This window comes from Carassius carassius, chromosome 24 (genome assembly GCF_963082965.1).
Source record: "Carassius carassius chromosome 24, fCarCar2.1, whole genome shotgun sequence".
Classification (NCBI taxonomy): Eukaryota; Metazoa; Chordata; class Actinopteri; order Cypriniformes; family Cyprinidae; genus Carassius; species Carassius carassius.
In genome coordinates this window covers 21756545-21900723 of record NC_081778.1, presented here as the reverse complement: position 1 = coordinate 21900723, position 144179 = coordinate 21756545, and the positions used below count along the sequence as shown (strand labels likewise).

At 37.7% G+C, this 144179-nt stretch overlaps 7 protein-coding genes and 1 pseudogene across 10 annotated transcripts; 5 read left to right on the top strand and 3 right to left on the bottom strand.

Annotated features, from left to right (window-relative positions):
* Positions 1 to 52530: 52530 nt before the first annotated feature.
* On the top strand, positions 52531 to 76428 carry LOC132103517 (protein MMS22-like; annotated as a pseudogene).
* A 3077-nt stretch (positions 76429 to 79505) lies between these two features.
* On the bottom strand, positions 79506 to 103325 carry LOC132103188 (kelch-like protein 32). Of its 3 annotated transcripts, none has more exons than XM_059508078.1 (12): positions 103127 to 103325; positions 102249 to 102478; positions 101354 to 101463; positions 99107 to 99287; positions 94353 to 94460; positions 91244 to 91342; positions 89184 to 89399; positions 84606 to 85332; positions 84397 to 84455; positions 81516 to 81708; positions 80567 to 80661; positions 79506 to 80483 (listed from the first exon to the last, which is right to left on the bottom strand). In XM_059508078.1, exons 3-12 carry the CDS (start codon positions 101374 to 101376, stop codon positions 80322 to 80324), a joined length of 1863 nt encoding a protein of 620 aa, XP_059364061.1. In that variant the 5' UTR covers positions 101377 to 101463; positions 102249 to 102478; positions 103127 to 103325; the 3' UTR covers positions 79506 to 80321. The 3 variants fall into 3 exon arrangements, with proteins under 3 accessions (XP_059364061.1, XP_059364060.1, XP_059364062.1); XM_059508077.1 differs by having other exon boundaries at positions 103136 to 103325; XM_059508079.1 differs by lacking the exons at positions 99107 to 99287; positions 101354 to 101463; positions 102249 to 102478; positions 103127 to 103325 and adding an exon at positions 96758 to 96891.
* A 492-nt stretch (positions 103326 to 103817) lies between these two features.
* On the top strand, positions 103818 to 108541 carry LOC132103674 (calcium homeostasis modulator protein 6-like). Its single transcript, XM_059508770.1, has 2 exons — positions 103818 to 104556; positions 107919 to 108541. Exons 1-2 carry the CDS (start codon positions 104017 to 104019, stop codon positions 108345 to 108347), a joined length of 969 nt encoding a protein of 322 aa, XP_059364753.1. The 5' UTR covers positions 103818 to 104016; the 3' UTR covers positions 108348 to 108541.
* A 770-nt stretch (positions 108542 to 109311) lies between these two features.
* Positions 109312 to 111113, top strand: LOC132103186 (calcium homeostasis modulator protein 5-like). 2 transcript variants are annotated; one of them, XM_059508075.1, is made up of 3 exons: positions 109312 to 109529; positions 109683 to 109987; positions 110368 to 111113. In XM_059508075.1, exons 1-3 carry the CDS (start codon positions 109445 to 109447, stop codon positions 110752 to 110754), a joined length of 777 nt encoding a protein of 258 aa, XP_059364058.1. In that variant the 5' UTR covers positions 109312 to 109444; the 3' UTR covers positions 110755 to 111113. The 2 variants fall into 2 exon arrangements, with proteins under 2 accessions (XP_059364058.1, XP_059364057.1); XM_059508074.1 differs by having other exon boundaries at positions 109316 to 109987.
* Positions 111114 to 112921: 1808 nt separating this feature from the next.
* On the top strand, positions 112922 to 115640 carry LOC132103673 (RWD domain-containing protein 1-like). Its single transcript, XM_059508769.1, has 7 exons — positions 112922 to 113096; positions 113462 to 113527; positions 114114 to 114244; positions 114363 to 114506; positions 115026 to 115158; positions 115251 to 115313; positions 115451 to 115640. Exons 1-7 carry the CDS (start codon positions 113024 to 113026, stop codon positions 115561 to 115563), a joined length of 723 nt encoding a protein of 240 aa, XP_059364752.1. The 5' UTR covers positions 112922 to 113023; the 3' UTR covers positions 115564 to 115640.
* Positions 115641 to 117967: 2327 nt separating this feature from the next.
* On the bottom strand, positions 117968 to 123468 carry LOC132103185 (amine sulfotransferase-like). The gene is made up of 7 exons (XM_059508073.1): positions 123457 to 123468; positions 120852 to 121013; positions 120271 to 120479; positions 119981 to 120107; positions 119802 to 119896; positions 118736 to 118916; positions 117968 to 118172 (listed from the first exon to the last, which is right to left on the bottom strand). Exons 1-7 carry the CDS (start codon positions 123461 to 123463, stop codon positions 118042 to 118044), a joined length of 912 nt encoding a protein of 303 aa, XP_059364056.1. The 5' UTR covers positions 123464 to 123468; the 3' UTR covers positions 117968 to 118041.
* A 399-nt stretch (positions 123469 to 123867) lies between these two features.
* zufsp (zinc finger containing ubiquitin peptidase 1) lies at positions 123868 to 129033 on the bottom strand. The gene is made up of 12 exons (XM_059508071.1): positions 128906 to 129033; positions 127451 to 127989; positions 127274 to 127375; positions 127087 to 127146; positions 126894 to 127001; positions 126546 to 126655; positions 126236 to 126404; positions 125492 to 125677; positions 125241 to 125403; positions 124531 to 124694; positions 124162 to 124382; positions 123868 to 124026 (listed from the first exon to the last, which is right to left on the bottom strand). The coding sequence occupies exons 1-12, from the start codon at positions 128959 to 128961 to the stop codon at positions 123979 to 123981; spliced, it is 1926 nt and encodes a 641-aa protein (XP_059364054.1). The 5' UTR covers positions 128962 to 129033; the 3' UTR covers positions 123868 to 123978.
* Positions 128991 to 136984, top strand: LOC132103184 (importin subunit alpha-6-like). Its single transcript, XM_059508072.1, has 14 exons — positions 128991 to 129128; positions 130668 to 130801; positions 130988 to 131089; positions 131627 to 131726; positions 131806 to 131900; positions 131990 to 132121; positions 132208 to 132296; positions 133270 to 133369; positions 133527 to 133690; positions 133782 to 133860; positions 133954 to 134079; positions 134169 to 134296; positions 134498 to 134676; positions 135116 to 136984. The coding sequence occupies exons 1-14, from the start codon at positions 129125 to 129127 to the stop codon at positions 135301 to 135303; spliced, it is 1620 nt and encodes a 539-aa protein (XP_059364055.1). The 5' UTR covers positions 128991 to 129124; the 3' UTR covers positions 135304 to 136984.
* Positions 136985 to 144179: the final 7195 nt, after the last annotated feature.

Sequence of the window (144179 nt, the reverse complement as noted above, 5' to 3'; positions counted from 1 at the left end):
CCGCCACACACATACACAAAACACACACACACACACCAAAACTCTCATGTTCTTTTTATAACACATTCTGCACTAAACACATGGCCGAAAGCAGGCCCATTGCTAAAACTCATACAATGACTAGTCTAGACTTTAGAGAATAGCCTTGTCGGAACTTTGCATTTTTGTATTGTTCTTTTTGACCTATTATTGTCATACAGTTCAACTAACTTTCACAGTTACTTACAGCGTCACAATGAATCATTTCTTGAGCATTCTTTGACTGCAAACTAACTGAACATGAATATTCCAACCCGCTAAGTGATAGTATTGTGAAGTAATGGCAATTTCCTAAGTTTGTGTAATTAAGAAAGGCATTAACAGCTCTAGTGTTGGCCTCTGGGGTGTGATAAGCCTCAGCTAGGACCATGATGGAGTGCATGAGGGCCGGGTGTACTCACTCAGCCCTGGCAACCTCATCCATCCTGGCCTGCTCCATGCCTCTGCCACAAGCACATCCAAATCATCAACTAGGTAAACACAGAGGCCACATCATCCATCACTACACACATATAAAGCCATGCTTGTTCATGTAAGCTGATATAAACACTTTACTTATGACATTATTAATAAACACAACTAAACAGTTACAAAAAGAATGCATATGAGTGTACATTAATGTACACCTACAATTTTCAATTTTAAACTAATTTCTATATAAATAGAAAATGCATTGAACCACACATTTTAATCATCGCCACTCTTACAAAAATGGACTATTAATGTACTGTGGCACAATTATCATACTAAATAATATATTATATCTCAAATGCTCAAAACTTAACTAATGTCTGTAGGATAAAATACACAATATTATTGGTAATTATACTTACTAGGACAATACAATAACCACATCACTATATTATTATTGGATTCTGCACTTTAATTTATAATTTAACAAATAACATAAGATGTTAAAATGTATATTTTTCAAATAAAGGAAATGCACTGAACTAAACTCAAATCTGCCTTTTTTGGGGGGGGGGGATCAATCATATATAACAAAAATTTACTTTAAGGTTGTTTTATTTATAATTTTGAGGTTCTACTACTACTTTTTTAGAAATCACACAACAAAATAAAACCGTTATAATGTAAAATGAAACATTAATGACAACTAATTTTAATAATATTAACCATAATGCTCTGTTAAATATATGCAATTAATTGCATGCATTAACTTCAACAGCCCTAAATTTTTATATCTACATGTCTATAAGTTTCTGAAAGGCTGTAGATTTAAACCCCACGTGAGGACGGATCACCCCATGAGGGGTTTGAATCTACAGCCTCTCACTGTAGTGGCCTTGAGCAATGCACATAACCTCAAGTTGCCCCAGATGATTCCTGTAGTAAATGTATTTAAAAACAGCATCATCAAATAGACAAATTAGTATATTCGTTATTATTGCATGAAATACAAAAGGAAACACTGGCAAGACACTCTTTTACAACAATGTGCACCACATGTAAACAGTCCACCCACAATTAAAAGCCTCAGTACATTAGTATGGGCTTTAGGCTATTACAGTTACAGTAATTACGAGCCAGATATTACATTTGAAAGTGTAAAGACTTTGGTGTTTAGCTGTGTGTCATCCAATCCAATGGTCTTCACATTGAGATCTGCCATTGCCTCTGATCAATGCTAATAACTTGATATTGGCTGAATTTTGCAGAGGTTGAAAGAGCCACAGAAACATCAATACAGTGAAAATGTTGTTCACAAGCAAAGAGTTTTTGCTTTTCCTAAACACACAGCAAAACTTGAATTCAAACGCAGGCACACTCAAATATATACATTTATGTATACTAAGTCATATGCACAAATGTGGCAAACAATAAAATAGTGTACGATATAACTTGGATATAAGAACATCAAATTAGTGCAATGGCAGTCTAAGAGCAGATTAGCCTATGTCTTAAAATTCTGAGGCTGTTTTTGTCAGCCAGAGATTAGTACATCACATTACAGATGTTTTATATTTCTCTTGGAAATACCAAGTAGTGTTTATCAAACTCTTTGTGAATGTGTATGTGAGTTCTCAGCTTAACCGGCTCCTAATAAGACTATTTTGTTCAGATCCAGACTGAAAAGTGGCACCCTTCAAAAAGGACAGATTTCATATGCTCTGCAATGCTGTTCAGATGCTAATAAACTCCATTAGAAAGGCTGTAAAAGTATGAACAGCAACAAATCAGTGTGTGTGCATACACAGCGGGTATATCTTGGTCAAACATTAAAGCATGAAACACTCTATGCATGTACGTGAAATGTGTTCGAATGCAAGCAAGTATGCACCACATTCCCAAGAATGCCACACAGGTGCCATAGTAGCACACTGACCATGGTCAGTTATCTCCTTCAGGTCAAATACTGACATGATGAAGCAGCAGTTTAAAATATCCTGCAGATTATGTTAAATCTAGTTAAACTGTCAGCATGTTTAGGACTAGCTACTTGAAAATACATTAGAAGGTAATTCTAATTTGACAGTAACTATATCACCCCTTAAGAACTGAGGTTTGTTACCTTAGTAATAACAGATTGTTAAAGGGATAGTTCAAGGGATAGGTTCCAAACGTGTGTGGCTCTTAAATGATGATATTTTGAAAAATGCTACTAACCAAACCATTTTGGTTACCAATAACTTTTACTTGTATAGACAAATAACCAAAGGAGAAAAAAAAGAAAAATAAACCTACTGCGAGAATGTCTCATTTTATGTTTCATAAAATAAAGTCATACAGGTTGAGTAAATGATGGCAATTTCAAATTTTGTGTGAACTGTCCCTTTAAGTCTGAATAGCAGACCATAAGGCCATTGGGCATTAACATCCGCATAGACTATTGTTTATTTTATTTTTTTTCCATTTACTTAATCCCCCTCCCGTCCCCTCTTTTATTTTATTGATATTTTTTGCTAAACCAGGCAGGGGTCAGCAAGATTTTTGACACATGAGGTATTTTGTATTTTTCTTGTTTTTATGTGTCCATTTCTCTGCCAGTGACATTAGATTAGAAAGCTACTTCTTTTGTAAGCTGTTTTAACGTATTTAGATAAATACACAAGAATTTAGTTCACAACTTAAACAGATTGCATATCTGACCATTTTGGTGTTCTGCTGCATTGTTATTGACAGTTTTCAGGTAAAATAAGTCTGTTCTAGATCAGATCATGGGTAGAGGAACATCCACCAAGAGTTCAGGGTTCAGCCAATGCACTATTAAAACCATTCCTGCAGAGGATAGAACAGTCAGCATTAATGAGGAGAAAAATGGACAGGAAATGGTGAGTGCGAGCTCTTCCTGTTCACAGGCCACAGAGTTGAAAAGAATGAACCTGTTGGTTGATAAAAAGGGTGATGTCACTGAATTAGAGATGATTTCAGTTCAAAGATACAGCCAAAATGCATAATTCACACGCTCGTACAAGCCAGCGCTGCCCACACAGGAGCAAAATATTGTCTCAAATCTTCAATCACCCATACACACACACACACACACATATATATATACACACTCCAATGAAGGCATCAAAGTGGGGGGCGCCTCAAAGTAGCGGTATGAGTCAAGAATGGAGTAAATTAGCCAGTATGTGTGACTGGAGCGCTCCTGAAATAGCCAGGGTAATGTATTCTCATAGCGGCCGGTGCTTTGCACAATGGTGCCCTTAATAATACAGTTCATTTCTGCTGAAATAAATAAGGGCTCCATTTCCATCTTATTTCATGCAAATGATGGCAGCCCAAACAGGTAGAGGGAGTACTGTGTCTGTGTGTGCGTGTGTGTGAGAGAGCAGTGAAGTGTCATAGTGTCGAGATGCATTCAAATGAGCTCCAGGCCCCTAGAGTGTGGCAATGACTCCCACGCCACCTTGCCAGTCACTAACACACACTCACACACAGTCGATATGACCACTGTTACACACACTGCAGTGCTGCCAATATCAATTTCCTTGAATGCTCCTCAGGAGAACTGCACACTGAGGAAGACAAAGAACGATGTGTCTCTTTTTCCTTTCTCCATATGTTAAACAATCATATAGAAAACTACATTCAATGTGCTATGTAAACAGTGGAGATGGAAGCGCACTGTGGAAACACAAAATCTGAAAAAATGCAGCCCTCTGAGGGCAGTTCTTTAACCCTTTATAGAAGTTAGAGTCAAGATGAAACAGCTGTCACAAATCATTTTACTTCCATAAAGTGATGTTTTTCTGACATGATCTTCAATAAGAATAAAAAATCTTGGGCCTTGATTTTATACATGGGAAACTGATTTGATCATAAAAAGTGGTGTCTGTATAACAGGTCTCTGCATTACTTTTTTTTTTTTTAATGATGAAACTTTGAGGGAAGGTTACAAATACAACAACAATAATAATAAAAAAAGATAAATAAATAAATAATGATTTTGTGTATTTTGTTATGACTAAAGTTTACAAAGACAATTTAGGGAAAAAAAGAATTAAGGGAATTTGAGTAAAGATTACAACATAAAACAAAATCTGTTTAAAAATAAAAATGTTACAAATATTTTTCATAATGAAAGAAATGGGGGAAGATTATGAACTAAAATCATGAATTGTATAAAAAATTATATATATATATATATATATATATATATATATATATATATATATATATATATATATTAATTTTTTTAATGACAAAAAAATTAAATTTGTGAAAGATTATTGTGAACTATAAAACTGTGGACAAATAGAAGAGAAACATCCAAGGACAGTTTTACTTTTAAAACATAAATTTATGTTGATGTTAATATAGGCTGGTGTCTGTCAAACAGCATGATTGGAGGGGAGGGTTTAAAAAATTTGAGAACTTTATGATGTCAGCTGATAAGGAAAGTCGTTTCAAAGGCAGAGCAAGTTATTAGCTACACTTTGATACACAGAACATGCATTAAGGAAGGAAATAGGTTCAATTTTGAAATCATATTGACTTTAAGGAAGGTTAGGAACTCAAAATACACCTACATTGAATAACTTAGTTTGCTACATTTACAATAATGACTCATTCTCATGCTCTACTATCCATTTAAACCTTTCAGCTTCAAGATTCAGAGACTCCACAACCTTGCTTCTTTAGACACCACTTTTCTCTCCCTTCTCTCTCCCTTGTCTGACTTACAGCAAGCACGGGCTGCACAAGATTAGATCATAAATTACCAGCCCAGAGATCTGCATCTCTTCCTCATATCTCACTACATCCCCACACCTCACGCCCCCCTCTCTGTTCTTCTCTCCGCCCTTCGTGCCCCTCTCCTGCTTTCATCTTTCATTACAATGCAGTGTCCAAGGTTGCAGGGCCGACGTGTGACTGTATCATCTGCAGAGCTGCAGAGAGTGAAGTGTTCTGGTGGACAGAACAGGTCTGCTTGACTGATAAACCCCCTCACCTGGACATCAAGCTGCAGGTGTGCGCGTGCTACCACCCGCTGCATCCCAAGAAATGATGTAAGGTGCGAGGTGTGTCACGAGTCCATCACAAAGGGCTTCCCACCACACACACACACACATAGTCAAGTCAGGTCAAGTCAAGTCAAGTCACCTTTATTTATATAGCTCTTTAAACAAAATACATTGCGTCAAAGCAACTGAACAACATTCATTAGGAAAACAGTGTGTCAATAATGCAAAATGATAGTTAAAGGCAGTTCATCATTGAATTCAGTGATGTCATCTCTGTTCAGTTAAATAGTGTCTGTGCATTTATTTGCAATCAAGTCAACGATATCGCTGTAGATGAAGTGACCCCAATTAAGCAAGCCAGAGGCGACAGCGGCAAGGAACCGAAACTTCATCGGTGACAGAATGGAGAAAAAAACCTTGGGAGAAACCAGGCTCAGTTGGGGGGCCAGTTCTCCTCTGACCAGACGAAACCAGTAGTTCAATTCCAGGCTGCAGCAAAGTCAGATTGTGCAGAAGAATCATCTGTTTCCTGTGGTCTTCTCCTGTTGGTCCTCTGAGACAAGGTCTTTACAAGGGATCTGTATCTGGGGCTCTAGTTGTCCTGGTCTCGGCTGTCTTTCAGGGCAGTAGAGGTCCTTTCTAGGTGCTGATCCAGAATCTGGTCTGGATACGTACTGGATCCGGGTGACTGCAGTGACTCTCTGATCTGGATACAGACTGGATCCGGTGGCTACGGTGACCAGGGGCGTCATGCATTCATGATATTTGAGGGGGCACATTTGGGGGGGGGGGGGGGGTCGGGAGTATAAGTCATTCTACGAAAGCACTGTATAACTGATATAGGCTTATTTTTTTAATTATTTTTTTTTCTTTTTATTCAAAACAATTCCAAACATGCTTAATATATCAGGAAATATCTCGTTTCTCAAATATGTGTAGGTAAACGCGTTTTGCACCTTTATAGATTGTTATTTGATCAATATATGGAAATGTAGTGTAATCTATTAACTACACATAAAAACCCGACTTTTTACTTAAGTGCCATATCATGCCATAAAATATTTTTAATACGACTGAATTTGCATTTAATGTAAATTTTAATAACAATATTGTAAGATACTTATTTTAACACTTTCATTTTACAGAGAGTAAAGAACATTTACATTATCAAAAAACATTTTCATTCAGTCTAGCCAGAGTTCAGGCACTCTCAAAAACTCCCATTAAAATCACTGAAGCACTTTACATTATGAAACGAATATCTTACTTACATTCGTACGCACATCTGCACTTTTTGTTGTTTATGATGAGAGAATTCGCTAAATAATTCAGTCAGCGAGCAAGTGAACAAAACACCGCGTTTCAGTGTTGACTCTTCTGGATGTCTCTCATTGGCCATTGCATCCATAAGCGCAACAGAATAGTTCCTGATTGGTTATCATGAAGCGTTGTACGAACGCGTCTGTCTCTGGCTCAGCGCCAGCCAGCGAACGCAGATTTGAATTTAGCAGCTGATGATGTGCACTGAACGATCTAATCACACCGCTGTGATTGTATCAAATATATAAAAAATATTATTCTGCAAATTTTTTTTTTTCGTTTGGAAACTGCATTTAAAATCCACTTGGCTCAGAAATCTGAGGGGGCACGTGCCCCTCACTTTGAATGGGCACAAAGCCTCTGACGGTGACCTCGGAACAACAAAAATTCTTCTAATGATGCAGCAAGTACATAGGGTGTTATGGGAAGTGTTCCCGGTTCCGGTTTACCTAATAAATGCAGCCTAAAAATCCTTTAACGGATTTGGATATTAAAAGCATATTAGTATGTTATATGTAAGCCAGGTTAAAGAGATGGGTCTTTAATCTAGATTTAAACTGCAAGAGTGTGTCTGCCTCCCGAACAATGTTAGGTAGGTTATTCCAGAGTTTAGGTGCCAAATAGGAAAAGGATCTGCCGCCCGCAGTTGATTTTGATATTCTAGGTATTATCCATGGCTGGACTGGCCATTGGGCATACCGGGCATTTGCCCGGTGGGCCGACGTGCTTTTTGGGCCGATATCTCATACTCGTACTTTTTTTTTTTTTTTAAACGGCCCATAAAATTTGTACATCGGCGGCCAATTCGTTTTGTTTGTTTTGCTTAATTGGCGGCGCTGGGTTTGTGCCGGTGTAATGTATTGGTCAAAGTCAGTGTTAGTTTTTTTTTCTGACAGACCAGCCCATGAAACACGTAGATCAGCGGCCCATTGGCTCTTTTCTTGATTGACACTGGGCTGGCCCAATCACAACTTTAAACGAGTGAGCGAGCGGCAGCAGTGTCAGTGTGTATCTGTAAAAAAAGATGGAGAAGAAACGCAAGGAATGTGCAGATAAATAGCGTGAAAAAATAGAACCAGGCCCTTAAAGCAGACACTGTAAACTGTGTCAAAATATATGTTTTCTGACCTTCATCAGCTCCTGTGGCAGATGATGATAGTGAGGACGGAGGATCAGGAGAGAGATGAGAAAGTGTAGAGCCTGCGGTAAGCATAACTACTTTCAAAACACTTAGGCCATGTCATGAGTGTAGATTATTTCCACATCTGCATAGTTGACGATTACCGCAATTCACTAGAAATTTAATAAGAGGCGTTTGTAAACCATGTTTTCCGCCAAAATAAAAGCTTGATGCAGTTTGCGTCAAAATAAAAGATCATGTGCTTATCTCTTTCAAGTATAGAAATTGGTACAACTAATAAAGAAAGTTTCCTTTGTTTTTTTTGTGCATTTGTTTTACAAAATATGGCTATTACTGTCATTGGATTAATATTATAAGTATTATTATGTATAGGTGTAATGTAAATAGACACTGTAACTAAAAGAGGTTTGAATTTTTCTTTGTTTAATTTGCACACTGAATATGGCTTGGAGCTTTTAATTTTGAACTCTCAAAGTGCACCAGATTAATGAATTTAACATTAAAATGCACAAAATTTTCTCACGGGGGGCATGCCCCCGAACCCCCCTAGAAGGACCGAGGACACACCATCATAGTTTTAACAAAAATCCTGTAAGAAACACTGGTATTGCTATGCCAGAGCCACTTATAGCTGGTTTTAGGATTCACCGCTGTGGAGTATAGTTCAACTGTATTAATAAATATAAAATTTTGACTTATTTCATCTGTTAACTCTCACTCGTTCCTATACTCACTCATTACATGGCATTAGTGGTTTTAATGAATAGGAGTTGGTATGCATATAATTAAGGGCGTGCAAAGATGGGTGGTGTTTATGATCATATAGTGGGCCGGTCTGGGCAAAAATGCCCGGGCCGATTTTTTGTCCCAGTCCAGCCCTGGTATTATCAAATTGCCTGAGTTTTGAGAACGTAGCGGACGTAGAGGATTATAATGTAAAAGGAGCTCATTCAAATACTGAGGTGCTAAACCATTCAGGGCTTTAAAAGTAACAAGCAATATTTTAAAATCTATACGATGTTTGATAGGGAGCCAGTGCAGTGTTGACAGGACCGGGCTAATATGGTCATACTTCCTGGTTCTAGAAAGAACTCTTGCTGCTGCATTTTGAACTAGCTGTAGTTTGTTTACTAAGCGTGCAGAACAACCACCCAATAAAGCTTTACAATAATCTAACCTTGAGGTCATAAATGCATGGATTAACATTTCTGCATTTGACATTGAGAGCATAGGCCGTAATTTAGATATATTTTTGAGATGGAAAAATGCAGTTTTACAAATGCTAGAAACGTGGCTTTCTAAGGAAAGATTGCGATCAAATAGCACACCTAGGTTCCTAACTGATGACGAAGAATTGACAGAGCATGATAAGAGCAGATCATTTGTAACTTTAAGGAGGGCAGTCTCAGTACTATGATACGGTCTAAATCCTGACTGGAAATCCTCATATATATACCATTTTTTCTCTAAGAAGGAATATAATTGTGAGGATACCACCTTTTCTAGTATCTTGGACAGAAAAGGGAGATTCATATTGGTCTATAATTAACTAGTTCTTTGGGGTCAAGTTGTGGTTTTTTGATGAGAGGCTTAATAACAGCCAGTTTGAAGGTTTGATGAAATATTCTTACTGCGGTTGTTTGATGAACTTGTGAAAAACTGGAGCGAAAGAGAGGAGAGGAGAAAAGAAAACAGCGATAGGTTCGAATGAAAATGCTAATGACAAGCTAACGAGTGCTAAGGCTTTGCAGGTGTACTGCACTCACGGATATAAAATAAAAGTGAACGATCAAAATTAATCTGATAAGATTGATCGATAATATCAGAAATATGGTGTGAATTAAGTTATATTTTATCACTTTAAAAAATAGAGAGTGATAGTAAGATAAAGATTCTAGAGAAAAAAATATATAATAAAAAAAAAAATACACACACACGTGCAATCAGCAGTCGCATGGTCTCCGTGTCCAAGCTTGTCTGCATTTAAATTGAACTGACCCCTCCTGGCCCGATGCCCCTTCTCTCAGTGTCTCTCTCTTGGCGTGAAATCAGATTTGTGCAATGCACTGGCTGGTGTCTGTCAAACAGTAAGGTGATTTATCAGGAATGCAAAGAGCATGCAGAAACAATCTTTATTGCATCCATTTCCTGCTTGTCAGCCGGGATCATGCTGGCTGTTCATTAAAGGGCCGGTACGGCACGGTGCCGGCGCAGAACAGGTGAGAAGAATGTGTCTCGATGGTGTGATAGATTGGCTGCTCCCTTGCCGTGACAGCAGCTGGATGGATTAAACAGCAGGTGGAGGGGCAGAGAGAGAAAAAAATGCTGACTCTGACACTCACCCCGTCACAAGAATTTTTACATGGCCAGCGAGTGTCATTCCGACCAAAACACAACACAGCAAATGAGCTGTGAAAGCAGGCGTGAATGTACTGTACACAATCACACTTCAGTGATGTAGTCCAAAGGTTCTAATTGTTTATTGGTGAATTATCCTAATTCGTGTTTTTGTCTTAAAATATCTATTTTACTATATATTTTACGAGATAAATTCACTTGAGATGCAAACTGAAAAAGATCAATTTACTTGGAATGCAAAATTGTGTAAGAAGACATTTGTCCCAAGAAAACACAAACAATTATATATTTTCTTCTAACACTATCTATATTATACTCACAAAATATTTATTTTAAGATATTCTTAATACATATCTGTTAATTACATTTGAGATCAGGAAAATATGTTTAAATGATTTTGAAAGAAGTATTTTATGCTCACCAGTACTGCATTTTTTTTATCAGAAATACATAAATATAGTAACATTGTAATTTTTTAATTACAATTTAAAATAACAGTTTTCTATTTGAATATTTTATAATATGTAATTGATTCCTGTGATGTTATTTTCAACAGCCATTAGTCCAGTCTTCAGTGTTACATGATCCTTCAGAAATCATGCTAATATGCTGATTTGGAGCTCAAGAATAATTTCTTATTATTATCAGTTTTAGAAAATGTTGTCCTTTTTAAAATATTTTTTCATTTTATTTATTTTTTGGAAACTGATTCCAAATTGATTTTTTATGGACAGTATGATAAAAAAAACAGAATTTATTTGAAATATAATTTTTTTTTGTTACTTTTGAACATTCTAGCAACCAACCATAACCTCCTAGAAACAGCAACACGGTTATTAAAAGAAAGAAAGAAAAAAAAAGAATTATGACACACTGTATTCTTATTCCATACATCCCTGTCAATGTTAAAATAACCTCCCCATTTGCCTACATGTGACTGCGTCACCTCCAAAACACAAAAATGTGTATCAAATACTGGACTGTATGTTCTGATTAAACCATTTGTCTTCAGCTGCTATTTTGTTCAGGCTTTGCAACAGAAGATCTGAAAGAAAAGATAATCCTACTTTGTCTTCCAGTGTCATATCCCGAAGGTCGGAGGTTAGCTTTAGACGACACCTCCCAGCAATACACCACCGAGTCTCTGCACGGGTGTCTTTGTGTGTACCGATCCTGTTCTGAATCATGATTTGTAGCTGAGAGATGTACGGCACAGACACACAGTGACAGCACAATGGCAAATCAATACAAGCATGTGTGTGTCGGGGGAAAGGGAAACAGACTCCCCTTTCGCGCAGGACAAAAATAAATAATATGTTTAAAATAATATATAAATATCAAATAATAAATAAGAGAGAGACCGCTGGATAAAGTTTCAGAGGGAGGCAGCTTACATTGAAAGAAGGCCTCCTTACGACTATAAATGAGTTATATGCATCCAGTCCACAAATCAGCCTGAATGAGTGAACAGAGTAATTATAATATTTATACTATAATTACAACACAAATCGCCTGAAATTCATCCATTTTGGCCATATAAAAATGACCTTGTTTTTTTATAGTATGTTAATATATGCATATCAAATACATTATTGGTTGCTTGTTGATAAGTGTGTAAGGGAAATGTTGGAAACTGTAAACATCAGATGGATCTACATTGGGCTAAAAACTCAAATCCATTTCAAAATTAAACTACACCCCACTGATGTGTTTTTGTGTGAGAGATCTCTTATCACACAGACATTATATATAATAATATAATAAATAAAAAAACTTTGCTCTCTCTCTAACCATTAGCTGATTAATCTGTTAATTAACTTATGCCTTGTGCATAAAATTATGATGTTTAACAATACATAATTGCAACAGTAATGAGCATCACTAGTTATTGAAGTAAGAATTTTTTACTTGAAATGACACAATTGCCAAAAGCTTATTCAATTACGGCCAATTCATATGTATGAATACACTCACCTCTTCCAATAGGAAAGGGACTTGAAGTCACAAATCAGATCAACATCAAATTCAAAAACACATAATATACCTAGTGATTGAAAAACTGAAGCTGTATACAAATAAGCACACACATACAGTACACACAGAGAAAGACATTAGGATGCACACACACTCACACTCTTTACAAACATTCTCTCTTGCACACAGACACACATTAGAACACATACCTAAGCGGCACACAAGCCTCTATAAACATGTGCGTGCAAATGTTCCTGTCAAACACACACAATTAGAATTTAAAATATGGTTAAAAAATAATTTATTTAAAATATTCAAAAAAATTAACCATTTACAGTCTGTAACAATATGGACTGTAAGATGAAGACAAATGTTTAATTCAGACAGACAGACAGACAGACAGACAGACAGACAGACAGATAGATAGATAGATAGATAGATAGATAGATAGATAGATAGATAGATAGATAGATAGATAGATAGATAGATAGATAGATAGATAGATAGATAGATAGATAGATAGATAGATAGATATTAAACCAACCCATCTTAAATGCTAAAATAAAACTTTTAATATTTAAAAAAAGACAGATGAAGCCACTTTATGAATTAAAGAAGATCAAATGTACATAATGGTAACATTAAAATACATAACTACTTTAATCATTTCAACTTACTGACGTTTCTACTCTAACAAAACTCATGTTTTCAAAGAAAATCAATAATTTTCACCATATGGTTCCAGTTAACCAATTAATAGATTTTAACGGTAGCATTTGTAGGATATTTTTTCAGTTACATTTTTTTTGGGCACATTAGCACATGCACAGTCACACACCTGCAGCTGACGCGTCACCGCGCTTCACACGAGTATGCGAGCGCACATACTCAAGAGCCAGGTAAATTTGATTGAGTCAGAGGAATGTGGAACAGTTTTGGTTCTTGATTACATTAGACAGAAAAGAGAAGGATCGAGAGTGGCCACCGCAAAATAATATATTTCATTGTGATATCAAAATCAATACGCATCGACTGAAAGGTGGCTAAAGGTGATGTGTGTGTACATGATCCTTCATGCTTCAAAGACTTGCTGTCAAACGGCTCTGGAGGAGGAGAGGGGGGCGAGTGATGTAGAAAGAGAGTGAAACAGGTAAATAGAAAAGGGAAGGGGAAAAGGAAAAGGTGGCAGAGAGCAAATGAGAGTGAAAAAGCAGGGAAGACAGAGAAAAAAAGAGAGGGGTGCAGAATTCCCGCCTGGTGGAATCAATACAGAGAGGTGGAGTAGAGCACAATAGCTCCAGCCCCAGATGAGAGGTCCAGTGAAGCAGGTCTAATGCAGCCCCCCACCCTCCCATCACTCTCTTCCATAGTTCCCAACCCGTTTAGTATGCAGAGCTACCAACACACCCCACGCAACCCCATTGGTCCTCTGCCCGCATGCTACTCAGCCACACATACAGTCACTTCCACCAGGAAAACATCTCTTGTGGACCAGAATTCCTCTGCTCTTCACTGGCAATGCGCGCGCACACACACACACACACACACACACACACACACACATTCCAGCTGAAAACACAAAAGCAAACACACACACACTCCTCCGTTTTTATCAGCACTTGAGAGTACCCAGGCCTCAATTAGTTCTTGATGAATGAGCCCATAAGATGCTGCTTTTTCATTTTCCCCCGTAGCTTGATATTCCAGCAGCCATTATGGGCACAGCTCTTATTGTGCTGTGAGTGAGAGGGGATCAGGCTGACTGAAATGTACCTTCACTCAAGTAGAGACACACAGAGAGAGAGAGAGAGAGAGAGAGAGAGATAAATGGGGGAAGAACTTAACTCTTCTGATTCTTCAAACTGTCCCTATATATAATTATTTATTTTCCAAACTCCTTTTAGAAAGCCTCTTTTTTAACTTACAAGTACAAGACTGATGTGTGTGAATGCCTAACTCTATGCAAAACAAGATTTTCAGCACATATCTACAGTAATTCAAATGGCTGCCAAGAAATTTGTAGCAGGACAAGTGTCAAAAAATGAAGAAGATTTTGTATAAGAGCTCAGAACAATCTCACTATATGGCATATAATGTTAATGTGGCAGAAAAAAAATTCACCTTTAAATCACCTTCTATTATATATGCAGGGTTGCCAACTCTCAGGCATCTGGCGTGACACTCACGCTTGGACTTCAGCGTGAGATTGATGCTGAAAGCATGAGTGTCATGCCAGATGCGTGAGAGCTGGCAACCCTGCATATGATGTGAACAAATTAGACCAGAGATACAAATGGTTTACCTAAGAACAACTAGCTTGTTTAGAAGAAATGAATGGGCTGGCATAAGCCTGGGTTTTAGCCATGAAGACAAAAATACAAAACAAAATCAAGATGGCGATTACGACAAGTATAGTAGGAATATATAAACTTCAGTGTTCTAATGAAATAATACAAGTACAGTTTTGTGGCAAGTCAATATTTAAGAGGAAACATTTCTTAAACCTTGATATCTGCCAGCAGATTCATGGACTGGTTCATCAATTATGTATGACTGAAAACCTTCCTGAAGCTCCTTCACCCATTTCACAAACATTTTAAATCATCTTTCATCTGTCGCTCTCTTTCTCTTTCTCTAATGTGTTCATGTGAATGCAGGCACCTTTTTTTCCACACAGAACATCTTTCACACGTAGAGTTTCTATCAAAGAAAAACACATGACAAATAATCTTTAACTTTCACTGCATTCCTGGTTGAGATCCCTTCACAAACTGCTTCACAAATTCAGAGAAACCACATGAACATGGAGAACAGCAAAGACTGAGAGAGGAGGAGGTTGACTGAGCAGGGCGTTTAGCCAACTGTGTAACAATTGATGAGCATTAGGTAATAATGTTAATTATTTGATTTATTTGTATTTACTTACAAAGTAAGTAAAGTATTTACTTACTAACCAAGCATGATAAGTATTGTGGGTCAAGAGAATGTGTGTCGTTCATGCAGTGACATGACAAGTGTTTTAAACACTGAAAATCAACCAGAATGCTTTGATACAAAATACTTAATAAGCAACACAATATTGTAACTCAGATCAGAAAAGTACAAACTCTATGTGGGTGACCATTCACAGCAGCAGCACTAATAAACAGTGCGCTGAAGAGTTCGACAAGAAGGGGGGGCTGTCTGTCTTCACTCTTGAACTGAGCTCCAAAGTAAACCTCATACAGAGAAAGACATAGAGAGAGCGAGAACGAGAGAGAGAGAGAAAGAGAGAGACATTAGTCCGCACCTACTCTCTGAACTAATACAATAGCTGCACAACACAGAGGGACAAAAGGGACCTCGCTTGAAATGCCAGCCTTCAATATGCACCCAGCCAATCTGATATTTAACACGAGTGTTTGGAGATTTATTTTTGTTTTTGTACACTGATGTTGATCAGATGAAGTGGAAGGAAAGAGAGAGAATGAGAAAGAGAGAGAGAGAGAGAGAGAGAGAGAGAGAGAGAGAGAGAGGGGGGGAAAGCGAGCACAGATGAGTCTAACAAAACACAATAGATAAATACGGCACAGCAGGGGAGCTGCTGTCAGGGGAGCAGTGCTGCTTTGTAGTGGAGAAGAAAAGATCTCTGGCAGATGAATAGATCCAGCGTCCAGCAGCGGGACTGACCCGGGGGAATCCACAGCCTCACCCACCCACTGAGGGGGCTCACGCTGGGGGAGGCAGGAGCTGCAAGTGCCCCCCACCTGTGCAATGCACTTTCTTCACAATATATACGAATACACAAGCATGTAAAATCTCATGAAACCTAATGAGCTGTGAAAAATCAGAGCAGCTCAGAGGAAGGGGAAGGCAGGTGATTTAAATGCAGCATAACAACATCAGCCAATGTTATTTAATACATAGAAAGTTTAACACTACTACTGTTCAGACTAACAAGTAATCCAATCCCAAACTAAGATGACTGGTTTATCATTATTATTACTAACCAGTCACTAATTTTTATTTAATAAATATTTCTATTTAAAAATGTAGATTAATAAACATTTACAGTAACTTGTAATAATCATCATCATTGTAATGATTATTAAAATATAATAAAACAATGATACATCTTGAGTTTAATTATTAAGTAGTCAACTATTATAAATTAAACATTACTATTACATTTTAACTAAAAATAATTGATATAAATGTAATACTTTATACATTGTAATAAAATATTTTAAATTTTAATAAAAAAAATAAAGCATTATGATTATCAAGTATTTAAAACCTTTACGACAACAACTACTATTATTATTAATAATATTTAAATATTTTTTTTCTATTGTTTTCATTGTTGTACTTTTAAATATTTAATGATAATATTTCAAACAACTGCATCACAAACACATGAGCTGAACTCCGCTGACAATTACAAAGCTGGTCCATTCACTTCCAGGAGAGGAAAGCTCCCACTGTGTCAAGAGGATTTTTTTGTGTGTGTACTAAGGTATGTGTTTGTGAGGGGGACCTGTCAATCACGCATTTCTGTAGAACATCAGCTTTCAGAGATGGAATGGCTTTCTCTTTATCACTCACACAGAATGTGATCAGGCCACTGTGCTCACACATTCCAGCCCTTACAATGCAGCCAAGCTCAGATGCTTTGATTCACTAAGGAGGCCCAGTAATGCCCCACAGACCCTGCATGAACTCAGTATCTCCCTTGAATGTTTTAATCTTAATATTTTAACTGCATAGCCTGAATTTCCATGGCACTAAAGTCTGTCATCGTGGTTCATGGGACCACAGAAGTGTTTGAGCTAATCACCTGTGCCTTATCACTGCAAATGACATCATGACAGCACAGTCCCAAACCTTTTATCTATCTATATTTTTATGCTCTACTGTTAGTGTTATCTGTATGCACCAAGGGTCTGAGAGTAACGCAATTTCAATTCTCTATGTATGTACTGTGTATGTGGAAGAATTGACAATAAAAGCAGACTTGATTGACTTGACTTTTACTAGTGACTATGATGAGTTCAAAGGTAGCAGAGGGGATATATATATATATATATATATATATATATATATATATATATATATATATATATATATATATATATATATATAATGTTGTTTACAAATACAATTATTTGTCCACTCATTACTCCACTCTTCAGTGTCACATCATCCTTTGAAAATTCTAATTTGATGTTCAAGTAACATTTTGTATTATTACTAATGTTGAAACAGGTTGTACTGCTTAATATTTTTGTGAAAACCATAATGCTTTTTTTTTCTCCAGGATTCTTTGATGACTTTTAAATGGTAATGTACTAGAACTACTTTCAATAACACACAAACAATATAATGACTTCTAAAGACACTTTTTGTCTAGTCAACGATTTACTCACCTGCATAATAATGTAATTAAATGATCTTCTTTTGGCAGTGGTAACGAGTCCAAGAGCATCACAACTTGTAAAGAGCCACCTGAGAGAGTGCAGCAAACAAAAACAACAACAAAAAAAATCTGTATTTCTTTTTGTTTGTGGCCAGAATAACATAGATATACACAGGTATTTTCGAACCAAAGAGGGTTGCCGAATTTTAGTGTTCTCTTTAACTCTTTCTGCCTAGACTCACCAAACTCTAAAATCAGATGGAAAAATTAGTGTGTGAGTGCATCAGTTTGGTGAATATGTAAGTGTGTGTGCATGTGTGTGTGTGTGTACAGTGAGATCAGGAGGTCTTTCCTTTCCACCCACTGGTGAAGGACCTCACTGAAATCCTCTCACACCGCTGATATGGAATACTGCAGCTGAATTAGCATATCATTAGCATATCATTACCATAACATTACCTCAGCACCGTTTGTGTTGGTGTGAATGGACAAGGTATCTCCTCATCAAGAGATTCACATCCCCCCTCACCTCTTTAACAGTTTCTCCATCTTTTTTTCTCTCTACGTCACTCTGTTTTTCTCCTCTGTCTCTCACGCAGAACCACGCTGGCAAGAGCAGAGGGAAAGTGAGGCACTGCCAGAGTGATACAGGCACGTTCTTGTCTACACAGAGAATGGAATCTCGCCGCAGAGCTACGTGAGTAATCATACCCCTCTGAGAAACAGCGAAGACAAACACACACACACACACGCATATACTTCAGAAATAAACAAACACGTTCTCTCCCAGGTGCTTATACCTTTACCCACACCTTAATGTTATTAAAATTCTCTCCAAAATATCGCAAAAAAATACACTCAAACAGCCTGGTCTCAAAATAACAACCTGGTTACTGGCTGTCAGTCAGCGCTCATACATGCACAAATAGTAAACAAAAAAAAATTAAATTAAAATTAGCATTGTGGACAATTAAAGTTGCTCTTATGAACGGATAAATGTAATTGGATTAATACTTCCATTTGAATTTTTTTAACAGATTAGCAAAATCCAAAAAGTTAATAATTATTAAACACTTTTTCAATACCAAATAAGTAAATAATTAAAAACATACATTAATCAAAAAAAATATATATATATAAAAAAAATATTAATAATATTTTAAAAAGCTGAAAATTAATAAATACATTTTTGGTTAAAGAACTACATTTAAGTTTTATTTATTTATTTATTTTTTTTATTTGGATGGATGTCACATTTGTATTGCTGATCCCAAGTAGAACGAGGGGAAAAGGGGCCAATAATTTGGATTTACTCTTAAATTTAATGGTCAACACAAATAAGCATTCTTAATTTAAGATATTTTACACCTACAATTTTTAATCAGAATAAGCAAGTGCCCATATGTGTTTAAATAAACATCCTACACATGAACGCAAAAACATACACACTGATTGAGGGCAGCGCTGAGCTTTGATGTGTTAAGCACCCTGAGCAGGTGAAGGTGGGTTTAATGACCCCACTGATGACCAGGCTACGACTCATTTGTTTTCTGTTCTTTCCAGCTGACACAAGCTCTACACCACAACCCAATCAAAGAGCCTGACTACAAAAGCCTCCCTCTTATGTTTTCTTTTCAATTAGACTCAATTAACATCAGCTGAAGGAGCAAGAGACTGTGAGACAGAGAGAGAGAGAGAGAGAGAGAGAGAGGAGAAGTTATTCCACTTTCATGTTTATTAGAGAGACATAAGTTGTTCCAAACCATAGTAAGCTGCCTACCTAGACAGCAAAAGACATTCTGAAATTTTCAACTCAACTTTTCAACTCAAATTTCTGAGACATTTCATGAGTAAAAAGATCTATTGTCAATTGAATTAAAAAGCAAATCTCACAAAAGTCATTTTTAAACCAAGCAGCTTTCTGTTGATCAACGCAGTAAATTCACATGACCAACTTGAACTTGAACAAAATCTGCATGGGGAAATCCTTCAACCTCAAAGTTCTCAAATGTGCAGATTCCTATTGAAATAACTTTTTTTGACCTTTAACTTCAACAATGGTACACATGAGTGGACCTTAAGGCTGCACAGAATATATCCTTCATAGAGAACGCAATGCAATTTGATACCAAAAACATAGGATAAAAGTATTAATTTTAATTTAACTATTGTTTCATCCAAAATTTGTGTGTGGTGTTCTTTTATGCAACATGCTAATGCCCAACCCTTTTGGAAACATTTGTGTTTAAGTTCCTGTCAATAGCATTCACAAGCTAAATTTCCTATCGTGCAGATTCCTGTTGAAATGACTATTTCAATCATGAACATTGGCCCAATGTTAAATGTGACTGCACTGCACCTTAAATTAGCACAGAATGTATCCTTGAAGAAGGCATTCCCATAATGCACATTTCATTCAATACCAAAAAAGTATAACTCAAAAATAGAATTCATTTTTATTTAATTTATTTTATCCAATATTTGTGTGCTGTGTACTGTTTTGCAACATACTATGCTTAGCAACATGCTAACTCTACTAGAAACAATTGTGTGCTCAATTTGCTGCCAATAGCATTGCAAAATGTTCATTTCTGAGGTTCAATTTCTTTTGGTCAACGCAGTGAATTTGCACAACCAATTTGAACCAGAGGCAAAATCGGTATGTATCCAATCCCACAATACACATTTAGTTCAATACCAATGCAGATGTTTTGTTCAAAAATAATTAATTTTAATTTAACATTTATTATTTTATTCAGTATTTGTGTGCTACTTTGTTGCTAATGTTCAACTCTATTGGAATAAATTGTGCACTTTTTTCTGCCATTTTCTGCACTCCAAAATTGTAGACTTAATAGGCAGTTGACTTTATTGTAGACTGCAAAGTAAATCACTAGGGTTTGAACACAGCTAAAACTCACAAAAAATACCTGCATTGTGCTTCTGTGTGTGTATGCCTTTTTTGCGTGTTTGCATTGTCTGTAACTGCCGGAGATATACTATAATTTACTTTTTAATTACAAATGACAGTAATAATAGTTTCTAGGCAGCAGATTATGTGTGTTGTTCTGCTGGTTGATGTATTGTACACATAGTTCCAGAGTGTGCATTTAAAACAAAAGCAGCAGAGTGCTCAACAAGTCTTGGGTTTGAACTTCTACAGGTGAAAGGCTCCAAAAAGGTCCAATAGCATGTTTATTTTATTTTTTTAAGTAGGACATGATAATTCATTTGAAGGACCACTGGTTTGGTCCGTGATGCTTGCAGCGCTGTGGACATTTGGCTAAGTTCCCACAGCAACCCATTAGCAGAATTCCAGCAATAAACACAATTCAGGCCAAACGGCAGAGGACGCGAAAGAACTCATTCAATTCCACCCACATTCAAAAACATCCCACAGTTAAAAAAAGTTCCTCTTCAGAATGCAAAATAGAATTAGGAAGATGGCGGTGTGCTGCCAGGACTCAGGAACGGCGACTGTGTCAATGTTGCTTAAGCTAAATTAGAGCTCCTTCAATGAGCAAAAACACCCGCTCTCTGCCACACACACAGTGAGAACAGCATGATCTCACTGTCTGTCTGGCTATAAAAAGCAGTACTGCACACACACGGACTAATGGGCGTTTGATTAGACAGAAGCTCGTGCCTTCCATTGATCAATAAGAATGATAGAGATCTAATATGTCTCTGTCTGGGCCGGGACGCAGTGCTGTTTAATGGCAGAGTCTACAGGGAGAATGTTCACCATGCTGCTTGTGGAACAAGGGCAACTGACCATTCCGTCTATGACAGTGACCTCTTCACTGGCCAGGCATACATCATTAAGAGGTGACAGACACCCTCAGTCACACTCACACTGCCACGCATGAGAGGTTACAACACACAGTTACAGATGGGAATAAAATCAGCGTGTGTCTGGAGTGGGTGGGAACCAGATTCAGGTTCTGCATTTTGTCTTTGGGGGTGTATAGCCATTATGAGGCTTGATTAAATTTGGGATGTCCGGAATGATGTTTTTACCAGCCTTTCTGACACTCTTATTGATAGGCAGAGGAACTCAACTCACATCGCTCAAATGAGCAACACTATCTGTCAAACCACGTCCTAACTGCTGAGCCACAGGTCCAACAGAGATTTTCTTGTTAAAGGAATAGATCACCAAATGTTTGTGTGAATAGATCACCAATTTGGTTTAAAAATATATATTTTTTAAAATAAAACACACTCAAAAATCATTTCTAGTTTTAAATGCCAAAAGTAGACATTATAGTTCAAGTATATTTTTGTTTAATTAGTGTTAAGCATTAAAAATAGATAATGCATTGTAATGTCATGCATTCCAAATACAGACTGCAGTGACACTGAAAACATCTGAAAGCAAATGAATACATTTAAATGAATATGAAACATGGATATCTAAAGTGACTATTTCACTATTCATTTTTTTCTGTGGTTTTCATTTTCTATGTCTTATCAACATTTAGTCATATACAGTATTGATGCTGATGTACTGTATAAGGGCATGAAATCAGAGGTCCTCCCTTCAACCCCTCAATAATATGTGGTCACAGGAGACACATTTGAGATGCATGTTATTACCAGGTGTAAACATAATGTGTCCATAATGACCACATGTGATCAGATCAACCGAAACCAATGATAATGCCATGAGTAAACAGGGTTTTAAATGCCCCCAACTACATTTTCTACAACATTCACAGTTATATGTACACTCTAAATTTTCTTTTAAATAAAACAGATTTTGCAAGAAAACCCCATTTCAATCTTTCTACTTCAAAATTTCAAATTCAATTCAATGTGTCACTTCCCGTAATTATTTGTGGAAATTATAAGCAATTTCTGAGCGAAAAATTTTCAAAACCAATTTTTTGTGTGTAGTCTCAATTGTTGTGGACATTTATATTAACAGAGACAGCCAAAACAATACACGTGATATTACATAAACACACGTCAACAACATGAATACCATATTTGCATGTCAAATTTGGTTTCTTTAACATGCAGAAGAATAGTCAATGAAATAATTATTAGTTTATTAACAATTACCAAAATGTCTGTGTGTTTGTGTAAAGAGAAACTGAAATATATATATGTGTGCTTAGATGGCGAGAAAGGTGACTGAAAGATGTAGGGCACAGCTGGATAAACACTGAGAGACGAAGAGAGAGAGAATGTGACATTGGTAAAGCAGTGAGACAGAGTGAGACGGCCAGAAAGAGAGAGACACGCAGAGAGAGCGATTGCGAGGACATCCAGCTGCAGTGCTGTGATAGGACTGGGCAGACAACGCGAGAGGAGCAGATATCACCGCTGACATTTCGGGCTTCGCTACCCCCAACAGCCCCCTGGGATCACAGCAACCGCGCCACAGCCCTCCCTGTCAATCTCCCTGTGCCTGTCACTCTCCTTTTACTCACTCTTTCTCTTTCTCCCCATTATCTTCCGAGCAGCGTGCATCCCTTCATCTGGACAGACCGTTGATCCATATCACCCCTTCTGTCCCCACTCCTCACTGGCCCTCTTACTCACCAGAGAGAGAGAGATAGTGTGCTAAGAGATAGATTGAAAGAAGGAAAGGAAGGACAGGAGGGTCGGAGGACAGCGAAAGTGAGGAACACAAGGAGAGAGAAGCAAAGGTCGAAGGTACTCTCGCCCCATAAGTGTAGAGGAGAATGAATGAGGCAGAAAAAAGGTAAGAAGAAAGGATGAAATAGAGAGGGGATCCAATGTGCCCTCTCCCTTACCCTCCTTCTCCTCGTTGGTTCCATGCGCTCTGTGTTGCAGAGCTCGCTCTATTGTGCTAGCTTTCAGAAGTGCTCAGTTTGAGTGGCAGGCCGTCACAGATCAGCTCCCTGCTAAAGCATCCTGGCAGGCCGGGGTGACGGGCCAGGAAGGGATCTAAGTGGGTTTATCAGCGCCTCTTAACGCCTCTCCAGCTCCCTGACACAAAAGAGAGGGGTATTAAACATCTAAAGCAAACCAAAAAGCGTGAAAGCTCCTTATAGGGCCTCAGGATTGTGGATGTGCCTGGGATCTTAAAAAAAGAAGAAGAAAAAAAGAATAGGAAAAAGAATGACATAAAAAATAAAAACAACCTAAAATGTCCTAAATGAAACACAAGGCAATGGGAGAATTGGGCGGACGGCATTTTCTTTTTGGACAATCACATGTCAATGCAGAATATGCATGGCTGTTGATATAATAATGCAAAATTAACAATTAATGCCATAATTAAGAATTTTCCTACTATTGGAAGAATTTAAACCTATTTAGCAATTATGCAGACAGTTACTACTACAGTTAAAGTCAGTCTCCAAACCACACTTAAGGGCCATTCATATCAAAGATGATGACTATAAGGATCAAATGGAATAACTGTTCTAATTCTATGAGAAAAGCCACACAGCTATAACAATAATGAGACAAAACAATTTTTTCAGCTGATAAACGATTAAAACACTGTCAGCCAATCAAACTCCACTTCAAAAAAGCTTGAGGATTTAAAGCGGCAGACAATAATAAATAAATTGTTTTCACCCATTGGTGTGGACGCTAATACAGTTATAGTTGTAGTTAACATTAGAGTTATCATTCTTGATAGTTTTAGGGCATTTGGATTTGTTGTGTGAGAACGTTTTTTCTCACTGGGAAATCGTTGATGCTCGCATGGTCATGTGACAAGTATAACGAGCAGACCCAGGCCAAGACCTGCCAATCATTTTTAAACACGTTCAGAAAATCTAGCCATTCAACTTGAATTCATGGATATCTTTGAGGGCAATAAATACAATTAAATTAAAGTTCATGCAAAAATGAAAAATTACTGTTAATTTACTCACCCTCAGAGCATCCGAGATGTAGATGGAATTTTTTCTTCAGTAGAAAAGCAAACAAGACTTTTAGCTAATCTTTGGTAACTCATAAAATGCAGGTTGATGGCTACCATCACTTTGAGACTCAAAAAAGTTTATACAGGCAAGACAAAATTAATACCTGTGGCCCCTGACAAGATATTGAGGTCTTATGAAGCAAAACTATCAGTCTGTGCAATAAACAAAACATTATTTACAACATTATTACCTGAACTGCAGTCTGGATAATAGTTTCATCAGTTTGCAGTAGTAGAGTTGGTTGTTCCGTGTGTGTGTGTGTGTGTGTGTGTGTGTGTGTGTGTGTGTGTGTGTGTGTGTGTGTGTGTGTGTGTGTGTGTGTGAGTGTGAGTGTGCGAGCGTGCGCTTGTTTGTTTGTTAGCATGCCCTGCTAGAGTTGACCCATATCTAAGTCAGGGGCTGGTGGGGGGTCCAACTCTATGTGTTTGAAAGCAAAAGGTCATGAAGAGGTTTTGGTGTGCCTGCAGGGGGTGTGATGCAGGTAAGAGAAGGACCATGAATCAGAGACCCAGTGCATCCCTCCTACACATCTCATCTGGAGGAAATAAAAACAAAACAAAAATGAACAAACTACTTCAACTGTTTTTAGAAAAAAAATAAACTTTTCTGTCTGAGATGTTGCCTTACAGTTATTACATTGATTCTGGCGCCTTTGTGGACATTGGATGTTCTAACTTGTGTCATTATCATTTCTCACTTTCCTTTTCAAAATAGCGCCAAAGTGCCAAGATAATAATGCAAAAAAGACAGTTTCAGTAGAAGCAGAAGAACTGCTTCTGTGCTTGAATGAGTGTATGTTTTTCTGGCCTTATCTCCATGTTACCTTTGACTTGTCTCAGCTTGTGTTGGATGTGTTTCAGAGGCATGGTAATTACATAATTACTGCTGTAATTAGCACTGTGTTTGATTGAGAGAGAGCTCGGGGGAGGCCACCGCAGGTCAACTCAACATGGCTGTGTGCCTACACCTGACCAACAGCATTCCCACACAGTATCATTCCATTTCCTCACACGCTTTTTCTGATAATAGCTGTTTACACCAACACGTGGAGGTGGGTTCAAAGCTATAGTGAAACATATGTGAGATCTCCTCGTGTATATTAGCCAAGCTCACTGTTAATGTGGTTGAGAAACTCAATGAGCAGAGCTCGGCCACTTCAATGTGGAGGCGTCGATCGTCTCTTCGAATAGCTACTCAGACGGCAAGTCTACGACAGTGAGGTCTCTGATATCGACAGCTCATTAGCAGACCTTCGGTCTGAAATGAGACACGGCAACTTGCCATATATTCCATGGAAAGTAGGATTCTGGAACCCATTTAGACTTCTAATGTGCACACTGCCTTCCATTTAAAAATACCATTTATCCTTAAAACCTCTAAAAAAAAAAAGGTTTCCAAAACATAATCTGACAGGAGAACTGGATGACCTAGTACATTTTGCCAAAATGTGATGTGAGAACACTTTGCATAGAATACTGTATGCCACAATGCAATGCACTCAACCCAACCTTCTGAATTCTGTTGCAATGAACAAACCAGAAGCTAACATTTTTAACATAATTTTATAATACTGCCAAAAAAAAATTTAGACAATAAAATAATATACAAAATAATAATAAATATGGCATTTCTTACTGAGATTACAATTGGACACCAAACTGAATTAGACATGCAACATAATGAGGTCATGTAACAAGAGTGAACCGAACTACAGTTTGACATTTTATTCTTGTATACCCTTTTGTAATCTATTAATAAAAAAATGATCCAGTACTATACTGTACGCTAGTATTCATATAGTCTATTTCTTTTGTATATTGGCCGCTGTCACCTGCAGAGAAAAATTCAGAGGAAGTCTAATTCTCACAGTGAGGGCTTTGGCTGCTAGCCAGGTAACAAGACTAATTGTGTTTGCCCCCTACACAGCAACAGCCAAGAAAAAGTGCTCCCTAACCCTATTACAATATTGACAAATACTGTATACAAAAAAAAAAAACAATTAAATGAATTCTTTATACAAACAAACAAACAAACCCCACTCACTCAATGGAGGTATCTCTCCTCACAATTAGGATCACAGCTTCAGGGTTTCAATGAAGAAAGTACATCTACAGATCACCAGTAAACAGCAAAGTACGAGGAAGTCACAAAGTCGTGAATTCAACACTTCCAATTCACAATCTTAAAAAATTGGGCTCTAAATTGGTTATGTACAGCACTGCAGGTTTAGGAAAAACATCTTACTAAGTTTTTTTAAAGCTACATGAGGGCTTTGTTGAATATAGTAGAATTTATGTAGGCTAAGTTATTAAAGCTACAGTATAAGTTTTAAAGTCAACATTCAAAAAATATTCGCAACACATTTTCTTCCTTATGAAAAAAATCTGAGAAAAAAAGTATGCCAGGAATTTACTGAACCATGAAAAGTGGGCAATCCAGATTTAAATGTGTGTGTATGTGTTTAATACTTTTATTTGTAACAATAATATTTCTATTATTTATGGAATAACATGCACTGATGAAAAATATGGACTATTTTGAGTTTGACACTTAGAGTTAGCTTCTCACGGACATGAAGATAAAGTGCATGAGGAAAACACAACAGCACATCAAAATGGTTACACATATGGAGTTCATGCAGAAAATGTGCAATAAATTCAGGGTGAATTTTTCCCAGTGGGTTTGTCACTCTGGTGTGGCACTTTGTAGGTTTTAGGAGTCTGAATTTTTGGTATGCATGCAAGAGCCGGTTCACCCTCACCGGACCTCACCATGGATCACAGTTTCCTTGGAAACCCTTTCCAGTGCAGCAGTGTGGTGGGTTGGGTAGGGGGCTCAGTGCCTTAGAGTGTGCACGTGTGCATACAAACACACACACACACACGGATGGGATGAAGGAAGAATCGTCACACACACTTAACACGTCAGTCTGTGCTTCCTCCATTCCTGTCAGCTCAGCATTGGTCTGGTTGAGAAAAAAACTCATTTGCATAAACATGCCACCTAAAATTAAAAATCACACCTCTGTGTAAAGTTGTTTCGATGTGTCAAGATTTGATTTATTGGAGCATTCCAAATCATTCAACCATTTGTGTGCGTTTTGTTTCTACCTTTTAATTTGTGTTTTACCCTCCCTTCAAATAACCAAGCACAGCTGTCCCTAGGAAAAAAAGAATCCCTTTTCATTGTTTTGATTTTTTAATCTGACATTGACAAGGGCCCAAAAGTCCAAGTCCATTAGTGAAAATTCTTCTATTTTGAACTCTTTTTTTTCACCACGTTTAAGAAATTGCAAATGAAATTTGCTGCAAAACAATAAGTTAAAAAGTTAAATTCATAAATATTTTCAGAAGTACATGAATCTGATGATGACACTCAAAAAGAATATTGTGCCTCAGTACCATTTGCAGTGTTGGGAAAATTTACTTTTAAAAGTAATGAATTACAATATTGTGTTACTCCCTTAAAAAGTAACTAATTACGTTATTTTAATTACTTTTTATGGAAAGTAATGTGTTACGTTACTTTTGCATTACTTTTTCAGTCTGGGCAGGGCTTTCTTATTTGTTTTTAATATAAAAAAGTTATATTTTTTGGTAAAAGTAAAAGCCCTTTCACACCAAAAGCTAAATGAATAAGACTCAGGCTGAAAAGAAAGTAATTTCACGTCTGTACAATAGAACACAAATGAAGAAAGTTCATCACACATCAGCAATAAAAAAAGAAGTACAAATGTTTATCTAGAGTAATTTTTGCTTATTAGTATGGTTGAATTGGATCATTGAAGACATTGGTTAATAAAATAGGATTAAATACATAAATTATATTTGTGTTATTTAACATTTAAATATTCCAGGTTTGATTCACATTCTGAGTTGCATTTAGCCGTTTTTAATCTTTTTTTTTATGAGTGAGATTAATGCATATTACTCCTGATTTTTCTAAACACGGGGACAGAAGAGCTGTTAATCAATAGATGGGGAAAAAGTAACTCAGATATTTTCTTGTAAATTAAAAAGTAATGTGTAACTTTATTAGTTACTTGAAAAAAGTAATCTGATTACGTGTTATTTGTAATGCATTACCCCCAACACTGATCATCTGTACTGTTAATTCATGATTAATGACATGATCAATGTCATAAATTTGATGATTTGATTAGTAACATACAACTACTTCAGCTTCATAAACATTTCTTCATTTTAAATTAAATGTTTCTTGATTTTAAAATAATATTAATTTGGTTAGTGTCACTACTTTAAGTCAGTTACCCCACATCTGCATCTGAAACCCTGCAACCTTTTTACTAGAACCTTGTTTTCCTTCTTATCTCTCTCTCTTTGTTTCACACAGACCTGTTTCAAACTAAAACAGCATCATCATCTCTAGATTGCAGGTCCATGTCACCTCAGCAGCAGTAAGAGTGGCATTAGTTCTGCTTGTGTATATATATAATTAAATGACTAAATAAATAAAGGCTTGGATCATAAATAGCCAAGTAGGTTAATTCATCATATTTTCCTTAGAACTCACATAGCTACAGATTCCTATGATACTGACCTCTCTCTCTTTCCCCAAATCAAACACACTTGTTCATTCTCCTCCTCTCATGCACAATATAGATGAGAAGAGGCAGATCTCTATGCTCAGGAGAGACACCCAGAAAAGGAGAGAGCTAGGAAAGAGGAAGCGCTCTGTCAGCAGTCTGAGGTAGCTGGGTGTTGTGAGATAGCTCATCAATAAAGTCTGCTCTGCATACTAAAGCAGTCTCTGGGCATAAAGAGCGCACTGTCCAACTTTCCAGCACATATTCAGTGCCCTTGCTATATAATCAAGGGAATGGTTGTGGACAATTATACATCTATATCTGCATATATATATATGTACGTCTACAACTAAAATACTACAAAACTGTTTTTGGGTCACAATATCATTTCTGTATGCATTCAAAAGCCAAAAACATGTATATTTGTCTTCATCACAACTTGATGATATAGTGAGTACATTTTTCATCTATATATTCACCAGCATCAGTCTATATATTTTATCAGCATGTGCATTCCTTGAGAATCAAACCCATGACCTTATTGTTAGCACTACCCTATAGACAGAGATTAATGGCTGTCAGTATTTGATGTACATTCAAACTGTGATAAATCGAATTACATATTCATTTATTTACATATTGCGTTTTATTATGTAATGCTTGTCTAATGTAATTTTTCTATTGCATGTTAAAGACACTGTGCAATCTAAAATAGCAGCTATAGCTGAAATGTTAGAAGTACTTCGGAAATTTTTTCACATATGGCACAAACTCACTGTCTTGTCTTCACTGCTAGACCAGAGATGGGTTGCTCCCACCGTCTGCTCAAGTATCCAGCCAATCTGGTGGACATAGAGTATATCCTGATATTACCAAATTCCTATATGAAATACAAAAGCGTTTTATTAATTACAGTATTTCGCTTTCATAATAAACACTCTTTCTTCTTAAGTTAAACCTTATAGTGATGCCATGGTAGACGATAAGAGCCTTTCAGACAGAATGAGTTCTTGCGTTTAAAAACGAGATGCAGCGAAAGTATGTTCACGGTTTCAAATCCCTGCATTGATGAGTTGTGCTGCATCAAGACCCTGAAAAAGCCATGAGACACAGTGAAACGGTCAAACAAGTGCATCTAGCACTTTGTTTGCGTTTCCAAACAAAATGTTTGTAATGGCAACTACACTGTCCTATGTAGTTTTTAAAAGGCTGATTCATTCGCATGAGTTTGTTTGGATGGTTCATAAAACTGTTTAAAAACATGGTTTACCCAGTCCTTGGGCCTGTCCCCATATACACACTTGCAGCCTTGGGCTTAAGAGCATGTGCATGAAACAGATGTGTGTTCATTTACTGTCTCAGAATATCCAAGGTCTGAAAAATGCCAAAGATCAGTGCCCTTAAAGGGATAGTTCACCCAAAAATGAAAATTATCTCATTAATGACTCACCCTCATGTCGTTCCAAACACATGAGACCTCCATTCATCTTCGGAACACAGTTTAAGATATTTTAGATTTAGTCCGAGAGCTTTCTGTCCCTCCATTGAAACTGTGTCTATGGTATATTGTCCATGTCCAGAAAGGTAAGAAAAACATCATCAAAGTAGTCCATGTGACATTAGAGGGTCCATTAGAATTTGTTGAAGCATTGAAAATACATTTTGGTCCAAAAATAACAAAAACTACGACTTTATTCAGCATTGTCTTCTCTTCCAGGTCTGTTGTGAGCGCGTCCAAGTGTAGTGGTATCCGGTTCGCGAACTTATCATTCAATTTAACCAGTGAACCGTTTCCTTCAACCGGTTTATTGAATCGAACTGTCCGAAAGATGTCCCATGGACTACTTTGATGATGTTTTTATTACCTTTCTGGACATGGGAATATACCGTACACACACTTTCAATGGAGGGACAGAAAGCTCTCGGAATAAATCTAAAATATCTTAAACTGTGTTCTGAAGATGAACTAAGGTCTCACGGGTTTGGAACAACATGAGGGTGACAGTCATTAATGACCTAATTTTCATTTTTGGGTGAATACTCTAATACCAGTATTAGAGATAGTGTGGATATAGTGTGCATTATCCCTTTAATGCACACTATATCCACACTATCTCTAATACTGGTATTTATGGCTAAGCATAGCCAATGATTGTCATGCCAGAAACTGCAAGATGTTGCGAAAACCTTTCAGTATAAATTAAATTAATTAGATATTACATATAATTTGGTAGTAATACATAAAGTGTTGCACATTTTATTGGTGCAGAGACGAGTATTTTGATCTGTATTTTGTAACATGCTTGCAACTGCTTTTTATCGCCTTAATTAAAAGCACCACAATGTCATTGTGCCTTCTGTTATACTGAACAGTAATTTAGAAGTTTATTTTTAGTGTTAAGTATTGAAAATCAAAATGTGTAAATAAAAACTTCACTTGCAACACTATGATGTAGTGTGTTTCATCAGGTAATCAAAAGTTCTATGCACACTTACAGTCTTCACGTATAAGTCATGAAAGCAGACAAACGGTCAAGTGCAAAGTTCCCAAATGTGGTTATTTGGAAAAACTCTGCACTGCATTTTTAGATGTCCATTTTAAAAAGGTATAATATTTATTACCTTTTTAAACTGCAGTTTATGAATAAGCATTTATTCTGGTTTTATTTAATGTACTTTTTGTATTTTTTAAGTTAATAGCTGTATGCTATGACTGCTGAGTTCAACCATTGTTTTTGAGCCAAAACAAGCAAACAGCTTCCGATTAAATTATAGATAATATTAAAGTACAGCATCTGAAGTGATTTAAATGACCTTTTTAATTAGACCTTTTTAGTAGCTTGTGTAATTTAACCATAGCTTCCACAATACTGGGCTAATTACACTGTCCTTTTGTCAGTCCTGTATGATCAAATGTGAGGTTAAAGGTCAAATGGAAGCATAAGGGTGGTGCCATGCAAACAGAAGGCACAAAATATTCACAGCAGACACACTCATGCATCCACACGCACCCTGTCTAGCCACATCAATCTTCAGGGTGGAGCTAAATCAAATCCAGTGGCTTTCCTTTGACCCTTTCAAAGGTTTTTCATTTTCATTGCCATAGAGACTTAATCACATCGACCAACTGGGAGAGTTCAAGCCAACTAAGTGAAATCTGCGTGTGTGCGCTATGCGTGTGAGTGTGCATCTCTGTTTGTGTGTGTCAGTGTCTCGCTGATTTTATCTTCCTTCAGTTTCATTCGCTCCCTATTCTCTGTCCCGAAGGTATATCAGTGAGAAGACTGCAAAGTAAATTGTCCCTAACTGAGTTCCCTCTCCTTGCCAGAGACAGGCCACATCTCCGCCATTTAGAGGTGGTGGGGAAAAAAAGGGAAAAACAATCTTGGCACAGTCAGGTTCTTAACAATTTTCTCTAATTTCCGTCTCTCTTGCTTTCTCTTCCACAGTAGAGTAGCTTTCTAAATGATTCTTCATTGCTTGTCCTGCTCTATCCTTTTTCTTCAATCTTATTCCTCTCTTTCAGCTCCCTTTGTCTACCACACCATGAATCTTCCCCCTCCCCCTTTGCTTCCTCTCTCTCCTTCAGCTTGTGTTCTCTCTCTCGCTCTCCTCCCTGACACACTACCCATCACAGTGGACCCCCAGGCGGTAGAGTCCCGCTCTGACAATAATCACACAGTAAGTTTATAATGCTGCCAGGGCCGAGCCTAGTGCAGTGCACACTGCTCCCTCGGCTCTCCTACACCCTATTACACTCAGTAGAAGCCGAGCTCGGACTGACCGAGACCTGCACTGATGGATAGCGGCAGGAAGTCCATGTCTGGTCACAAGTGGCAGCAATGCTAATGCTAGTGGACCAACCAAGGCTGTCTCCATTCAACCTGTACTAATGCTGTTTAGCTCCCGTTGCCTGGGTGAAAAATCATCGTACGTGCTTTATTTTACATTGTCGGTATGTAATTGTGAACAGATTCTCAGCAAACAGAAAAACATTTTTATTTGACAGCAATGACGGCCGATAAACCCCACTGTGAGAGTCATTCTAATAGCATAGGCTTCCTTTCAAAGTGTTTTTGCTCAAATGTCAACTTCAAGGACATGCTTGTCATCCTCAGAGTATATTATACTATTTCAGCATGACTGACTCCAGTATTTTCCACAGATTACTGACTAAAGTACCTCAGAAATGACTGTAAAAGTATTTTCCAGAGATGACAGTATACTTCACAGAAATGACTGCAACAGTAGGCCGTCTCACAGAGATGACTGACTAAAATAAGTGTGCAGAGCCTTAGACTACACTAGGAGTGGGGTACAATGTGTCAGGGCTAAGATGTGACAGCCCCTTAATCTAGCAAACTGTGAATTATTGTTAAGAAACAATATATGTAGACTGGGCACTTCATATACAGCAGCCTATGATGGATATACACAAATTATAAAAGTGGGAAGCATTTTTAATGGTAAAAAATCATAACGACTATCAACTAAAATGTAAATGCCGAAACAGTTGCACAACTTACCCCACTCGCCCCGTCTCACAAACACAATGCAACCACCCTTACAAACCTACTATGTCAAAAAGGCATTGTACATTTATTGACACAAAATGTATACTGATATTAAGATATTATAAACATTAACATTTTCCATCAAGCTGCTTTGAAACAATGTGCTTGAAACAATGTTAATTTTGAAAATTGTTACATAAATAAATTTGACGTGACTTGAAGAAGGTAAAGACAAACAGTTTTGCCTTCATGCTGACTTTAATTTGACTGGAATTACCACTTGAAAAGACCTGTTATTGAGACCTGAGATACTAGCTTTTGCTAAAAATAATCCATCATGTCACAAATCAAATAAGTCATCCATCAGGATATGAGAATCACAAGCAACCACATATATACACATCCCACCACAGGCCAAAATGAATTCAGTGTGAGCTGTTTTGCCACAGATCTCTCAGCGCTAATGAAAGCAGTTTGAGTAAGTAATCTGATTCATGGTCAGCAATTAAATGTAAGAGAGGACTGTCACTATCAATTACACACACCTTCAGTCTCTGCATCCCGGCCATAAGCTCCTGCACGACACACACTAATCATATCTGGGTTTAATGTGATAATCATATTTCAGCTTGAACATTCTCGCAAATGGGCGTATCAGTGTAACACAATGCAAACACAACATTAATTACAGAAGTGTTTTGTAAGTTGTTATTGTAGCCATGAAAATTACTATATATTTACACAGTCTATAGCAATGGTCTCTAACAATAAATCAAACGTTAGAGTATTTAGATTATGAAATTAAGGGAAAGTGAACTCTGAGACAATGCATTCTGAATACTGGCCTGAGCAATGATCAGATATTAAAAACATGTGATGTTAATTTTTTTCAGTAGTGAATTAGGTTCCCATCACTAGCACAGAGTGACAGTAAGATCATGGTTTTATTTGTACTGTATTTTTTTCATATTTATTCAAGTAATTTGATGAAATGGGTGCACTTTGAATAGGTGATTTTTTACGTAATTATATAAGATATAAAATGATAATGAAAAATAAAATACTAAAATAAAATAGCTTACCCCACTCTCACCATCATGCAATCACCATTCAAGAAAAGCAAAGAGATGGTAATTTGATACAATGATGATATTAGCAATACATGCCACTCAATGATTACCATATTTATAGTCAGTGAAATTTACATTAACAGAAAACAAAACTTCAGGTAAAACTTGGTCTATGTAATGTCCAGTTCCCATTTTTATGCTCTCTTTCCATTTTCCTATCTCTCTTGAGTTTTCTGAGTATCAAAGAAAGGTGAAAAATCCATAAATACCACCTGGTTTCAGTACATTCCTCTGCAGAAAAAAAACTTCCAAAAATGGAATTGAAAAAATGAATCCATTACTCAGATAAATCGCTCTTCTGCTTTCTGGAGTTCTAGGAAAAAGTCTGCATCAGGTGTATTGAACACCATGAAAAGTCCACTGGAAAAATAAATTAATATCTGGCTCACAAACAATGTTAAAAAGTCTACCCAAAAATGATACAGTGTTGTGTTACAACACTTTAGCCAATAAGTGGTCTAAAATAAAGCATCCTGAAATGCCGCCTTTTAATTGAATACTATATAAAGGAAGTTAGGCATCGATAATGCTTCAGCTATCCTGCGGTTCAGAGACCAACAGGGATCAGGTTGTGATGAAAAATTCTAACCTGGCACAGCTGAACTCTGCGTGTGTGTGCGCGTGCTTCATACCACACAGGTATTTTACACTCCTGACATGTCTATCAAGCCGCTGCTTGGAGCTGCTCCCACTGTCGGATCTAAATGATGACAGGAGGGAAGGAATGTGCGAAAAAAAAAACTACAAAATAAACAAAGACATCAGACCTCGCGAAAGGGGAGAGGCAGAACTCTGTGGTGCAGTCCTTGTCTATTGTGTTTTGTGTGAGCGTGGCTGTTGGAGTATACCTCACAGATGTTCGCCGCATCTTGTTCCCCCACAGAAACCATAATCATAAACTATGTGGAACACATGTCCCCTTAGGGACATACAAACACATACCGCGATGCCACAGCCTGTGGGCCGCTCTGTGGCTTGCAATTCACAATGTAACAAATACACACACGTCCTGTAAACATTCACACACAAGCAGAACTAATGCCACTCTTACTGCTGCTGAGGTGACATGGACCTGCAATCTAGAGATGATGATGCTGTTTTTGTTTGAAACAGGTCTGTGTGAAACAAAAAGAGAGAGAGATAAGAAGAAAAACAAGGTTCTAGTGAAAAAGGTTGCAGGGTTTCAGATGCAGACGTGGGGTAACTGACTTAAAGTAGTGACACTAACCAACTTAACTTAATTTTCAGTAGCATATTTAATTGTTTTGCAACTAAAATAAGTCAACAATGAAATGGATTTTCATTTGATATTTAATTTATGTTGTATTGGAAGCCCACCTGATTCATTTTAATTTTAATAATCTGTTTTACATGTACAAAAACATGTACTGTATACTCATAATAAGTGCATTGTTTTAAATGAATAGCTCAAATGTAAGCAAATATGAGTTAAAGGAACAGTTCTTCCAAAACTGAAAATGTGCTTAATTTACTCACCCTCAGGCTATCCCAGATATAGATGAGTTTGATCCTTCATCAGAACAGATCCTGATGTTTAGCAATACAAAACTTACTCAGCAATGGATTCTCTGCAGTGAATGGGTGCCATCAGAACAAGTGTCCAAACAGCTGATAAAATCAAAATAATCCACTTGTAATTCACAGAACCCCAGTCCATCAATAAACTTCATGTTAACTGAAAAGAATCAGAATCAGATATATTGAAGGGACAGTTCACCCAAAAATGAAAATTAGCCCATGATTTACTCACCCTCAGGGCATCCTAGACGTATCTGACATTCCTCTTTTAGGTGACTCCAATCCAAATTATATAAAAAATTGTCCTGGCTCTTCCAAGTTGTATAATGGCAGTGAATGGTGCCCTGTTTTTGTAAGCCCTGGGGAGTATAGTGTAGTCTCGTGAGCGTAAGCTCAGGGGAGTATAGTGTAGTCTCGTGAGAGTAAGCTCAGGGGAGAAAAGTGTAGTCTCGAGAGAGTAAGCTCAAGGGAGAAGAGTGTAGTCTCGAGAGAGTAAGCTCAGCGGAGAAGAGTGTAGTCTCGAGAGAGTAAGCTCAGGGGAGAAGAGTGTAGTCTTGTGAGCGTAAGCTCAGGGGAGAAGAGTGTAGTCTCGAGAGCGTAAGCTCAGGGGAGAAGAGTGTAGTCTCGAGAGAGTAAGCTCAGGGGAGAAGAGTGAAGTCTCGAGAGAGTAAGCTCAGGGGAGAAGAGTGTAGTCTCGAGAGAGTAAGCTCAGGGGAGAAGAGTGTAGTCTCGAGAGAATAAGCTCAGGGGAGAAGAGTGTAGTCTCGTGAGAGTAAACTCAGGGGAGAAGAGTGTAGTCTCGAGAGAGTAAGCTCAGGGGAGAAGAGTGTAGTCTCGTGAGCGTAAGCTCAGGGGAGAAGAGTGTAGTCTCGAGAGAGTAAGCTCAGGGGAGAAGAGTGTAGTCTCGTGGGCGTAAGCTCAGGGGAGAAGAGTGTAGTCTCGAGAGAGTAAACTCAGGGGAGAAGACTGTAGTCTCGAGAGAGTAAGCTCAGGGGAGAAGTGTGTAGTCTCGAGAGAGTAAGCTCAGGGGAGAAGAGTGTAGTCTCGTGAGAGTAAACTCAGGGGAGAAGAGTGTAGTCTCGTGAAAGTAAGCTCAGGGGAGAAGAGTGTAGTCTCGTGAGCGTAAGCTCAGGGGAGAAGAGTGTAGTCTCGTGAGAGTAAGCTCAGGGGAGAAGAGTGTAGTCTCAAGACAGTAAGCTCAGGGGAGAAGAGTGAAGTCTCGAGAGAGTAAGCTCAGGGGAGAAGAGTGTAGTCTGGTGAGAGTAAGCTCAGGGAAAAAGAGTGTTGTCTCTTGAGAACCAAGTTTTGTTTACAGCACAGGTAAACCATGTAAACTACATCTGTAGTTTGTGCGGCTGTCGCTACAGCCTCCTCCACCTCACTGAGTTCATGGTCAGTATACTCCGGTTCAAACAAACATAACTGGGCAAAAAACGCATTCTCTTCTTGCCTTATATCAAAATCCTTCGACATTTTTCACTCCGAATCTTCATCTTGTAGTACTAGTTCGTGAAAGGGGTTTTGTTTTGCCTTCTTCCACTACGCCTACATCATATGAGCGAACACCTGCTTGAGCGACCGTTAGCTGAAGATTACAGTTTATAAATGTTTAAAAATCTATGTTTTTCTTACACTAATGCATCGTTACGCTTCAGATGTACCCTATTGACATCCAGGAGGCATGAGAAAGCACTTTTTTCAGCTTCAAAAACAGCGGCACTATTCACTGCCCATTATACAGCTTGGAAGAGCCAGGACAGGTCTGAAGGAGGAATGTCAGATACGATAGGATACCCTGAGGGTGAATAATCATGGGCTAATTTTCATTTTTGGGTGAACTTCTCCCTTTAATATATATATATAAAAAAGAATTTAAAAGGAATGGAATAGCTGGCAAAGGAAGCACAATTTCTAATTTTTAACAATGAAGTTAATGTGATCGTCCCACTTCAGGTCCATAGAGATGTTCCTGTCCACAAACAGGATCCTTACATAAGTCCCAGGTTTGTCTAGATGTTGTAGAATATGATGCAGTCCAGTGATGTCCTTCAGATAAGCCAACAGAAGTCTCTCAAATGACTTCATGAACACAGATGTTAAGGCAACAGGACTGTAGTTATTACGTCCTGTGATTTTGGGTTTCTTTGGAATGGGGATGATGGTGGTGCATTTGTAGCATGCAGGGACTTCACATAGCTCCACTGATCTGTTGAAGATCTGTGAAAAGATGTGGGTCAGCTGGTCAGCACAGGTTTTCAGACAGGCTGTTGAAACACCATCAGGGCCTGGTGCTTTTCTTCGCTTCTGTTTTCTGAAGACATGACACACACCTAATCTGAAGTGCAGGAGCAGGGGGAAGGGTGGGGGGTGCTGGAGATGTTAATGGTTGTGTACAGTAGAGAGATGGTCAGAGCTCGATAGTTTTGTTTTCGCAGCTTTCCTGTGTTTTCAGTGGAAGTTCAAGGTGGCTGAGCCGGCGCATAACACGTCATAACCAAACATTATGTGATTGGCTTATGGGTAACCAATGATTTTAAACTTCAGACAAGCACCCCACACGAGAAAGAAAATGCTTGTCAATTATGCCCTTCCAGACTCTGTCTACAAAGCAAAGCGAAGTAGCAGAGTTTGGTATTACCAGGCTAGGTTTGTCATTGTTGCATGTTAAATAAGTCCTGGTAGGAATGCACATGTCCTCACAGAAACGGATGTATGAAGTCTCTATAAGCTTTCCAGATTGGTGGCAGCAGCTTCAAAAACATTCCAATCAGTGCAGCCGAAAAAGGCTTGTAAATCCCACTCTGCTTCATTAGACCATTTTTTACTGTCCTTATTACAGGTTTAGGTGATTTTAGTTTCTGCCTGTAGGTCAGTATAAGATGAACCAAACAGTGATCAAAGAGCCCCAAAGCTGTGATATGCATCCTTTATTGTGGTTTAACAGGACATGTAACATGCTGTAAGTCCGGAATGGCTTCATTCAGCCAGTTTTCTGTGAAACACAGAGCAGCAGAATTTGAGAAGTTCTTATTTATTTGGGAGAACAGAAGTAGTTTGTCTGTTTTGTTGGGTAGAGAGGACAGTTTCGGAGTTTCGATTCTAGGCAGTCCCGTTCTAAAGCCGCACTGTCTTAGGTTGACAAGCTCGCCAGCTCTCTTCCCATGCTTAAAACACTTGAACAGTGCTGCTGTTTCACAACCTACAATGTTCAGTAAAATGTCTGCATACTCAAAAATCTGTTTCATGTTAGTAATTAACAATAAAAAAGTAAACAAATACATCATTATGGCAATTGAAACTTAAACTGTTGCCTCTGGTCTACATGTCCATAATCCATAATACAAATTTCTCCAGTGAATTTCCTTCCTGCTGTCCTCTCACATCAAAATCCTCCAACTTATTTAAAACAGTTTTGGCTTGTAAATGGTGCTTTATCTGTGCATATTGCTCTCTTGAATTTGTTTGATTGTTTAATTTGTTTAATTTTTTCAACCTAATTGAGATCTATCGTTTTTGTGGCAGATAAATAGTGAGAGATGAGGATGGTGAATTGATAGCCTGATGTACAGCACTGCTGAGGGCAAAAGGGAAAGCTAATGAAGAAGCCCTTTTGGTCTTTGCCTCCAACCCTCAACCTCTTTCTCTCCATTGTGTTTTTTCTCCTCGTACTCTTTCATTGAATATTCATATGCCTCTTTAGCAGGAGGTGAACTGAAACTATACATTTTCTTTTGGGTTCTAACCCTGACCAATTACATTTCTGGAGTGCTCACATCAACAACTTCCACAGCAACATCTATAACCATACAGTATGCACAAGATCAAAATGTACCCCGTTTATTATTGTTCCTATGTTCATCAAAATGTAAACCCCTCTACCCCAAAACTACTTTTTTGATGGTAGGCCATTGACCATGTGGGTTACCGGTTAAAGTTTTAATGGTTCATTTTGATAATTTATTCACCTTCACTATCAACCTGTACAATTTTCTTTTTCATTCATGGAGATGAGAGGATGACGACTTGTGCAGTATATTCCTAGTCTTGTGCTGCTTAATAATTGGAAGCCATGATATATTTTTTTACGATTCTTTGATGAACAGAACGCTCAAAAGAGCAGTCTTTATTTGATATCTTTTGTAACATTATGTATTTACTGTCATGTTTGATTGATTAAATGCATTCATGTTGAATAAAAACACTAAATTCTTACAAAACAAAACTATCCCAAAACTTTTCAACAGTAGTGTAACTAGTTGTGGAGTGGATCATCATCAATCCAGATCAGAATTTAAGAAATGAAAATAATTACATATTAAGGTTATGATAATAATAACAAATAACAATTTATTTTTAAAAATAAGCAATACCTTCAGGATATGTTGAGAGACTCTAAAGAGTCAACCTGTCCTTCAAACTCCTCCACAATCTACTGCAAACTCATATACAGGACTGGCTCCATTCTGATATAAAATGCCCCACTTTCCAATATTCAATCAATTTGTGACAGTTAAAATCCAATCCACTGTCCTCAACTGTTTCTCTTTGAACATCCTGTTTTACTCATAAATATGACTCACCCACATCATTTTATATTCTGAAATCATACTTTATAAACACCAGTATATTTTTTTTCACCACCACCACTATATTATTCAAGGTATTTTCTTCTGCTGCTCAGGTGTATTGAATTAAATGCTGGACAAATGACTGTAAATTTATGTTGATTAACATGCATTACCTGAGTCCAGATACGTTTATCTAGGCTATAGACTTTCTTTTAGTCTGCATAGGTGTGTGTGTGTGTGTGTGTGTGTGTGTGTGTGTGTGTGTGTGTGTGTGTGTGTGTGTGTGTGTGTGTGTGTGTGTGTGTGTGTGTGTGTGTGTGTGTGGAGTTTATTAAAGACAGGACTTGGGGGTGGCGAGGCGCTCTCTGTAATTTTCCTACAAAGTGCTCTAATCGATCTCATGGCCAACATGTGGCATTTCCAGTCATACATCATCTCACCCTGCAGAGAGCATACAGCATCAACTCTCTCCTCTCTCTCTCTCTCTCTCTCTCTCTCTCTCTCTCTCTCTCTCTCTCTCGATCTCTCGATCTCATATTCACTCACACATGCGTTCATTCTCTCTCTGTCTATAAATCTATCTCTATCTCTCCTGCCTACAGAGATGTAGACATGTTTCTGTCTCTCTGTAGCCTCAGTCGGAGCATTGCCCTCAGCACTTTTTCATCTCAATCCTTCTCCGGAAAAACACAACGGGAAGAAACAGCAAGTACATTGAGGGGAGAAATAAAACAGGGTGAAATACAGAGAGTAACAGACAGAGCTAAAGAGAAAGAGGCTAAACACCATGCTGTGTGTGTGTGTGTGTGTGTTTGTGTAATGGCGTTCCCTCCCTCCTTTCTCCCCTGCCTAAACCTGTCTCCATCTCCACTGCACAGTAAATGGCACAGCCATATCTATCTCACAGCTCTCTGTAATAGAACACAAACTCCCTCGCTACCATTAGAGCACTGCCATGTGTCCACATGATTACACACACATATACATGCACACACTCCCCATCTTTCACTCTAAATGTACTATATACTTACAGTGTCTGACATCCACCAGAACATTCACAACATATGGCCTGCATTTGATGGGATATTATGTGAATCTAAAAAGACTGATGGTGGGATGTTCACATATGTTGGATAAACATATTGTAATGTTCCTAGAAAAAATAAATAAATAAGGGAAAAGCACATCAACAAATGCACATCACACACTTAATATCAGATAAAGAGAAAGGGTGCATCCAAGATAAAAGGGGAAACCTGTTTATGGAAATAGCCAAAACACAGATTGGCAGATCATATCTCAACTGCTGACTGAAGAAAAACTAGCTCTATAAACTATGAAAACACAGAGGACACAAATTACACTCACTCGAACAGCATATAGAGGATGTAACAGTGCTTTTATGTCTCTGCTGGTTCTTTGAATTCATTTTTTTTCTTATATAAACAAAAAGGAAAAAAAAAACTAAAAAGAAAAAAACAACAAGTGTAACAAATGTGGTTCTCGTGCATGTACAGTATTAATGCATTTCCAAAAAAAGGGAAGCTGTCTGTTTGACAAGCCCTATATACATGGTTCAGTTAAAAAAAATAAAAATAAACATACAATTTGTCACAGTCTGTTAAAACCACAAAAAAATTGGGAAATAATTGGGAAGGATTTGGAAAGAAATTTAATTAAGAAAGTTAGAGTAACTAAAGAAAGAAAGAAAGAAAGATACTAATACACTAAAACAAAACAAAAGTCAAAGACTATAAAAAAAGAAATAAATTGTTTTGAATGTGAGTAAAAAAACAAAAATTCGGGATGCAATTGTCTGAAAACAGAAAGCGAAAATGCGTTGTAATAATTAATTATTATTTTATTAAATAATATAAAGTAATTTTGTAAGACTTTTAATGAAAGTTACACAAAAAAGTTGACAGAAAATATATTAATAATAAATATCAATATTTTATTTTCATTCAGTATTATTAGAGCATGTGAGCAGAGCATAGCGGGGGGAGCAGAGCAGTGAATGAGAGGGTAGCTTAATTTTACATGTGTTGCCCAGTACAGCTGTACTACACCATGTTACATGTTACATGTTACAGGAACATGTTTAATACATAGAAATTTCCTGCTGGCGCGTTGAGCGGACTTTGCTTTTCCAGTGAGCATGAGCGGTACATGAGCAGAACACACATTCATAGAGCGGAATATTGAGTGAGGCGTCACACTGAAGGCAGCTAGGAGAGAGAGAGAGAAACCTGTACGCTGAACACTGCCGGGCGGTGCAGCGCGCCATATAGAAAAATGCTATTTTCAGTGGCCGAAATTTCGGTGCATCCCTAGAAAGACTGTCGATTTAAAATATGTATAGAAGTTAATTTCATCCTCTAGATTCAAAGTGAGTGATTTTCCAATAAAATCCACAAAGAAAACAATATATAATTTGGTGTTTAGTGATAAAAAAGTAAAAGACAGGCATTTGGAACCTCTTGATTAGGTAATAACTTTTCAATACACACTAACCCAAACAATGCTGAGGAAATGGCATGGTAATGACATGTAAATGGAATGCAAATCCGGAAACACTGTTACATATCAGAGGTGTGACAGGATTCCAGTCAGACCCTTCACCACTGGGTGGAAAGGAAAGACCTCTGTCCCACACACACACACACACACTTTCAGCCCTCGCTATACTCAAAAGACAGGTTTACCAGTTTCAAAATAAACTAAACAGAAAATAGCATGATGTAAAAAAAAAGAATTCTTTTAAATTTTTCTTATTTTTCTTTGTACTACATCTCCCACAATTCCTTGTAAATAAGATTTTGATGGTGCACTAAATTACCCATATTCCCCTGGTTAAAGTTTATAAATAGACCTCACTTCCTTCCTTTTGCATTGGTGAGGTGGGTGGAATTTGTTTACTTTGTCATGCAAATTTCTTATGACAAGCTTCTTTAAGTCAATGGAATAAAAAAAAAGAGCAAAGGACTGGTGCAGTGTTTTAATCAGACATGCCACCAAGATTCTACAACTTTAATGAACTTTGGATACTTTTAACATCTTTTATCCAACATAGAAGTTTAAAAAAAGTCCCATCAACATCATCTGTGAGAAGCTTTTGATTACCACAGACAATCATTTCCGCAACAAACACAAATCACATTTGCTGTGATGCACTTACAGTGGAAGTCTTTGGGGAAAGGACAATGTAGAGGACAATGTTTTTCTCCTTTTGCTAACTCGCAACCAGCATTCTCTTTTTATATTTAAAAAGTAAAAAGAGGCAAGGTTGTTAAGTGATTTTCACACTAGTCATGTGTTATGTTTAATACTTATGTCTTGTGGAATGCTTTTGCAGTGGTGCTAAAATACACACTTAGACATCCATTATACTGTAAGTGGATAACTATTAACATAATTTTCACGTCTTAAAATAACTTTGTTAGGACTTTCCATCAGTGTTGCTTTTTTTTTAAAACAACATTGTTGATTTAACTGAAATACAATTTTTTTTACTTTGAACCAAATGCAAAGATTCACAAAACACACACACACAGACAAACAAACACTGACCTCTTATAGCACTTTACTAGCACACTGTATGGAGGTCTCAAAAACCACTAGCTCTTACGTTCACCAGAGGTCGCAGTGTGCACAAGTGTAAAGGTGTATATCTGCGCTCCAAAGGTGTCAGATATTTTCCTGGCACTTCAAATGAAAACCTCAAACCCATAATAGCTACCATTATCTGCCTAACGTGCGTCTGCGTGCTCTTGCCCACTTTTCTCACACATATCCCTTTTCAACCCAACAATGCACAAAAAACCTCTGGAACACTTCCTGACATGTGCCTGGACACTCATTACCACACTGTAGGATGATTACTGACTCCTAACAAACACCAACAATTACACACGGATTGCATTACAGTACACACATAGGTCTACGATACAAGTCTCAGCCTACACTGAAAACCTCCATATAAACAAACTCTGTGTACACCATGTTTATTTAAGCCTCGTGTCAGCAGGTTTCAATGGGGTTTTAATTTTAATATCGCCCTTGCAGATGGAGAGATTCATCAGTGACCTTTTATGATGGGACTGAAGAGGCTGGAAATGGTGACATAATGTCACTGAGAACATTATAAATCACATAAAATAAAAGCAAGCTCACTTTGACAGCATCTACAGCCCATAACTGTTCCAAGTGAGAACAAACATATTGTAATGACCTTCAAATGCACATGATGTCATTGAAAGGTGTGAGGGATATATTAAGTGCAAAATGCTATGGTGGACTACATGGTGAGAGGATGTTAGCAAGATGGGGATGAAGATTTGCTTCACAGAGGGGTAGCATTTCTGTGGCGATATATGCTATGGACGCTTTCCGCCAAATCCCTCTATTACGACAAGAAATGATCTTTCTTCCTGTGGCACAGCTGGTCAATCCCATATGAATGTGAGGAGATTTTGTGGCATGTCTAATGAAGCATATGTCAAAGAAAGCCACAATTTTTCCATTTTACGTGGATCTTAGATAAGGTGGGCTGACTGCTACTCCACATATTACACAGCTATTCACCAAATAAATAAATAAATATGTAGAATTGCACATTTGTCTTAATATTTTAATATATTATTCATATATTAGACCAATATAATAGCTTCTACTTAATAATAGGCTACTACAACATACCAAAAATTCAGGATATCAACAAGACAGATACTGAAAAAATACTGTTGTAAAAAATCAATACAGATTTTTTTATTTTAAATTGAAATTGATAACTTATATGTAAGATGGTGGCAACTGCTTTTCGTAAAAAAGGATAAAGTGTAACAAGTGACTACACATTTTTCTTAGTGGCTTTGGTTCCAGAAGTATTTTTCCCACAATGATTAAAAAAATATATTTGTTTAATAGTTACAAGTCATGCACCAAACCAAAAAGCTATATGGTGAATCACAACGTTACAAACTTAAAGACATTAAAAAAACATTGGAAAACTGGCGGCGGGGGGAAACAACAACAAAAGAACAAAACTGTGTACTGCTTTAATGAGAAAATAACTACAATCCCATGAAGCATTTCAAATATTTGAGTAGATTGAGAGTGCAGGGAGACTAATCATGTTACATCATTCACATTGCATCATGAAAAAGGACAGGCACTAAAGAGTTCTATCAGCACAATTTGCTTGTCGGTTCTCTTGATTGGTGAAGATTTCTTTGCACAATAATGGGCAATGTAGTTTTTTCCATCAGGAATTTCACTGTTACATGCGATTATTTAAAAAAGTAAGTTGAAATAATGCAGACTGACAGCTTCAACAAAAGAATATCCTATTGATTAACAACCTTATAGCAAGTTTGTTATCAGAGGTTTAGAAGTTATCGTTAAAAATCAGTTTCCCTATTGAGAAAATGAATTGGGTTTCTGCTTCAGGAACTGACCGTTGCACTTCAAGTCTGCACTGTGACAAAGAGACATGGAAACAGCATGCGTTTCAGTTGTGCAGATAAGCGTTGCCATGAGAGACACTAAATACTGAAATATCTCAGGGTGTAATTCTGCAATTGACCAATTAATAAAGTATTCCAGAGAGTTGTTGCCACATTTACAATACATTCCAAATCTTCTGCATCTTTAAATCTTTAGCTCTAACTTTTTGAATATATGAATGGGTAATTCTGGATAATAGGGGGAAAGTAAGCATTTCTTTCAGAAAGAAACAAATTATCCTTGATGGTGTCTTTGGGGATTCTTGTGGAATAAAACCTTTCAGATGCAAATGTTTTCAAACAAATTATCAATATATAAAGGTTTTCAAAGTACCCATTTGATAACCACTCAATCCCACAGTCTTAGTCGTGAAGAACATGTTAATATTGCAAAACACGATGAGCAGACATAACCCATTTGAGAGCATAAGCTAAGAGAAATGGAATGAGCAGAACAACATATTTGCCCAGTTGAGGACAAAAATCACCAATGACACAATTAAATCAGACTTAACAGAGGGAATTAAATATCAATGACATGTAGCATTAGCCTAAGGCAACTGGTAGAACTGTCCAGTCAGCCATTTCTTGCAAAAGAGTTACCGATGGGATGCTGGGATCAAGGATTATTTGAAAACGAACATAGTTCTACAAACACGCAACCAACTCGGAGCAATCCCTCACTGTCATTCCACACAGTGAATGTATTTACATAAAATATGTTTCACAAGATAGATATATAACAGGAGGACCATCCCATGATAGCGAGTAGCTCATGGTGGGTCAGAGGTTATGTTTAATATAGGTGGACGTAACAAACCTGACCTTCAAAAGAAGTCAAAACATTAGACCAAGACACGGCAAGGAACTTTGATGGTCAAGACATTTTGTGTTCTCACACCTCACTTGGCGACAGCGAGGGAAGACGAGGATATCGAAGGGGACATGACTGAGAGGGGAAACAGAGCTCAAGCTGGGCCAGGCAGCAGGCAGGCCAGCAGGATGCCCTCACCCTCCAATAAACTTCAGCTAAAGGTCAAACAGATGAATTATTCATTATTCAAGGTGTAGCCAAAGCCAATATTGGCCTCTGTCTGAGGCTGGCCATTTTAAAGTGTTTTAGATAGGGGGTTTAAAGGGGAATGACAACGTTGTGCAGTTTGATAGCAACAAGAGCGCATGAATTGGTATATGAGCAAACACAAAACTTATAGCACAAAAGGCTAGTGCTACACACTATGCGCCTAGGCTTTCATTAAAGGCTTTAGGAACCTTTGAAATAATACAAGTGAAAAAGGTGCAAAGGTTTTGTAATAAATACCAGAATTAAAGTGGGCATTGTGAGTCAATGTGTGCATAATGATTGGAGTTTTAAAAATTGATCATGCCCCAGGTGGGCCCGTGTGTGTGCGCCGCTTGTAAAGGGCTTTTGATCAAATATGAAATATTCAAAAACCCAACTGTAATTTGATGAAGTCAGATATCCTCAAAATGGGAATAGCAGTCAGCACTTTGCACATTTCTGCTTATAAAAGACCCTCAGTAAACGGATTTAGAAACGGGAGGGGAAAAAACGGGGGTCTGGGTTAGGGTAATAAAGGCTGTTTAAAATATGCACTGACCCGTGAGATGAACCGTAGTCCGTGTTGCACGGCCAGCGATCTCTCGACCGCCTGTCCTCCCTCCACTGCCACTGGGATCCGGTCCCGCGCTGCCCTCAGGCGGCCAAACTGTGCAACTGCAGCAGTGTGTGGACGGCCGCAGCAGCAGCGCAGCAGGCCTCTCCAGTCCATACCCTGCCATTCACAATGATATCAATTAAGAGCTGCGAGCACTCTTTCTTAAATACGTACATTTAGTGAAGCCTTCAACAGTTCAAAAGGACTGATGGCTGGTTGCAGCGCACTGATTGGCTGAAAGGGGCATCACCGCTGGGTCCAAACAAAAAGTACAGTCCCACAAATTGCCCCATTGAAATTAAGTTGTATTATTTCTAGAATGTATTATGCTTAAGCTCAATGCTAATATGACACTTTAACAGGTCTATGCTAAATGGTTGGAAAATACATTTATGACTAATGTCAGCCAACTGGGCAGACATGATGAAAGAATTTGAATAACTAAATCTTTACACTGTGTAAAGATGTATGACCATCTTACAAACCAGGGGGTCCATGGAAAATTTCAAAATAGAGAACAAAAATCGAATTTGACAAAGAAATGTGATCGAAACTGTGAACACTTGTGTTTTGACCTGAAGTATATTTCCCATTAGTTTTCTTAATATTTCTACATTTTTAAGCCTTGTAAGGGAATGAATTAATGAAGCATTTGTATTAACAAGACTGATATGATTATTATGAAAAGTGTCCTGAGAGTTTGAAGACTCTACTTTAAAAAATGTATTTAATTAAATTAAAATATGAAATATACTAAAACCAAGAGCAGAAAAAGAAAATGATTAGGTGTAAGAAAATAAATACAGCATCAATAAACACGTAAAAACCACAGTGATAAGAGGAAAACATAGCAATCAAAAGAAGCGATTTAGACCCATGATATGCTGAGACAATTCATTGTCTGAGATGCTTTAGTCTACAGGTTTCACCATACTGCTCTTGAAAGTACTCTTGAGTTAACAGGTGACAAAACCAGAACCATGATCTGAAAATTGGGAGTTTGTGTGTCCACATAAATATCTGCACTGGGCAAAATCACTGATTAAAATGCTTATGAACTGGAGAGTCCATTTGTGTTTCATACATATTTCATGTAAAGCACTTTATATACAGAGGAACAAAGGAGCACGAGTAACATTCTGTATTGAAAGAGGATGTTTCAGCAAAGCAAAGAGATGAAAAAGTGATGTTTGCTGGTAACATGCAGGTATGAATACAAAGGCTAAGCAAAGGTGGGGAACATGATGGTGTGTTGAAAGTATCAAACAGTAAATATATGCAGTTTATTAGTAATGAACAAACATTTAAGTTGCTAATAAACTAATAATCTAATGCCAGGCTTCAAATTCACTTTCAGAATTAGGAAAATATAATTGCTTTTTAGAATTTAAAAATTAATTTTGTTAACACAAAACAATCAAGTTCAATGGCTTTCTTTTTTAATTTCTGAAATAAAATTGTGTTTTCAATAATTTCCCTTTCAGTACTTTTAAATGAAAATTTCAATGCACAGATTTATAAATAAAAAATTAACAAAAATAAAAAAAACAGAGTTTGACCACTAAAACTTTAACGCTAATCATATGCTAAATACATACAGTATTTAGCCATGATAGCATAACTGATATCACTAAACAGTCAATTTTACACATATAGTATCTTGCACTCCACATTGTAAACTGATCTGAAAGTTTTTCCTGGAAAGATATGTTAAGTTTCTTTCATACAAACACTACCTGTCCGCCACAAGCAGAAAAATCCTAAAGTCCATCACCTTAGGTCACGGTTCTCTGACAGAAACCAATAACAACCACCCACACAACCTCTTCCTACACACTCTATCTACAGGTTTCTATGCAAATGTCTTCGGCAATAAAACACAGTGCTATCGCTAGTTGCTCTTGGCATTCAAACAATGCATTTATCTAACTTTACCTTCACTCACCATCTGCAGGGTTCCACTGTATTCTTTGCAAAGAGTTCAGAAAGCACAGAGAAACATTTAATAAAATATTTAGGTCTATTTTCCATTAACATTATCACAAAGAAATTAATGTTAAAAGGCATCATTTATGGACTATTTTGGATGTTTCAGATGTATGGTTTTGGTGAGAACAGACGAGATATGATAACACGTTCAAAATAATGTACTACATCAGTATTTCTGCATGCACTTCAATATGGATGGAGTTTCCCTGCTCCTCAAAATTGCCCAGTCCAGTCAATCTTTCTGTAAAGCCAGAACATATTCCCACTAAGCTGCTCTACTCAGCCTGAGGAAGTGAGGAAGGAGGGGGACAGGGGACTGCAATACAGATGATCCATTTCATAGAGCGAACATTCAGCACAAGGGTCTCAAGGCCTACAGGGACTCTGATAAAGCACCTGGACATTTTTATAGACAAACTACTTATTTTTTTCCCCCTCGTATTGCTTAGGACGACTGATAACTTCATATTTCTTTAAAGCACTGCACTGAAAAGGCTGAGGGAGAGGGCCTTTCAGCAGTTTAATTGATCAAGACGAAGCCATGGGGGGCACCTTCAGATAAAAGAGACGGGAACATTTTGAAGTACAATGGTGGAATCTTTTTTTGGAAGGAACCCAATAAGGAGTAAAATATCAAGTCATTACTTAAACTCATTGTGGAGCTTCAACTGTATGTCCGTTTTAAAGTATGCCTTTTATATACCTATTTGAGTCTGGGATTTACTGGTTTTACTGGCCTTATTGGTTTTTCAATTGTATCCTGGGGGACACAGACATGGGGAAACAAGCAAATGGGTCCAATTTGTGAGGGGAAAAAATGCTAGTTTAACATAAATTAATTGTTTTAAATAGCCATAGGATGACCTTCAAGCAGGCATGCTTTTCAAGACTATTTGCATTTTTACTCTTTATTTGCCCTTTTTAAGGTGAAATAGGCTATAGCTACATCTGTGAGTTCATGCACACTAATCAGCATATTGCCTGACATGTCCTTGTGCTCTGATTACACAGGAACATTATTTAATTCACAAATTAAGGACGTAAATTATTCAGAACTAACAGATTGAGACAGACGATGGCAGCCCCGATAACCTTATCGATAAAAATGCCTACAAAATGGGACTCACTTGAACATTTTGACTGTCTGAAAATCTGGACAGCATTTTCAGTGCTGTCTTAGTAGGGTGCTTGCTAGGATTTGGACCAGAGCCAGTTTATATTTTGCAAAAATAAATAAATAAATAAATCTTGCTTCTGCATGCACGCAAGTAAAATATAAAAATTATGCAAGTGGCATTTTTAGTGCCCTGTTCTTGTTGGACGTCACAAAATTTACTTTTCTTCCTTACCTTCTGTCCGTGCACGCGCTGAGCTGTAGCCTACAGCAAGACGAAACCATAATGTGGATGCAACAAACCCGAGAGGCTACAAAACGACATCAGTCTCTTTCATCGTAGATGTGACAGGTAAAAAACGAAAGTCAATCGATATATGTTTTAACATGCCGTTACATTCGCATATAAATCTAGCCGATAAGACCTGAGCGTCGAATAAAAGATGATCAAATCAAGATATCTGCTTTTTAGGGACTGAAAAAGATGCTTTTAAATCTATGCATGGTGGTGGCCAAAGCTGCAGCAGAGATAGATCTGCATATGGAAATCAGGATAACCCTGGGTGCAATTTTACTTAATGTACTAGTTATTATTTAGACAGTAGTAATGTGGTGTATGGACTTAATACGTAGCCTATTAATGCATCATGATTCAAAATCGCATTTTCTTATTTCCTTACTGCCAGCCTGGAGCTGTGATTTAAAAGGCAATAACACATTTCTTGCATGTAATGTAAATATATTGACGTTTTATATGATACGCGTTATTAAATAGGTTTCTTTACTAACAAATGACAAAAACACAGTAACTTTATGATGTTTTCAATCACTGTTTGCAATGCGGTATTATTATTACAGGTCATGACCACGCCCCCTATAACTTCTGGCAAATCAAAGAGCGGTTTGGATGACCGACACGTCTGTGCGCATGCGCAGTTTTGCTGTGGCTGTAGCGCGGGAGTGCTTTGATACACCGGGAAGAAGGTCGTTTATAGACTCAGCAGTTGTTTACAGTGTTTAAGTAAGTTATATTATAGAAGTTGTTACCTCCTAAATGACTGAATTAGTTGTATAATTATATTTACAACTATAGCTTATAGATTTCTCTTTCTGCTGATACAATTTCCAGGTCTATAGCTCACACTTAAGCGCTGTAGGTCTGGAAGAGAACAGTTCACTGTTGAAAATAACGATATTTGCTGGACATTCCTTACAGTCAGTGTTTTTTTTTTTTTCGTTTGTTTTTTTCCCTGATGTACGATTTTTTTATTAAACGATTGTTTTAGAACATAACGTCGATTAATTCGTGGTTAAAGGGGTTTTTGTTGAATAGAGTTAAATTATTTTCTTTTTCAAAACTTTTCCCAGTGGTCTGTTCCGTCCTGTTGACATGGAGGGCGAGTTTTCGCAGTCCCTTACCCCGCCTGTATCCCCATCTGCTCTGGAACATTATGGTGAATCTGCTCCCAGTCAGCCTCCCTGCTTTACCTGTGCTTATGAACCAGTTGGAGAAGAGACAGGGCGACTGTCATCAAATGGCTACATCAGCAGAGGAGCCCTGAAGAGGTACAAAGTCCTGGTGTTATAATGATGATATACTCTGTGTCAACCTGTCTGTTAAGCGTATATCCTCTTTCCTCTATGTTTAGGTTGCTGTTAAAGCTCGATCCAGCTCCTGTGGATTTTGAGGGAGACACAGTTGATATTTTTGACTTCCCATGGGTGACAGAAACAGCGCTGGTAGAATCTACCAAACTTCTGTTTGGCTTGTTCAGGTAGGAGTGCAGGTGTGTTGGCTCTGGACGATTGCCATGTAGTCTGCTGAAACAGGGAGTCTGCTAATTTGACAATCTGTCTTTCCTTTCAGGCAAAAGGTGTTAAAACTGGAGACGTTGGTGCAGTCCAGCTCGCTTGATTTTGGTAAGCATCTGGAGCCAGTCATTTTCGGAAGAGTTGTTGCAGTCTGACAGTATTTTTGCAGCGGAAATATGAAAAACTATATTTTGACGTTTTCAGGTCAAGCGAGCAGTCTTCATTATGAGGCAGAGCAACTGAGACAGCAGTGTGTGCTGTTCCTCAGCTATATCAAGGTGTTCATTTACAGGTACATATTGCAGTGGCTAGGAAGTAGCAAAGTAATATCAGAAATATATTTCACATTGTGTTTTGCTGTGGATTGTTTTTGGAGCCCACACAATCCATAGATGAAGGTCCTGTTCACCCCTTTAAAGACGCAGAGGCTCAAGTGCCGTCAGTCTTGGTGGAGGAGCTCTTCAGTATCACACTGTTTATTGGACGAATCAAAAATCTGCCAGCTAATGTCCAGAGTGCTCTTACAATTCAACATCAGGGAAAGGTACAACAGAACACCTGTTTGCCATTGTCATAAGTTTAATGATATCTTTTAGCCTTTTGATGATATTCCTCAATATGTAGCAGGGTGTCCGCGGGGTTTTAAAAAGTATTAAAAAGTGATAAATCAAAATTGTCAAATTTAAGGCCATTAAAAGTGTTAAATGTGGTCTCAGAGGTATTATTTTTTTCCAAATTAGGTATTATTTTTTCAGACTATCAGGTGTCCTATTTTGATTGAAATTCTATCTGCGTTCGCGTTAGTTCGTTTAAATATGGGCTTTAGCATATCTGGGCACATAATCAAAGAACTTTCGTCTCCGTCTCAACGTATGTTTGATGCTGACGTCATATTCAGTGGTCGTTCGGCATCATCTCAGAACACTGCGCGCTCAACAGAAGTGGCTGGCTTACGTTTTATTTTAGACTTGCTTCAAGGCATATCTTCAATGACTGTAGTAGGGAATAACAGGCAGGCTTATTGTTCGGTGTGAAAAAAAAACATCAATGTCAACTGGCACTTTGGATCTCAGTTTTTGGGAAATGGAAGGGTCGAAGATTTGTTGCATCACATAAAGGTTAGTTCTTTTTTAATATAACCCTCATTTGAAGAGTTATGTATTCACAAAGATTTTGTATATTATAGGATGATGTTGGCTAATTTACTGTTGGTTACACAAAATAATAAAATTGGCCAAAGTCCTGCAGTTACTTGAATGAAACCTGTAGGCCCACCTGCATCTATTGACCTGTGGGGTATATCTCAGGGTACAAGAAAATTGTTTTTAGTAGTGCTGTCAACGTTAACTCGTTAACGCATGCGATTAATTTTTGTCTGGTTTAACGTGTCAAAATATTTAACGCAATTAACGCAGCATCCGTATTTTCTGCCATCCGTTGGCTAGCTTTACATTATATGATCACGCTCTTATTCATTTAAATGCTTTTAAACATTTCAAGCGTGGCAAGACAAAAGAGAATGCACTGTCTGTGAATGCCCTTACGCCGCCTTCACACTGGCAGTTGAAATCAGCTCCGTAATACGCAATACGCCCCCAGTGGACGTCGTACACAACGGTGAAAAGTGTCGGAAGCCTCGGAACCGAGTAGAACAAAAATGGCGGAAAGGTTGGAAAGGCTGACAGCGCGACACCCTGAAATACTCCCTGAAATCCTCACCGTTGTTCAGACGCAGCTCACCCACCAGGCGGTGAAACTCCCCGTACTGATACCTCTCTGCCAGGTAGTATTTTACCCACATGGATCTCTTTTTTTTTTGCTTGCTTCTCCAGTATAGGAGAGCAACAGCAAGAGCATTGACAAGTCTACGATTAGCCATAATATAATTTTCTGGCTGTATGTGAATGAGCGGGAAAATGGCCACAACATTGAATTGTACAATATTTAAATATTTAATTATTTAATTGTATTAACTGCATAAATTACGTTATAAAATCATTAAAATGACATGACAACTTGTCGTTATAAAATCATTATTTATTTTATTAAAAGTTAAGAATTCAGGTTTGTTTATCAGTACCATAGCAACGCCAACTTCCGCTGGAATTGTCGGATAGGAACCGTCCGTAGCCTTTCGCAAGAGTTCAATTTTTTGAACGCATCCGGATGGCCAACGGACACGATTTTTTTCGCACCGCACTCGTTCGCACCTGGTTCGGACCCATTCGCATGCGGTCTGCGAATCTCCATAGAAAATGAATGACTTCCGGTCGTTTCGCTGCCGTATCGGAGCTGATTTCAACTGCCAGTGTGAAGGCGGCGTTATGTGACACATACACACGTAGGCTACACACACACACACACACACACAATGCATAGACAGGGCGCCAGAATCCAGTTCTCTTAAGCGCTTGAACTAACAATAAACATCCCAAAGTGCCAGTTTTGTCGATTATCCTCATAAGAGCAATCTTAAATGATTTATATAAAGTCTAAAATGAACAAAAAGAGTTGTGAGAGAATGAGGCGAGATCCATAGACAGTATATAAACGGTGAGATCCGCGTGTCTGTCTGCTCTTAAAGGGACAGCAGCCAATAAAGCTTCCTGTCAGTAAAGTTAAAGAACAAAGGAAACAGAGAAAATGACTCGCTGCTCTTGACTAATAACTTTTGTAGCTTTAATAAGGATTAACTATTTAATTTATAGTTTATGCAGTGCAGACTGCATATAACTTTGATAACTTTATTAAATTTCTGTATATTTCCTAACTGTTAAGACAGGAACGGCAGGAGTAAACATGACATTTATTATGGGTTTATGTTAGCATTGTTTTAAGTTTACTTAAATTAAAAACTGTTATATTTTTGAAGCCTAATAATAAATGTAAAAAAAAAAAAAATCAGTAGCTGTATTAATATCAGTAATACTGGCCTTCATTCATAAAAAGATGCCATTTAAACAAGTATTTAAAATATACTGTCTTTGTTGTTTCTACATTAATTTGATTAACTGTGAAATTATTACATTAAAAAATATATTAAAAACGTACAAAAACATTTCTTTTTTTATTGCGATTAATCACAGAAAAAAATTGTGATTTAATCTAGTTAAAGTTTTTAATCGATTGACAGAACTAGTTTTTAGTATTTTTTTTAATTCAACAATTTATCACAGTTATAGAAATGTAATATTTGGCTCAGGTTTTGTTGTTGGAAAAAAACACTAAATAATTTAATTGCTGAATTACCAATTATTAATTGAAATCAAATGTGTATGCAGTAATTCTTCTCCTTAACCAACCTTTGTGAATGTTGAGATCTATTTTACTGTGTCTGAATGATAACTTATAACAGATTTCCTCCTGGTGTCGATTCACAGGAATGTGTCACACAATTGAATATGAGGCAACTGCTATCAGTTGGAATGGATGGCCCCAATGTGAATTTCAAGTTGGTGGATCTACTCCAGAAAGAACATGCAGAGCTCTATGAAGGTGCCCAGGTTGTCACTGTTGGAAGCTGTGGACTTCACACCATCCACAATGCTTTAAAGGCAGGCTTTACTATGTGGCAGTTGGAACAACTTCTGCGAGCCATGCACTTCCATTTTCATAATGTGCCTGCCAGGAGAGAAGAGTTAACCAGTTCATAGAAGATGCCAGTTTGTAAATCCGCAACAATTCATAGAAGATGCCCATTTTTTTTTAATGCATCAACTTGCAGTGAATGCCAGCCAAGTGTGCTGGAACTATCCATTCTCTCCATTGCACATTTTATGTAGTTTGTTTTATTTTTATTTACTAAGTGAAATAAATGTGCAATATGTTGTCAACATCAGTCTCTAAATCTATTCTTTTTTGTATGTTATATATGTCAAAATCTGTGTAAATAATAGAAAGGTCGCTGATTAACACTTGCAATTCAGTGTCGTGATGGTTTTAAAAAATATTCTGAAGGTAGTAAAAAAGGTATTAAAAAGTAGTAAATTTAACTTAAGGATTGCTTTATATACCCTGTGTAGTTATGTAAAATGAAAATTCTGTCATCATTTACTCATCCTCTAGTTGTTCCAAACCTTTATGATTTTTTTTTTCATATGAATACAATAGAAAACATTTTGATGAAGGTGGGTGACCAAACAGGTTCTGGTACTCCCTGACTTCCATAGTGGTCATTGTTGGCCAGCCACTGTTTGTTATACCGTTTTCAAATTTCTTTTGACATTAAACAGAAGAAAGAAACTCGTACAGGTTTGGAACAGCTTGACAGTGAGTAAACGAAGGAAGAATTTTCATTTTTGGTTGAACTACACATTTCATCATACAACCCGAATTCCGGAAAAGTTGGGACGTTTTTTAAATTTTAATAAAATGAAAACTAAAGGAATTTCAAATCACATGAGCCAATATTTTATTCACAATAGAACATAGATAACGTAGCAAATGTTTAAACTGAGAAATTTTACACTTTTATCCACTTAATTAGCTCATTTAAAATTTAATGCCTGCTACAGGTCTCAAAAAAGTTGGCACGGGGGCAACAAATGGCTAAAAAAGCAAGCAGTTTTGAAAAGATTCAGCTGGGAGAACATCTAGTGATTAAATAAGTTAATTGATATCAGGTCTGTAACGATTAGCTATAAAAGCTTTGTCTTAGAGAAGCAGAGTCTCTCAGAAGTAAAGATGGGCAGAGGCTCTCCAATCTGCGAAAGACTGCGTAAAAAAATTGTGGAAAACTTTAAAAACAATGTTCCTCAACGTCAAATTGCAAAGGCTTTGCAAATCTCATCATCTACAGTGCATAACATCATCAAAAGATTCAGAGAAACTGGAGAAATCTCTGTGCGTAAGGGACAAGGCCGGAGACCTTTATTGGATGCCCGTGGTCTTCGGGCTCTCAGACGACACTGCATCACTCATCGGCATGATTGTGTCAATGACATTACTAAATGGGCCCAGGAATACTTTCAGAAACCACTGTCGGTAAACACAATCCGCCGTGCCATCAGCAGATGCCAACTAAAGCTCTATCATGCAAAAAGGAAGCCATATGTGAACATGGTCCAGAAGCGCCGTCGTGTCCTGTGGGCCAAGGCTCATTTAAAATGGACTATTTCAAAGTGGAATAATGTTTTATGGTCAGACGAGTCCAAATTTGACATTCTTGTTGGAAATCACGGACGCCGTGTCCTCCGGGCTAAAGAGGAGGGAGACCTTCCAGCATGTTATCAGCGTTCAGTTCAAAAGCCAGCATCTCTGATGGTATGGGGGTGCATAAGTGCATACGGTATGGGCAGCTTGCATGTTTTGGAAGGCTCTGTGAATGCTGAAAGGTATATAAAGGTTTTAGAGCAACATATGCTTCCCTCCAAACAACGTCTATTTCAGGGAAGGCCTTGTTTATTTCAGCAGGACAATGCAAAACCACATACTGCAGCTATAACAACAGCATGGCTTCGTCGTAGAAGAGTCCGGGTGCTAACCTGGCCTGCCTGCAGTCCAGATCTTTCACCTATAGAGAACATTTGGCGCATCATTAAACGAAAAATACGTCAAAGATGACCACGAACTCTTCAGCAGCTGGAAATCTATATAAGGCAAGAATGGGACCAAATTCCAACAGCAAAACTTCAGCAACTCATAGCCTCAATGCCCAGACGTCTTCAAACTGTTTTGAAAAGAAAAGGAGATGCTACACCATGGTAAACATGTCCCGTCCCAACTATTTTGAGACCTGTAGCAGAAATCAAAATTGAAATGAGCTCCTTTTGTGCATAAAATTGTAAACTTTCTCAGTTTAAACATTTGCTATGTTATCTATGTTCTATTGTGAATAAAATATTGGCTCATGTGATTTGAAAGTCTTTTAGTTTTCATTTTATTAAAATTTAAAAAACGTCCCAACTTTTCCGGAATTCGGGTTGTATTACTCACCCAATTAATGAAAGAAAGACTACAAAAAAACAGTGTACCGTGTCACCCCCTTTACAGATCTTTCCTCCATCTTGGCAATTATTGCATCTGCACCTGGACATCCACTGGTCCATTCTGGAGATCCTGCACCTGTTGGAGCAAAGGATGATGGGTAAGTTCCAATAGCTGTCTCTAGATTCCATGTGTGGTCTTGAATCTGTCACTGTCATACTAATGAGTGTTGGGTCCTGGTGATTTTGAAAGGTCAGGTAGTTTACACGCACCAGTTCGTGAATTTGACAGGCTAGACGCTCACCAACATCAGTCTGTTTGAGGACCAGGTCAACAACCTGCTCTGTGCTCTCATTGGCCTGGCCATGAACAAATATAATAAGGTGTGTGTGTTTTTAACAAACATTGTGGTGTAAAGGTTTAATTTTCTCTCTCTCTCTCTCTCTCTCTCTCTCTAGGTGAGACCAACAGAGACTCTGAACACCCATCACTATCACTGCCTCTGCACAAAGGAATTATGGATTCTACTCATGCATTTAGTGGAGCACAGGAGCAAAACAATACACACTCAGGTTAGCACATGCACAGTCTCCGCATAGATGGTTGTTTCGTATGATTCGGGACTCTGATTTTTACTTTCAATCCATTCTTTTTGAGTTATGTAAATGCCCTGCTGCAGACTGTCCTTAAGGGGACGCCTCCAGGAGACCCTGACCCAGGGCTCCCCATGCATTATAAAGTCCCCGAGGGCTTCACCTGGTGGCAGCTCACACACCTGGCCCAGATTGGGATGCACAACCGGAACGGCATTGTTCAACAGGAGGTATATCAACACAAACTTGTATCACATGATGAAATGTTATTAATTTTAATAATGAATATTACATTGGTAAGTTTGTTCCTGTTTCAGAAACAACTTGAGGATAATTGGAGCTTTGTTATGGGGCTGCTTAAGTCTAGCTGTGATCCAAAGGTGATTAAAATAATATTGCACATTAGATAACATTTTACACTACACATTATGTACTTTGAAAGTAAATACTATTATGATTAATTTTCAGAAAGCTGCACAGGAAGAGCAGATACGTATGGTTGTCCACTGTTGCCTCAGCATGAGCCTGATGTTGGGCCCAAATGTCAGTGCTGTCACAATGCTCTGGGAGTATTACAGCAAGAATTTAGTAAGTCATTAATGCAAATATGTCAGTTATTGGAGCCATGATGTAATGGCTATTGGTCAGAGTTTTCCCCCCATTCAAATCTGGAAACAATAATGTTTTAAGAATTAAAATAAAATATATAAATTCTAACTTGGGGTGTCCATATCAGCTCATTATTGCAAAATCACTTAGCCATTTAAATATTATTTCTGTAACTGGAGTCATGACATACCGCAGAACCCAGAAGTTCACATTTTTCCCCCCATGTAAATCTGATCATTTTAATAAATTAATTCTACTACATTTTATGTTTATATTAATGTGGTGTCCAAATATCAGCTCATTACTGCAAGATCACACTCGCATTTTAATTTAATATTAATATAATATTAATCATTTAAATTCACTCAAACTCTTGTGCTAATATAATTTATTGATTTGAAAAATGACAGCTACAATACCAGCTGTAGTTTCATAATGACTAGATCCATGCTGAATCAGATTTTTATGCAGGGTTTCAAAATAATAGACTTGAAGAGTATGCATAAAACATTTGATGTAGACTTCACTTATGCTTCAATTAGATGATTCTAACTTTATCAGTGTGAAAGACACCCTTCAGTACTACATCTAATTCTGAACTATCTCTTCTTCTTTCATGTGTATGCAGAACAGCTCTTTCATAGTGCCCTGGTTAGGTGTGTCAGGGCTGGGCAGCATCAGTAGGACCCCCCTCTGTCTATTGCAGCAGGCTAAGAGCTGCTGTAGCCCTGCATCTGTCAGCTCCAACTCCCATATGCACCTCTATCGCTCAACCAACTCCTTCCATATCTTCCTGCGTATTCTGGCCCTTCACCTGAGCCAGGAACATGCTGGCGGCGCCAGCAGGTGAGAATACATCTTGGAACTCGCACTTATTTTCAAAGTTTAGATATCGTCACCCCTACTTGGTGATTTCAGATCTGTCACCAATCCGGTTTGCCTGGTGGAGCTTCGGTGAGAGGCTGAAACGGACAGGATCTGGATAATGAATTTTTCTGTCTGTACCTTGCTCAGCCGTGCAGCAATCGTGAAGGCTAATTAGCTAATGAGCATAGCAGTTAATTCACCTTAACGCAGGCATTTGGGCTTCCAGCAATGCCATGGCGGGGGCTGACTTGGCCGGCACCAGGACCACCTCCTCCTCCCCTACACACCAAAAGCACACACACAGGGAGGTGTGGGCTTCGCTGATGGCACTCGGGCTTGGAGCGAGCTCAGTGGGAGGCACGGCACACGGTGCATTAATGAGATCGGCAGGGAGTGTGCATTCAAGCTCATACTCTGGGAATGAGCAGCATCTGCTCGTGGCAGGCGCAAAAAAAAGCTGTCCATGATAAACAAACAAAACCACACAGAGAGACAAAAAATGCAAACAAAATCTCGACAGCCTTCCGTTTGTCTTTGGCTCGTTCTCGGGTCAGGCTCTAAAAGCTTGCGCCACACTTCTGTGCATCGCTGCTATCTGTAGCGGCAATGTGGCGTGACTCCCTGCAGCTTTGCGTGATGTGTTTTTGTCCAAACATTAAACGGATGCTCAAAGGCCTGCTTGTAGTGCAGTGTGTTTGTTATGGAACCTGCAGGGTTCTGTTTGGGCCAAACAGTCAACAGTAGAAAGAAGGGGGAGCGGAGGGGGTCAATATTGATTTCTCCTTCTGTGCTGCAGCAAATTGAGCCGCACACGACAGTGCAGCTACCACTGTGTGCCTGAGTGTTTCTGACATTTAACATGGTCTTTTAAAGGCATTTCACCGTGGTGCCTGGAGGATCAAACAACACTCTCTTACACACATACACACACACACACACATAGACAAACTTGCACATGCTGCTCACAGGCATAGCTTTCCAGGAAGACTGAACGTCTGGAGGAGGTTAGCGATGAGTTGAGTACTTTGGTTGAAATGTGTGATCCTGATGGACCCCAACAGATTTTTTTAGGGTATGGCTGCATTTTTGTGGTGGAAAATCATCTGAATTAATTAAATATTGATCAGTCTTGAGACAATGAGGAAAATATAGTGTATTGTACAGTCGTGGCCAAAAGTTTTGAGAATTACATAAATATTAGTTTTCAAAAAGTTTGCTGCTAAACTGCTTTTAGATCTTTGTTTCAGTTGTTTCTGTGATGTACTGAAATATAATTACAAGCACTTCATACGTTTCAAAGGCTTTTATTGACAATTACATGACATATATGCAAAGAGTCAGTATTTGCAGTGTTGGCCCTTCTTTTTCAGGACTTCTGCAATTCGACTGGGCATGCTCTCAATCAACTTCTGGGCCAAATCCTGACTGATAGCAACCCATTCTTTCATAATCACTTCTTGGAGTTTGTCAGAATTAGTGGGTTTTTGTTTGTCCACCCGCCTCTTGAGGATTGACCACAAGTTCTCAATGGGATTAAGATCTGGGGAGTTTCCAGGCCATGGACCCAAAATTTCAACATTCTGGTCCCCGAGCCACCTAGTTATCACTTTTGCCTTATGGCACGGTGGTCCATCGTGCTGGAAAATGCATTGTTCTTCACCAAACTGTTGTTGGATTGTTGGAAGAAGTTGCTGTTGGAGGGTGTTTTGGTACCATTCTTTATTCATGGCTGTGTTTTTGGGCAGAATTGTGAGTGAGCCCACTCCCTTGGATGAGAAGCAACCCCACACATGAATGGTGTCAGGATGCTTTACTGTTGGCATGACACAGGACTGATGGTAGCACTCACCTTTTCTTCTCCGGACAAGTCTTTTTCCAGATGCCCCAAACATTTGGAAAGGGGCTTCATCAGAGAATATGACTTTGCCCCAGTCCTCAGCAGTCCATTCACTATACTTTCTGCAGAAGGTAAATCTGTCCCTGGTGTTTTTTTTTTTGGAGAGAAGTGGCTTCTTTGCTGCCCTTCTTGACACAAGGCCATCTTCCAAAAGTCTTGGCCTCACTGTGCGTGCAGATGCGCTCACACCTGCCTGCTGCCATTCCTGAGCAAGCTCTGCACTGGTGTCACTCCGATCCCGCAGCTGAATCCTCTTTAGGAGACGATCCTGGCGCTTGCTGGACTTTCTTGGACGCCCTGAAGCCTTCTTTACAAGAATTGAACCTCTTTCCTTGAAGTTCTTGATGATCCAATAAATTGTTGATTTAGGTGCAATCTTAGTAGCCACAATATCCTTGCCTGTGAAGCCATTTTTATGCAACGCAATGATGGCTGCACGCGTTTCTTTGCAGGTCACCATGGTTAACAATGGAAGAACAATGATTTCAAGCATCACCCTCCTTTTAACATGTCAAGTCTGCCATTCTAACCCAATCAGCCTGACATAATGATCTCCAGCCTTGTGCTCGTCAACATTCTCACCTGAGTTAACAAGACGATTACTGAAATGATCTCAGCAGGTCCTTTAATGACAGCAATGAAATGCAGTAGAAAGGTTTTTTAGGGATTGTTAATTTTCATGGCAAAGAAGGACTATGCAATTCATCTGATCACTCTTCATAACATTCTGGAGTATATGCAAATTGCTATTATAAAAACTTAAGCAGCAACTTTTCCAATTTCCAATATTTATGTAATTCTCAAAACTTTTGGCCACGACTGTAGATGTTGATTGTACATTAGGCCTGAGTATCGCCAACTACTCGTCTCAATATATAATAAAATAACATCAGTTTATGATAATCAAAAAATGTCTTAAACATTTTTGTAATGATTCAATGGACCCCCTGAAATTACGTGATGGAGCACTAGGGGTACACATACCACCGGTTGAGAAACACTGCTCTAGATAATCTGTTTTTCATTAATTAAACTGTAGGAAATAAGAACATAATCAAATAGATTCCAATATCGATTGATTGTTTAGAAAATCTTATCAACATTGTTTAGTCCCCATTATGACCATGTCTGTCTCATGTGTCCACAGACTCTACTCAAAGTTCCACCAGAGGAGGATGACGGAGCTCTCTGACACGGGCCTGCTGCACTTCCTGCTGCTTTTCCTGGTCCTGGCGCAGTGTGCAGAGCTGGAGGACGTGGCCAGCTGAGCATGCGACCTGCTCACTATGCTGCCCGCTGACTCCACGCCCCTGGCCCTCCGTGCGCTGCAGTGGAGGGGCCAGCTGGCTCTTGTGCTGCTGTATTTGAAGAAGGGACTAGATCCAGGCGCGTTGGCGGAGCAGTTGGCCACCTACTTCAGCCAAGCAGCCCGCGAGTTCTACCTGAAGACTACCGAGCCTTCACGCAAGCTAGCTCTGTGGGCGCCACTTAGCTCGTACCTGGAGGGTGTGAGCGAGGTGTTTGAGACGAGTCCTAATCTTACGCTGTCAGAGGAGAGGCTTCTGAATGAGGGCTTTGGACTGCTGCTGCCCGCCTGCCGCCAGTCCGAGCTCAGCTCTGCTTTGGGCTTCATGCAGACAGTGCTGGCCCAATTACGGTGAGAGTACACACATGCTTTACTTTTAGACGTTAAGATGTGTTGATTCCTTAGACACACAGGGCATCCATCCCCCAGTGATCCCAGAAGCTTATATATGGCACCCTGGCCCCTGCGCAGCTCAAATCTCTCCCCTGCATCCCTTGTATGTAGACAATGGCTTGATTGTGCAGTAGTTATAATGTAGTGGGGAGATAAGCTTATCCATTGTGCACAAAGCCCCTGTAAGGTTCCCTGTGCATCTCCAGGGGCCCGCAGCACCCGGATCAGCCCGTACAGGTGCTGGAAGAGAGCTGTGTTGAGTTTCGGCCCATGGGTCTGGTCCTGGCTGGAGACAGCTGAGTGTGGACTGAGCTGAAGGGAGGGACGAGTTCATGGCAGGGACATTGGTGTGCCTTACATGGCTAACATAGTCAGAGGTGGCTAGGGTGCGATCGAGTAAGCTGTCCGAGTTTGAAAGCACACACACACACACACACACAGACCTCCAAGGTAAAGAATTCACTGCTTAAGTGTCCACTCCTCTCATTTTACCCATATAACTATGAATCACTTAAACACTACTAATTCCCACAATGCCCAAGCAGGATCTGTGGGTGGGAGGCCACTCATTTGCACATTAATTGGTGATAAAAGTTAGGCGAGCAAGTTTTTTCTGAACAGGCTCATGTTGGCACCAAGATCCCCATGACCCAGTTTAAAGAGACGGGGAGTTCTTCGACGTGTCCTTACAAATTACTCTTAATTACATCGTGGTTCTGTTGTACCACTTTTATTAATGCGTTTTCACTGACGCAATTAATGCGTTATTATGTGGTCCAGTAAATTGAACCCTGGCTTCATTATGGCTGTTAGGTTGGAGACTGTATGTGCAAGGCTTATGTGAATTAGCCAGCATGCGGCTACGGGGCGACGTAAGGCAGACTGTAACTGACGGATGATTCATGCAGATAGCACAGGCCAGGCTCTAGTCACGCTCTAATTCTCCTCATTGCATTCTCTGCCACGATCCTCTGTGTGTGTGGGCAGTGAGATCACAATGTTGACCCCCGTGCAGCACTGTGGCGTCTTTGCTCAGTGAATAATCGAGTTCTCGCCAATCGATTAATCTGGTTCCTTCCCTCTGTGCTTTCGCCATGCACATCGTCTCCCCTTGGGAGAATGGAGAGCATGGTGACTCCGAGGATAAGAAGGGAGGTGGCGAGCATTATCTCTGTTTCTATGTTTCTGTTCAACACAGCAGGGGCTATTTGTCAAACTCCTTTAAGTACAAAAACCTTTTTACTCACGTAAAGTGTTAGGAAAAAATAGCTTTGAAAGAATGCAAGAATCGTGAATTTAATCTAAGGTTTATTAATGAGGTAAACACATTCAGTGATTCAACTCTCGACTATTTAAAGAACTAACAGGGTTACATTACATCACCACTAGGAACTATGATTTTCTGTTGTTAGTGAGTTGCAGGTTGTAGGTGGTCAATTCTTGTGAGCTTTTCTTTGGATAAAAATCTGTGTGGTGCAACAGGAGTAATCTGTTTTCTAGGAAGAAAATGACATTTAAAAAAACATTTTGTCAATATTTAGGAGTAAATCTTTTAGAGGAATACCTTTTAAATATATTGCTTTGGACCTAAATTTATTGGGAAAAGTGCTGTATAAATACATTAGAATTGTTAATTATCATTGTAAATTAATAATATTTTCCATTTCATATTTAAATAATTTCTTCTGTTTTTGTACAAAGATAACCTAAAAGACAATTACCTATAGTTTTTAAACTGTGTTCTTTTTAATATACATTTATTCTTTTTTTCACTAAAAATAAATGTTTTAATATACATACATTAACACAACCAACACTTATTTACACACATTCATTTGCACACGCCATTCAAAAGCAAGAAATTAATTTTATTCAGCAATTGTGCATTAAATTATTAAAAAGTAAGCGTAGAGACATTTATAATTTCTGAAGGATCTCATGCCAATAAAGACTGGAGCAATGGCTGCTGAAAATTCAGCTTTGTAAATTGCATTTTAAAATATAATTAAATAATTTGACTATTTTAATATCTTAAATTATAATATTCCACATAAAAAAGTTGGAAAACTCCTGAATTAGCATATAGCTAATATACAAGTTGAATTTTAATTTCAAGAGGTCTTTGACTGCTGAGTTGGAAACTAAGCTAGGATTCATTTTGCTATTAATTAATATTTATCATGCTTGCATTACATTAATTGTCCAGAAATGTTCCCTAGAGCAAACAGAGCCTACAGCCTTACTGATGGGAATTTCATTCAATAACTCTTCACTACTCCGTTTACCCTTCAAACGTTGACGTTGATAGCCTAAAACCTTCCAGACTCAGTGAAATGGTTTGACAAACCTTGTGTTGACATTTACTATTGAAATGGAAAGCAAAATGTTTTCTTCTGTTTTTCATGAGCACACTAGCATATAGATTAGCCTCAGAGCTTATGAACACAGACTTAAAGCCACAAAACTTTGATTTGGATTTCATGGAGTCTGTCCCCACTCCAGTATGCCTACTAACTATTTTGAAAGGCATATTAGCTGATACCACAACACATGCATGGTCAGAAATAAGCAGCATTGCCTAATGTCACAGTGAAGGACGTGCTCCTCCATCAATGGGGTGTGTGTTGAGCGATACTGAGATGTCAGATGGCATGCTCATGATGCTTATCTGAGTGTGTGATTCTGTGTGTCAGTCTACACGAGGGTGCCTGGCGTGATCGTGTATGTTCCAGAGGTGTGTGTTCGAAATCTGTGCTGCAGTCCGGGGAGAGATTAAACGAGTGTTCAGATGGTACGGGTTGTGTGCGTGTAAGACGGTGCAGTGAGGGGATTAAGTGGGGTCTCTGACGATGTCTTGTACAATGAGGGTTGATGGGTGTGAAAGGCCCATTCTGCCATGGTAACGAAGCTAATGAATTCACTTTCTAATCAATTGTCTCAGCTCTTCGTGGATTAGATGCAACCTTGCTGGAAGGCACGAAGGTGTGTATGTGCCTGCACACGTGACGCTTGCCCCGGCGCTCTCACTTTCATCGCTGAGAATGACAGGACAGGAGGATCATCTCCAGTCTAAATGAGATTACAGCCCCTTCAGCTGCTTATCTGAGCTTATGCCAACCACTGCAGAGCCAGACTCGTGCTCTCAGCCTCCCATTCAGACCTAGCCTCACAGCTACCGCCAGGCCAAGGAGAAACCACTTGCCCCACACCAGCACACTCCGTCTAATCCCTCTGTCCAGAGAGATGTGGAGAATTCACAGTAAAAAAAAAAGGGTAGAGGGGGCTGGAGATAATATAGACAATGAGAAAGTCAGCAGTCATATTTAAAGGAACACTCCACTTTTTTTTAAATAGTCTCATTTTCTAACTCCCCTAGAGTTAAACAGTTGAGGTTTACCATTTTCAAATCCATTCAGCCGATCTCCGTATCTGGCAGTAGCACTTTTAGCTTAGCTTAACATATAATCATTGAATCTGATTAGACTGTTAGCATCAAGCGCAAAAATGACAAAAGAGTTTCTATATTTTTCCTATTTAAAACTTGACTCTTCTGTAGTTACAACCAGAGTTGGGTATAACGCATTACAAAGTAGCTGCGTTACTGTATTCTAATTACTTTTCGTGACAACGCAGTAATGTAACTCATTACATTTAAAATAAATGTAATTTGATTACAGTTACTGATGTCAATAAAATTAAGTTACTTGCGTTACAAATGTATTGGTAAGAAAAAATATTAAAGTATATAAATTAAAATGCATTTCTAATCACGTTTTGGGGCGGCTGCGTCAGTTATTGAGCATGCGCTTTAATGAACTACTGGAGAACTCGTGCTGTTAAAATGGACAGAGACGACAAGTGTGGTGGTTGTTTCTTCAAGTGGAAATATAAACATTATTTTGAGTTTTGTGATCGTAAAAACTAAAATATAACTGTTAAATGCAATTTCTAAAGAACTTTCTACCGCTATTAACTCGACCAGCAATTTGTTGAAGCACTTGAACAGAGTGCATTCTACGACAAAACTCGTCGCCAAGGAGGATAACGTTACCCACGCCCGAGACGAGAGCGGTGCAACCTCGTCTAAACAAGCTAGATTGGATTTTTGTTCAAGATCGGGAGGGAAGGTAACTTCTGGACAGGTGAAGAGAGCTGTAGCAGCGTATGTGGTGGAGGAAATGATGCCCTTGTCGACTGTGGAATCGCAGTCATTTAGAGACTTGCTTAAGATGATATCCGTGATGGACAGCTCTGTACCCTTGCAGGACCGAAAGACATTTGCAAGGTATCTAGATAAATGCTATGCGGATATGGAGTATGAACTTAAAAAACATTCAAGCGTTTGGAATATGTCTCCACAACCGCAGACATATGGACTTTTTACTTGTTCCCTACATTTTTTAGTCTTTTTTGGCTAATGTGTAGCCTATAGCAAACCCATTTTTTTTTTACTTAATGGACATGCGTCAACAAATCTAATTTAAACCTAATGACAAAAGTAAGACTTAGCAAAAACCATAACAGAAAAGCTATGCGCTGAGATTTGCAAATATGTCACAAGTAACAGTTTCAAGAAAGAAACTTGCTGCATGCATAATTGCATATTAGTACCCTGTAGTGTAGAATAAACTTTCACTTTGTAGTTGAAAAAGAACTACATTTCAGCATTCAAATATGCAATGTTTTTTATTTTGTTTTATTTTATAAATACTGTTTTCAAGTGTTATCAATTTAAAGTATTTTTTCCTATCTTTAACGCACACAAACACAGTTAGTACAAGCTAGCACACATATACAGTGCATGTTGCACGCAGCAAGGAATGTTGTACTTAAGACATACTGTAGATACATTTAAAAAGACTACAGTTTTCATTGTTAGGCAAGTTTATGTTAAGAATGTTAAGTTATAGAAATGCATTGGATCTTTAAGTCAAGTTGCTGTTTTCATATTTCTGTAATATTTTTCAGTCAATATTAAATTACGGAAAGAACTGAGTTTCACTTTGTTTGTAGTGTTTTCTTGTAGGTTTAATAGGTTTTTAAAGTAACTTGAAAGTAAAGTAATTAGTAATCTGATTACTTTTTACATGCAGTAATCAGTAATGTAATCAAATTACAATTTTAGAGCAGTAATTAGTAATTTGTTGTGGATTACTTTTTTTGAGTAACTTACCCAACACTTTTTACAACGTGTACTAAAAACGACGGAGTGATATTACACAGCGCCTGAAAATAGTCCCCAGCAACTCTATTGCAGCAACTACACAAACTAGCTAGTATTATCAGGCGCTGTGTAATATCACTGCGCCTGCTGCACCCATGGTACGGCAGTGAAGTTCCTTGATTATTACGCCAGAATGAGAGTATAGTTCCTAGCCATATTGGCCTAGAAAATAACGACTTTTCATTTTCCGTCGGTCTTGGTACATGATGTAACTACAGAAGAGTACCATTTTAAGAAGGTTGTAAAGAGTAAGGAAGATTGAAACAGTATGGATGAATCTGGAAAGATGAGATGGGGGAATGACACAAGAACTTTTGTGAGGATGACTGAATTTAGGAAGAGTGAGACAATTAGGGCTGCACGATAAAACGATAAATATGCATGCGATACTTAATGTGCATCTTGTTTGTAAAGCCGTTTCTGTAAAGAGCGGTAAATCTCCATCACGTGCATGCTATCACATGGGGCAGCATTAATTACACAGAGTCATTGTTCACTGGAAAGCGCAAAACCACGATCATATTTTGCACGTTTTGTACATCTTGTCAGTGAACAGCGACTCTGTATAGTAAATGTTGCTCCATGTGAAAGCACACAGGTGATGGAGATTTACCGCTGATTACAGGACCCGCTTCACTGAGAAGATGTGCATTAAATATCGCATTAAATTTATTGTGCAGCCCTAGAGACAATTATTTTGAAGATTTTCACACTTGTAGTCTGAAAAAAAAAAAAAAAAAAAAAAGAGTCATATGCTTGGTATTATTCTGTTTCTCTCTTTAGGAGAGTTCACCAGTGCTGTGGCCAGCCGTCTCACTCTATAGACTCTACCAGTTGGGTTCCTCTCCACAGCATGGCTAAAGAGCGCCACCAAGCGGTGGCAGCAGCACTCTGGTCCCACTTCTTCCCCTTCCTGTACAGCATGAGGCTTTCCCAGACCCCCCCCGCAACAGCTCGCGGACGCCGCAGCAGGTCAGGGAAACGGAGAAAATGAACTCTTGTTCTCTCAGGAGCTCTCTTTGCATGGCTTCCTTTTCTCTGTGGGCTCTGCTCTAAAAGAGCTGAAATTAAAGGAACTGTATGAATGTGCAGTCATTCTGATGCACACATCCAGGACAACTCAATGTGTTTCGGGGAGGGGGTTTTGATTGATTTTGAGAAATATTATGACCTGGTCTCACTTTCTTGTTCTATAAGTATAGCTCTTTTTAAGGGTAGAAATGTGGGAATGAATGTGTAACATCTTATAGTATTTTATGCCATTAGGCTTCACACTGTTGGCATTAGACATGCCTGGCTCTGCCCCTCAAAACCTACAGCCCCACCCCATCCAGTCCATTATGCAGAGCTTCGGCTGGGACGAGATGCTCCACCCCCTGCTGGTAACCCACTATCTAAATCACCTGCTACAAAATGGGTGAGTGTCTTTTCTCCATTTACATTTTCTTCTGGTGCATAGTTGGATTGTGAGCTCAATAATTCTTGTCTCTCATAGAGAGCTGGTCAGTTGGGTCACCTCTGGGCCAGGCTCAGGTTTGGCCCAGGCTTTGTGTGTACGTGCCTGGATCCGATGTGTTCTACAACAGTACCTCCATAAAAGCCAAGATACTCCAGATTCAAGAGCAGGTAAAAAGATCTCATCAAGTCATAACCGGCATGGTATGACAAGTGGTTAGGGTAAATGTATAAATTCACCTAAAAATGAAAATTCTTTCATCATGCATTCAACCTCATGTAGTTCTAAAACTGAATGGATGGCTATGGTTTTTGTAAAAACAACTTGATGTATTAAGAATTTAACAGTAATATTGTCACTATCCTGGACTTTACACTTCAGTTCCTTTCAAGGAAATTCAGTTCACTATTCGGCTTTATTTGCGGTTCTTACAGGTAGCTATTTTGGGCATGCAGGGCTATTGCGGTCCCAAGCGCAACTATTTCGATGAGAACTAGAGCATCTAATGACAGCTACAGTGATGCAATGATTTTACTAATTGTCGATTGCCTCTTTTATCCAGAAGGCGCGACTTATTTAACCATACTGCATTTTATGACTTTTGGCAAACCAATGTAAAAGGGTGCATTTCTCCCACCTATTGGACTAAAGTGTAAAGTGCTCTGTGATGCACAATTTTACTGTTAAAACTTTACTTTATCACTTTAACTACTATTTTAGGGCACTTTATTAAGGGCTATACATGAGGAAAGGAAAGGATGTGATGTGTGGCCAAGTATGGTCACCCATACTTTACCCATAATTTATGCTCTGCATTTGCACAAACAGCAGCGAGAAATGAACAAACACACACAACCACTCTGTGAACACACACCCGGGGAGCAGTTGGGGGTTCAGTGCCTTGCTCAAAGATCTCACCTTAGTTGTGGTATTAGCAAAATATTAAGGGGGGAAGAGGGCACTGGTCATTCACTCACCCCACCTACAATCCCTGCCAGACCTGAGATTTAAAACTGCAACCTTTGGGTTACAAGTCTGACTCTCTAACCAAAAGGCCACAACTACCCACACAATGTATTGCTATCAAATTCATCAAACTTGATATTCAGTTAAGTTTCAATTATCATTATTTACAGAAAAAAGAAAGCCATACAGGTTTGGAATGAAATGTGCGTAAGTGAGTTATGACTAAATTATGATTTTTTTTTTTGTATGAATTATTCCTTCAACCCCAGTTTGTTCGAGTGATGGTGAATCGGTATTATTAAAATGGTTTGGGTATTATTAAAATCATTTATGGTGTGTCAGAGCAAGCAGGTGTGGTATCATGTGTACAGGCAGAAATCTGGATGAACAGCTGGCCGAGTTAACCAGGCAGGTCCTCCGACTTCCAGAAGTGGAGTCTGTGCCGCAGAGAGCAGGACTACATCCTGTTGCTGCCAAAGATCCCAAACCTGCAATGGCTGTGTTCATCAGGGTACACACACACAAACCAGAAGCTCTAATGTATAAAGGAAACATAGTACTCTAACAGTAATGTATTTCCAACACTGTGTGTTTGTGGAGCACAAGAGTAGTTAGGACATTCTCAAATACATCAAGCCTTACCTGCTAAACAAGAGCCGGGGTCTACAGCTAGTATACTGGACTGTAGGTCAGTGCTTTTTGACAGAGTACTTTATTTGTTGAATGTAATTTTTCACTTGAAAATTCATCTAAATACAAAAGTAAAATGGGTTGCGACTAGGTCTTCATGTGACTATATACATATGGATGTTTTGTACAAATTTTTTTTTTTTAGGCTGCTTGGTCAAGCACTGGAGTTACCGGTCGGCCACCACCAAAGCGCTGCAACTGCTCTTCCGCATTGTAGATGTGCTCTTATTGCCCCACGCTCTTCTCCAGCAGGACAGTAGCGTGCACACTCAAATGCTCTCAGCCCTCAAAGAAAGCCTGCCATTATTTCTGCAGGTTAACATGCCTCCAAATCCAATAAACACTCTATATTCAGACTATTGGGAACATCTTTACCTATATCCTGAGGTCACTGTTGATTTTGTTCCCTGTTTTTGTAATAACTAAGATTGTCTTGGTGTCTTCAGTGTTTGTCAGTGGCAGTGAGTGTGTCCCAATCTCAAGGGGCGTACCTGAAGCAGCAGCTGCACAGTGTCATTTCCCAGTACCTGAGCCGATTTCTCCCAGCCACACCCTCTACTGGAGCAGTGGTCAATCATCCTGTCCTGCTGGCAGCCTGTGAATCAACACCCACCCCACAAGGGGAGAGACTCAGGAGGAGCATTCTACATGTGCTGAGGTACTAGTTACATAAATACACTCACCTAAAGGATTATTAGGAACACCATACTAATGCTGTGTTTGACCCCCTTTCGCCATCAGAACTGCCTGAATTCTACATGGCACTGATTCAACAAGGTGCTGAAAGCTTTCTTTAGAAATGTTGGCCCATATTGATAGGATAGCATCTTGCAGTTGATGGAGATTTGTGGGATGCACATCCAGGGCACAAAGCTCCCGTTCCACCACATCCCAAAGATGCTCTATTGGGTTGAGATCTGGTGACTGTGGGGGCCATTTTAGTACAGTGAACTCATTGTCATGTTCAAGAAACCAATTTGAAATGATTCAAGCTTTGTGACATGGTGCATTATCCTGCTGGAAGCAGCCATCAGAGGATGGGTACATGGTGGTCATAAAGGGATGGACATGGTCAGAAACAATGCTCAGGTAGGCCGTGGCATTTAAACGATGCCCAATTGGCACTAAGGGGCCTAAAGTGTGCCAAGAAAACATCCCCTACACCATTACACCACCACCACCAGCCTGCACAGTGGTAACAAGGCATGATGGATCCATGTTCTCATTCTGTTTACGCCAAATTCTGACTCTACCATCTGAATGTCTCAACAGAAATCGAGACTCATCAGACAAGGCAACATTTTTCCAGTCTTCAACTGTCCAATTTTGGTGAGCTCGTGCAAATTGTAGCCTCTTTTTCCTATTTGTAGTGGAGATGAGTGGTACCCGGTGGGGTCTTCTGCTGTTGTAGCTCATCCGCCTCAAGATTGTGCGTGTTGTGGCTTCACAAATGCTTTGCTGCATACCTCGGTTGTAACGAGTGGTTATTACAGTCAAAGTTGCTCTTCTATCAGCTTGAATCAGTCGGCCCATTCTCCTCTGACATCTAGCATCAACAAGGCATATTCGCCCACAGGACTGCCGCATACTGGATGTGTTTCCCTTTTCACACCATTCTTTGTAAACCCTAGAAATGGTTGTGCGTGAAAATCCCAGAAACTGAGCAGATTGTGAAATACTCAGACCGGCCCGTCTGGCACCAACAACCATGCCACGCTCAAAATTGCTTAAATCACCTTTCTTTCCCATTCTGACATTCAGTTTGGAGTTCAGGAGATTGTCTTGACCAGGACCACACCCCTAAATGCATTGAAGCAACTGCCATGTGATTGGTTGATTAGATAATTGCATTAATGAGAAATTGAACAGGTGTTCCTAATAATCCTTTAGGTGAGTGTAGATTCTTACATAGTCGCGTATAGAAGGAAATGACCAACCTTTGAGGAATAATAATGTTTCCGCAGAGACAACTTCCTCCAGTTTAAAGGTCTCGCTCCTCCCCCTCGACTCGCTGCTGTTCTCTCCTTCCTGTTGGAGCTCCTGAAAAGGAACCGTGATCGAGATCCTGCCTTACACACGATTCCTCTTCCTTTGGTGCTGCGCTGTCTGATGCTGGTCAACGAACCACAAAGTAGACAAGGACAAACCATATAAAGGCCCATTCACACCAAGAACAATAATGTTTATTCTAATGTGTTCTGTCAACATAGGAAGTTAATAAGAACAACATTTATTTTAAATAGAAATGTTTGTAACAATGTAACTTGATTTAATTTAATGCTAAAAAAAAAACTCTTACAGAGCCTGACCTGTAGGATAATTTGTGTAGTTTTTATGTGGGCTCTGTCATTTACTTAGATTTGGAGCAATTTTGTTTTTAAACTCTTTTTGACTTCATTGGTTTTAGTTATCAGTCTTGGTGTAAATGGGAGTTAATCCAGTTAATATAAGTTACTGTTTTATGCCCCCCCACCATCCCCACCCTCACCGTTTGTATTTACTAAAGCCCCTTTCACACTGAGATTCCGGATAATACATGGGTAATGTGTCCCTCAAATTGTTCCCGTATCGTTAGATTTTGGTTCAGCCAGTGATTTCCCAGAGTCTGTGCGTGTGTTTACACACAACCCGTAAAGGTCCCATAATGACACCAGACATCAGGATGTGACGTGTAATGTATGAGTCAAAAGGCAATCCGGCAATTTTTCGGCACCAACTTGCAGTATGAAAGGGGCTAAAGATGGTGTGAAAAGAAACCAAAAAAAGGGTCATTTGAACCTGGTGGGAAGTTCGATGTGATCTCTGGTATCTCACACGTTGATAAAACATTACAACCCATCAATTAGATAGATCATCTTTTATAAAGACCTCTTAGATCATCTTTTATAAAGACCTCTTAAATCCTGATAAAAAATTGAATTGGAATATATTTCATTGTTTTTATTCAATCAAAACCCTTTTGCATTTCTTTCAGTAAAGAGGCTGAGCACAGAGGCTACTCAGCTTATTGTGGAGAGGTGCACCACTGCAGCAGGAGAGCAGCCATGTGAACACACCACTAGTATTCTACGGTAAGTTATACACACTGATCAGTGCTGCCTTAGAGACCGTACTTTCTCATTCAAAGTTACCTTTTTTTTTTTTTTCTTTTTTTTTTCAGGGCCTTTGTGGAAGAGAATGAAGGTGTATACGACCAGCAAATGTATAATGTTCTAGAAGTTGTTGCCATCCTTCACCCCTTCACAGTGGCCGCTCTTATTCCCTTTCTGTCACTGAGCCTAAGAAAGACGGAGTGCAAGAGAGGTCTGGGAAAAAATACCTCACTCAGGTACAGCAGTTACCTTTATGTCAGCTGAGATCTGAGAAGAAACTTAACGCTAAAACCAGTGTTATCCATTAGCATTCCCATTCGCTTTGTACTATGCTTTATTTTCTCCTTAAAATCTGTTTTATTGTTTTAGGAATGGCTATAAGAGGCTGCTGGCCCTGCTTGGAGACAGTGGACAGGCTGAGATGATAAGTTTAGAAGACTGATGTGCATCAGCTGCCTGCCTGCATCAACTTTCAATCGTCTTATGTAAACGGTTTACATGTTATAGACTTGAAAGTGGATCCATGTGTGGATATTGTGAATAAACCTTGTTTGAATACCCTTGTGTTCTGTTCTGTGCTTTGCTCTGGCTAGGGCTGGGTAATGATAAAGACTTTATAATTTTGATTTATTTGGGCATATTTACATTAGAAAGTCAGTTTACTTCTATCATTACATAGACATACATGTGCATGTCAATAAATTAGAATGTTGTGGAAAATTTATTTCAGTAATTCAACTCAAATCGTGAAACTTGTTCACGCATAAATTCAGTGCACACAGACTGAAGTAGTTTAAGTATGGTTCTTGTAATTATGATTTTGGCTCACATTTAACAAAAGCACACCAATTCATTATCTCAACAAATTAGAATATGGTGACATACCAATCAGCTAACCAACTCAAAAAACCTGCAATGTTTCTTGAGCATTCAAAATGGTCTTTCAGTTTGGTTCACTAGGCTACACAATCATGGGGAAGACACCCTTCACAAGGAGGGTAAGCCCACAGAAATTCAATGCCAAAGAAGCTGGCTGTTCACAGAGTGCTGTATTCAAGCATGTTAAAAGAAAGTTGAGTGGAAATAAAATATGTACAACCAACTGAGAGAACCACAGCCTTATGAGGATTGTCAAGCAAAATCAATTCAAGAATTTGAGTGAACTTCACAAGGAATGGACTGAGGCTGGGGTCAAGGCATCAAGAGCCACCAGACACAAACGTGTCAAGGAATTTGCTGAACCACAGGCAACATCAGAGGCCTGGGTTAAGGAGAAGAAGAACTGGACTGTTGCCCATTGGTTCAAAGTCCTCTTTTCAGATGAGAGCAAGTTTTGTATTTAATTTTCAAACCAAGGTCCTAGAGTCTGGAGGAAGGGAGGAGAAGCTCATAGCCCAAGTTTCTTGAAGTACAGTGCTAAGTTTCCACAGTCTGTGATGATTTGGGGTGCAATGTCATCTGCTGGTGTTGGTCCATTGTGGTTTCTGAAAACCAAAGTAACCGCATCTGTTTTCCAAGAAATTTTGGAGCACTTCATGCTTCCTTCTGCTGACCATCTTTATGAAGATGCTGATTTCATTTTCCAGCAGGATGTGCTTGACTGGCCAGCAAACTCACCAGACCTGAACCCCATAGAGAATCTATGGGTTATTGTCAAGAGGAAAATGAGAAACAAGAGACCAAAAAATGCAGATGCAAATGAACTGAAGGCCACTGTCAAAGAAACCTGGGCTTCCATACCACCTCAGCAGTGCCACAAACTGATCACCAAAAGGAGCCCCTACTAAGAATTAAGTACATGTACAGTAAATGAACATACTTTTCACGAGGCCAACAATACACTAAAATTATTATTATTATTGTTATTATTGGTCTTAAGTATTCTAATTTGTTGAGATGGTGAATTGGTGGGTTTTCCTTAAATGTGAGCCAAAATCCTCACAATTAAAAGAACCAAAGACTTAAACTACTTCAGTCTGTGTGCATTTATTTAATACACAAGTTTCACAATTTGAGTTGAATTGCTGCAATAAATGAACTTTTCCACGACATTCTAATTCATTGAGATGCACCTGTACAGTCTCTCTGCTAATACATACAGTGCAATGTTTGAGAATAAATGGTGAGTCGTTTATTTTTATTTTTTGAACAAACTCCTAAGAATAGTTTTTCTTCGGGAATCAAGCCATGTTTGGTAGTGTGTTAAAGGACACCCCATAAGGCGCCCCACGCTGTTTTCTTTTTTTTTTTTCTGGCAGAGGGAATCATTGAACAAGTCTTTTGGTGCAAATGACGCTAAATTAAAGATCTGGGTGCAAAAAAAAACAAAAACAAACGAGTTTTTCTTTTAACACACAAAGTTAAGCAATATCAGACGAACAAGAATCCCGAATTTCGGCACTGTGGTAAATGTGATATTGATACTATAAAACAGTTAGGTAACGTTAAACAAGTTACAATAAATGACTTACATTTTAAACACATTGTCTGTTAAGGCACTTGAAGGTTCCTGAATGAAATGAATCAGTCCTTTTGAACGAATTAGATGATTCATGACTCACAGTAGTGACTTGACGCCACCTACTGGCGGTTTTAGTTTCATATTAAACACGAGATAGCGATTAATCGGAAAACGATATTTTTACCCATCACATCTGGAAAGAGGCTACAATAAGTTGTCATATGGTCTATTGCTATCAGCACTTTTATGACAACTGCACAGACAAGCAATCAAAATCAGTCATGAAACCACAGATATGACACACATGGCTCCCTCAATCACTCCACACCAAACCTTTCATTTAACTATTCATACCGTTTGCAATCTTCATACAATTTTTGGCACAAATTGCCCAGAGCCTCTCATCACTCCCCCCTGCGCTTCTTTCCCCACACCCCACTCTCCTCTATCCAAATCATTCTTCCATTTCCATCTCAGCTCCCGGTCCTGTCTTTCAGCCGTGCCGCTCGCACCTCTCCCGTGTGGCACAGGCATCACACTTTATTAGAGCAGAGCCATCAAATGTGCCGCGCGGTCTCCCTCACGTCACTCACCGCGTAGCTCCGCCATGTCGATCGTTCATTCACTGAACTAATCAGAGTTAATCTAACTACACAGAAATATATGCCATATTACTTGTGTACCGTGAAACTTAGCCATAACTCGATAAATTGGTCAAACTGGTACACAAGTCCTTCTGACTGACTAATCTTATCAGTTCTCAGCTTCGCTTCTGGTGCCAAACAACGCCCCTTAGCTGTTATAAATTCACTGTAAACCACGGCTTCACAGGGCTTACTGCTTTTATAAAATGGTTATTCTATATACGTGGAAATGTTTCACAGAATAAAACAGAGCAATTAAATTGTATATATGATATAAATAAAAACAGTATTCTTCCACTAAACAATGTAACGTTACTGTAGAGTGGAAACCCTGAAAAATAGGTTTGGGAACAGCTCTTGCTCGTCTTTTGTTTGTAGTGAATCAATTATTCAAGAACTCACAAATGTCAATCATTATTGAATAACTGCATAAATGTTGTATTTATTAGAGACATTGTGTAAAAAAAGTGTACTCTTACACGTTTTCTTATGGAATGGGTTTCTGATGGTAGGATGGAGAACAGTCAAGATGCCGCAGTTGACGTAGATTGTTGAGATGCTGTGTGTGTGCATTTGTCGTCAGCTGTGGTCATACACGTTCAGTAAACAATTGTACAGTCTTCATCCTGAGTTTTGATAAAAAGTACAGTTTGTCACAGGCTGAGAAATGACATGGAATGAAAAGGAACTTCAACTGATGTGTGGATAAAAGCGGTGTAACATTAAAGTCAGAATGGAGAGTGGATGGAGTTCTAAGAATCTATGAAAACAGGTCACTTACACTTCAGCCCTGTCCCAAATGTCGCTCTTGTGTATTTCCATTGATTAAATTCTGCATGGATTGTTATGTAAAAGCTCACTGCGAGGTATAAACACCCTTTTTATTTTAAAATGATAAATGGGACAACCTGCAATCCTGTGGACTTGACGGACCACAGGCTCACATCAATTGCACCAACTGGGACCATAAAGTGGCTCTTAATCATTCACAGCACATCCAGTTCAGAAATGCATAAACGTCAGTGAAGCTTGACAATAAAACAACTCTTTAACTTTTTTTTTAAGGTTTCCACATCCATCAAAACATAGGCTCTACGAGATCAACGTATATGATCAAAGATGATTTCATCCACCAGTCACAATATGTGGAAGTACAATAGGCTTTCACATGATCTCATTGATTCTTAGTGTGTTTGGGGGAATGTCCTCAATGAGTTATGAGTGGAGAGGTTAGAGAGCTCCTATCCTGTGATGTGGCACTTGTAGGGTCTGCAGGTTGGGGCAGGTGAAGTATGGCGCAGGCAAGAAACACGTGGCCACTCCATTCGAAGCAAACGGGAGCGTTGGCCCATAAAAAACCTCCTCTTTCCCCTTGGTGCTCACGTCTAGCACCTGCCAAACAGACAAATGATGGCATCTCAACACTAATTATTCAACATGTCATTCAAACATATGCACCATTCAAGTCAACTCACCTGAATGCAGGCAAGTGGTTCATTTGTCCAAATTGAATATCCACCAACCACATAGATTCTGTCATCATGGACGGACACTCCTGCCTCATTTTGGCCTATGAGGATAATGTAAAAAATATTACCATGGTCTATTAACCCTTTCAGGAACAGTGGAGAGGTGAAAAGCCACTTTGTCTTTCATTTTGCTTGAAAGTATGAATTTTTGCTGTTTTTTGTTTGTTTGTTTTAACTAATTTGTCTCCAAAGTCTGAGCTTTTTAAAACTTATTGCACACAACTTTTATTTAACTTTTTTTTTAACTTTAAACTGTCACTTCTGGCCAAAATTCATAATAATGCTTTCTCCAGTGAAAGTCCATCCCCTGTTGTCCTTTCATATCATAATCCCCTAACATATTTACTTAGTTGTTCAAATGGTTTAGAATATTTTCACTTGTAAGCGATGCTTGATGACTGGAGAAAGCAATATAATGGATAAAGGATTAGTATTTTAGCCTATTGCTTCACAAGACGTAATTGACAGACTGGAGTCATGTCGATTACTTTCAGATTATTGTAATGATCAGCTGTTTTCAGTCTTATTCTGACAGAACCTATTCACTGCAGAGGATCCATTGGTGAGCAAGTGATGTAATGCTATATTTCTCCACATCTGTTCCGACAAATTAACAAACTCATCTACATTCTGTATTTGATTTCAGCAAATTTTCATTTTTGGGTGAACTATTTGTCAGTACCATATTAACTGGCACTGTTATATGAAACCATCACTGTACCATGGTATCACTTTGGTACTTCTAGTAAGAACAATATAGTGATTCAAAACAATTACAGTATATATAGAAATGCTACCTTTTAAAGAGAAAGGGAATAGTGTTCTGCAAGAATAGTTGAATAATCATATCTATTACTTGGCTGGAATTTTTGTGTTTGTGTGTGTGTGTAGTGACCTGTGAGAAGACTGAAGGTGCAGCGTGTCCACTGGTCCATGTCTATGTCATAAGAGTCAATGTGTCTAACCAGGATGCGGTCATTGTTGTAGTCCAGATCATTCCCCCCCAGCACATACAGCTGCCTTTTTACTGCCGCCATCACATGGTACACCCTCCTCTGCAACATGGGACTGCGCGCTAACCATTGATTCTATGACAGAGAGGGAATATCAAAAAAAAAAAAAGCATATAATTATTTAAAAAAAAAAATTCAATATATACAATTAAACAGGGTTTTTTAACTAATATATATATATATATATATATACACAGTATAGACCAAAAGTTTGGACACACTTTCTCATTCAAAGAGTTTTCTTTATTTTCATGACTATGAAAATTGTAGATTCACACTGAAGGCATCAAAACTATGAATTAACACATGTGGAATTATATATGGAATTATATACATAACAAAAAAGTGCGAAACAACTGAAAATATGTCATATTCTAGGTTCTTCAAAGTAGCCACCTTTTGCTTTGATTACTGCTTTGCACACTCTTGGCATTCTCTTGATGAGCTTCAAGAGGTAGTCACCTGAAATGGTCTTCCAACAGTCTTGAAGGAGTTCCCCGAGAGATGCTTAGCACTTGATGGCCCTTTTGCCTTCTGTCTGCGGTCCAGCTCACCCCTAAACCATCTCGATTGGGTTCAGGTCCGGTGACTGTGGAGGCCAGGTCATCTGGCGCAGCACCCCATCACTCTCCTTCTTGGTCAAATAGCCCTTGATGCCTTCAGTGTGACTCTACAATTCTCATAGTAATGAAAATAAAGAAAACTCTTTGAATGAGAAGGTGTGTCCAAACTTTTGGTCTGTACTGTATATATATATATATTTTTTTTTTTTACTTTGTCTGAGCAAATCATTATTTCTTTAGCATATTCCAGTGCATGGGTGTGACCATTTACTTGTGAGAGGTGTGTGTAGATGCAGAGATTGCACAAGCAGTGGTGAGAGTGTGAATATACACGTGTGTGTTTGGCGACCATCTGTTGAGGGTGGTGTGGGTAGGGGGTTGCTGTTCCTGGCAGGTGAATGCAAAGCCACTTTGAATACCAATGAGCCTCTGCCTCCTGTTCTTTCCTCCTCTTTTTTTCTTTATATCTCTCTCTTTGAAAAATACACAGTTGCATTGACCACAGATGTTCTACAATACTTATTCTTGTGTCTTTTTAAATGTAATATTAATAAATGGCAGTGGTGTAGAGGAGTGGTGTAGAAGGTCCTTGTGTTGGGTTTTTTTTTTTTTGAGCATTTGCACAATATGAAATTATATTTTATTTATTTTAGTTTGTATGTTAATGGCATATGAAACACCCCTGACTTTAATCAGGGTAGATGCCATATTTAAAGTCCTTTTAATAGATCATAATTATTTTAATTTGTGGTCAATAATTTATCTGACATAAAACTAAAAATACGTCTTTCCAAAACAATTCTTGGTAACACAAAACTGTAATGTATAATGATATTATACCAACAACCATTAGATGAATATTTTTGTATATATATAGTAAGGCATTATATTAAGTCACATTTAAAATCTTCAGATTTTACTACAGTAATGCAGTAACAGGCATATTTTGTGTATTGTATATTTTGAATAAGCATATATTAGGGTTGGGAATCATTCAAATCTGCGTTTGCGCTGCCGCTGACCTAAACAGAGCAGCTGTCATGTATATGTATGAAAAAGCTTCACAAACAGTCTTTTCAACCACACAGTATCATTATTTATGTGTAACAAAGTACTGGGATAAAAGTTTATAGTTCAAAAATAAACACTGATGTCTACCATAGCAATTAAAATAGAGCAAATCACCTTTTGGAAGTAAAGTAAATAAAGATTTATCGATGATGTTATGCCAGTAGGTGGCTGTTAAAAATGTATTTGTCTTTGAATCATTCATTCAAGAGATTCATTCAAAAATGGCAATTCATCCAGTAATGAAAGAAGCAAATCTTGAGTAAGTCACTGAATCATTCATTCATGAATTACAAGTGATTTTGTTTAGTTGTCTGTTTTTTCTTCAGAATCGTAAGAGAACTACAACCTCCATTAAAAGAAGTCTCAATTTATCCATAATTATGCATCTCTATTTCGCACACAAACAGCTCTTAATCAAGTCCATTTCTTATGTAGCCTGTTGATTTTCATTCATGGTATTCAGCTGCATCTAAATGTTTTGCAAAAAGAGACCAAATAAATATGTCTGATATCTAATTGTTTGAATTATTATTATTTTTTTAATTTTTTACCACATTGGAATCGAAACTGGGAATTGATAAGAATCTGAATCGGAATTGATCAAAATTCAAACGATACCCAACCCCAGTAAATATGTGTTTTGAAGTCACTTACGCTCACCAATTTTATATTTATTCGACCAAAAATACAGTAAAAAGAGAAATATTGTGCAACATTATTACAATTTAAAGTTACTGTTTTCTATGCTAATATATTTTAAAATGTAATTTATTCCTGTGATGGCAAAGCTTAATTTTAAGCAGTCATTACTCCATTCTTCACTGTCACATGATTCATCAGAAATCATTCTAATATGATGATTTGGTTCCCGAGGAACGAGTTTCTTCTTATTATCAGTGAAAACAATCATACTGCTTCATATTTTTGTGGAAACCGTGATACATTTCTTTCAAGATTTTATGATGAATAGAAAGTTCAAATGAACAGCATTTAAGCATTTAAGAAATACAATTCTTTTGGAATATTAGTGTATTTACATACTTGCTGAATAAATCTATCTTATTTACACATAAAAAATTATACCCATCTACATTAGTCTAATATAACCACATAAATACCAATATATTACCTGTCCTGGGTCATATACCATCAGTCGATTCTGGTACTGAGCTGTGTTAGTGACACCACCTGGAACAGAAGGAGCCATTATCATACTTTAAACCGATTCTAGTAATGCTTTTAAATTTTGGGCCTAGAACCTCAGTGAGGGTCTTATACACACACAGATGCCTGATAAATGCATGGGAGTGTGCTAAATGTTAAGTAATGTATTAGTACCTGAGACCCAGAGCAGCCCATCCGCCACGCAACCTGCATGACAGGACAGCGAACGGTCAAACGGATGCACATAGGTCCACTTGTTTTTCTTGGGACAGTAGCGCTCCACACTGGGCAGAACCTGCCTCAGTTCATTCCTCCCACCAACTGCATAGAGATACTGTCCCAGAGCTCCCAGCACAAAGTGCTCCCTGCAAGCCTTCATTGGTGCAATATCAGTCCAGCGGTTTACCCTTGGATCATACCGGCATGCAGTCCTCACGGCACACGTCCTTCCAGTGGCATGTTCCACCTCCCCACCAGCCACAAACAGGAAGTTGCCCATGACAGCCACACAGTGGTGACTTCGTCCAGCAGGCATGGGTGTCAACTCGCTCCAGTTCGAACCCCCAGCAACGCGCAAGTGCTCCTGTGTGGCAGGGTTGAAGAACCGCAGCTCCCGTACGCGACTGACCTCCCGTTTGCGCCCGCCGACAATATATAGCGTCAAAGACTGAAAACGCGGCGTGGTTCGTCCTGTCTGGCATAAAGGTTGTGCAAATACAGAGCGGTGGTAGTCCAACGCCTCCTCCACCAGGGCGGCAACGGTGCTGCTGGAGTTGAGAAAGGGGTGGCTGTTGGCCACATGGTGCAGGGCAGAGACTTCCATCAGGCCGTAGCGCACGTGTTGCAGCAGTTCCTCCATGTACTGGTATCTGCAATCATGCTCCAGCCAACACACCAGCAACTACAGTGGGGCAGAGTGGCTCATCAGTATTCACCACCGATTCAGGATCAGGAGATCAAACTGCTCATTTTACAGACTGCAGCTCACACCATCCACACAATACCGTCTGTCTATGCAGGGCCAAATTTTTTTTATCATTGCATGCTAATGCTTAAGACATTGTGTCTCTATACAGTGATGAGAAGACAGCTGCAGATAAGATGGGGGGTGGGATCTCGGAGCACGCACACACGCGCTCATGAGACGTGCGTGTGAAGCATGCACACATACGCACTCCAGCGCAGCCAAGGGAGTTAGACAAAGAGGAGTTAATTGAACCTGAGAGCAATCTAGACTGTTTAGCTGCAGAGGCATGTGAGTATGGCGGAGATGGCTGGAGATAAGCGATGCCACTCTTGTAGAAAAAAAGTGGCTTTTAACACAATCAGGTCTGAGATGGAGAACTTATTATAGCATTCCGAGATCATGGGCCACCATCTCTAGACATTCCGCAGCTGTCTCCTACACACAAATGGCGAATTTAAATGCTTGTAATATATTTTTACATTTACATTTATGCATTTAGCAGACGCTTTTATCCAAATCGACATACAGTGCATTCAGTCTATACATTTTTACCAGTATGTGTGTTCCCTGGGAATTGTACCCACGACCTTTTGCGCTGCTAACGCAATGCTCTACCACTGAGCCATTATTCTTGGAGTATTACATCCTTTAAATATTTAATGGCACAACGCGAATGTCCGATTTTTACTGTACTTACACAAAATAATTTAAAATGCATTAACTGGTACTTCTAGAAATAAAACATGGCAGTTTGTGGTACAGTGTGTTATTTCTGAGCCACTAACAGCACCAAATTGCAGAGATGATGATTGCTAGCAAAAAAGGTTTCCCCAAACACTCCCCCCATCTGCCATTGGCTCTTAAACAGGAAATCCTTCCCCAAACTCAGATCTCTGTCAGAAGCTCTAACAAACAGAGCCACTTTTGAGCTCATTAAACTGCTTATGGCCTACTTATGCATATTTAACTTTAAGAAATGCTTCAAATTAAACAATAAAGATTATATGTTTTCACTCATATTAAAATTAGCCATAATATCCAATGCCAATAAGCCTATAACTAGTTATATGTTATGACTTATAAGCAATAAATTGCTGACATATAATTCTATACAATACTGTCTAAACAAATTAGAAATAAAAATTATTTTAAATGCTATTTGTGAATTTAGACATTATAATTTGCAGTAAGAAAAACAGATATTCATGTATTGTTATGGATAACAGACTATTAAATTCTTAATGTTTTTAAACATTGATTAACTTGAAGTGAGCAATTGAAGTGATAATTAAATGCACAATTAAAGATCTAATATCAGCTAATATATATATATATTGAGTAAAGTATAAGATTGACACAATGGTATACAATTCTGATAAATTAAAAAATCTGTAATCTCGACGATAATCATTGGTACCATAGTGTGTATTCCTAAATAATTACACAGTTAAGTTTAAGTGCGCAGAGGTTTCAGCAAAACCCTCCATTCCTGTTCGGTGTCATTTATCATGTAACGCTCTGTTTGAGGTTCTGTTTTGCTTTCTTCCATTCTCTGAATTTTAGTTGTTGTTTTTTTCAACCCTCCTTATTCCTTTTCACAGCCAACAGAAAAGAATAAGAAAGAGAATGAGTGAGAGTGGAAAATGAGAGAGGGAGATAGGGGGAGAGAGAGAGAGAGAGAGAGAGAGACAGAGAGAGAGAGAGAGACAGAGAGAGAGAGAGACAGAGACAGAGAGAGTGAGGTGTGAGAGAGAGAGAGAGAGAGAGAGAGAGAGAGAGAGAGAGAGAGGTGTGAGAGAGAGAGAGAGAGAGACAGAGAAAGTGAGGTGTAAGAGAGAGAGAGAGTGAGGTGTGAGCGAGGCAGCGTCTGTTGACTGTGAAGGTCACACTGGATCAGAGAACTTCCTCGGGGCATAAATAAACTCCCCCACCCACTCCTGCACGGAGAAAGACAGACAGAGAGTGAGTGCGAGAGAAGAAAAAAAGAACAAAAAAAAAACAACAAAAAGGAAGAAAATGTGATTTCCAGAGCGTGAGACTCAGAGAACTCTGCATGATGATGATTGACATCAAGCCAAACTATATCGAGGGTAGTAATGGCGGGTGCACGTTCGGACCAGCGGACGGCAGCACCAGCCCCTGTGCCATCACGCTTCCATCTGATGCCCAAATTAACCTTCTCTGCAGAGTGAAGGAGGCCCAAAGCAGCCTAATCAGGGCATGATTATGGCAGCAGCAACTGGTTAAAGGGTCAGGGTAATTGTGCCATCAGAGGGCTGATTGTTTTCAATCAGTAGGGCGGCCAGAGTGACAGCTGGAGGATTGAGGTGCTGATGGAGCCGCAGTGGGCCTAATCAGAGAGAGGCTGGGTGGGGGGTGTGGTGGGGATGCCTGATTGGTGCAAATGAATAGTCACACCACAGCCCCCCCCCCCCCCCCCACCTAGACTACAGCCTCCGCCCGTGTGTACATACACACACACATTTTGTCTGCACACCTTTTTTTCTCAAATTTACACCATAAATTAAACAGGTGGAGTTTGTGTATATGGCCTTGCGCATTCAGACGCTTTGTGTTTGGCAGCCATTATAGAGAATGTCACAGGGTCCAAAAATCTGAGAAGTTCTTTTCTGATTCAATTCAACATTTTTAATTATTAAATTACACATTATTATATAGTATTAAATTATAATATATTACAAATTATAGCGAAAACTTGATCTAAAAATTTTACTTTAATGGACCCTTTTCAAATTTCCAGGGTTCTCAGAAGTGGAAGTCATCGTAGTTGGTTGAACTTCTACAGCGGTGAACGGAAAGTACAACAAATATAATAAGTAGTAATAAGGTAATAAAATATAAAGATTTAAAAATGATCATAAAGTTTTAAAAATGATCATATAAAAAAACTATATTTACGATGTTAATGACTGTGGAAATGCATCATATGGTGGTGTGGAGTACACTTCTGAACTCCACACCACCAATCTAACCTGCACCTGCCTTATTACTGCACTGGTCACAGTACTTTACATACATGTATTTGCACTACTCATATTTTGCACAGACTGCACATTGTTAAAGCTATTACACTATAAACTGTCTAAAGTTGTTACTGTACAAAGCACAGTAAACTATTTCTATAAAAATATCATTGCACTACTGTTATTTTGCATAGAATAGATTGTTTAACAATACTTTTGCACACTCATCCAACTGTATTTACTGTATTTATTACCACTGTTCTTACGTTGCTGCTGTTCATAATGTGTATATAATCGTACATTGCTCTGTTCATAATGTACATACAATCCCTACATTAGATTCCTATTTATATTTTGTATATACTCTGCTCAATACTGTATATAGCAACTCCACTGTACATTCTGTAAATCATAGCTTCACTTACTCTGCACTTTTATGTATATAAAACACTATATTCTTGCACTTATGGTTAAATGCTAACTGCATTTCATTAGCTCTGTACTTGTACTCTGCATAATGACAATAAAGTTGAATCTAATCTAATCTAAACACTGTCTGTGAATAGGGTAGATTACAAAATGTACTGTCCATTGTTTTGGTTTAATGACAGCAGTCCTGAGAGCTCCACGAGTGTGTGTAAAACCTAGTTATCACATTGTTTACATAATTCAAGATGTTCCAAAGAGCATCTTGAGCTTTAACAGAGAGGTTCACATTAGTGTTCTACATATGATGTAGAAACTTAAATATTTCATAACTGTTTTGAAGAGTTTAAGTCTGTGAATTTGCGGCCCACACACCTGCCATATCTCCTCCTCACTAAGGGAGGTGAGGCGGTCACTTTTTAGCACTTCCCTGAGGAGCCGATAAGGTAGAAGCAGCACTTCCTCTTGTCTGTTCCTCTGCAGCTCAGAGAGGTGATCCACCAGAAAGCCCACCACTGCTTCCTCTAGAGCCGGCAAGTGGAAGAGGTCTGCCAGCTTGTATAGGTCCAGGTAGTTAAAACTGTTCAGCTCCTGCAGGCACAGATATAAATACAGACAGATTCACAGTCAGAGGGGGTCAGAGGTTTTATTCATGCTAAAGTCTATGAACACAAACTAGTTTTACAGTATAAAATTAAATCTTACAAAGATATCACCATGAATGTAAAAACACAGTTGTTTAATATTGTAATACAGTATATATTACAGTTATAATAAGTGATTATTAGAAGCTCAACAGAGCTGAATCTCATTAAAGTTCCCAATATCCAAAAATGTAGCCCGGAAAATTAGAGAGCTAAATCCTCTGAGGATGTTCCACAGACGCATGATGACGAAGACACAGAGACTGACTGCCATCTACTGGATAAAATTATTAACAAGCACTTTTTAAATACAGTGATGAGCCATAAAAAGGCTGCAGATCTGAATTCTGCAGAATCAGCTCAAAATCATTAAAGAATACTGACTAAGATTTTTCACACAAAAGCTTCAGGAGAATCACATATTCTTATGATATACACTTACCTAAAGGATTATTAGGAACACCTGTTTAATTTCTCATTAATGCAATTATCTAATCAAACAATCACATGGCAGTAGTTTCAATGCATTTAGGGGTGTGGTCCTGGTCAAGACAATCTCCTGAACTCCAAACTGAATGTCAGAATGGGAAAGAAAGGTGATTTAAGCAATTTTGAGCGTGGCATGGTTGTTGGTACCAGACGGGCCGGTCTGAGTATTGCACAATCTGCTCAGTTTCTGGGATTTTCAACTTTGACTGAAATAACCACTCGAGGTATGCAGCAAAGCATTTGTGAAGCCACATCACGCACGCATCTTGAGGCGGATGGGCTACAACAGCAGAAGACCCCACCGGGTACCACTCATCTCCACTACAAATAGGAAAAAGAGGCTACAATTTGCACGAGCTCATCAAAATTGGACAGTTGAAGACTGGAAAAATGTTGCCTGGTCTGATGAGTCTCGATTTCTGTTGAGACATTCAGATGGTAGAGTCAGAATTTGGCGTAAACAGAATGAGAACATGGATCCATCATGCCTTGTTACCACTGTGCAGGCTGGTGGTGGTGGTGTAATGGTGTAGGGGATGTTTTCTTGGCACACTTTAGGCCCCTTAGTGCCAATTGGGCATCGTTTAAATGCCACGGCCTACCTGAGCATTGTTTCTGACCATGTCCATCCCTTTATGACCACCATGTAACCATCCTCTGATGGCTGCTTCCAGCAGGATAATGCACCATGTCACAAAGCTCGAATCATTTCAAATTGGTTTCTTGAACATGACAATGAGTTCACTGTACTAAAATGGCCCCCAGAGTCACCAGATCTCAACCCAATAGAGCATCTTTGGGATGTGGTGGAACGGGAGCTTTGTGCCCTGGATGTGCATCCCACAAATCTCCATCAACTGCAAGATGCTATCCTATCAATATGGGCCAACATTTCTAAAGAAAGCTTTCAGCACCTTGTTGAATCAGTGCCATGTAGAATTCAGGCAGTTCTGAAGGTGAAAGGGGTCAAACACAGCATTAGTATGGTGTTCCTAATAATCCTTTAGGTGAGTGTATACTCTAATGATAACTCTATGGTTATCTGTGTCGTTTTGAGAATGGAAGCTCCAAATAAACATTCATTGTAATCACATGGAAAAGAGCATAAGGGTGATAACATAAGAATGAATTATTTTTTTATAACCATTGCTTTAATAAATGAACAGGAAGCAGGAACACAGTAGCACTTTTATAGAAACAAAATCTGACACAAGCAATGATGTTGTAAAATAAAGATCTGATTACACAGTGAAGTTATATGTAGTACCTGCTGAACTGGACAGAAATTACTCATAAACGCACCTGAATTAGATAGTGGGAACAGAGGCTGAGCAGTTCCAGCAGCTGAAGGTGGCTTCCAGCAGACAGGACATCTTGTATCACTCCTGGCTCCAGCATGATCTACAAACAAAGGACTGAAGTAAGACTATCCTAAGAAACCACAATCTTGCAATCAGATTGATGAAGAGAAACACAGAACAGTGACCCTGAGTTAAATATTGTCTAAAAGTAAGTCTTGCATTTTAAGCCATCTCTATAGTAATGTGTATAGCAGACTACTTTATTAAATGTCTTAACATACTTCATGATCCCTAGCAGAGATGGGTAGTAACGAGTTACATTTACTTCGTTACATTTACTTGAGTAATGTTTTGGGGGAACGAATACTTTTCGGAGTATATTTAAAGATGGGTACTTTATACTCTTACTTGAGTAAGTTTTGGGGGGAAAATCTGTACTTTTACTTCGTTACTTTGGGCGACGCTCCTCTCGTTACTTTATCTTAATGCAATAAATGTTAGGTGCTTCAGTTTATTCCAAACGCGCCGTCTACTTTTCTCTGGGCAATGAGCGATGCCCTTTCGCGAATGATTCATTCTTTTGAGTCAATTCTGTTCAAAGGCTTGATCAAACCAATTGGCAAACGAGTGAATTGGTTCATGAATCAGTTTGAATGAGTCGTTCAGTTCCCTGCCGCACGCGCTGAGCGTCTGAAGTGGTTCACTCGGAGTTGTAACGTTTAAGAACAGAAAGAGCGTTGAAAACATGGCTGGAACTGCACTGAATTGAAATCTGCAAAGGCTATTATTTGCTAGCGATGGAGATCCTTATTAGATGAACACCGCGTGTGCTGTCTACTGTTTAACAGGTAATAACTTGGGCTACATTCGATTACAGTACACGATACCACTGACATTAGTTTGTTGTACGTGTGTGTGGCTTATAACAGAGGGGAGTCAAGTTGAATGCAGCTTCCAAAAGACAAAAAATAGCCGATTAAGATTTTATTAATTTTAATACAATCACACTGGCGTGAGTACGTTCAGCAAGTCATATAATCACCTGCTAAATTCAGATCTGTGATCGCTTGCTGGCGCTGAGCAAGAGATAGATGCGTTTATACAGCGCTGCGTATTATAACAAATCACACATGATTCTTTTGAGCTTATTAAAGCATTGGCCAATCAGAGGTGTTCCGATGAGTCATCGCTAAAATTCCGGTTCTTCCTTCACTCGCTCATTGACTGAATACCTCTTTCTGGCGAATTCTCTCGCAGGAACAACAAAGTGCAGATGTTTGTACGAATCTTTAATTAAATATTGATTTCACAGTGTTAACAGTTTCAGTGATTTTAATGGGAGTTTCTGAGAGTGATTGAAATCTAGACTGTCTGTGAAAATTATCTTTAATAATGTAAATGTTATTTGCTCTCTTTCTGAACAATGAAAGATTAGTAGCAATATTTATATCACATTAACTTTCAATGTTAAATTCACATTTAATATAAAGTCAGTCGTATTAAAAATATGTTATGGCATGACACCTATATCTGTTACTTAAGTAAACAGACAGGGTTTTATAATAAATTACATAAATTGGAGTAAAGGCTGATGAAATATATACATTTATACACGCACACATACATTACATACATTTTATCTATATATCTAAATAAAAATAGGCTCAGTATATATGACCCAAAGTAACTAGTAACTAACTACTTGAGTAGATTTTTTATCCGATACTCTTTTACTCTTACTCAAGTAACTATTCAAGACTAGTACTTTTACTTTTACTTGAGTAAATATTTCTAGAAGTACTTTTACTTTTACTTGAGTACAGTTTTTGGGTACTCTACCCACCTCTGATCCTTAGTAATGTACGGAGTGCATTATATGGTCATACAAATGCAGTTTCATTTTAATAAAAATTGAATAGCGAAACAAAATGTCACATTCTCTGCACCACAGATGGTTAGCTCAAATCATGAAAAAATAAATAAATAAATTATATATATATATATATATATAATTTTATATATATAATTTTTTTTTTCAGGCTGAAGCAACTAAAGCACATATGCATCCATAACTGTGAGCATAGTGAGAACTATAATTGATCCAATTCAGTTACACCATTCAAATGTTTGTGGTTGGTAAGATACTTTTTAGATGTTATTGAAATAGGTGTCTTATGCTCCCCAAGGGTACATTTGATTGATAAAAAAAATACAGTAAAAACTGTAAAATTAAGAAATATTATTACAATTTTAAAATAACAGTTTTCAACTTGAATATATTTTAAAATGTATTTTTAATTTAAAATGTCAAGTTATTTCAATATAAATTTATATTTTGATACATTTGCAAGTGTGGATAGTGTGCAGGATTGATTTTTTATTTTATTTTGATTAATAGAACATTTAAAAGAACACCATTTATTTGAAATATAAATCATTTGAAACATTATAAAAGCCTTTACAGTCACTTCTGATCCACTACTGATCAATAGCCCCTTTACTGGTAAATTACCCATGTGTGAATAAGACCTTTTTAAAAATACCGGTAAATTTGTTCCAGCAATTTACCGATATGATAAGTTGTAACATATCCAGTAAATTACCATAATATGCTGTGTGTGAACACGGCACAAGATTACCGTATGAGCATGTACAAGCTCAGAACAAGCTGATGTAAGACTTCTACTTTAGGCAACTTAAAAATGCCAGGGCTACCTACATGGTGACATTTTCAAAACTGGACAAGCATTTATTAAAACTGGTCACATGCTCGTTGCAATCTTTATTTATCCAATCAATGTTATTGACCTCATAAATATGCATCAAATAACATAAGCTCACAGTTTACAAATGTATAGTAAATTATATATAATCATATAACATTCACACATATAATAACCAGAATTAGATGTTTATAAGCCCATTTGTGATGCTCTAGAATAAATTTGATTATTCACAATTATTTCACTTATCTGCTCCTATTTGTAGAGTGTATTCATTATGGGGTCTTTCCAGAACCTAAAGACCTGTCTTTGCTTGAGGCACAGTCAATTTTTGTTTGTTTTGCATATTCAGGTTCTATGTAGCTGTGTGGGCTATGCTGAATTTACCTGGCCTGTGTAGGCGAAGTCCAGTGCGTGCTTCAGTCCCACGCTAGTCACACCCTGGAGAGTTACCTCATCTGCCTCACTCTCCACCATGCAAAGACTGAACATGGCCTGAAGACAGACACACACAAACTTATGAGCAGGATGCACCACAGAACTAGAGTAATATAGCATCTTGTAAATAGACTTTAAAATAAAACGTCAATAAACTCTTCATTCAAGTCTAAAGAGTCTCGTACTGGAAATTAAAGTGAATCTATGACCATCAATCAGTGCGGTCTTTAGTTTGGCACTCACAAAATAAAGAGAGCAAGAGGCCAGCGCTGTCCCGCTGTGTTCTCTGGCAGGAGTACACTAATCAAAAGCATTGATTGCTGTCACACAGCGAGTGTAGGATGGTCATTGATCAGAGCACATGGAGAAAAGGAAGTCAAAGGACATTGGATCATCATTACATCTGCCAAACATCACTGATCAAACCTAATGCTTCTAATGATGAAGATCCAGTGTTAAAAAAAGCCTTATTCTGGATTAAAATTAGTATCAGTGTTTAATCCTTTAAAAGAATCAATAGACATCTAAAGGCCCGTTCACACCAAGAACGATAACTATAAAGATAACGATATTAGCGTCCACACCAGCGAACAATATTGTCTGTGTATTTAAGTGGATGCGCGTCTGCTGCTTTAAATTCTCGAGTTCATTACAGCAGGATTGATTCTGATTGGTTGGCAATGTTTTATCATTCATCAGGAAAAAAAAATTGTTCTGAAAGTGATTCCAACAATATCGTTTCTCTGTCCTTTATCGTTATAGTTGTGGTGTGGACTCTGCTATTCTTTAATATTGAGAACGATTTTTAGAACTATATCTTTATCGTTATCTTTATAGTTATCGTACTTGGTGTGAACGGGCCTTAATTCAGGTCTTGGCTCAGTCTGAAGCCTAAATGTGCTGAAAATAGATTGCAAATGTTTATCATCTTATCTTTGTCACCTCACCTTCAGAAACGTTTTCCCAGTAGTAATATCACATTTGAAGTGCCTGATACAAGTTTACTGTGTTTTTCTATTATCTATTTTATAAGCAGCACTTTTTTAATGCCTGACCTCAGTTCACATTCAGACTTTCAAAAGCACTCATTAGAGCTGAGAGTTGTTGGTTTGTTGACAGTAATTAGAGGGCTCCTTACTGGGACACCACAGCCCATAGGCAAGACTTACAGGATTTTTTGGAAGGGGTTTGTGGCACTAAGGATGACCAGTCCTAAATCACACGTCTGGCTGGCTGACTTCAGACCTTCGACAAGCAGAGCAGCTGGTCAGATAACAGCTTTGTGAGCTAATTAGTTTACAACGCATGCCTTTTGAACCATATGACAATACAGATTTATTCAGTGCCTCACATCAGTGTTTACGGCATTGCTGCACTGTGAATCTTTAGTACCATGCAATTGTATTTCACATGAGCTGAAAATGCATGTTTTATGTTTATACAGTGCACCACAAAAACAACAGTGAGGACAATACAGACAAAACAACAACATACAACAATACCATTGTAGTTTGATTCACAAACAAATTACTTTTATGACTTAAATTACTGTTTTTTTATGAACAGTTCAAAAAGATTAATAACTGGTTGGGATCAGTGTGGTGAATCCCTCACTGAAGTTAATCGGCCAGAATGATTACTGAATCATCATCTGAGTCACTGAACTTACTTGTGTACTTACTTGTTGCGGATATCATTAATTGTTAAAGATATACTTGTATAGCCTACTTGTGTGTAGCCTAGTGTGTGTGTGTGTGTGTGTGTGTGTATGTGTGTGTGGGTGTGTGTGTGTATACTGCACATAGATGTACTCTTTTTATGTTAAAAATCTCAAGCAAATGTGTTGACAGACAGACAGACAGACAGACAGACAGACAGACAGACAGATAGATAGACAGATAGATAGATAGATAGATAGATAGATAGATAGATAGATAGATAGATAGATAGATAGATAGATAGATAGATAGATAGATAGCAAAACAGGTGCCACTGTGTAAACTGGTGTAATTTTTACACATTATGAAGATAATATACGAGCTCGCTACCTACCATTTTGGGTGCTTTCTTCCATCCATATAAGGTTTTTTTTACCATCTTTCTGTGTTTCAGATAACACATCTCTACTTAACAAGCCCTAAAACTGTACGTATAATTCATGCACAAACAATGCAGGACCACTTGTATGCCAAAGTGAAATACTTGTGATTTATTAATTAGTTTAAATAAAATTAATTTTCTAATGCAAATCATTTTGGTATTCACAGTAGAGCATCAGACACATGCTCATGCAAGCCTGCCTATTTGAATCTTTTCAACCGTTCCACTTAATAGAAATCAGGAAAAATACAAACCTTTCAGGCATACTACATCAAAGAGTAGCTGTCAAACTGAGCCAACAACTTGCTTTGATTTGTGTACACAGTAACTATATTGACTGAAGCTTTGGATGAGTCCATGTTTTACATAAGCCACGACCGCTAACAAAGGCAGGTGTCCTTTTCATTTCCTGTCTTGCCTTCCATGTGAACTGTACATATTTGAATCAGGATTGCACTGCTATAAAGCAAAGTGCAGTCATCGTTTACGTATATCACACTGTTCCAAACTCGCATGACTTCTGTGAAGCACAAAACAAGATGTTTAACAGCAAATTTATGCTGCTGTTTTCCAAGTATTGAAATGGAATTATGCTTTACAGCTCCCATAATTTCACAGTGATTTCAAACCTGGCACAAAACATTTTGATACATATTTGAATGTATATGTACACATTATTTTTAGTGTATAACGACTAAGAAGTACACATTACATTTCTATCTACAAAGCTTTGGATGGTTTCAGAAGATTTGTAATTTTGCACTCAACTCAAATGGCTACTTCAGTGGTACGTTTATGGTGCCTTTTTGGAACTCAGCAGCACTTGACCCCATTCACTTTCATTGTATAGAAAAAGACAGTGTGAACTGAATCTCCCTTTCTGTTCCAAAAATATGGATATTCATGGAAGCCCTTTTCTGCCACATAAGAAAAACTTCGGTAAAAACTTTGGTAACTCAGAATTCTGAAATACAAAGTCATAATTATGACATCACAAGTTGGAATTAAGAGATACTAAGTCATAATTATGACATAAGTTATACTTTAAAGTCATGATTATGACTTCTTATCTAATAACTTCAACTTTTCGTCGTAATTGTTTTTTGTATGTCACAGCTATGACTTTATCTCGTATTATCTCTTTTTGTTTCTTTATTTATGTTGTAATAATTTGTCATCATTTAAACTTTTTATGTTATAATTATAGCTTAGTATGTCATAATTTTAACTTTTGTATACAACCCGAATTCCGGAAAAGTTGGGACGTTTTTTAAATTTTAATAAAATGAAAACTAAAAGACTTTCAAATCACATGAGCCAATATTTTATTCACAATAGAACATAGATAACATAGCAAATGTTTAAACTGAGCAAGTTTACAATTTTATGCACAAAATGAGCTCATTTCAATTTTGATTTCTGCTACAGGTCTCAAAATAGTTGTTTACCATGTTTACCATGGTGTAGCATCTCCTTTTCTTTTCAAAACAGTTTGAAGAAGTCTGGGCTTTGAGGCTATGAGTTGCTGAAGTTTTGCTGTTGGAATTTGGTCCCATTCTTGCCTTATATAGATTTCCAGCTGCTGAAGAGTTCGTGGTCGTCTTTGACGTATTTTTAGTTTAATGATGCGCCAAATGTTCTCTATAGGTGAAAGATCTGGACTGCAGGCAGGCCAGGTTAGCACCCGGACTCTTCTACGACGAAGCCATGCTGTTGTTATAGCTGCAGTATGTGGTTTTGCATTGTCCTGCTGAAATAAACAAGGCCTTCCCTGAAATAGACGTTGTTTGGAGGGAAGCATATGTTGCTCTAAAACCTTGTCCCTTACGCACAGAGATTTCTCCAGTTTCTCTGAATCTTTTGATGATGTTATGCACTGTAGATGATGAGATTTGCAAAGCCTTTGCAATTTGACGTTGAGGAACATTGTTTTTAAAGTTTTCCACAATTTTTTTACGCAGTCTTTCACAGATTGGAGAGCCTCTGCCCATCTTTACTTCTGAGAGATTTCTCTAAGACAAAGCTTTTATAGCTAATCATGTTACAGACCTGATATCAATTAACTTAATTAATCACTAGATGTTCTCCCAGCTGAATCTTTTCAAAACTGCTTGCTTTTTTAGCCATTTGTTGCCCCCGTGCCAACTTTTTTGAGACCTGTAGCAGGCATTAAATTTTAAATGAGCTAATTAAGTGGATAAAAGTGTAAAATTTCTCAGTTTAAACATTTGCTACGTTATCTATGTTCTATTGTGAATACAATATTGGCTCATGTGATTTGAAATTCCTTTAGTTTTCATTTTATTAAAATTTAAAAAACGTCCCAACTTTTCCGGAATTCGGGTTGTATTATTATTATTATTATTATGACTTTTTATGTCATAATTATGATTTGAAAAACACAATGTCTTTCCTATGTAGCAGAAATGGGCTTCAATAGATATCGAATGACATGATGGCAAAAATACATATTTTCGGATGAACTGTTCTTTTAGTACACACCTGCATAAGTGTAGCTTTATACAGAGCATAGAAACCTAAAGAAACTTGAGTGGTAAACACTCTCATTGATCATGTTTCACCTCCAGAATGTAAAATCTCACCCGGAAGTAATCACTGCAGGCTGCCAGAACTGCCTTGTGAGCATGGAACTTCTGCTCCCCGGCGACCAGGGTGACATCGCAGAGCAGTCCGTCTTTGCGCTGCTGATTAAGGGCAGAGAGGACAGAGTCCTGGTGGGATTTGGACTGACACAGCCTTTGTCCTGTCAGCATGTCCTGAGAGCTGAAACACAAGAACAATGCTGCAAGACAAGCCTATGCTTGGAAATTGTGAATGTCTCATCATGGAATCCCGTGCCCAGAAACAATAAAGTGTGCATGTGTGCATATGTGTCTTTCTGCCTGCTGCTTAACACTAGGTCTATCAATACATCTATTCAGTAAGTGAGATGTCATTGATTTTCACTGCTCCTGTGGCCCTAAACAGCTCTTTTCAGCTCAACAAATTCAGATTTAGCTCTCATTCTCTGTCTGTTCACTGGGAAGAAAATAAAAAATAAATAGAAAAAGAATGCAGAAATACTATAGTAAAACGTATTAATTGGTTAACTAACCTTAGCAAAAGGTTATATATATTTTTGTATGCTTTGCAATTATACATACATACAGCCTGCAGTAGTGCATGTATGTTTACAAAATACAAAACAAGTTATTTTACTGTAAAGATTGAAAGATAAATACAAATAAAATAAATATAATTTCAAGCCTAAATTGTTATACATTTATAAACAAAATGTATATTTATAACCAGGGATGCACTTATGTGGAGCACAAGTCTGCATGTGTAACAAAATAAAAAATGCGCTGGATAAATAAGTTCAGACCATTCATTTGCATACTAACATGGTTGACAGCTGTTAATGCACAATCACCATTTTTGATCAGCTAACTGTTATAATTTCTAAGATTTCCATTCTGAACTGAAAGCATTAGCAGCTTTCAGCACTAATTTCTTCCTGATGTTCATTTTCAAATAAACAACTCCTGTTTCAAATTCTCAAGTGTGTTTTCGTGATAAAATGTGGTTTGGGAACAGGATAGAGTCGTTGGGTGACAGAGTTGTTGTCAGCTTGTGTAGTGTGTGACCCCCTTTACGTGGTGTCACGTAGTGTGAACACCACAATGACTTCAAGACAGACAGCAATTTATGTAGTCTGAACAACACAGCGATCTGCCGATGGTTTAAGTAATGTAGTATGAACTAGGCTTTACTTGCTGGCAACCCTTGCAAAAGCTTGCTGATTTTAGCTTAGAAAATTTTGAAAATGCTTATTAAAAAAATTAAAATGTAATAATTAGCAATTAATTTTTTTAAATGTACTATAAAGTATTTTTATTTTTATTTAATACTTTAATTAAAAAATAATATTTTTAATTTTAAAATATAATAGCATTATCACACTTTTTTTGTTTGTTTATTAATTTTATTAACAAAACAACAAAGTGCAATAATACTATTATTACTGTTATCATTTTATTTTTTTTATAGTTATATTTAATGGCTCACACTATGTGCAGTATGAGCACCATACCACATCTCCAGGTGCTCTCATGAGAACCAGACCAAATAACTTATGTGTAACCCTGTTTATAACAGTTTTAAGAAGGCAATGTATACACTTTCACAATAAAATTATATTTTTATGATTAAAAAATAAAAACCTCTTTTTGAATTAATATGCATATGGGCATTACCAACATTTGATAATATTTTTTGTTAGTTATTCACATTGGAGAGCTAAATGCTATATTGTACATGATTAATGCTAACTGCATTATTGTAGCGTGACGTAGCATTATTTACACAGATGGCCTATGAGGGTGAAACTGTGATCAATGTTATTATTGTTAGTATGGACAACAGTTGGTGGGCTGGGAGGAGGGGTATTAATGAAAACATCATGTTGCTCTAAGAATTTTGCAGTAAGAAAAACATTTTAATACTAGTTAATATTCATGTTTGATGATTTTAATCTTATAAATGTAGAGTATAGAATATAGCCACCAAAATGCCTCAACAATGTCAGTTACATTCACTGTTTTCTAAGTATTTTTTGCAGAAAACTTAATAAAACATGTTTTAAAGTATTAGTTAACATGCAGTAGTACCGCCTTCTGGGAGAGAAACGCTTCAGATGACCTCAGATATCCTCCAGAGCTCTTTAAATAATGCTGAACATGTCACAACAACTCGCATCAAATCCAACGGCACCTACATCACATTGAATCTCACCAAAGAGCTGAGGACACGGTCACCTCTCAAGGTAGACTGAGGTGTCCAGAACGTACCTGGGAGGAGGCTCAGAGGGCATGCTCCTGGAGGAGAGAGGAGGAGGAAGGACTGCTTCCTGCTGATACTACAAAACACCAGACAGGCCTGACTGAGCATGTGCAGCACTCTATAGTGAAAGAACAGAAACAGCAAAGACTGAGAGTGAATAAGGACATAGCCTACATATCTGCGCAGCCTCTCATAGACTGAATATCTCTGAATATCTCTGAATATCGGAGCATCTCGATGGAGCTACTGAAATGAAGAGCTTTTAAAGATTGAAAAGATTTGCCTAAGCAAAACAGAGCTTTTTTCTAAATTTTTCTCAATTGAGAAACATATCTGAAGTATATTACATGCTATAGCCTACACTTTATATTAAAATGTAACACATTTCCTCACAAAATTCTAATATTGTAATACAAAAGAAATCATTAGATATTTTTTTAATTGTATTTATACATTATGGTACCACTTGTTGCACTAGCTTTATGCTGATTTTAACATTAATAGTAATAATAATAACATTTGTAAAAAATGACAAAAAATTAAATTAACATAAAACAAAATTACAAATAAATAAAATATGTCTGTGTCATCAGACAGGACAACTTCAAATTACAATATAGAGAATCTAAAAATTGATAATAATGAAACTTGCACTCACGCTAATAATTAAAACAATAATGCATATTAATTTATTTAGAATTTTGGGGATGAAATGTGCATAACAGTCATAAAAATATGGTACAAGGTTAACAAAAATCTTAAAGGTCCTATTAACATTCATTTTTTTTCTATATGAAAGGCAGGGGAGTGAAAATATGACCCGGACATAGTTTTGGGAGATTCATAGATGCGGTAATGCTCAAGCACAACAAAATAGAAGAAACATAATAAAACCCCACTCACCCTATCGATGCACAACGTGTTTGGATACAAAACAGCTACAAGGCAAAGATCATTCTGATCCAAAGTCAGTCTGTGGCGCTCCTCTCATACAGCCTCATGTGATGGTCAAATGGTTTCAAGGCAGAGAACAGGCGATTTGATGCAGAACTCATTGGAACCTAATAGCCCATGGTGTCTGAGGCATCCCAGCGGATATTGATCTGATTACAAAATGACCTTCAGTCAGCAGACTGTAGTCCACGGACGATGGAGGAGAAAAGAAGAGAGTAAAGGAAAGACATAATGTCCATTAAACAGTATGACATTTGTTTTTTCTCAATAGCTTCGGTGTGTCACTCAAATGGTCCTATCTATCATCTTCAGCCTGTCACTGACCTACTTAACCAGAATACACCCTTAATCCATCAAAGGAGACAATGACAGTTTAAGTCATATACCGTCGCGTTAAAATCAAAGCGGAGGTTATATATTACAAAAAAATAAAAACAATATTAATAACCTGTATGCGGATGTTGTTTTGTCCATTATTATTATTATCATCATTATTTTGAGTTAATTACGTCACGAACACAAAGCACCCCTGTCACTAAACGCAGATTAGAGTGATTAATCGTCAGTCCCTTCAAAATCACTTTTAAACCTCAACTGTCAAAGGTCTCCTAGCAACAGGGCAGAAACGAGAATATTTGTGCAACAAGAAATGTAATCCTCACTGAAGACCCGCCCAACTGCAACCTTATGACAATCAGCTGTGAACTCTTTCGGTAACGTTACATCCATTCAGCAGCCATCCGTAATCACTGTCTAAACGCTTCTATATGTCAGAGAATATTCAACGTAAATATACAAACATACACCGGGCTAAAAAGCGCACGCACGCAGTGTACCTTCGTGTCCAGTGTCCCCTTCTCTCGATTTTATCCGATGTCGGGTCACTTGGAAAACTTTGACTGACCCAAACGAAATATCTGCATCGACCCCAGGAGAAAAGGGTCTAGAGACTGGGGGCGTAACTCGTCACGTATGCCCGATGCATCTTCTGAGCTACGGTAAACGCTAGAGTCTTAATCAGTCCCCGCCTCTCGCGGTCACATGCGCGCGGGATCATGTGTGTCCACAGGCGCCGAATATGAAGAGCAAACCAGCAAAAACATTGTGAGATTTTCTTATTGGTTTTGAGTTACGTATATTTTGGTATCTGATATGTTGTTTTATAACATAATTAGTGAATAAACAGACTTACAAGTCTGTAATATAGCCTAATAAAAAATATTTTATTGCATAAAAGTGTGAATAATTTATGAACTTGGCAACTCCCATTAAGTTTTAAGATGCTATTACTTTGACTTAAAATGAATAAAAATTAAAATGTGTATGTTATGGAAGTTTGCTGAGGCCCTCTAGTGGTCCCGGCCCCTCAATGAGAACCACTGGGTTGAACTAATATGCAGATTGCAACTTTAAACGTCATTGAAAGCATGAAGTGTTTTGAATACTGTGCCACTTTCGCCTGCAATGTATTTAAACTAAACTGGTGTGTAGACTTAACCCTTACATTGTGTTTTTAGTTTCTTAATTTTTCATAAAGTCAGTTTCCTATTACAGCTGAAAAGCAAACATTAACTTGTTTTTCTTAAATTAAGCTCAACACTTTGTATGCTTTTACTGCGTGCCCGCCTGAAGGTGACACGCAGTGTCTCATAACGGAACTAAGAGTGTCATCTTATGGTTTATTGCTTGAGAACAAAGAGGTCGTCAGCTGGCAGGCATGGATCAGTTAAAATCTTTGCTTAGTTTCACTCAGAAACAGCAGACCAACTTAGGATTCGGACTGATTGCTCTTATAACTGCTGGTAGCGAGCACATCTTCTCGGTCTTTGCTTTTAAGTGTCCTTGCAATGATATGAATTTCGTTTATGGGAACGTCTGTCTCCTCGTACCCGCGCTTGCACTGCTCATCTTAAGTTACATGTTGAGCAGTAAAACATGGAAACTGTTCACCGGTCTGTGCCTTAGGAAATCGAAGCTATGTCGTTTAAATTACGCGATTGGCTTCTTGTGTGTTTTTCTTCAAGTCACCACGACTGCAATTGTCGCACCTCTCAGCTGGATCGCAGTTGCTCTTCTCAGAGGGGTGTATTTCGAGTGCTCAATGACTGGCGCTAACATTACACTTTTTAGACGTCAGCTTTGCAACGAAAAGTATCCTCACTGTCGGACAGAGCTGGACAAGTTCCCGTGTGATGGGACCGCTATTCCGCAGAGTGAGAGAATGGCAGTGCTGTCCATCATACGCGCAGAGTCGCAGGTGAGCAGTGCACTGAGCCGAAAAGTTTGAGACCAGGGATAGAAATTTTACTTGTTAGCTGACTTGGACTCAATAGGCCTATCTCAGTTAACTGAGTTTCAGGGGGGTCTACTTTTGAGAGGATTTTTTTGTCAGAAATTGTCGGGGTGACAATACATTGAGATCTGTGTTTAAAGACATTTAAAAACCGCTCTTGTAATGTATTTGTGATGTGTACCAAAATCTGTAATTTAACAATAAATAATGGCAATAGTTTTGTTTCTTCAATGCACTGACACTGATTAAATCGCTGGAGCTTCAGGGAAATCAAGGAACGTTCCCAGCTATAGAAAAGGTTATTAGAACGTTGTGCCAACGTTTCTATTAAGTTATGAAAACATTAATTCTGAATGTTTTGTGAACATTCGAAATAAGCGTTTTTTAAATATTTTAAAAACGTCTTTCTTGATTTCGCAAACGTTTAGGGAACATTCAATTTTATCATTTTGAAAATGTTATGGGAAAGTTAGAAATTAGTGACGCATAAAAAAAGTTTAAACATTTCAGAGAAAAAAAAAATCAATGTATAAATTATGTTTTGAGAACATCATTAAAGATCAGATTACTTTGAACAAACATTATATTAACTTTAATGGAATAATGAACGTTTGAAAAAACGTTAACCAGAATTCTGATTACGTTTGCTGATAGCTGGGTTTGCAGACTTTAGATGATTCACTTGTAGTCCATAATTCGTAGTCATAAACAACAACAAATATTTTGGTCTACAAGAATAAATATTTTTTAAATGTAAATTGTTGAGTCAAGTCAAGTTGAGCTTTATTGTCATTCAGCTACATGTGTGGACATACAGGGGAATGAAATGTCTTGCCTCACAGGGCCACAGTGCTATACATAAATACAGATGTACAATTAAGTAAAACAGTATAAACCTATACACAACTTACCTACTGACAGATTTTGACAATAAATATTCTATATATAAATGTTTGCCTACACATAAACTTAAAAAATACAGACTATACAAATGCTTCACATGATACTGTACATGTGCAAAGAGAAATAGCGTAAGTCAAGCAGCTAGGGAACAGTGCAAGATTATTTGTAGTGCATGAGCATGTAAACACTTTTTGGGGATTATGTACACACAGCAGTGTGTGTAAAAAGTGTCTATAGTGCACATAAAGGAGAGTATGTTACTTCAGGTGGTTTGTACAGGCCTACTCACCTATGTGTAGCACACTTTAAATTGCACACACACACACACACACACACACACACACAAACAAAGGTTTCAAAAAAGAGTTTCAGCCAGATTTTCTGTGATGTGGTAAGCTTGGGGGGTGGGGGGTGGAGGGGGTGAGATGGTCCATGTTTCAGGTAGTAGGGGGTTTGTGTGGGGTTTCAGAGGAGGGTGTTCAGGACTCTCAAAGCCTGGGGAAAGAGCTGTTGAGCAGTCTGGCGGAGCAGGCTCTGATGCTCCGGTATCATCTTCCTGATTGAGCTGGAAGATACTGTGGGAGGGATGGGTGGGGTCCATCATGATACTGTCTCATTCACATTCACACAATTGGATTGTCTCATTCACATTTTCAAAACAAAGACAAATTTCTTAGTAGTGGCTTTACAGCAGAAGCCTAAAGGCCGTTCACAACAAGCACGATAACTATAAAGATAACGATAAAGATATAGTTCTAAAAATCGTTCTCAATATTAAAGAATAGCAGAGTCCACACCACAACTATAACGATAAAGGCAAAGAGAAACGATATTGTTGGAATCACTTTCAGAACGATTTTTTTTTACTGATGAACGATAAAACATTGATAACCAATCAGAATCAATCCTGCTGTAATTAACTCGAGAACTTATAGAAGCAGACACGCGTCCGCTTAGAATACACAGACAATATCGTTCGCTGGTGTGGACGCTAATATCGTTATCTTTATAGTTATCTTTATAGTTATCATTCTTGGTGTGAACGGGCCATTAATGCTATTCATTTTTAGGTAAAATGGTTATTTTAGCAGGTCTACAGAATGTCATACCTTGTTGTTATATATATATATATAGTACAGACCAAAAGTTTGGAAACATTACTATTTTTAATGTTTTTGAAAGAAGTTTCTTCTGCTCATCAAGCCTGCATTTATTTGATCAAAAATACTGAAAAAAAATTAATATTGTGATATATTATTACAATTTAAAATAATTGTTTTTAAATTTATTATACTTTAAAATATCATTTATTTCTGTGATGCAAAGCTGAATTTTTAGGATCATTATCACATGATCCTTTAGAAATCATTCTAATATGATGATTCAATATCAAAGTTGGAAACAGTTCTGCTGCTTAATATTTTTTCAGAACATGTGATACTTTTTTAGGATACTTTGATGAATAAAAAGTAAAAAAAAAAAAAAAAAAAAGAAGCTATGTTTTTAAAATATAAATATTTAGTAATAACAATACACACTACTGGTCAGTAATTTGGGGTCAGTAATTTTTTTTCTTTCTTCTTTTTAAATAAAATCAATACTTTTATTCAGCAAGGATGTGTTAAATTGATAAAAAGTGATAGTAAAGAAAATATATTATTAAAATATATATTATTAGAATTTTTTATTTATTTTGGATAAATGCAGTTCTTTTTAACCTTTTATTCATCAAATATATTAGACAGCAGAACTGTTTCCAACACTCATAATAAATCAGAATATTAGAATGATTTCTAAATGATCATGTGATAGACTGGATGTTACATGTGACACTGAAGACTGGAGTAATGATGCTGAAAATTCAGCTTTGCATCACAGGAATATATATATTTTTAAGTATATTCAAATAGAAAACTATTATTTTAAGTTGTAATAATATTTCACAATATTACTGTTTTTTCTGTATTTTTGATCAAATAAATGCAGGCTTGATGAGCAGAAGAAACTTCTTTCAAAAACATTAAAAATAGTAATGTTTCCAAACTTTTGGTCTGTACTGTGTATGTGTGTATATATATATGGTCTGTACTGTGTATGTGTGTATATATATATACATATATATATATATATATATATATATATATATATATATATATATATATATATATATATATATATATATATATATATATATATATATATATATATATATATATATATATATATATATGTATATATATATATATATATATATATATATATATATATATATATATATATATATATATATATATATATACATACATACATATATATATATATATATATATTTATATTTATATTTATATTTATATTATATATTATATATTATATATTATAATTGTGTCTCTTAATATTTGAATAATTCTGGAAAATACTTTTAGGTACTTGGTTGGATCCTGATAGGTTCTGTGATGATGTTCGCCTTTCTACTCACATGCACAGCAAGATGCTATTCTCCCATCAGTTACATGCAGCTGAAGTTTTGGAGGATGTACACTCACAAGGAGAGTGCGATTTTGGACAGCTATACAGCTGAGCATGCTGAGAAGCTTGCAAAAAGAAACATAAAAAGTTTCTTTGATTTAACCAAACCCATTCCTATGAAGAGTCCACCCAGACATGCTTGGGAGAAGATATCTTCTTTTTACAAGTTCCGAAGTATGGACGAATACTACAGCATCCTGCACAAGTACGTTAGCACTTGTGAGGACCTTGAAAATCCAGTAGAAAGGGCTTCGGTGAGATCTGAAAATGATCTTTCAAACCCAGCAGCACTTGCATTTGTGGACGAGAGCAAACTGGTCCTGTAGACGCCGTCTAGTTGACAGCTTTTCATGCTATGTATACCTTGTTATTGCTACAACCTGAGCTCTACTGGCTTCTTTATTTTCTGTGCCTATATATTACAGTGTCAGTTCACTGTTCACCTATATTGCTATGTTAGCTTTTATTTTGAATAACTGTATGATTTTTACATTTCTTGTTTTTTGATTTTAGCTTTGTTTTTCAGCATATATATATATATTATGAACAATAAAAAACTTTTTTTATAATAAACAGGTTTTCCTCATTCATTTGTATTTGTAACAGCTGTGCCCTGGCCATTTCTAAAGGACTGTACAAACAGACATTTGGTGTTAGTTCTACTTGTGTCATGCACAATGATGATTAGTGAACTCATATTTCAACAGGGAATATTTAATGCCTTTTTTCATGAAATAATCATGTACAATTTGAAAATTACACCGCTAAAAACTCCCTCAACAAACAAATCAATATTCATTAAGTTACACCATTTGCGCTTAGCGTTAAAGCTGAGTCTTTATTGGAGAATGGCAGGGCAACACAGTGGGCACCAGAGCAGAACAGAAACTGTCTCCTTATACATAACCAGAACAAATCACTTTTTTTCCTAATGTAAAGCATTATGTTGCAATACACCTCTTTGTTTGACCTAACACGCACTAATCTGCTATTCCAGTCTCTTGATTTTCAAATTCCATTGCTGGCAACCTCCAGATTCAGGCATTCCAATAATAAAAAAAGCATGTTGTCAGTTACAAATCTCAGCTTTTTACTTAAACATCAATTGCATTGTTGGGATAACATTTTGTTTGACTGCGGTTGCGTGATGTATGTGTAAATGTGCCCATACACATCTCTGTTGTGACTTGTGGAACCTGATGAGCTGGTTTTGGTCATGGCCCTTCCCTAAAGCGGAGGGGGCAGAGGATGGACTGGGGAGGGATTTACGAGCTGTGAAGAAGCCAGAGACAAAAGGAGATAAAGGAGGTGTGGAAAACAGTGATAATAAGAGTGCAAGAAATGAGATGTCCATAGCAGAAATCATCTCGGTTTCAATTCTGTTCATCAGCTTAGGGGTGTTGCACCCACACCTGTACCAGCTATGGATTCATTTAAGACTGTACTCAAGTTCCTCACCAATCAGAAGACCACTATGGGGTACTGCTTCATGGCTGTTGTGACAATAGGTAGTGAACGAATTTTTTCCGTGGTGTCTTTCCATTGTCCATGCAACCGTAGTCAGAATTTTGCCTATGGATTAACTTTTCTGCTTGGCCCCGCTGTTGTCTTGCTGGCGATTGGTCTCTTTGTTTGTACACGTCTTTGGCGGTTATGTACAGGGTGTTATCTCAACCCTTCCAAACTCTGCCCCAGGGGTAACTTCGTGGGATGCACAAAAGTAATTGTAAAAGTGCTGTCTGGAGCCTGCATTGCCCCTGTCATGTGGCTTAGTGTAGCACTTTTAAATGGAACTTTTTATGAGTGTGCTGTTAGTGGCCTGGATGAAAGTGTGGTGGTGCAAATGTTCTGCAAAAACAAGACACCTACATGCCAGGACGAGTTGCCCAGAGTGCCCTGCAGCAAGTCCCAGCTTCCTGAGAATGAAAACACGGAACTGCTTTTGATGTTGCGAGCCCAGTCACAGGTGAGCACAGAATGTTAACGGTGAAATGTTTCTTTTTTACTTTTTTTTTCTGGAATCCTTTTAAAGATCCAGTCACATTTACCATTGTTCGGTAAATTTTCGCAGGCAAAATGCAGTGGATGTGATTGGGAATTTTGCATCTTGAGGGTGAATGATTTTGCCCTATATAGGAGATTTCGCAAAAGGTTCAAACTGGTCAAAGAAATCACTGTGTTGACCAACAGAAAACAGTTTGAAAGTGACTTCATCATGCTTCGCTAAAACATTCCCAACTTCAATTTACCCTTTTTGCCTGCTAAATTTCATTTAATAATAGTTTGATATAAAAACGTTCATTTATTCTACCTTATAACATTCAACTGATCAATCTATTGTCGCAGATCCTCGGCTGGTCCATCATTATCATATCGGCAACAGTATTGCTAATTGGGAATTGCTTTAAGAACTGTCGCTCTCAAGTAAGCTACCTTCAGTTAACTTTCCAGAAGATCTACATGGAGAAGGAAAATGAACAGTTTGAGTTGTTTGCAGAAAACTATGCTACCAAACTGGCAGAGAGAAACCTCAAGAGTTTCTTCAACAACAAAAGTCCCGAACCTTTTCCCTTACCAAATCACAAGGTCTGGGAGGAGATCTCTACTATATACACTTTTAAGAAAAGCGAACAATACTACAGCACACTGCAGAGATATGTAGAGTGCACTAATCTAGACAGCCCTGAGAAGCAACCTTTTATGGAGGGGGAAGATGGCACAGAGATGGTATAGAACACAACATGGACTGGTAACTTAAGAGAGAACATTTTTAAGTTGACCTGGAAGACAAAAAGCCACTGTGAATCGAGACAGAATTACATTTTTGTTTGGTAGCTATACCTGTTCTGACAGTTTTTGGAAATGTTGTTTTGCCCATTGAGGAAGTGGTCGTAGCAATATTCAAATTTCAAACTTTGTGTAATTTAATACTTTTATATCAGTAAGCCAACACAGGCCTCAGGCCCTAGGGGTTTCACACATTTGAGTGACACTTTTAGTAACAACATCCAATTTGGATAGCATAATACTAAAAATGTCAAAAAATAAATCACATTCTCAGGGCAATTGTCATTTAGCCCTTTTGCACTCTTTGAATCTAAATTTTAAAACCTTCTTCACCATATCCTTATAAAACAGACAGTGTTCAACTTGTATGCACTTCTGTATAATATTGATAGTAACTTTCCAGCACAATATTGATTACATCTACAATAAGGTCTCATTGTACTTATGCCAACCAACAAAATCTAGAACATGTAAACCACATTTCTTATTTCCTCTGTAGGTTTTAAGCAGAAGATCTGACAAACAGGAAACCACATTCAGTGTCCCCGACACTCATTTCCTCAGTAGTTTATACCCAGAGATTAGTTCTGAATGGGCCTCTGTGATCAAAATGAGTTTATCTTAGCAAAAAATTAAAAACCAACAACAATAAAAAAAGCCCAATAAAAAAAGGGGCCAGGACCAATTACAATAGAATGTCATAAATATTACACATAGTAAGGTTATGGTTTCAGACATGTTTGTGGTATGCATTTCCTGCACTGTTGTGAAAGAGAAGTACATATGCCAACAACTATATTAATTTATATTAAACTGTTATTCAATGTAAGTGTGCAGAAAATATTGCTTGGAACGAAGTAACAAAATGTAGCATAATAACTAATGACAATGGAACTGAGTCTGAGCCACAGAGCATTGCCCTTGTGTACAAACCTGAGTCTGAGCCTGATGCAAGGTCTTTCCTTTAAAGGCAAAGGCAATGGCAAAAACTACAATAACAAACACTCAGTCCATCTGCCTCAACTGATTTAAAAGTAACAAACAAATAAACAAATTGTTTATGCATGTGCAGTTTTGTTTGTGTGTGTTGTTTTGTGTTAATACTTTTTGCTCCAGTTTCTTGCCTTGATCTCTGTAATTATATATTCTAATATTTGCATTTTTATTATGACTGTACAAATATTATGAATGTACTTGGTCAGAAATACTGAAATCTCACCCTCATCTACTGAAAAAGGCAGACCATCCTAACCAGTGTTGCCAAGTCTGCGATTGTTTTTCATGTCCGCGGTTTGAAGCAACCCCAATACAAATAACGTGATATTTAGCCCCTAAAATGCGAATTTTACCAAGGCAACCCTTCCAAAAAATGTATATTTTATCCCCGGGAAGAAATTTTAAAAAACGCGATTGGGCTAGTTTTGGACTAGTTTTAAGAAGCAATTGGGAAGGAATTGTTGTGAAAACCTGGCAACCCTGATCTGAACGCACTTGCTGGAGATATACTTCTAATCACAGCAGCATCGTTACTGATGAGATGCGCATGAAAATCGCATTCGATTTTTTGCACAGCCCTACTGTACACTAAATAAACACGCAAACAATAAAACTACTCTACAACCAGTGTCATAAATACCAATTCATACTGTGAAAGGGTTTGTTCAATGGGCAACACGCCCAGCTAAATAGATCAATTAAACTACAAATGTATAAATAAAAAAGAAAAGACAAGATTATTATAAATTTATTCTTAGAAGCTTAGATTCTTAGAAGGTTTTAAAATTTAATAATCACATTAATCAAATTAATTCGTATTAATTCACATATATTACAATTTTCTTTCTTTTTTTTCTTTTTTGTTAAATTACATTAAGACAAAATACACAAATTTAGATTGTGGAGAGAGAGGCAGTCGGGATTGGATCGACAGGCTTTATAATCTATGCCAGAATCGACCTTTTTCACACGTTTATTTTTATCCATTATTTATTTTGTGTACATTCTTTGTTGCAGGCTCAAGACGGAGACAACATGAATTACTACAATGGTACTATTGTGTTTAGCAGAGCAAGTCAAATTGGGATGTTATTTCTTATGCCTCTCTGACCCTAGCTCAGACATTACTGGTGATTGCAGATGACATCGATGACAGCTGGGCCTTAGCACACGTTTCTTTCATGCAGCCTCTAATCTATGGACATTTGTGACAAAAAATATGACAGACTACGGCGAGGAGCAGAAGAATGAACTAGAAGCAATAGAGTCCATTTACCCAGACTCATTTACAGGTAAGATTGACCGAAAACTGTATGTTTTACGCCTATAACTTCGCCCGCTGCCTGTTAGCCGAGAGGCTTTTCATGTAACAAAGTAAGTTAAGCGTAAGAGCGAATCAGTCATCTTTTTGATTAAATTCTTTATGGCAGCAGATTAAGCTGTCACAGGTTAAGAAACAAAGCAAAAATTAACCGATGGTCATCAACAAGATGAGGAGCAGAAGCCGTGTCAGATTTATGTTTACGTACTGCTTCAGTCAGTGGTCACCCACACATACTTGTTTACTTCCAGGCTGTGAGAATAAGAGATGAGCAACGGCGAGTTCTGTTTATTTCATTAGTTTGTTTCTTTCCTTACAATATCTCCATTTATGCAGTGTTTTCCCAGAAGCCCACATGCTTCACCATCACAGTTACTTCTGACGCGGGAGAAAATGAAGAGAGTAAGTTAATGTGCTTTCCTATGAATATGTTACAGTGTGTGTTCTACTATCATTATCCCTGTCAAGTGTCATATTTGATATATTAAGCTTTTATGGCTCATGCAGTATGATATAGGAGAAGGACGAAAAACACTTTATTTAGAGGCCCAGACTGAGCAAAAATATGGAATTTGGTGTATTTGCATATATTTTTATGGCCATTAAGTTAGAAGAAAATCTGATGTATTGTATTGTAAATGAATAAAATCTTTGCAACTGTACAACAGACTGCTTGCATCTGCAATGCAGTACAATGTTGATTGAGAGAGAGATATACATAACTGAGAGGCCCTAGAAATGTGTGTATCCAATATGATACAGTAGGCTCCAAACTTGGTCCTGTAGGGCCACTGTCCTGCCGATTTTAGCTCAAACCCTAACTAAACACACCTGAACCAGCTGATCAAGGACTTACTAGGCATACTAGAGAAACATCATGGCAGCTGTGTTGAGGAAATTAGAGCTAAACTCTGCAGCACAGTGGCCCTTCAGGACTGAGTTTGGGTTACTGTGTGTACCGCTATACTGTGATTTCTGTCTGTTTTAGCGGCGGAGGTGACCCTAAAGTTTACATATGTGGAGAAATACCCAGACGAGCCCCCTCTCTGGGAGATCATCTCACTGGAGAACCTGGAAGATTCATACACAGAAGACATTCTAATGCTTTTAAAGGAACAGGTCTGCACACGACATCTTACCCAGCAAGACACATTAACAGTTGATAAAGTGTACATACTGATGTTGGGTATTTTTTTACTCCCCTTTAGTTTTTCCTAATAACCTCTTTCTTTCGTAGGCTGAAGAAAACCTGGGAATGGTTATGATATTCACATTGGTGACAGCTGTGCAGGAGAAACTTAACGAAATAATTGACCAGATTAAGAGCAGAAGAGATGAAGAGAAACAAAGAAAAGAAAGGGAGGCTGAAGAAGCTGAGAAGGTTTGAGCATGTGTCTTCTGGAAGTAGACTAACATTAAAGGAATAGTTTACCCACAAATAAAAAATTTCTGAAAATCTACTCCCACTAAGGCCATCCAAGAAGTAGATGAGTTTGTTTCTTCATCAGAGCAGATTTGGAGAAATTTAGCATTACCTCACTTGCTCACCAGTTGATACTTTGCAGCGAATGGGTGCCGTCAGAATGAGAGTCCAAACAACTGATAAAAACATTGCAACAATCCAAAAGTTTGTTTAGCCACAATAAACAAGTACTTTTGAAAGACTGTCAGTGAAGACAAATAATGCTTTTGCTAAAGGTGTAAGTACAGCTTCTACCAGTAGAGGGCCATGATGACTAACAAAAGAAATTTGACCACTTGGGCTAAAAAGACCAGCCAAACTGTACCACAACATTGCTATTATATTGAAATATTATTATGTTGAATGGTAGATTTATTAGCAGTTACATAGTTATCCTTTATATTAAAATGGAAATTTTTTTCGTTTTGCTTTTCTCAGCGTGCATTCCAAGGTACTGTGGTGACAATTGAGAACTTCTTATCATGGAAAGCTAAATTTGAACAAGAAATGGCTGAACTGAAGAAAAAAGGGCAGAAAGAAGAGGAGCAGTCCGGAAAGGTAAAACTCACAGGTGAGTTGCTATCATAACCTTGAAAGTAGTTTGGAAACCCAAATCTGAACCACCTTTTGTCATGTTCTGCTCATTTACTTTTTATATTACAGGAAAACAGCTGTTTGAGACCGACCACAATCTTGACACATCAGATATCCAGTTCTTGGAAGACAGTAAGCAATGTCTATTATTATTATTATTATTATTATTATTATTTTAAATTCAAGCTGCCATAGGATGCCTTTTTCTTTTTGAAGCTTTTAAACTTGATTGTTCTTCAAAGTTGGTCTTCTTTGCTCTTTTCCTCTAGGTGGGAACAGTGTAGAAGTAGATGAGTCACTGTTTCAAGACATGGATGATTTGGATTTGGATGAGGATGACCCTGATTTCAACCCACTGGACTTATGCAGTGATGAGGACTGAATTGTTAACTCTCATATAGATGCCAACGTCCTCTGTAGCAGCCTCGTGGAGCAGGACTTTAGATCACTCATTCTAAACACAAACTTTTTCATCCACTACCATCTATGATTTTACAATATCTGTCAAACATATTGTCATTTGTTACAATTATTGCTATTAAAAAACATTCTCTTATTTTGCTGAATGGTCTCATTAACACAAGAGTTGCATTAGTGTGGTGTTTCCTATAGATGTGACCAGGCAGGTATTACATCCTGAGTTTAACTCCAATCACTTTCTGTTTTTCGTCTGTCTGTATCTATTCAGTACAAGCCATTAAAATATATATATTTACCAAAAAGTATTAGGTATAAAAGTATATAGTATTAGGTATATTCAAATCAACACTTAATGAAATCACTGAAATCTGATGAAAAATCAAATGATTCTGCTCCACTGTTTCTGATTAACATTGACTTTATATTATGTATCAATATTTAAAGGGAGGGTACAATGCTGTTTCATGCATTCAGAGTTGTTTACACTGTTAAAGAGTTGGATTCTCATGCTAAACATGGCCATAGGTCTAATTTAGATTTCCGGGTTTTGGACAGGTTTTTTTTTTTTTCTTCTTCTTTCAATCGTGGCTCTTAATGCCGAAATGAAGGGTGGAACCATAGGCAGAGTTTAACTTTTATTCTTGGGGGGCACTTTTTAAAATATATACATGTCCTACATTTCATATATTTATATAACATATATTCGACATTAAAATAAATACACTTTTTTTCCCCCGAGGGTAGCCTATGCACAAAGATTGTTTTTTTTGTCTAGCAGTGGAAACAACTTCAAATACGCAGTCATTTTTGCTCATAGAGGTTAGAGTAATACATCATTCTAAACTATAAAGGGTCTAGTTTTATAAAATGCTAGTGCTTTTAAAAAATAAAGAAAACATGCTTACTGCCGTCTCGAGCTTGAACATGAGCCTTTCACAATGATGAATCAGTGTATTACATCACAGACATGATAAAAAAAAAAATATATATATATATATATATATTATTATAGAAAGCTTTAAATCACTACTTTATAACCAAATAATTAAAAATGAAAATATAAACTCTTATATTGTTTAATCAGTGCATTTCTCTCTAAAGGCACATCCAGTGAGATGGAGAGTAATTTTTTTCTTCACCATAATTGATGGATGTCTATAATATAAAAATAAGAAAAAGCCTAAAACAGGACAGATTATAATTTGCGTTTTAATTTATAATTCTGTAAAATAAAAAGGACAGAAAGAAAGAAACATAGGCTACATATGGCATATATGTAAACCTTTGTCCTGTTATTGTAGATTTTTTTTTTCTGTTGCTCTGTTCTGAATACCTTAAAATGTAAAGAATTCCCTGCAACGTCTGATAGGCCTATGTGAATTATTTATTATCATATTGTTTTTAATTATTATGCATGCAGCAAATGCTTTAAAAATACTTTATTGCATTCCAGACGTTTTTAAAGTAATTTTCACTATAAATTTTATGGGTAGCTTGAATGTAAAATATTGTCATGAATCCGTTGTATTCCCATTTGTGAAATAGTCAACCACTTAATTGTTGTCGGCTAACCAGATCTCATGAATAGCACGATTACCTGCTTCCATTTGGGGTAATATGTATATGCAGGAATTGACTTTGGCATGCAAAAGACTGATAAATTCATAATTAATGGCATGGCTGGTTCAGCCGACAGAAATGCAGGACTTTAATAACTGCTGAAATGTTGGTGGGGGAGTCTGCGCGCTCATGGTACGCAGTCATCTTTACATTTCACAAGATCCACTTCAGATGTCACAAGCCGAGGGTGAATAAGCCTTGCGTACGTGCTTTAACTAAATACTGCATCACGCGCCACACTGAAGGCCATTGCTTCAAATCGCCTGTCCAATTCATCCAGAAATAACTCCATCCACCACATTTAAGGATGCAGATAAAGATGCAGTACTACTCTATAGATACTCAAGATTAATATGAGATTGGGTGAAATTGTGTGCGTTATGTCCCTTCTGGGAATTATATGTTTGGAATTAACTTTATTTTGCATTTAACTGAAACATTTGTTTATTTCACTAAAAATAATGCACACACAATATTTAGAATTGTAAATTTTTTATACAAATCCTCTTTTTAAATGGTAATTTCAAAACAGTATTCCAGAAGAGGACAGCAGTGAGTGACGCCACACATCTGTCTGACGCTGCCTTGAACTTTAAATTTATAAAACTTGAAAATTGAATAGATTTTAAATTATTCCTGTGATGGCAAAGCAGAATTTTCAAAAGCCATTACACCAGCATTCAATGTAATATCATCCTTCAGGAATCCCAAAATAAATAAATAATAATAATTTACTGACTCCAAACTTGTAAACCATTTCAGATTTTCTTTATTTGTTTTACTTTTTTGATTTCAAACCATGCTGATGAGCTTGAATAAATCATGATGTGACGAGATCATTCATATCCCAGATGAAAGAAAGAGGAACTTCTTTCATCTTCTGTTGGTACACTTTGTCAAATCTCTCATTCTGTGCCACAGTGAAATAGTTCTTCCAGTCCCCAACAGTTCCTGTTCAGAGTTAAGGTAGTAAGGTTATATTCTAGTCAATAACTAAATTCAAGTTAATAACATTCAAATTACTTAATGGAAGAGATTAGGGAGTACTTTCTCAAATGTTATCCTCATGTTTAGAACAGATGTAATTCTTACATGCACATGAGAAAAATATAACTATAAATTCACTGTAGGAATGACAGGATGGGTGGAAACACATTTAAGGAGTCTTAAGAAAAGCTTTGCTTTTAAGAGATAGTCAACCCAAAAATGAGCACACAGATAAAGTATAATTATTAAGTTCACTACAAGTAAAAATTCTTGTGAATGTTATGAAATGAAGATTCTGTCATCATTTACTCCATCATGTTTCCCCCCACCTGTATAACTTTCATTCTTTCTTCACAAAAGGTTAGAATCTGCAACCACCATTTACTTTCACTGTAAAGGCTGTCTGTAAATGATGACAGATCCTTCATTTTCACAATCACAAAACTTTGTTGGTGTTCTGATTTTTAATTGTATAATTTTATGATTTTACTTAATCTGTGTGCTTGAAACAGTGATGTGTTATGTACCTTTCCTCAGAAATGTTCCCAGCTGGTGGTTCAGCAGGATGACAGGGATCTGCTGGTAATTGGCCTGAGGATTGTTCTTCATATTTTTGAAGGTACTGTGCTCAATAACCTCATTCAACTGCTGTGATGTCAAGTTCCTCTCCAAGAATGAAGTGATCCTTTCAACCACTGCCCGTAAGTCCTGCAAGCATGCATGGTTGATAAGTTACAGCAACAATTCTGCACTGATACTCTTTTTTTTTTCTTCTTTAATGCTTTTGAAAGAAGTCTTTATAACAAGGCTGCTTTTATTTTATCAGTAAATGCAGTAAAAACACTAAGGGTGTCCGCAGGTTTTATGAAAGTAAATTCAAGATGTCTTAAAACCAATTAAAGGAAGGAATTAAGGAATAAATGTTCATTAAATGTAAATGTCTACATAGTTGTATTAGCGGCTCTTTAAAGTTTAAAAATAACTTAAAACAATTATTGAAATTCTATGTTATTTGACTAAATCTAGTTCAACTACAGGAAAATAATAAATGTTGCCTTGGCAACAGAAAAAAAATAAGTTAAAATATATATATTTTAATTTTATTTCAGTTTATTTTATTTCAACAAAAATATTTTCATGGTTTTAGTTTTCAATTTCTCAGAAAACAAAACATGACATCTTAATTTTGCCTCTCAAGTACATATTTGTATGGGAAAATGAGACAAAATGCATATATACCTGTATATATCTGTATTTTCAATGTATACTTTCTGCTCTGATTTAATACAATTTAATTTGTGGAAAGGATAACGAAAACTTAGTATACTTAGCTTACTATTTTTCCATAAACTGTAATACTTCTTTAGGATTCTTTGATGAATAGAAAGTTCAAAATAATAGTAGCCTATCTAATTTAAATAAAAAATATTTTGTACAATTATAAAGGTTTTTACTATTACTGTTGTTCAATTGAATGCATCCTTGCCAAATAAATGTATTTATTTCTTAAAACAATTCCTACTAACCCCAAACTTTTAAACGGTAGAGTACAGTTTATCTTATTTATCAAGAAAACAAGCAAACCAGTCAAACCTTAATCATCTCCTCATATGTAATGTACAAGAAGTTCATCTCGTCTTTGTGGGAGCACCAGCTCTTGACATGCTCAAACCAGCAATTACCAAAAACTGAAGCACATGATATATGTTGAGTATTGCTGGTCAAACAATTGCTTTGATTGAAATTGCAACTTAGATGAAAAGATTGTTTACCATTTCCTTCCATGAATTTCTCAAAAAATGTATCAAAGTCTTTTGGGGTCTCCAGCATATTTGCATATTTGTGAAAGTGAAAGTAAGACACCAAAACATCCTTTGGATTCCTGGCCACATAGATGACCTATTAGTCATTAGGAAGAGTGAAGAGATCATGTAAACATTTGCAATACACTTAAGGAGACCGCACATGCAAAACTGCAAGAGAAGGCAGTGGTCATAATTGTTCAGTACATGATTATTTCACTGAAGCCATTCAGAAGCAGTGGTGATAGAAGCGAGCTCACCTTGCCCTTCTTTTGTTTCAGTCCAAGTGGCATGAATTTGTATGGCAGATGAGACACACGAATCCTAGGGGAAGGGGCAGAAACAAACTGTTTCCTAGAATCTAAAAGTTCAATCCATGGTACTCGCTCAGAATTCAGCTGATTATTTGTTGCTGTAACATCACCCTTGACCTCTATTAGACTCAGGATTTGCTGCAACCAAATAGTCCCTGCAAAGGTGATCAACAGAATCAAGAAAATGTTTACAAATGCACTAATAAATTGCAAATAGGATGTCTTTTAAGATGATTAAGATTTTTTTAATTACACCATACTCAGTACGCATGGATTTACAGTTATAAATAAATAAATATACATTACAGTATAAATCTAATGTTCATGTAGTGTTTGCTCACACTATGTTGAAAGCGGTTTATGAAAAACAAAAAATAATAGCAACTGTGGCCTATTTATATTGTCTGAGTTTAAGCCAACATAAATACAGTTTCATAAACAGTTACAACTTTCTCAGCCAAAAAGTTCTGTGTGCTTTTTGCATACTGCACTTTTAGCTGTAGTATGTGGTCCAATGGATCGCTTACCTGATTTGGGGTAAGTAATGACAAAGACATCCGAGTCTTGAATCTCAAAGTTCTGAACTTGATCCACCACCTCAGGAGAGTGGATTCCAGATATTAGGTTGAAGCCCCTAAGAGGGACCAGCTTATATTCAGGGGCCTCACCACTGCTCTGACTGAAACCCTCTGAGAGACCAAAAATGTCAATAAAGATACAAATTTAATTTAAAACATGTATACATTATATGTCAGTGTCTACATTCAAGTATACACCAAGAGAATCTATACAGTAAATATGAATTCATCAAAAAAAGATAATATTTGCACAAATTAAACAATATTTAGACCTAAAATATCTTAAGTGAATTAAAGGGCATACATATATTCATGGAAACCTTAGCATATATGATGTCCAGCGTTTGACTGCGGTCAGGCCAGCCGCAATGTTATTTCGAGGGTCGCGCATATTACGGTAAGAACTACAGAGAACTGATTTGAATGCAAGTTCTCTTCCAGTGAACGCGATTTTTCGATTTTTCTTAACACAGCCCAGTTTCACTAGAAAATTATACACAACAGTCCCTGTCTGATGTTGAATTCCAAAATACAATTACTCCAATACTCATTATATTACAAAATAAGACAACATATTGTTCATATATGTGTAAATCAAACAGAATCAAAGTGTTACGTTGTGTTTTCTCTCCCACACACCACAAGTAGAGATAACGCTTAGCCTTCCTGTCAGCTTACCTTGTAATATTCATAATATTCATAATGAATGAGGGCCAAACTCCTTTTAAAAATAGTTCATTATTAGTTAATCTTAGATCAGTTCCATTGATTAATATTAACAGCACAACTTTTGATTTTTATAACAAACGTGTCAATGTTTAAACTAACATTTACTAAGATTAATAAATAATACGAAAGTCATAACAGGAAATTCCTAATATGGGCAACAGCGTCCAGCTATCGCTGTATGAAAACAGTTGTTATCGGTTTTGTTTTTTTCAAGTCCAAAAAAATCTCCAGCAGGTGATAAAGTATGATAAAGTATATGAACAATGCAGTGCTAATTGACATAGCATTTATTACAGTATAGAAACTATTCTGCCTTATTATGTGATAAGTGTTTATCTAAACAAATCATTATTATTTGTTACTGTCCAGCAGTAGATTTCTAAGCCGAGAAAAAAAGAAAAGAAAAGCTAGAAATTAGAGAAAATATTGTTGCCTTTAGTATCCACTACCAGTCAAAGGTTTGTTATCAAAACTGTTTTTTTATTCTCTTCTGTTCTCCAAGCCTGCATTTATTTTATCCAAGTACTGCAAATCAGTGAAATTTTCAAATATATTTACTAGCCTATTTAAAATAGCTGTTTTCTATTTGAAAATATTTCAAAATGTAATTTATTGAGATTTCAAAGATGATTTTTTTTTTTTGCATCATTACTCCAGTCACACAATCCTTCAGAAATAATTCTGATATACTGATTTGCTGCTAAAAGGAAAAGAAAAAAAAACTCAGCATATTAAGAATGATTTCTGATTAATGTGATACTGAAGACTGGAATGAAAAACAGGAATGAAAAAATTCACCTTTATTCACAGGAATACATTACATTTAAAATATACTAAGGTAGAAAACAGTCATTTTAAATAGTATAAATATTTCACAATATTTACTTTGGATCAAATAAAGGCAGACTTGGTGAGCAGAAGAGACTTCTTTCAAAACATTAAAAATGTTAAAAAACTGTTGACTATTAGGTTATATAGATTATAGAAATGTTATATTGTAATGAAATTACACACACACACACAGACATTATATATATATATATATGTATGTATGTATTTATGTGTGTGTGTGTGATTTCTGTCCCCCTCACTTCTGAAAAGATGGCTACGCCCCTGTGTGCGAATGCGTGTATTTGTTTCTTATCTTGTTCTGTTTCCTTTCCCTTCAGAATTGGGGTACCAGTCCTAGCCAGTGTCCTGTGTGTGGTGGTGGTGCGGCTGTAGATTTGCAGTGTTCACAATGTGGGTGTTGGTGCTGTGTTGTGAGAGCACGAGTGGTTGCTGTGTTCATTGGATAAGTAACTTGAATCCCCCAGTTCTGAAGTTGAAAAATGTGTTTGCCTTTTTTTTTTTAATGATAAATCTTTTTTTTTTTTTTTTACTGCTTATGAAAATATGTATGTATTAAATAGTGATTTTGAATAAATTGTCGAATCCTTTATACTGTTGTCTGATATCGGTCTCAGCCACCACGTATCTGTGTGCTGGTGGTACATTGTATACCGGTAGGTCCCCGGCCAATTTCCGGGGTGGCGTAGTCTATAGTTCTTGCCATAGTTGGCGCTGGGTTAAATTCCCGACAGCAGCTTACCACATTAACTAAAATTACAAAATGGAACCTTATTGTATAGTCTATGAGGGAGAAATCAAGTGATGTAAAAATAATGTATTTATCCATATGAATTAAAATCCCATTGTTTTGGCAGCAGAAAGTCTTTGTCAAAAAAATAATTTGTGAGAGAATTTTGTACATTAAGCCATATGATGAGTGTTAGTCCTTAACTATGGTGTGCTGCCTACCTGGTCAGTTTAGCCATGCACTTACCTGCCATTTCTCTCTCTCACTGTTTCTCCTCTTGAGTGACTGAGATTCCTGTCTGTCCTGGGACTTGAAGGTTGTCTGCCCTGATTAAATCAGGAAGCGTATCTTAGCAGATAACACATTTGATCATGAAACAGAGAAAGGAGGGGAGGATCTGTAAATGACTTGAATTTGGCCTGCAGTGTGGGAAAAAGGAGTGAGACTCTGATGGTTCAGATTTCTTCAGAAATCATAAAGCTGACAAATATCTCTTGACCAATGATGGTGTCAAAAATGGAAACCATATGCATATAATTGTAGTTTAAAGACCAAACAAGTTGAGCATTCAATGAATCAGAATTTAAAGAGCTGAAGACTCACACACATTATAAAAAGTCATTATAACTGACTTATTGTGCAGCAAGTAAGATATAATTCTAAATGTATTATTGTTTATTGACATTTATACAAAAATACAGTGATTCACAGATAAAAGTAGCAGGAACTAGTAGATAAAACTGTAGTCAGCAGATGTGGACAATTCCATCAAGGGATTTTCTCAGCACATAGTGTCCTTGAGTTAAGAATACGGCTCTGAAAAACACACATGCCAAACAGATATCAAACTGTAGCTCAAGAGTTTAACATAGACTATGCATATCAAAAATCTAAATGCAGTTCATTATTTGAACTGAGCTATGAATTCCTTAAGCTGTAGCTCTAAATTACCCGTTTCTCTTCAGGTGTCAGCAGCCCTTCTACAGCGACCACTTGATACTGTCTGTGTTTTAGGCCACCGGAGAATTTGCGCATACGTCGTACCATGGTAGCTGCTGTATCCTGCGTCAGCACTCTCCTCATTTCCCTGGGTGCACACCCCGGATCGAAGAGGAGCAGGCACAGGTTGCCATTTACTTTCTGTTCCATTCCTACGATTGAGCGACTGTGGCCTGATCATAAAGACAGGACAACATGTACATCATCTTATAAAGGTATTTCTATTTCTCTGAGGCTACTAGTCTGGAGTTTCATGAGAGATAATAAATTCACTTGATTCTTATTAAAGTGCTGTCGTTTACAAGAGAAGTCTTGAAATACCTTGATGCTGGAGGTATATAGGTGGTAATGTCGTCTGCACTACTTTGGGTGGCAGTCTTGCACCCCTACTGGCAGAGTGTGAGAAATACTGCTTCACCCACTCAAACAGTCTGGGATGCGTATCTCCTGGGCCAGTGGGCTTGTGAAAATCCACAATTCGTGCTCTAAATTTTTAAAGGAAAGTTAAGATGTGAAATTAACAATATTTAAGATATTTACATGATCTAGAATGTTTAAGGTTGCTACGATTTTTTGTTTTTGAAAGAAGCCTCTCGCCAAGACTATATTTATTTGAATAAAATACAGTAAAAACAGTAATACTGTTTGTTTTGTTCTTTTTACAATTTAAAATAACTTTTCTGTTTTTGTAAATTTTAAAATCTAACTTATTCCTGTGATAGCAAAGCTGAATTTTCAGCTGCTATTACTTCAGCCTTCAGTGTCACAACAAGATCCTTCAGAAATAATTCTAATATGCTGATTTGTTCCTCAACAAACATTTCTTATTATTATTATTGATGTTGTGCTGCTTAATATTTTTGAGAAAACCATATTATATATATATAGTAGTCTTTACGGTCACTTTTGAATTATTTTATGCACAGTTCTGAATAAAAATATTAATTTCTGACCCCAAACTTTCGAACGGTAGTGTGTGTGTGTGTGTGTGTGTGTGTGTGTAAATGTAAACTTTGGGTTTCAATGCATACTTCACATTAAGGGAGGTGAGAACTGCATAGATTTCTGTAGCTCCTATCCAAGCCCGTGTCCCCTGCAGTCGATGGTTGAAGTGAGAAGCACCCTGAGGATCTGCACCTTGACCCCACGCCTCTTCGATTAAGGCCTGCACCCTCGGAATGCTGGGAACTGAAACTGTGAGGTGGAAATTATATGATGGGTACTGTTACAAGGAAAATCAACATGGAGCCAAGAGAATAACATGATGTAACTGATATTATACCAGGTAAAAGGTTATACTGCTCCATCCTGTGTAAAGATGAAAGAAGCATCTGGAAGTTTCTGTAGCCACATCCCCAACCTTTGTCCCCCTCCGATGAAGAGTAGTGATCAGTCTCAGCACAGAGCCACACATGAGCACAGTCAGAGGCATCCTTCTGATAGTATCTACAGAGAGCTTCCACAAGTCCTGAAACAGAAAGGTTACATTTAACCCTTGTGCTGTTTTATTTATTGTCATTTACTACAGTTTTTTCACCGCATCATTTAAAAAAGCAACAGCTATATAAATAAAATCCTAGTAATAATAATACATTACTTTTAATTACTACTACACATTATTAATTAATAGTATTTAATCAATTAAAATATAAATGTATAATGAAATATATATTAATTAAAAATATATACACACACTACAGTTGTAAAAAAATGTTCAGGTCAGGTCAGTGAGATTTGTTTTTCAAAGAAATGAATGCCTTTGTTCAGTAAGGACACATTAAATTGATCCAAGTGACTAAAAACATTTATAAAAAGTTACAGAAAAAGTATCTATAAATCTTTATTATTATCTATCAAATAATTCAATTATAAAAATGTAAACAAAATATTAGGAATCACAACTGTTTTCAACATTGATAATATGATAAAGAAAATAACTGAATAGATTTTCAGTCTAATAATTCACCAGTTGGACCAAATATGTAAAGATAATTGGTTTAGCTCTATGATGCACTCTCAATCAGACCTGATGTTTTGCTTCTGCCATCATCCATCCCAGAGGCCAGAGATTCAAGCATCTCTGCTTTTTTCCTGTGAAACTCTGCAGGAACCATCTGACCTCGCGACACAGCCCTCTCCATAGTCCTCTCCACTTGCTTGCGATAACCACCACTGTTATCAAGCCCAAACTGCTTCTGAATAGAGTAGCAAAGAGTAATGAAATAACAAAAAAAATAAAAATTTGTAGTGGTTTGATACAATGGTGAATAAATTATGACAATTTTCACCTTTAAGGTGAACATTTTTTGAAAACAGTGACATTTTCTTTAGCTAACCTGGAGCTTCTTAAAGTCCTCTGCTTCCCGTCTAGTCTCAGCCTCCCTCCACTTTTGCTCCTCTTCCTCCTGAAGCTTCCTGGCCAGAGTCAGGTCTTCAGATGAATAACCTCAAAACACCCAAACCAAATGAATGTAAAATCACATGTTTTAAGAAACCACAAGTTTTGTTGCGCCATTTGCTACAACAGATTTCATGTTGATTAATTTATATTGTCATGATGCACTTCACTCGTAAACAGAACCCACAGAACATCTTGATTTCTACATTTAAATGTAACTAACAAACAATTCCAGAAAAAACTAATCTGCAGTTGCATACAGTTGCATAATAAAGTAAACACATACCTGTTGCAGATGCTGAGCCATTTTCCAGGTGTAGCTCAACATGCTCTTGAAGGGAGGAGCTGCTGGTGCAGCTCAGAGCACACATCGGACACTCATAGTGCATCACAGCTGGAGATCCCAAAAATACAGGTAGTGTTTAGTTTGGCCCATTCACTTACTCAGAACTGCCAAATCAGCCACCTTGCTAACTGACCTGATCTACCATTGCTTGTAGAAGATGCTTCTGTTGAAGTGCCAGCCTCAGGACCGCCCCCTTAAGAGGACAAACCATATCAGACATCAATCATAGACAGCTGGTGATAAAAAGAGTGTAAAATGACCACTTGTAAAACATACATATATACTTGCAACAGTGATATTTATGTTTTAAGGTAAAACACCTTCAGTTGCATCTTGGTCCTGTAGATGAAGCTCAACATGCTCCTGCAGAATAAAGCAATCTTTGCAGACCAAACTACACATAGGACATGAAAAGCATCTTTCTGAAATACACAAAGAGAAACTATTAGTCGTACGGCTTCATTTAAATCAGTTTTATGTTGTAAAGTTAAGAGCACCGTTAACAGGTGAGGACAAGCGCTTCTGCTTTGATTTTCGGCGGCCATCTTTCCTCTCCCTGCTTGCATTGTTGCTGGATGTTGGTGTAGTTCTGACGAGTTTTATTGCACCATTCGCTGTGGCTGCTGCAGGTGGTGAACTTTCCAAACTAGTAAAGGTTTCCTGAGAAAGACAGGTCCTTGTTATCAAGGGGGCCATCCCATTTACCAGAGATGGCGACTGAGGTGAGGCTTGAGAAACCGTTTCCATATTTTTCACATTTACATTGGATGTCTTTGTAGAACTGGGTCTTTGAGCAGTGCAGTCATTTGAGTTTTTCTGTCCACTGTCAACCACTGTTTTTTTTGTGTCCTGGCTGTCTTTATCTATGTGTGCGGTGTTGATGTGGAAGCTCATCTCGTCGTATGAAACACCGGACAAAGAGCAGAACGGGCAGGCCATCACATTCTCCATGTGACTCAGGAAGAGATGGGTTTTCATCTCTGCCTCAGATGGGACCTCTTCACAGCAGATGTCACACACAGGCATTATCACAAGGCTGGATGAAACAGCAAGGACAAATTAATCATGATAGTAATCAAAATGACCCTGAAAGCTTCTCACACTGTTCAAAGGATAACTGATATTAATATAATCTGATTTTAGTAGCAATAGTACCAACAGACCTCTCACAATGATTGTAACATACCTTAATGTGATATGAATGCTTGTGTGTTTAATCATACTGCCTTAAAATTACAATAAAATATAATGATTTATGAGAGAAATATATTAAATATATTACACAATAATATTTATATAATATTAACCATACTTGACATGATATTATTATTATTATATTATATAAAATATTTTGGGGGGGAAAACAACACATTAGTGGACCAAAAAGAGAAATATGGCAAACATTTGCAATGTACCCATTTGGAATGTTTTTTTAAAGCCATAAAGGAAATCATACATTTCTAAATATATTACTATTATATAATTACATTTAATATAATAATAACTATAATTATTAATTTTATTAATTAATTTTACTCCTGTGTAATGTTTGTTTATAAAGCCATGAAGGAAATCATACATTTCATTAATCGCCTTTATTTGTGTGACAATTAATCGAAATCCAAAAGTTCATAATCGTGACAGGCCTTAACTAAAAGTATTTTTAGTAATTATGATTTGTTACCTGATAAACACTGATAACCGTTGTACACAGTGGTGAGGGACGCGTTTTTGTTATGAATGCATTTAAAACGTCTTTATGAATTGATCATAAAACTCAGACGCGGCTATTTAGCCTTAGTTAACTTGAAATCTGGATTTTATCAAGACGTGACAGTGAATCGATTCTGTCAACATATACAACATTTAAACGTCTTCTTCCACTGACTTCTTGCACAACAAAAAAAATCAGTATGATACAATCTCGAAATCGACATGTATATGCAACGTACCTGATCAGAGGTAGATATATATGTTGTTTTGAGCAACAACCCGTTTCACTTTCCATTTATTATGATTGAATGAGGCCGCTCCCGAAAACCGGAAACAGCAGCGGATGTGACGTACCTTTCCAGCGGACGCCATATTGCCCTCAGCTGGAGGAACACGGGAGGGTCTTGAGAGAAATTTAAAAACACACGGCCAGTATTTCCCTCTCCGATCTACGAGCAATGGGTGAGATTCATACACCAACTAAGATGTGAAAGTATTTTCTTTTCAGGAAGTGAATGAGGCAGCATGGTGCTTTGATAGAGTAGTTACCATTTTGACGTTTAGTCCAAGCTAGCATAACACTGTTAGCATGCTAGCACAGAGAAGCTGAGTACAGTTTAGGATGAAAGTGAAAAATCTAAATGATTTGTGAGATTATAAACCTTTAACGTACAGTGTTAGTGGATTTATATAACTGATTTGATTTTGGGATCCATATGGTCTTGGTTCCAGCTGTCCAGCTATTGCACACAACATATAAATAATAATAATGATGATGTATATAATCATTTGTGTAGACATTAAGATTAAGATTCTTAGACTTGTATATTTAGATCTGTGATTGTTTATGGAGTATGTGATATATTGTCTTTGGAAAACAGTCCATTCCTCCACCATCATACAACACAAAACCTGCTGATCCGATTAAAAACTGAGTGTTTAGAAACTAGAGATGACGTCGACGTATGTTTTGAATCTTAAATGGAATGTTCCTTCTAAAAAAAAAAACTTCACTTTTGTCCTAATTTATTTGCCCTCATGTTGTTCTCTGTTTGTTTTTATTTCTTCTGTGGAATGTTGGGACTGACAGCACTAGTCGTCATTTATTTTCAATGCACATTTTTTTTTCTCCATACATTGAACCTAAAAGGTGACTCAAACTGCCCTTTTGTATAACGTCTCATTTTGTAGTTTACCGAATAAAGAAATTAAAATGACTAATTGGTTTTGTAAAATCTGTTTAGCAAACCATTTACTACAAACAAAATGAAATGAAGGTAGATTTTTCTAACTATGCTTTATTAAATGTAACATAAACAATGTGTACCTTTTATATTTCAATACAAAGCTAATAAAGTATTAAAGCAAACAACTAAGTTAAAAATTAAGGTATGCGTGACATGTTTTTCTGCCCTATATTTTCATATTTGTTCCCCCATGTCTTGTAAAATTGTATGGTGGGCCAAAGCAAAGGTTATCGTGGGCCAACTTTGGCCTGCTGGCTTGGCCATCTCTGCTTAAATGTTTCTGATTCTGTATTGGTGATTCACTAACTTGCTATAAAAGACTCTTCATTATGTGCAAGATACCGTACATAAAAAAGTCTTTAACCAAAGATACAGGTAATAACAGACAAAAGCTGCCGAGTTAAAATGTTTAGTTCTGAACCGTGTTTGATATGAAAATGAGCTGAACAACAAAAACGCTAACCATATAATGAAGGAAGTTCAGCATGCAAAGTGTCATTTAGCTCTTAGTGCTGTCACACAGGAAATGCTAGTATTAACAAGCATAATTGCTTTCAGATAAACCATCCCTTTGTCTCAACTTGCTGTTTGACTCAAATTATGAGGAGAATTGCAAACTGACTCGACCAGTTGTGATTCTTGTCTGTATTGCTATAGGCTTAACCAATAACTCACAAAGTTGATATGCTGAATAGACAACAGAAATTGAGTATCACAATGCACATCTGACCACATTTCTTTTTCTGATCTAAAGACGCAATGGCAAGCCCAGGCAAAGAAAATTATCGAATGAAGAGCTACAAGAATAAAGCCCTGAACCCCCAGGAAATGCGGAGACGGAGAGAGGAGGATGGGATACAGCTTCGTAAACAGAAGAGGGAGGAGCAGGTTTGTCATCATTTTTCTTCCTTATTATACAAGCAAATTAAATTAGTTTTGTTCATGAAGGATTGGTCATGCATTATGGAATAAAAGAGTATATTTTGGAGGCTTATAAGACCAGATTTGTTCTTATAAGGTTTGTGTACAAAAGTAACTTATTTATGAAAGTAAATTTTTCCTCTCTTTCCTCAGCTATTTAAGAGGAGGAATGTGTGTCTGCCACCCGGTGATGAGTCCATGCTTGAATTCCCCATTCAGGACCCTGATATCAGCTCCACTGTACCTGTACCAGGTGTAAGTAATCCAGTCAGCAGACCATCTGTCATTGTTGTCAAACAGATGATACACAGATGAATGGATAGTAGATTCACAGATAACAGACATGGGGCTTGGTTATTAGTCCTGCATCATTTTAAGCATATTGAATTGCCTATATAGGATTCTAACATGTAAAACTAGCACATCAGCATTATATCAATATAAAGTATATATAAATTGACAAATTATGCTTTCAAAGGAAGCATTTGTTTGATTAAAAATACAGTAAAACAACAATATTGCAAAATATTACAGTTTAAAATAAGTTTTATATATTTAACAACTTTTTATTTCTATACATTTTACAGGTTTTTTTTTCCCCCAGCAGATATTACTCCCATCTTCAATGTCAGACGATCCTTAAGAATTCATTCTAATATGTTGAATGGCTCCTCAAGAAACATTTCTTATTACCGATGCTTAAAACAGCTGAATATTTTTGTAGAAACCTTGATACAATTTTTATGATTCTTTGAAAAATACATCTTGTATAATCATTGTGTGAATCTGCAGGAAGGAGTTATAACCCAAGACATGATTCAGATGATCTTCTCTGAGGATCCAGACCAGCAGCTCATAGCCACTCAGAAGTTTAGAAAGTTACTCTCTAAAGGTTGGTACCTTATTCCTATGTCTCATAGACTCAAGGATGACAGTTGTTTAAATATAAGAATGTTATTAATTTGCCTCAGAGCCCAATCCTCCCATTGATGAGGTGATCAACACTACTGGTGTCGTCAACCGGTTTGTTGAATTCCTAAAAAGGAGTGATAACTGGACTCTGCAAGTAAGAACATTTCATAGAGCAAGCCTTGCAAAAGCTAAATTGCCATTACAGCCAAGTTTAAAGATGCTATTTTTGCTCGTTTTGACCAGTTTGAAGCTGCCTGGGCTCTGACCAACATTGCCTCAGGAACCTTCCAACACACCAAGGTGGTCATTGAGATGGGGGCTGTGCCTATCTTCATAGAACTGCTCAACTCAGAGTATGAAGATGTACAAGAGCAGGTGATTTTTGCAGACACTAACCAGATGGTTTATCAGGAATTAACAGCACCATGAAAATGATCAGTTGTGTATAACTGTTTTTGCAGGCAGTGTGGGCATTAGGAAATATTGCCGGGGATAATGCAGAATGCAGAGACTATGTCCTGAACTGTAGCATCTTGCCCTCTCTTCAGCAGTAAGTGTCTTCTACTGATCCCAACACCATGATTGCATTTTTTTCTGTTTTTAAGGGAAGTCTATAATACCTGATGAAAGTCCATTGTGCTTATGGCCCTGTCCCAAATGGAGCACTTCATGTTGACTTTGTCTCGTTGACTTAAATTGCGCGTGCTCACCGATTCTTCTGCGAAGCCCGCATAGATGCAGGCTCCGCACACTTTAACTACCCAGGAATCCTTGTGAAATGCCAATCCGACAACGGATGGGAGGAGATTTCGCTCAAGAGTAATTGATGACATGGCTGAGAAGAAAATATTTAAGTGTAGGTATCATTACGTTTTTTATGACCTAGGTGTACATTTTACCAGTTGTTACCTACAGTTTATACAAACATTATGGTCCTCGACCAGTGGTTGACATCTCAAACATAATAATAAAGCATTGAATAATACGATCACATTATGATTCATTAAACAAATAGAACTGAATGTCAGGGCTTTACTGAGTCATATGTAAACCTAGTTTGTATATTTAAACCTGTAAATTCATCTGAAACTCACACACATGTTTATTATGTGTTAAAATTGTAATCTTAGTTCTAATGGAACCTTATGTATTATTACAACTGTATACATTATTTAAATAAGCATGTATATATTGTCTAATGCCCAGGTGGCATAAGCAAAAGCAACCAGACCTGACTGTTATTTCCGGCGTGACGATCGAGTCTGTCCCAAAAATACCTCTCAATGCACCCTCGTGGACTCACGCCAAGGGCCCTATAGGTCTGCACTACATGACGTCACCAAAGTGTGGACTCTGAGGAAGTCCACAAGTCCGGAGTGTGCCATTTGGGACAGGGCCTATATTTCACTATGCTATAGCATTTTTCTTCTATAGTGTGTCTGTTATAAAAGACTTTACCTTTACCTCCATCTAGTGGTATGATTACATAGCGCATCATTTTATTTCTTCCCTTGTCTTTGCAGGTTGCTTGCAAAATCAAACCGGCTCACTACCACCCGGAACGCTGTGTGGGCGCTATCCAACTTGTGCAGAGGAAAAAATCCACCTCCGGACTTTGCAAAGGTGAGTTTGCAAACCAGTTCTGCATAAACCACATTCCAGTTGCCTAGTTATCAAATTTCAGTGATGCACACAAACACCCTCGCTTTGCGTAAACCAGTGTTTTCTCCTTATAAACATGATACGAATACTTGATCAAACAACTGTTGTTTCCTCACAGGTGTCACCATGTCTGAGTGTGCTCTCCAGATTGCTCTTCAGCAGTGATCCTGATGTTCTGGCAGATGCCTGCTGGGCACTTTCATACCTGTCTGATGGACCCAATGACAAAATCCAGACAGTTGTTGACTCGGGCGTGTGCCGCAGGCTGGTGGAGTTGCTCATGTGAGAACCAGACATGCTGACGCAAGCAGTCAACAATGTGATATATTTTATCACCGACTTAAAATAACCTCCATGTATTGTCCATTCACAGGCACAGTGATTACAAGGTGGTGTCCCCTGCACTGAGAGCAGTGGGGAACATTGTAACAGGAGACGATATTCAGACCCAGGTAGTGTAGCTTTCGTTTATCACATGCTGAGTTGTCTGCAGTTTCATAAGAGTGCAGTTTTCTGATCTGTTGGGCTGCTCTGTTGTTTGCCAGGTGATTCTGAACTGCTCCGCTCTGCCCTGCCTGCTCCATTTACTTAGCAGTCCGAAAGAATCTGTCAAAAAAGAGGCCTGCTGGACCGTCTCCAATATCACCGCTGGGAACAGAGTGCAAATCCAGGTACTTCAGACTGACTGAGACACTGTAAGATTATGATACCATATATGTTGTGTCTGAACAGCCATTGCTTGATGCTTTTTCTGTTGTAGACGGTAATCGATGCCAACATATTCCCAGTGCTAATCGAGATACTGCAGAAAGCTGAGTTCCGTACCAGGAAGGAGGCCGCGTGGGCAATAACCAATGCCACCTCTGGAGGCACACCAGAGCAGATAAGGTGCATTTTTTTTTTTTTTGCATTGGTTTTTACCTAAATCTAAGATTTTTTTGAATAGAGGACTCTTTGCATTACTGCAAATTCTCTGAGAATCTTGTTTTCCTAATGTTGTTAACTTTTTCCATTTAACTTTGTTCTGGGGTACAATTTTGGTGATAGTTTAGTAAGACAATATTTGATGTAAATGTGCTTTACACACAGGTACTTAGTTTCTCTCAACACCATAAAGCCCATGTGTGACCTGCTGACGGTGATGGACTCCAAGATTGTGCAGGTGGCTCTAAACGGCCTGGAGAACATCCTCAGACTGGGAGAACAGGAGTCTAAACAGAATGGATCAGGCATCAATCCTTACTGCGCTCTCATAGAAGAGGCTTATGGTAGGCACCTCGTACCTTGCATCACCTCACGTTAATGTCATTTTTGATTTCCCGCTCTGGTAAATCAATTTTCGTTGGATTTTTTGTAGTCATTTATAAATATTTCTAGTTACAGTCAGCCCTGAAATATTTGATTTGTTCAAAGTTGCTCATTTGTCAGCAATTCTATCTCAATCCTAATATATTAGTCTCTAACAATTAGGCGTTATATTATTTTTCAATTGGTTTTCACAATTTCTGATTAGTCTTATACTAATAGTCTGAGTAGTATTAATTAAAAATAACATCATTATTATTATAAGAATAATTGATTTTGCTGATGCAGTTTTTTTATTTTTTATTATCTGAATTGTCATATGTTTTCCTTTCATGCAGACTGTGTTTGTCATGCTGTTTGTTCATATGTTTATATAATTGTTTGACTGATGTTCCCACACAGGCTTGGACAAGATTGAGTTCCTGCAGAGTCACGAGAACCAGGAGATTTACCAGAAGGCCTTTGACCTGATCGAGCACTACTTTGGGGCCGAGGAGGAGGATGCAAGCATCGTTCCGCAGGTGGATCAGAATCAGGGCCAGTACATTTTCCAGCAGTCTGAAGGACCGATGGAAGGCTTCCAGCTCTAATCCGTATCCCTCTGCTATTGGCCAAGCTTCAGGCCTTGCTTCCTCCATCCTGCCTGGTGTCTCCTCTCCCTCCTTCTCTGCAGCGCAGGACCTCAGCTCCAGCCTCGCTTCAAGACACAGAGGCCCATACCCGCTACTCACAGCAGAGATGACGCATAAGCCTATCCACTAAATCTTCCATTTCCATCTTGCCCATATCCCAAGCTCCATTATCAAGAGAGAAATTCTGTGAGATGGGCTGAGGAGAGCAAAGCTCAGAGTCTGTAGTTTAAGTCCTGTTGAGACTTAGAAAAAGCATCTTGCTTTTATTGTTGTTGTTGTTATTATTTTGATTATTAGACATTGGCACTGGTCTCCTGTAAAGTAAACTTTACTCCATATCCCCTGAGAAATGTGAAACTACCTCTTCAATCAGAAAACAAAGTGTGTGACAAACACCCAGCCTTTAGTTCTGACAGTTCTTTTCTTTTGTGAAGTAAATGCTTCTATGCAAACAAATATGTATTTTCGGCGTGACAGAAATAACATGACCAGACAAAGCAACTAATGTATTTGCATTGGATGAATTCCCTTACTTTGTGTGCCAGCGCACCCACTGTTCATGTCATGCCATGTTTGTCCACAATGCATCCTGAGGGCATATCATGCCTAGTTACACTATTTATTCTGGCATTTTGTTAAATATCAACAAACTGCTGACCTTGGAGATTTAGAGTCGTATTTATTGTGCTTTTTAGAAGGAAACGGTCTGTGGGGTCTTGCTGTTCAGAGACCAGCACATGGCCTGCTTTCTCTGAGCACCCTCTTTGCAAATGCTATCAAAGCGTTAAAAGCATTGCATGCAATTATTTAAGTGTGGTCATGTGATCACTAAGATAGTTGTTTGTATGAATGCATATCATTGGGTTGTTTCTGATCTCACCTGGAAGGTGTTTCTTTTTGCTCGGTCTGGCTTTGATTTGATTATTTAATGTTCACATGTTAGAAAGTGTTGAGATTTTGAAAAATGTGTATATTATATATACATTGAGGGAAGAAGGAGGATGTTTTTCTGTGAAATGGTCTTGGTGTACAGTGAAATACTAATGTAAGGAAAATGTCTTTCACAACTTTCTTCATTCAAAGAGCTTTTCCTCATATGGTCCCTCCCCACAAGCGCTCAGATTTCCTCAGCTAAGGGACTTCTGTTCTAATTCTTGTAATGATATATCCTTTTTTTACATTCTTCAAATGAATTTACTTAGTAAGATTGCCTTAGTAATGAAACGTGTCTGGCAGAAAGTTCCTCTCAGTTTTCTGTTTTTGATGTAATTATTTACGGTTCTGCCCATAAATGACTTGAATCCATTTTCCTTTGATTGATCCAAATAAGAGTCATAGTAATGGAAATTCAATATATTCACAAAGGGAAAACAAATTGTAAGATTGTAAAATGAAATTTTATCAAGCACATTCGATTGTGTATAGTTTTGTACAATTTCTCATGTTTGTACAATGTTTTCTAAGTTTGGGGAGGTTTTCTCGCATCAGGAAAAAAAAAACATCTGTGTTTTAAGTTATCATTGGTACAAACCTGCAGTATAGAGGAGATCATTGCTTTCCTCGAGGACAAATGTTGCTATTGTGTGAAATGATGTAGACAAATAAACAGACAAATAAAATGTTCTGTTACACATTTAAATAGGTTTACTGTGATTTAATTGGTTCTTGTTCATGTCAAAATGATTGAGATCAACACAGTCACAGTCAACACAGAGAAAATGTCTCTTTACTGTTGTAACATCAGTTCCCTAACAGACGGGAAGGATACATTCGGTGCGTCACAAATCGTGTACTGATTAGGTACTACATTTGAATTTGTATTTACTTCGTGACCGATAAAAAGTATGCTCTATTGTATGTATGAATGATAGTAGTATAGCCCCCTTAAAATCAATAGCCGCTTTTCCACTGTCGGGAAAGTGCTTTAAACGGGCCAGGCGGGGCCAATAGCCTCGGACCTGTAGCACCGAGGCCTAAATTGCGCTGCGTTTCCACCGTCGGGTCAGAAGCTCCGCTGCGCTTCACTAAAACTCGCCCCTTACACGCCTCTCAGGAACAACATCATGTAACCCCATCATTTCACCGACAAAGAGAAGTTATCAGAAAACGAATAAGAAATAGGTCACTAGAAATAGTGCAATCATAAAATGAAAATGATAAAATCGGCCGCGTTTGTTTGTATGCTTTGTTAAATATTTAAATCCAAAAGCATCGATATTTTACTATAAAGTGATACGAACATATGAACCTGCTTATTCAGGCAAGTCTGTATTTTTTATTTGAAGTCTTAAGCCCTATTCGGACGGGACTAGTTTTACAGGGGGTCGTTAGAGAAATATTTGTTTCACAGACGTACTTGGTGATTTTAATCGTCCGAATCTGCCACGTCTGTGTTTTTCTCACACAACCTCTGTGATAATTCCAGAGCAAATTACCTACTGTTTTTCAGCAAACTCAGTGATCCTCTGAGTAAACTATTCCCGTCCGAATGCGAATGTCTGTGATTGCCGGTGATATTTTATTTCACAACGCGTTTCCTTGTGTGTTCTGGCTATGGGGTGAGAATTGTTGCTTTATTCCAAATAAATAGATTATGATCCACAAATAAATGTAACAAGATTCACAAAAATATATCAAATTCACAAATAAATGTACAGAGTTTCACAAAAAAATATAAAACTCACAAATAAATAAAATGAGATTTGCAAATAAAAATATATATATTTACAAATGTGTTTAATGTCACAAACACAACTCTACCTGGTATTTATTTGTGAACCGCTGTCTGTGCATTTGTAAATCACTGCACGCATTTGTGGATCGGTTCCTGTGCATTTGTGGATTTGAAACACTTCTAGCGTCGACGTGCAGATAAATCCACAAATAAGTGGACTCCACCCACCGTTTACTCAAGCCAATCAAATAACGGCCACATTGAGCTGACCAATCGTAGCACGTTATCGCTTCAACCAATCACGTTTTGGCTTAAATCCAGGGGGGGGGGGCGTCTTGCCTGATCGGCCATGTTGTGCGTACTTGTCTGTAACGTTACTTGTGGACTTGTGAAATGTCATCAGTCGCTGCCCAAGTACTGTTTCCCTTTTCAAAGTTCACATCTAGCCAAGTCCAGTTCAAATCCCCGGATGTGTTCTTGCTCCGCTCCTTTTACCGAGGATGCATGGAGAGGTGACTTGTGCGGACTTGATACGGGCCATAACCCAGAATTCAGCTCGAACCAGGTTAGCATCAATGGCGGAGGAGAAAACTCACAACTGTAAGTTATACATTTCGAAATACTATTGTTGTTTTATCACAAAATGTAACGTAGTTCTAAGAGTTTTGATGCCAGAATGTTGTTTAAACTTCAAAGCTACCGTCGAATTTTGAAAATTTGCTCAGACTATTTCGTTACGAGTTGAAAAGTAGCCTAACCCTCGGCAAGTCCTCCTAAAAAGTAGCTAGGCCCTGTAACATTTTGTAAAATATGGGGCTGCCTGTGTTGATTCTGTAGTGGATAAACATTTGATATATTTTGCTTTGGGTATATCTAATGGGCAATTGTTTTGCCTGAGGGAAAAGTTTCCTAACTAACGTTTGCCTAACGATACTTATATCAAATGCAAACCTTATTTTAGAGTGCTCTTGTCATTTTAACCAAATAGTTTGCTTGTCTTTATTTAAATTTTTTTTACAAATTCTTTTATAATTGTATTATTTTTCATCAACTTAAATTAAGCATTATTTTTTATCAAGGGACTGCTGAGGAAACTCGGGCCTTGATAGAGTGGCGGGCGGCCAACGAAAGGCTTTTCACCGGGAGGCGCAATTCCTCCAAAAGTTGATGGGAGTGAGTATTCATTTTGAGTGCTTGTATAATTCCCTGCATGTCTGAAGGTTTGGAGCTAGATTTGGACAGTCTTCATCCATAAAAATGAATACGTTATTGAAGTGGAATCATGTAAATCTTTATGGTTTTGTTTTGCCTATAGGCATTTTGTTCCACTTCTGGTTTGGCCATAACTGCCAAACAGGCAAAGAAAAAATTTAATAACCTAAAAGATAAATACAAGGTAATCTGCCTGTTTCTCTACTTTCTGTTACTGAAAGAGGCTTACCAAGATGTGTGTAAAGACTTTCCGGTCATATTTGAAACCTAACATAGATGCATTGGCCCTTACATTTTATTTTGTAAAATGTAGTTTACTCCGTTTACATTGTTTACTCTGAGACTGTAAAAAGAATAGTTCACCCCAAAATGAACATTCTGCCATTCACCTACAATTTTAAGTTGTTTCACACCTGTATACACTATTTATTTATTCTTTTTTTTTTTTTTTTGCTTTACACAAAGGAAGAATATTTGTAACCTAAGAGTTCTGGGGCACCACTGACATGTGTAATTTTTTGGTGCCTCAAACTGTTAGGTTACAAAAATTCTTAAGAATATCTTCCTCTGTGTAGAGCAAAAATAAAAAATGTCTAAAAGTGTGGAACAACGTGAGGTGAGAACATGACAGCATTTTGCTTTATTTCAGGAGCTTAGGGACCCACCCACAGGAAAAAGGGGTAGAGGCCGGTAGTGTGACTGCTGCAACCTGGCAGTGGTACACTGCAATGGATGCTGCACTCCAGGGGCAGCACTCAGTTACTATGCCCGTAGTTGTTGCATCAAACCCACTGCCACTACAGGTGGCTCAGTCAGCACACCAGGTTCAGCCCCTTCTGTGGAAGCCAGGAGTAGCCAGCAGTCAAGAAAGAGGCGACGGGACAGCCAGGCTCTTCTTTAGTTTCTAAAAGAACAGGCAGAGAGGGAAGAGGAGAGGGAGAGAGAAGCATTGGCGAGAGAAGAGGAGAGAGAGAGGGCAGCAACAGCCAGAGCAGAGACATATGTCTCTTTTTGAAAAACTTAATAAATTCTAAATTAATGTTGTATTTAATGATAAATGATTTTATATAGATTATTTGAATAAAAAAAATAAAAATGAATGTTTCAATTTCAACCCTGGCAAATCATTGTTATAGCAACAGTGTATTCTTTATATTTACAACAAAAACACAAATAATATAAAATAATGTAATATCCAATGTCTATAGTGGTATACAATTATTTACAATCATGCAGTTAAATCTCAAGAAGAACATACCAACATTAAGAAAACGTATAAATGTATCTATACCCATCTACTTGCACATTTATTCATACCTATCTTTCTAATCAATGTCATAGCTATTTCAACTGTTTATGTTGCTCTTTTAATGAACATGACAACATCTGGAAAGGTTTACTGTCTAGATGTAGTACTGTTCAGTTAGACACCCAGGCAGTTCCACGGGAGAAGAAAGCTGAGCAGCCAGACGTCCTCGGAGATGGTTCCCTGATAGGTCCCTCTCACCCACTGCTGCATTCTCACCATCCTCGCGGTCTTCTTGTCCTTGGCTTTCCTCCTCCTCCTCCAAGAGATCACCTCCCATCACACAGATGTTGTGGAGGATACAACAGGCACCAATCACCTTTGGGGCGAACAGTGGCCTGATCTCTAGGGCCCGCAAGAAAATTGCACGCCAGTGAGTTTTTAACATCCCAAAAGTGCGCTCGATGATGTTCCGTGCTTGTGCATAATGCCTGTTGTATCGGGCTTCAACTTGGCCTGTTAATCAAAAATCGTGTAGAAAATGTGTAGTGTATTGCAAATTCATAACAGTAAAAATTTGGTTTATCGTGTGTGTGTGTGTGTCTGTCTGTCTGACATAAAAAAAGTGTTCTTACTTGCGACAGGCTGGCGGTATGGGGTCATGATTGCAATAGGATGCTGCAAGCAAGGGTATCCCCCATCTCCCAAAAGATAGTATCCAGCTGGTGAATACAAAGCCTGCTGGTACATTGGTGATCTGCGCAGCACAAGGGCATCCTGTACAGAGCCTGGATTGCCAATATACACATCTATAAATATGCCTTTAGCATCACAGGTGCCCTGTAGAATGATGGAAGGGAAGATCTTTCTATTTATGTAGCATCTTTTTTGTGGCATTGCAGGAGGAACAATCCTGATGTGGCACCAGCAGCACAGCGGAATGCCTCATGGCCAGCAAGGCCCCCCACCTCATCCATTTCCTCTGCTTTTGGAAAATGAATAATTTTGTGGAGGATGGTCATCATCTCCTCCACAACATTGTGAACAGTCCTACAAACTGTTGAAAGTGGCATGCTGAAGTCATCTGATGTGACCCTGTAGGATGCTCAACAGGCAAGCCAATAAACCGTAACAAGTACTTCAATTTCACGGCTCCATCCATGGGCTTTTTGACGGGGCAGCATCTGTACCAGCATGTTGATGCTGTTCCTGGAGAGCCTGAAAGCTGGCTTTAAATCCTCTCCAGAAAAAAACTTGACCAGGATTGGTACCTGGTCATTGATCTGTGAATACCTGCGAGTGGGACTTTGTTCCTGTTAAAATATATAGATAATATATTAAGAATGTTTTTACTTTTGTTGTATTATGTATTTGTTATATGTATTGCTTTTAAAAAGTTGTTACTATATGTACTGTCGTTGCATTGTATTTATTATATTTTTGGATTTAATATAAGCTATATACTCAGTTGTTTTAAGGATTTTGTCTAAAATTTACTAAAATCTGCCATAATTAAATCTCCCTCTAACATTTGCTCTTTTCGTGAAGTATTTCTTTATACTCTATTTCGGTTTCATTCATTTATTGATAAGCTCTAGCACAACATTCATCCCAGAGTCTAAAAGTTGTAGCCTATATGATTATTATAGATATTAAATTGTCCTGTTTGTGTTAATGCAGTAATATGATGTGCACCTAGCTATATAAAGATGATAAACTATAAACTTATTTGAGCACCACAAAGACAAATAAAAGGTGTGTGAAGTGTAAGCTAGTTAATTTAAATGTTATCAACTGTCAAACCTATTGTACTTGTCAGTTTATTTGGTATACTGAAAAATCTAATGTTGTCTCATTACATCCCTGCAATAGTTTACATAACTTTTTGTGAGATAGTACTTTGTAGTCTGTTGATAGGGTGCCTATATGATACATTATAATAAATTTTTATTATGACTTTTCATTTGGATATACCTAACTAAGTCCACATAAGTATATGGGCAGTTTATGAAGAAAGAATAATTAGAAAAACGTACAATGCTAGAGAGACATGCTAATATGGCACGTCTCTTCGCCATCCTCCGCTGCATCCTGGCTTTTCTTTGAAGGATTCGTCTCCTCCGTTCGGCAGCCTCCTCTTCAGCATCTTGATAAATAGCAATTGCAATGGCAATCCTAAGCTGTTCCATTTTGATTTACACTTATTTACAATTGATTTACACTTTTCAACCGTATTATTTAAATTGTAGCTGAGTGGGTTTATTGCTAGATTGTTCTTAATGAAAAGAGGCAGTTGTTTCCACATATTTTATTTATTTTGAACGACGTAAATATAATCACAGTATTAATGTTACCTGAACCACATATTAATGTTTAATAGTTTTTAAAATAAAAAAGAGACAGTCGTTTAATATTATATTCAATTTCATTATAAATATAAAGTGAAAATAATCAGAGTAGGTAAATATTAGTTTTTTAATACTAATATATTTAATATATTGAAAATAAAAAAGAAGTTAATTCAAGTAAAACATGCATGCTGAGTGAAGCTATCAAGTACGCTGCCGTTCCATTTGTAGAATGACTGGACTCGCGTCCTCCCGTCCTCGAGAGTTCGTTCTTCTGAGTCCAACTTGGCATGTCCAAACTCGGAAGGACGGAAGTTCAGACTCTGCGAACTTGGTATTGAGAAATGCCCTGACTGTCTGTTGTTGGTCTCAAGTTCGGTGTCTATTCCCGCAGTTCCCCTGGCTGTAAGCCAAAACGTGATTGGTTGAAGCGATAACGTGCTACGATTGGTCAGCTCAATGTGGCCGTTATTTGATTGGCTTGAGTAAACGGTGGGTGGAGTCCACTTATTTGTGGATTTATCTGCACGTCGACGCTAGAAGTGTTTCAAATCCACAAATGCACAGGAACCGATCCACAAATGCGTGCAGTGATTTACAAATGCACAGACAGCGGTTCACAAATAAATACCAGGTAGAGTTGTGTTTGTGACATTAAACACATTTGTAAATATATATATTTTTATTTGCAAATCTCATTTTATTTATTTGTGAGTTTTATATTTTTTTGTGAAACTCTGTACATTTATTTGTGAATTTGATATATTTTTGTGAATCTTGTTACATTTATTTGTGGATCATAATCTATTTATTTGGAATAAAGCAACAATTCTCACCCCATATCTGGCCAACGTAAATTACCGTAGATGCTCTTACCGCGCGCATGTTTGATATATTTGCTTACCGGCAAAGAAATAATAAAACAATAATAAAAAAAATAAAATCAAGAACAAGATCACGTAAACTGTTAATACCGGCTATTCTATTGTAATATCAGCATCAGGTAAGATTACTCACGTTCATTTATGCAGTCAGTTACATAATGTTTTAATTACATATGTACCTTTATGAAAAAAAAGGAAAACAAGTTAAACTAAAGGAACCACACATTAACATGGTTTTGCTATACTAGCCATTTAATATTTATTGTGTAATAGTACCAATGGCAATCATTCTGAATGAATGCAGTGCACGCATACAGAGCGCGTGATCTCTGTGACGCCCAGATGCACAAATCAGACCCTCCCACCTCTGTAATAATCACGGAGATTTTAGTGCCGTACGAATTTGTACATGAAAATCGCAGACGTCAGGTGGTAAGAATCGAAACTCAAACGTAGTTTAGAAAACTAGT

Bases quoted from the DNA above. Each gene is read 5' to 3' on its own strand.
- LOC132103188 (XM_059508078.1), bottom strand. From the start codon at position 101,376: ATGCCCTCTGAGCCTCCTCCCAG. The intron at 94,461-99,106 runs GTGAGATTTTAC...GTCTGTCTTCAG, and splicing joins CCTGCAGTGATTACTTCCGG to GCCATGTTCAGTCTTTGCAT. The intron at 81,709-84,396 runs GTAATATATTGG...TCTCTGTCATAG, and splicing joins TGGTATATGACCCAGGACAG to AATCAATGGTTAGCGCGCAG.
- LOC132103674 (XM_059508770.1), top strand. From the start codon at position 104,017: ATGGATCAGTTAAAATCTTTGCTTAGTTTCACTCAGAAACAGCAGACC. The intron at 104,557-107,918 runs GTGAGCAGTGCA...AAATACTTTTAG, and splicing joins TCATACGCGCAGAGTCGCAG to GTACTTGGTTGGATCCTGAT.
- LOC132103186 (XM_059508074.1), top strand. From the start codon at position 109,445: ATGGATTCATTTAAGACTGTACTCAAGTTCCTCACCAATCAGAAGACC. The intron at 109,988-110,367 runs GTGAGCACAGAA...CTATTGTCGCAG, and splicing joins TGTTGCGAGCCCAGTCACAG to ATCCTCGGCTGGTCCATCAT.
- LOC132103673 (XM_059508769.1), top strand. From the start codon at position 113,024: ATGACAGACTACGGCGAGGAGCAGAAGAATGAACTAGAAGCAATAGAG. The intron at 114,507-115,025 runs GTTTGAGCATGT...TGCTTTTCTCAG, and splicing joins AGGCTGAAGAAGCTGAGAAG to CGTGCATTCCAAGGTACTGT. The intron at 115,159-115,250 runs GTGAGTTGCTAT...TTTATATTACAG, and splicing joins CGGAAAGGTAAAACTCACAG to GAAAACAGCTGTTTGAGACC.
- LOC132103185 (XM_059508073.1), bottom strand. The intron at 120,108-120,270 runs GTGAGCTCGCTT...AATGACTAATAG, and splicing joins TGAAACAAAAGAAGGGCAAG to GTCATCTATGTGGCCAGGAA. The intron at 119,897-119,980 runs GTAAACAATCTT...CATGTGCTTCAG, and splicing joins GAAATTCATGGAAGGAAATG to TTTTTGGTAATTGCTGGTTT.
- zufsp (XM_059508071.1), bottom strand. From the start codon at position 128,961: ATGGAAAGTGAAACGGGTTGTTGCTCAAAACAACATATATATCTACCT. The intron at 127,002-127,086 runs GTCAGTTAGCAA...TGGGATCTCCAG, and splicing joins TACAAGCAATGGTAGATCAG to CTGTGATGCACTATGAGTGT. The intron at 124,027-124,161 runs GTAATTTAGAGC...TGTGTTTTTCAG, and splicing joins TGACACCTGAAGAGAAACGG to AGCCGTATTCTTAACTCAAG.
- LOC132103184 (XM_059508072.1), top strand. The intron at 131,727-131,805 runs GTTGGTACCTTA...AATTTGCCTCAG, and splicing joins TAGAAAGTTACTCTCTAAAG to AGCCCAATCCTCCCATTGAT. The intron at 131,901-131,989 runs GTAAGAACATTT...CGTTTTGACCAG, and splicing joins GTGATAACTGGACTCTGCAA to TTTGAAGCTGCCTGGGCTCT.